The sequence below is a fragment of the Carcharodon carcharias genome, chromosome 18, assembly GCF_017639515.1.
Source record: "Carcharodon carcharias isolate sCarCar2 chromosome 18, sCarCar2.pri, whole genome shotgun sequence".
Lineage (NCBI taxonomy): Eukaryota > Metazoa > Chordata > Chondrichthyes > Lamniformes > Lamnidae > Carcharodon > Carcharodon carcharias.
Genome location: NC_054484.1, coordinates 51,482,726 through 51,626,904, shown reverse-complemented (window position 1 = coordinate 51,626,904; position 144,179 = coordinate 51,482,726). Strand labels below are relative to the sequence as shown.

Below are 144,179 nucleotides of genomic sequence, written 5' to 3'. Positions count from 1 at the left end.
GGAATGGACATCAAATGGAAATGGATGCCAGCTACCATCTGGCCACCTGCAGAGGCAGCCTCGTGATGGAGAGATAGCAGAAGAGCACAGAAGGGAGCAGGTGCAGAGACAAGAGTACCACTGGCCAGGGTATACACACAATGGATGGGCTACCTGGAGGTCACCAAAGATTGTCCCTGTCCCGAGGGGCTGTGGCTGCTGATGGAAGAAGAGATGGGGGTATCTGATGTCAGTGGCTCTCAAGATCACTGTGACCCTGTATTTTAATGCCTCAGACTCATTCTAAGGTTGCATTGGAGATGTGCAGCATCTCCCAATCAGCAGCACATCACTGCATCAAGGTAGTGACAGATGAACGCTTCAGGAGAACCAACCAGTGCACCGAGTTCAGAACTAATGTGGACAGTCAGGCTGAGAGAACCAGAGGATTCAGCATTATGGCCAGAGTCCTCCAGATGCAGGGTCTCATGCACTGCATGCCTCTGGCCATCAAGCTCCCACAGACCAGCCAAGGGCCTTCAGTAACCAAAAGGAATTTTCTTTCCTTCAAGGTCGTAATGCGACTGCTGCTGGTGAATCCTGCAGGTGTGTACTTGTTACCCAGGAGACAATCACGGTGCTTACATTCTCTGGCAGTCCCAGGTGCCACTGCTTTAACCAACCCCATCCCCCCCAATCCTGTGCTTCTCCAAGGATGGATATTTGCTGACAAAGGTTACCCACTAAAGAGATGGCTGCTGACACTTGTACAGAACCATATGTCTGAGGCAAAGGAACATTATAACATGAGCCATACTGTGATTAGAGAGACCATTGAGTGGACCATCGATCTCATCAAAATGAAATTCAGTTGCCTGGATTGATCAGGTAGGACATCTATGACAAAAATTGTTGCACACAGCAGGTAATCATTACTTTTATGAGCCCCAAGTGCATCTAGTGTTTTCGTAAATCACTGACTTGCGCTCCTAAGTGGTGCCCCTTCTTCATGGTAGAAGCAGGCTGGTGACCTTGTTGGCCCATGGCCTGGGGGATCTTGGTGGCTGCCATCTGGCTGCATGAAGCCTGGAAGACCCCAAGTGCAGGAGCCTCCTCTGTGGTCACAGCTACTTGAGGTACTAGTGGCATTGGCAGAAGGGCTGAGTAGCTGTTATCCACAGAAGGAGCTACCTGAGAGGAGCCCTAGATGCGGAAGTCAGCATCTCCTCCTCTTTTGTAAGGCATGCTAACTACTTGCTGACCTGAGAGGGATGAATCGCCAGGTGCCTCATCCCCCTTCGTATGCCTTGGTAATGCTCCCTTGAGCTCAGAGACAAGGTAATAACATGCACCTCATGGCAGGTAATGCCCATATCTAACAAGAGAGAATCAAACCATCACCCCTTGACATTTAATGGCATTACCATCACTGAATCCCCCATTATCAACATCCTAAGGGTTACCATTGTCCAGAAACTGAACTGAACTAGCTATATAAATACTGTGGCTACAAGAGCAGGTCAGAGGCTGGGAATTCTGCGGTGAGTAACTTACCTCCTGACTCCCAAAGCCTGTCCACCATCTACGAGGCACAAGTCAGGAACGTGATGGAATACTCCCCACTTGCCTAGATGAGTGCAGCTCCAACAACACTTAAGAAGCTTGACACCATCTAGGACAAAGCAGCCCGCTTGATTGGCACCACATCCGCCACCTTAACTCCCTCCACCACTGACACCAAGTAGCAGCAGTGTGCATCATTTACAAGACACACTGCAGCAATTCACCAAGGCTCCTACGACATCATCTTCCAACCCATGGCCTCTACCACCTAGAAGGACAAGGATAGCAGATGCCTGGGAACACCACCACCTTCAAGTTCCCTTCCAAGATACACACCATCCTGACTTCGCACTATATTGCCATTCCTCACTGTCGTTGGGTCAAGATCCTGGAACTGCCTTCCTAATACCTACACCACATGGACTACAACAGTTCAAGAAGGCAGCTCACCACCATCTTCTCAAGAGTAACTAGGGATGGGCAATAAATACTGGCCTAACTAGTGATGCCCACATCCTGTAAAAGAATAAAAAAAGGTCAGCTCATCTCTCCAGCAGCCACTAACTGGTCTGCTGGATGTTGTTCTCCACGAGAGTCAATAATTTTTCAATTGAGGGGGTTACAAATACAGATGAGAGGAATATCGCAGCGCTCATAGCCTGGAAGGACTTCTCCACTGTCTGGGCCAGGGCATCGGTACTCTTATGAATCTTCACTAGGTCACCACTCACCTCATGCTGCACTTCTAGCATATTCTGCCTCATGGACAACTCCAGACCCACATCATTAGGACGGGGCTCAGCATGTGCCTGGCCTGCCACACTCTTCCAAGTGTCAGTGCACTCGGACAGCTGGTCAGGCGCATGTGTGTTGCTCAAACCAGCTTCTGACCCTGAATCTACTCCTGAGTCCATACCCACTGAAGTGATAAAATCTGAGCTGGTGGAGGGTGTGGGGGAATGATGTGATGCTGCACCCTCTGAGATCCCGTCCACCTCCTTAGAGGTGAATAAATGTCCCCCGAGAGATGGCAGTTCTCTGGTCCTGTGAGTGACTGCAAAAGAAAATGGAAAAATCAAGCCCACTCCACCCTCTGGACAGGAGACCACAGTGTCAGCTCCAACTCAAACAGATGTCTGTTAATTGGAAGATACAACCATCCCTCATGCTTGCCTGACGTTTCTCCTGTGCTGTTTTTAATGTGACTCATCCCTCCTCTGATTGAATTCTAGCCACACTGCCTGCAATGGATTAGCTGCCCTGGCATCCTGCCAGCTCCAGCACTACCTTCTCCATTGACTTCAGGATTGAGATGAGCTGAACACTGTCACCACTCCGTGTCCTCTCCCTGGTATTCTGGGCCATTTTTTCCCTGTGGAAACACAGGAGAATGATGTCAGTGGCTGCATTAAAGCAAACACAATGTTTAATTACTTTGCATGGTTGCTGCAGCATCAGCGGACAGTGGTCACTCGGACTGCCCTTGCACTGGTCAGCTGTGCTAGGCTAATGTCCATTGCCAGAGCTATGGCCATTCCTGTCCCAGGACATGGTGCAGCCTCCACCAAGGGGCACCGGCATGAAGGGTTTTCACTTGCCTGCACCTGCACCAACACACTGACCCACTTTCTGCCTTTCAAAAAGAGGTTTGTCACTCACCTTGGCAAAGGGGAGAAGGTTGTTGACCCACTTTTGGCATGACAGCCTGGTTCCCTGGGCAACTCTACGACTGTTAGTCTCCACTGCAACCTCCTTCCAGGCTTGGTTGGTTAGGCAGGGAGGTCTCCTTCTTCTGCTCCTAGGGCAGAGGACCTCCTCCCTTGCCCAAGCAGCCTGGATGAGGACATGCAGGGAGTCCTCACTGAACTGTGGAATCGCTCGGACTCTGCTTCTGCTATGCCCACAAGTGGGTTCCAAGTGCACCCTGGTTAGCTGGATTAGTGGCAGATGCTGGTGTGAGGCTGATGGGGATTCCTTGGTATGAGGCAGAAGGAGGTGGTCTCAGACTGAAGGAGGTGGATCTCAGACTGAAGAAGGTGGATCTCAGACTGAAGAAGGTTGATCTCAGACTGAAGAAGGTTGATCTCAGACTGAAGAAGGTTGATCTCAGACTGAAGAAGGTTGATCTCAGACTGAAGAAGACTGGTCTCAGACTGAAGAAGACTGGTCTCAGACTGAAAAAACCTAGTCACAGACTGAAGAATGTTAGTGTCAGGTAGAAGGGGAAATGGTCTCAGAAAGCAGATCATTGGCCTCAGGCAAATTAGGGACAGTCTCAGGCTTCAGGGGGCTCATATCACATTGCAGGCTCCCTGCTCCACAGCTTGCTTCAGGACTGTGGTGCTGGTAGTCCTTTAAGCATGCAGCCAGGACTTCCTTCCATGGCAGGTGACAATGTGGTGGTCTCAAGTCCTGCTTCTGGATGCAAAGTCATCAGCAACCCCACCTGCAGACCATTAACTGACTAGCCAGTGTGAGATCGCTATGTCATTGGAGGTCGAAGTAGGAAGGCTTTCTGCCACCCATTTCAGATTCTGCCTTTGCGACTCCAGTTCAGGTAAAATTGTGGCCCAGGTTTCTGCCTATCTCACAGCACCATAAATGTCCAAAGCAAAGTGCCCATGGGTCATTATCCTCCTCAATCTCTTTGCGGCCTTTGGTATGATTAACCACACCATCCTCCTTTAATATTCCTCCTCTATTGATCAACTCTGTGGAGTGGCCTCACTGGCTCCTCTCCTACCTATCCAATCCTATCCAATAATAGTTCATTTCACAGTCACACCATTGCAATCTAAGTCCCCAAATGATCTATACTTAGCACAACCTCTTTCTTACCTACATGCTGCCCCTCAGTAACTTCAACTATGGACATGGGCTTTCTTTCACAAGCATTCCAACTACCGTCAAGCATTGTTGATGCCTCCACTGTTTGTTCACCATCTAGCCTTGGAAAAGCTGAAATTTCTTCCAGCTAAATGTTGGGAAGACGAAAACCATATATTCTCCTGCCACATATTTTGTACTCTTGCAACCTACTCCTTCCTCCTCCCACCCAATGTTTCACGTTGAACCATATTGTCTGTAAACCTGATGCCATATTTCAGACCAAACTGAGCCTTGATGCCATATCCTTTCCATCACAAAGACCACCCTAAAATCACCTGCACCAGCCCGACGTAAACTCATTTGCAGTTGAAACTCTTTTCCTTTTTTAACCTACTACCTCCACTATTCCAATTTTCTCCTATTTTCCACTCTTCATAAATATCAATGCATTCAAACCTTGTTGCCAATTCTGTCCAATGCCAAGGCCTGTTCATCTATCACCTTTGTCCTCATTGACCTACATCATAGAATCATGGACTGATTACAGCACAGAAGGAGGCTATTTGGCCCATCATGTGTAGACTGCTCTCTACAAGAGCAGCTCACTTAGTCCCACTCCTCAGCTTTCCCCCGAAGCCCTGCAATTTATTTTCTTTGGATAATGATCCAATTCCCTTTTGAAAGCCACAGTTGAATCTGTCTCGGCCACATTCTCAGGCAGTGCATTCCAGAACCTAACTATTCATTGCATAAAAAAATGTTTCTTCATTTCGCTGTTGCTTCTTTTTCCAATCACCTTAAATGAGTGTCCTGTGATTCTCGATCCATCCATCAACGGCAAGTTTCTCCCTATTTATTCTGTCCAGATCCCTCATGATTTTGAATACCTCTATCAAATCTCCTCCTAATTTTCTCTTCCCAAATGAGAACAGCCCCAGCTTCTTCCGTTTATCACATAACTGAAGTTCCTCATTCCTGGAACCATTGTAGTGAATCTTTCTGCACCCCTCTGATACTTATACTTTTCTGCACCCTCTCTAAATAGCTCCTGATCCCACAAAATCTTATATTTACCGTTCTCAACCTTAGACTCATACCCTCCTATCTCTGTTAACTCCTCCAGCCCTGCAACTTACCAAAATTTCTGCCGTCCTCCAAATCTGGCATCTCATTCTTCCCTGATTTACATTGCTCCATCTTTGGCACCCATTCCTTCGGCTGCTTAGGCCCTAAACTCCAAAATTCCCTCCAGAAACTTCTCTGCTCCCTACCTTTTCTCCTTTATTAAGATACTCATTAAAGCCTACTGTAGGGTAATGTAAATAATGTATTTATGGGAGTCAGAATCTTGGAGGGAGATGTAGTATAAAGGGTTAATATTAAGTATGTAAATATATAGTCCATATCAACAGTAATGTACGATCACATGACAATAGAGCATTGAGAGAGGTAGCTCTATGTAGAGCCTTGTGCTAAGTCTGCATTGTACATGGTTAGTATATTGTTCAATAAAAGGTAAATTACCAACAGCCTTGCCTTCAGCAGTGTTTGTAGGTCAAAATCATGAACAATCTCATCTAAGACCCACAACAATGATAAAACGCCTACCACTTTCATCAAGATTTTCATCGTCTGTTTTAAGATCTCATGTTGCTGATTATCAGATTCTGTTTGGTAATGCTGTTGTGAAGCATCTTGGTATATTTTGGGAAGTTGTGTTTAATTCTCTCCACAGTCTTGCCTCTCCCTATCTCTGAAACCACCTCAAGTGCTACAAAGGTTACCTGCCCAACCCCCTGTGCTCACCTAATTGCAGTTTCTGTGCCTCCCGCATCCCTTTACACCACCATTGGTGACCATGCTTTCAGCTACCAAGGGCCTACCTTCTTGAATCCTTCTGCCACTGCATCTCCCTTTCTACTTTTAACAGCCTCCTTAAAACACCCTCTTTAACCAAACTTTTGGCCAACCTTCCTAATATCTCTTTCTTTGACATGCATGCATTTTTTTCCCTTACACCTATGTGAAGGATGTTGGGATGTTTTTCTATGTTAAAGCTGCTATATAAATGCAAATTGTTACTTCACAGTGAGAGACCAGCCATTATCACAGTTGACTGTTCAAGACAGCATTACTGGAATATCTAAAACATGCAACAAGCATGCACTGCCTGAGAATGTGGCTGAGGCAGATTCAATTGTGGCTTTCAAAAGAGAATTGGATCGTTATCTGAAGAAAAAAAATTGCAGGGCTTCAGGGGAAAGGCTGAGGAGTGGACTAAGTGAGCTGCTCTTGCAGAGAGGCAGCATGCACGTGATGGGCCAAATGGCCTCCTCCTGCACTGTAACCATCCCATGATTCTATGATGTAGGTCAGTGGCGACAAAGGTGATAGATGAACAGCATTGGACAGAATTGGCAACAAGGTTTGAATGCGTTGATGTTAATGAAGAGTGGATGATGGGAGAAAATTGGAATAGCGGAGTTAGGAGGTTAAAAAAGGAAGAGTTTCAGCTGCAGATTAATTTATGCAAGGCGCTGGTGCAGGCGATTTTAGGGTGATTGGAAGTAGGTGGTGATGAAATTTCAACTTCAGCTGACAATTGCTTAACATATTCATATGGCATTCCTCTATTCAACGCTAATTAGGCATATGCATGTTAATCACAGATGCCTCCAAGTCGCTATTAAAATACCGGATAAAGAAATGTCACACGAATATACCAAGTGTTCATCTTCTAATATTGGCGACAATGATTTGTAGCCTGAAAGCATCACAGGCTGGGTGCATGTTTATGAGTGCCAGTTATGTTTCTGATGGTCTAAAGATGTCCACAAGCAGCCTTGCTGAGTACAACAAAACAGTTATCCATTGTGGATGGAATTTTCAAATACATAATGTTTGCAAAGCTGTGGGAAAATACCAATTAAGTGTATTAGTTGGTAAGAGGATCCAATTAAATCAAGCCACTTTGCAGTTTTGGATCAATTGAATGAACTGCCCACATATGTTAAGCTCAGAGCTGGCACTAACAGCTGAACACTCAGCCAAACTCAACAAGAGGATGGCAACATGGTGATTGCTTTTATCATCTTTCCTGCGCAAGAGGAATGGCAAGTTTGGCACACAACCAGGATTCTCATGAGATAATTATACTTGAAGGCGAAGTTATACCCGATTATTAACAATTCTACTGTACCATTCTGACTGTTCCAGAGCAGGATTATGATACACTGCTGCAAAGAGAACCTGATTCTGCTAGGCCAGCTTAAATTAATAAATCCACAGGCGGATTAGTTGGGTGAGAGGTGATGAATCAGAAACTAAACTTGAAAAGCAAGTGGCGAAAAATGGGAATAGTGAAACTGGCACTCTTTATCAAGGGGCTAATTAAATTGTATAAACTTAATGCTGATGCAGCCTGGGCAACAACAGAGGCCCACCAGTGAGTCCAGAAGGGACATGGAGTTGAGGTGTGACTGAGCTAGCAGCAGCCACAGTCTTATTGTGGAGGCCAGAGGAGTGGTTCCCTTGCATAGAAGGCTGAGGGGGAGTCGATTGGGATTCAAATGAAGCCTGGTAAATCCCTTCCAGTGACAGCCAGGCTCCAGATATACCAGCTGTTTCGATAAATGAGTGCAGAGGTAGGGTCTCATTCAAATTTGGCACCCTCCTACTGTCCCACAAATTCCCTGGAGGTTACCACTGGTGGGCATCTGCGGGCATGATCCCAACATAACTGCCTAGATTGTGTCCTGAGGATTTTCAGGGCCAGTAATAAAAGGCAATGGCTTTTCCCCTTACAACATATAGATATTAATTTTGCAATTTCATGAAAAAACTTCCATTTTAAGCTTTAAGGTTCTATCAAGAAATGCGATCAATGGGATAATGTATCAAATACCAATGCCATTGAAGACTATTTCCCCAAACAGTTGTGCTAATCATAGAAGATGTATTCGGTCAAAACGCTTTAATTTAACAACGACAATTATAGTCGCAACATTCCACAGCCATCAAGCTTGCCAAAGGGCTCTTGTAACCTACTGTGACCTCGATAGAACTGCTCGCATGGGAATGTTCTAACTAATATAGTTAAATCCCAGTAGAGCCTTGTAGATGGTATTGCTAGGCGGCTTAAAATCAATACTGTGCTTATCAGGGTTTTTTTAATGTAGTTGTAATTTTGCTTTATAAAACTGATTGCTGTTTTAGCAAATACACAGAGCATCATCTACAAAATTATATTGTAAGTTGTACAAACCATAACTGATTAAATTCATCAGTATAATCCTTTTCTTATCTTCTGTTGATTAAAGTTCACGCAAAATAATAAAACAGGCTTCAAAAAAGCTGATTGGAACAGGCAAGTGAATCTATCAGAGCCAATCCAGTTAGTATAACGATATTAGACTTTGCCCCCTGTAAACAGATATTTAAACACAATCCCTCTTTCTTGAGAGTGTCAAGTAAAAAGCAAGTTTAATTTAACAGCTTATGGCAGGTCTTATGTACAAGCACAAATATCTTTTCTACTTCTACTATTCTGTTAATTGGTCCAGTCCTTACTGTCATAGGAAATGCAATAATCTTTGAAAGAGTTTTAACTTCCTACAAACAGTTTATGGAAACTACATAGACTTTGCCAATGACACCAATGTTCCCCCAGTTAGAAAGCTAACATAAGAGATGAGTCCTGTGCTTTGTGATTTATAGCCAAACACACTTGCCTGCAATCTGAACTACCCAAAATATCTTTGTAAGACAGCAGAGTTGCATACAAATCAATGAATGAGTGTCAAAGTCTGAACCCTTGTACAATAACATCTTGCTATATGTTCTCTCACAACGGAAATAACTGCCGCTGAGAAAACACACATTGAAAGCAGCAGTAAGAAATGGATCATGCCAACCCCTGAAACAATTGCTCATGGATGTATTAGTTTAATTAAAATACACTGAATGAAGATCTTGTAAGTCATAAAATAACTAGGTGATAGTCCTTATACATGTTAAAATATTTTAATTCCCTTCTTAATATTTGGTCATTAAGGAAAACATCCAATACTAGTTAACCACATATAACTCACACCAGATACATTGAGAACACTAAAAAATAAGTTTGTATTTCATGAGACATTGGTCCACAGTAAAAGATTATATAAACTTAAGAATAATACATCTTTTGATATTATTCCATGAATTATTTTCATCCATTTCACAGTCCCAGAAGCCCACATGTTGTCATTGTTGTGAGATGGTTTTAACTCCCAGACCACAATTCGACTTGACTGGTGAACTGTCCTCCCATTCACATTGGGAATTAGACAGCTCACCCACCTACCATGTGCATTTTCTGACGTGACTCCCATGGCCTATTTGAAGCAAAGTCAGATGTCTTAAAGCAGGGTTGATTCCCCTGCATTCATTTTTCATTGAAGCTCATTGACTGCTGGGGTGAACAGAATGTTCCTCTATCCCCACCCTGTTGCTCTGATGCCTCCCTGGGGATCCCAATGGTTGACTCAGGGCAAGGAGCGAGAAAGTTTTCCCCCACAGCAGAAACATCCTCTAAGCTACTTACCAAACATGGCTGGAAAGAGATGTCTGATATGGTTAGTGCCACCAGCATCATCTGTGGGACCTGGGGTTCAATGATCTCTCAAGAGCCGAAAGGATAAGTACAACTCCTCACCTCTCCACTTCTCTCAACAATACTGAACAACAAGCCTTTCACCCCTTTCTCCACCACTCTCACCATTTGCCTCCATTTCGCCCTTCATCAAACAATCAAAAGTACAGAATTACCTGGAAAAACTCAGCAGGTCTGGCAGCATCGGCGGAGAAGAAAAGAGTTGACGTTTCGAGTCCTCATGACCCTTTGACAGAACTTGAGTGAGTCCACACTCAAGTTCTGTCGAAGGGTCATGAGGACTCGAAACATCAACTCTTTTCTTCTCCGCCGATGCTGCCAGACCTGCTGAGTTTTTCCAGGTAATTCTGTTTTTGTTTTGGATTTCCAGCATCCACAGTTTTTTTGTTTTTGTTTTAATCATAAAAGTGCACTGCCATACCTCTCTTTCTTATTCCAAAACACTCACCTCTTCCTTTCCTGTCCACATCACATATTAATGCCATCCGCTTCTTACACTACCCCTTGCACAACCACCAAATGCTCCTTCCTCACTTCACATTATACATTCTTGGCTTTACATTCCTCCTCATCCTCATTCCATCTTGCTTCTTTGTTTCTCTCCACATGAACTATATGCATAAACTCTATACACCTTCATTTAATTTTTCCACAGCCACTCACTGTCACCATTTTTCTGCAGGTCAAAACAGCACATAATGGGAGGAAGAGGGCCAAGACAGTGGAGAGGAATCAACAACATTATCACCCTCATCCAAGCAGAGTAAGAAGCCCTGGAGATCCTTGGTCTAGGCAGACTCATAAGTACTGCAGAAAAAGAAGCTAGCCGCTGATTTCAACAGGGTATCTTCTTATTATCTGTAGCCCTTCATTTACCTCAGCAAATATGCAGCATGTTTCACAACCTCAGTTGCATTCTTAAAGCTGTCATCTACTAATATTCAGTTTCTATATTCAATTCTAACTCTTGTCCCATTTGCCTTTCTTCTAGGTCTTTCCTGGCTGAAGGAGGATACTGCAGATAGTACCTCAGATTAGGTCAATCCTGCAGAGGACACCATTGGGTGCTCCATTACCTCCAAGCATCAGTTCACACATTAGTATTTACACTCCACACGGAGTAGTGAACTATAAGGATTGGCACATGGTGGAAAGCTCAGCACCAGTGTACAGCAGCAGGTATGGGTGGCAGGAACAGCTCAGAAGACAGCTCACCAGAAGGCAAGGTCCTGTTCTAGCTTTGATGATTTTATAGCCCAGCCATGAAACTAAAACAGCTGGTCATACACAAAAGGCATTATAAAGCCTGTCAAGGAGAGTCCAACATTGTGGCTAAAAGTTTTGAGGTGTCCACTTTCAGCCTGTGTGGTGCCACCTTGTACAGCATCAGCATGTAGGCCATCATAACAAGAGTCCATGGTCACACACTTGCAGCTTTGGTGAACACTCAAATGGCTACTATTCAAGCTTTTGGCTCCATCTTGGGGCGATAGGTAGGCACCTTAGTCAGGTGGACAGCATGAATTGGGGCTTTAAAGGAGTAATTCATCTTTTGTAATTTGCAGCTCGAGCACTTAGAAATCAGCAGCCACAATCATCAACAAGATCTGAATACAGCAGCCTGAATACTGCAACCAGTGTTGTTGAGGTGCCTATAGGAGCACATGGGAGGCATAGGATGAGTAAACCTTCTTTAAAGAAAAGCTCCGAGCCTTTATCACTTAGGTGAGAAATCATCAAAAAGTAATTATTATGATTGCATTAAATTATTCACCTTCATCACCTTTGGCACTTTGGTCTGCAGTGTAGTTTAATAGCAGCTTGCGAGTCTGCACTGGCATTTTGTAAATTGATACAGAAGTTGGCTGACTGGTTTGACCGTTAATGCAGGATGAGAGGGGTGGTGAAGGATGTAACAAGCTCTGCTAAGCAGCATGCTCATGTGTAAGTTCTTAAGGCAGGGAAATGAGTATGGGATATTGCTGAGTAATTAGCTGGCCCCTCACATTTCTTGCTGGTTTTTGCCTCAAATATGTGTGTAGTGTTTTGTGGCAGCTTGAGGTATTAAGTATTGAAAATCTTATCCAATGCTTTGTTGCTTATATGTAGTGGAACAAAAAAAACACTTACTACAGACTAAAAAGTAGATCTAACCATTATAAATAATCTAGACTAAAACATGGCAGAGCAGTTTGCGATTCCTGACTGCAATATGTGGGAGTTTGTGGGCAATGTGGCTCTAACAAAGCACATCAGTGGTAGATATTTCTACCTTGAATTTCTCTGGTTCAGAGTCATTGAACTGGAGTGCAAATTGGGAACACTCTGATACATAAGGTGGTGGAGTGGGGCAGAGTATTTGAACAGTGTGCTCCAGGCTTCAGCTGCACCTCATTGAGAGGTGCAGCTTCAGAACAGGGTTGCTGAAAATGGGGTACAGAGTAAGGGAAACCCAGATAAGAAAGAGAATGAAAATCCACAGAAACTGATCTTATTCAAAAGGCAAATATACTTGCTATCTGTGAGGGTAACGATAAAGACTTCCAGAAGGACAGCCAGAATGCTGACATGACATCTGGGAGCAGGAAGCTGTCCAAAGTGGGGACGAGGAGGGGAAGTGTAACTGTGTAATGTAGCAGTTATAGGGGATTCAATAATTAGGGAGCTCAATGCATCCTTTGTATGCAGAACTGAGAGTCCCTCATCGGATGTTGCCTAAGTGCTGCCAGAGTGAGGGACATCTCAAGCCGGCTTGAAAGGATATTGAAGTGGGAGGGGGAGGATCCAGTCATTGTGATCCATGTTGAGACCAATAACATTGGGAAGAGTAGACAAGAAATCCTGTTTAGTGAGTACGAAGTACCAAGAGCTAAATTAAAGAATAGGGCCTCAAGGGTTATAATTGCTAGATTATGATCAGAGCAAAATACAAATTGGCATGGGGATAAGCAGATGAAGGAGGTGGACAGTAACTCAATTGGGCCTGGGGGAAGAGTTAAATCATACACACTTGGTAGAACTAAGGAGAAATTAGAAGTATGAGGAATACATGGGCACACTGAAAATTTTGCCAACTGATTTGATGATCATGTTCCTGGAAAAACAAGTAGATGAAGTTCTACATTGGGATTACACAGGAAAAATGGCACAGGAACAGTCCATGTGGCCCCACCCATCCATGCCAGTGTTTATCCCCCACTTGAGTCTCCTCCCATCTTTCCTCAGCTGAATCTACTATTGTAACCATCTATTCTCTTCTATCTCAAGTGCTTGTCCTGTTTCCTCTTAAATGCATCTAAACTATTTACTTCATTCACGAGTCCCACATTCTCACCATTCTTTGGGTAAATAATTGCTTTATGAATTCCCAATTGAATATCTTGGTGAATATCTTATATTAATAACCTCTAGTTATTCTCTTCTTCACGAGTGTGTCAACTCTAACAAAAACTTTTTTTTCAAGGGAAAAGAGACCCAGTCTTTTCATCTTTTTCTGATATGAATACCCTCCCGTTTCTGGTATCATCATTGTAAATCTGCTCTGCACCCTCTCCAGTACCTCTATATCCTTTTTATAAAATGGCAACCAGAACTGCAAGTGTGGTCTAAACCAGGTTTAATACAGGTTTAGCATGATTTCCCTGCTTTTCAATTCTACCCCTCTAGAAATAAAACCTAGTGCTTGGTTTGCTTTTTCTTACTGGCCTTGCTAACCTGTAACACAATTTCTAGTCATTGGTGTTCTTGCAATGATATTCCTTTGTTCTTCTACCCCACCTGGACTTGCACCTTCCAAGTAATAAATGATTTCTCTACTATTCCTACCAAAACGTATTATCTCACATTTATTTGTGTCAAACTTTATTTGCCTATTCTGCAAGCTTATTAAGATCCTCCTGTAATTTATTGCAGTCCTCCTCAGTAATGACTACCCTCCCATTTTGGTGTCATCTGCAAATTTAGAAATTGTTTTTTTGATTCCAAAGTCTAAATTGTTAATATAAATTGTGAACAGCAGTGGTCCCTAAACTGAACATTGTGGAACACCATTTCCCACCTTCTGCCACTCTGAATAACTATCCTTTACTCCCACTCTCTGCTTTCTGTCTTTCTGCTGCAGCTAGCATTCAATTCTGGCATTTGTCCATTGCTTCCACATTGTCTGATCTTATTCATTAGTCAATTATGGGGCACCTGACCTTTGAAAATTCAGACAAACTACATCTACTGCATTACGACCATCTACTCTCAGTTTCCCCAAAAGGTTCAAATGAGGTTGATCAAGCAAAAGTTTTCCTTTCGATATTAGTACTGACTATTCTATTAAGTTTCTGGATGTTCTTCTCAGTCACAGCCTTTCTTTCTGTCTTATCTCTCTTTCCCTTTTTCTTTCTCTCTCTCTTTCTCTCGCTCTTTGGCACTGAATCTTCTTTCCCCTGGAATCTCCCTCAGCTCACTGCATCCAAATACCTTGTACCAGACTAGCTTGCTTTTCTACCTCTCTGTCTCTCTCTCTATATATATATATTATATATATATATATATATATATATATGTTCACACACACTTGAGCCAAAACCTGTGCAAGCACAGAGGGGTCCCGGTTCTGATTCACTCTCATTGACAAGGCACCTTGACCAGTTCTTGCTTCGACTCAGACTCTGAATGGTCTCTTAACATGCCTTTTTTTTCTACAGATTCTCTTGTTATTTTAGACAGATCCCTTGAAACTTTCTCATGGAGCCCTAGGGACACATGTGGCACCCAGTTGAGAACCCCTACTCTAAGATACACACAGTGTTAATATTTGAGCTGGTCACTGCATGTATGAAATCAAGTGGCAGTGCTGTACCTTCATCATCACTCTCTTCTTGGTAATCCTTTGCTATCTGGTCCCATTGCATATCCTGAGTATGTGAAAGGAAATAGACACAAGGGTGAGTTTGTGGTGTGGGGAGCAAGGGAAAGTAAAAGGTGTATATTCTACCATCCATTTTGTGTAAATCAGAAGGGAGTGTGGGATGAGTGGAGAAGTGAGTTGTGAAAATAATGGCTAGGTGTGAGGATACTGTTATCTTTGATGAATTGAGTCTTACCCAACGAAAACAGAAAATGCTGGAAAAACACAGCATCTGTGGAGAGAAAAAGAATTAACATTTTGAGTCCGTATGACTCTTCTTCAGAGCCTGAGCCTTGCCACTGGCCACAGCTTCAGCAATGGCCATCCCAAAAATGGCTAGGAGCATCGCCTCCATGGCATTTAAGACATCCAGATGGACTCGTCCTCTCCTGGTTAGCTCTGCTGTCTTCAGTCATGTGTTGCCTTGTCTGCAAAAGAAAGGAAAGTCTGTCAGTGCCTGTTGTGCAATCTATTTGGCCAATGTAGCTGACAGTGTTGAGTAGCTATCAGTGTGTGTACAAGCTATGCATTGCAAGTATGTAACCGGTAGCAATGCTATGGGTGTGAGCATGGGGTGAAGTATATGAATGTTAGGTATGATGTCTGATTGATTGGAATTGTTGGGAAGTGGCAGTGCTGTGGGGATGAAGGGATGGTGATTTGAGCAGCGGCTGAGGATACTGGTGCATTTGGTCAAAAAATGTTTTGGAAGCTGCATTTACTGACCTTGATCCAAATGATCAACTTTTTGTGTCACTGCATACAGGTCTTGAAGTCCTGAAGGCCTAATGTTTTCCTCCATCTGCTCATACTGGCTTCTGTATAGGGCCTATTCCCCTCCCCATTGAGGCCCCCCCCCGCCCCCCCCCCCCCCCCCCCACCACACCACTGATACAGGAGCACCTAGGACACATCTCGTTTCCAACTCCTCCTCCAAAGCCTTCAGTATTGGAAAACATCGGAGCCTGCTTTCTCCCCTGTTGTGTCAATCTTCACAGTCTTTTCAACATTTCCTCCCAGTACCTGCTCCACCCATAATGCACCTCCCCTTTAAGAAGTGCAGGCTAGCTTTGAGCAGTAGGCTAGCTTTAAGTGGTGCTAGCCACTCACAATATTGGCCTCCCTATTCAGGCATTCAGCCAATGAACAGTGCACTTAGCACTTTCTGGATGCAGAGGTCATTCAAATGAGCAAGCAGCATGAAGTTGGCATGCTTGCTACATTGAAATCAATAGGTGTGGATTAATCGCTCATCACGATTTCTGCACTGGTTTTCAGCGCCCATCCAATTTAGCAACTTTAGTCTATTTTCTGTAAACAGTACAGTATTTAATTTGGTCTCAGAAATACCAAATAAATTCAAATGGGTTCCTCAAATCACTATGGTGTAAAAAATTAACTTCTTGTGATGAAGAGACAATTATTGATTACGCTATTGCAGCATTATATAGCAAATGCCTGGCCACATAATGTACCCTTTCTAGTTAGTACTAGATTGCATTGGCTATAATAATTGCACAATGGAGAAACAAATTAGATTCTACCTGCAATAATCCTGTCAAGAATCTGTTTGAAGCACTAGATAACCAATTATGAGGAGATTACTAAGGTTGTATGTTGTCTCACGAGGAGGTCTAGAGGCTTGTATAGTTCAACAATAACTTAATTTCTAACACATAAAAGGATACAGTCCTAACTAGGTGCTAGCTTCTTGACAACTGCTACCAGACTCACTCCTAACATGCGAATCCCTTCATCATAATGTGGGCGGTACTGTTTCCCCAGTCCCACATTAACCCTTACAGTCTGGAACCCGTAACACTATAATTACAGTTAAGCAACATTATTGCTGGAATTGAGAATAGGGGGCTCTTTTGAAGACTAGATGCTTGAGAGTCTAATCCAGGGATAAAGATTAACAAATAATTTTTCCCTAGTGGGTTGACCAACACTTCCATCAATATCACTAAAAAGAAATTGATTGTCTGGACATTATCTCATTGCTGTATGTGGGATCCTGCTGTGCCAAAAGGGCTGCTGTATTTCCTAAATTACAACAGCAACTGCACTTGAAAGTACTTAATTGGCTGTAAAAGGTTTTGGGATGCTGTAAAAGGCACCATATAAGTGCAAGTTCATTCTTAGCTGGTGCTGCTGCAGAGCCTGGGAATTCAGCCTCTTTCAAGATCTTGGCAAGCTCTCTTTTAAAGATCCCAAATTTTCAGCAGTCTGCACGAGAGACTGACAAGTCTGTGATATAAGACACAATTCCTGGCAGCTAACCAATATGCGTGGCCTCTCGTCCAAATATCTCTTGACATATCAAGTAACCTGTCCTACCAAACTCAATTCAATGCATTCATTGGGATTTTTGCAAAAGTCAGCACCAAGAAGGACAAAAGATAGATGCAACTTTTATAAATGCAATCAGCAAAAAAAAAATCCAATTTTGAAATGCAGCCAAAATGACATCAAATCAGCTTTAAGAAAGCCTTGATTGATAGGAATGGAAAAGCTTTAGTTAAGTACTTAGGAAGCCCACATTGTATGATTTTGCAGTGTCTTTGAACTGTCCCAAATCACACCTCACAATTCAGGCACAGAATAAATCATATAGTTGCACAACTATATGAACTCAAGCGTCTTCCAACAATGCAGGGCCTCGCAGGATTGACTCTGAAGGACAAGGTAGCTGGATTTTGGAATAAAGGGGGGTATATCCAAACTTTCAGATGACACCATGGGGTGATCTGTATTTCTTTTAAGAAGAAAAATTTTGAGGTCTTTGGGAACTGAGTCCATCCCTTTATGGAGACCAGTATGCTTTCTTTCAACTGGGGAAGTGTTGAGGTTGTTTCTTTGAACAAATACTTTCACCATTTGTTATATTATATTTGTTTGTTTACATTATTTGTTTGTTCAAGAATCAACTGTTGACTAGCTGATCTGACAGATATCCCTGCAGTGGCTTGAAAGGTCGCCGCAGCTTGATCTGGTGGCTGCCTTTCAAACATTGTGTCTTGGCCGTGCATTGCGAACAGAATGCTCTATCTTAAGGAATCCCCACCCGCCATTTTACTTATAAAAGGGCGGGTGGAAGCTCTGCCCATTAAATGTCATCAAAGGAACCCTCAGGAATGGTGAAAATTCAACATAAGCTGTTCTCCACTGATTCCCTGGGAGTTCTGCGGTCTGGAATTGTCATGCTGCAGTTACAGTGAGAGACGGGGTGGAATCCACACAGAGCATCAGGGTTAAAACATTCTATTTCCAAATACTGACATGAGCAACAAAATAACAATTTAAAAATGTTTCAAAGATAGATTTTCAAAATACAATGTACAGTACATGGTAAGCAGTAATCAAATTCTCCTGAGCAATCAGATTGATTGATACTAACAAATAGTGCACTAATCCTGGACAGAATACATTATCAAATGCTGAATCATGTGTTTCTGTGGATGTCAAGACCGGATAGGATTGGCTGTGCTGCAATAGCTATGTTCTCTGCCAATATTCACTGTTCAACCTGGGTGAACTGCTAAAAGATTAATATAGTGTGTTTGTTCCCATGACACTAACTCTTTCCTTGGCCATTATGAGGCTGAACCAAATCATTCAAAACCTTGATATCCATTTCAACACTAACCTGAGCATGCAAACCCATTTCCTTTCCATTACCAAGACCACTGACTTCCACCTCCTCTCATCTCAGTTCATCTGCTGCTAAATCCCTCATCTATGCCTTTTTTTAACCTCTGGACTTGACTATTCCCAAGCTCTCCTGGCTGGCCTCCTACCTACACCGACTCCAGGTTCAACAACACCTCGATTTTAAAATTCTCATCCCTATGTTACAATTCCTACTATCTCTGGCATCCCTATTTTAATTGTATCCTTCATCTACCTTGAACCTGAAAGCTGTAAGCTTTTGGTCACCTATCCTATTCGTTCCTTATGTGGCTCATTGCCAAATTGTGTTTGATGCCGCTCTTGTGAAGTGCATTGGGACATTTTACTATGTTGCAAGTGGTTTATAAATGCAAGTTGTTATTGCTGCATTACTGAAGTTACTCCATGAATGGAATGGCTTATTGTTTCTTTACTTGTTTGTGTCATCTGTAGAGTGTCCAAACAACAAAATTCAGAGGCATGCCAATGGAGCTGCTGCTGGAGCAAGTGAGGAAGCAGAGGCAGTTCGTCCTCCCGAGGGATTCCACTGAGACATTTGAAGAGATCCAGTAGCAATGCTGGAAGGAAGCTTTGAAGTGATGAGCACATGGTGTATCTTCCCACAGACCTGTGTTCAGTACAAAGGAGGTTTGTGACTTGGCCAGGACAGCAGGTCCTTGAAACCCCACCCTCACAAACTGCTTCTTTCTCCTCCACGCTCAAGAGGTCAGGGTGGTAGCCCTCCAACTCATAACCAAGAGATATTCACCATTCACGCTCATATCCTCATAACAGTCACAAACAGTAGGCTCGGTTCACCTGCTCATGACTGGGAAAGAACTTCACTTTCTTCTCATTACTTTTCTTTCCCCTGCAACCACTGTCTTGCACAAGAACATCTCTCAATCCATCCAAAGTAAGATATTTCTCCCTCTCATCATGCTTCCTGTATGAAAAAGCCTCACATAGCAAGAATATCAAACAAAGTCAAAAATGCCCTTGCAACTTCATGGGCTTGTTTCTGTTCAGTAATCATTGACAATTCTATAAAATTTTCCTTAGTGCATTATATATGAATATAAAATGAAGACGTGCTAGAACAGAAATTCTCCCTTAGACACTCTGTTCAGTAGAAGTGCAATTCTCACATTCCTCATCATTATCATCAGATTTGTCTTGTATTCATCATCTGTTCCCAGAAAGTGAATAATTAGCACCAGTAGAACAAATTATAATGGTGTCTTGCACTATAAGGGGGATTTAAATTAACTTTTAATTAACTTTATGTTTACTTATGATTTTATATCATAGAATGCATAAATGATTCTAAACTTTCCTCTACAAGGATCAAATGCACTGGCCTTTAGTTTCCCAGCCCAAATCTTGTGCAACAATTGATGAAAATTTGAGTGAAATGGGTCAAAGCAGTGATTTTATATAAAAATCAAAGTTTATCCTTGTGTAAAAGATCCCATAATCAAATACATAGATGGCTTGCTCCTTGAATAAGAATACACTCCTGCACCCTCTGATGAACATGTGAGGCAAGGTTTTACTGGAAACGGTATCCTTCAGCTTGTCTGGTTAGCTTTATTTTTTCTTTGTAAAGTTTTTGCAAGCACGAGTTGATAACAGGCAAGTGCAATAGAACATCTGGGACCTCATTGACAACCACAGTAACTTCTAAAGCTATTTAAGGATTGAGAAATTAAACAGAGAAAGAATAGAGATGGGGTGTGAATACAAGTAGGTGAATTGAATGACAAATCAGATACAGAAGGAGAAAGAAAGAGACAGAAGAAAAGTAACATTAAGAGAGAGGGAAAAGATATGAAAGAAAAATAAGAAATTGTTTTCAATAATTTAAATTTAACAGTTTAAAAATTTCCTAAAACCATTTGCAATCATAAAGAATGAGATTTCACACTTATAATTGTTTACTTCCTGGTCTAAGCAAATGGATTAATAGTCATTAACAATTATCATATCATTAAAAGGGCGCTTATATACTGTAATAATAATATGCAGTTTTTGTCCATTCGCATTTTCTGATTTGGTGGGTCTGGTGCACAAGCCACAGTCATCGGATTCTGGTCTCTCTGCTCCCCAATTTTAATTGTATCCTTCATCTAACCCAAACCTGAAAACGATGTAGATTACCAAGCCCTGGGGATTTATCAGCTTTCAGTCCCATTAATTTCTCCAGTGCTGTTTTTTTAAGTAATACTAATTTCCTTCAATTTATCCTTCTCATTGGACCTTTGGTTCCTTAGTATTGCTGGGAAGTTAATTGTGTCTTCCACTGTGAAGACAGGACTAAAGTAGTTGTTTAATTGCTCTGCCATATCCTTGTTCTCTATTATAAATTTTCCTGTTTCAGACTGTGAGGGGCTATATTTGTCTTCAATTATCTTTTTCTTCTTACATACTTATAGAAGTTTTTACAGTTCTCTTCTATGTTCCTTGCAAGTTTACTCTCAGACTCTATTTTTCCCCTTTTAATCAATCTCTTGGTCTTCCTTTGCTGATTTCTAATCTTCTCCCAATCCTCAGGCTTGCTACTTCTTCTAGTAACTTTATATGACACCTCTTTGGATCTAATACTATCCTTAATTTATTTTCTTAGCCATGGTTGTGCCACTTTTCCTGTTGTGTTTTTGCACCAGAAAGGAATATATAACTGTTGCAATGCATACATTCACTCCTTAATTATTAGTCATTGCCTATCCATGTCTTTTAATGAAGTTCCCCAATCTATCTTAGCCAACTCACGCCTCATAACTTCATAGTTTCCTTTATTTAGATTTAGAACCCTAGTTTCGGATTGGACTACTTCACTTTCCAACCCATGGAAGAATTCTAAGATGTTATGGTCGCTGTTCCCCCCAGGACACCAACACCCCCCCCACCCCCCCCCCCCGCCCCACACCCCCCGCCCCCCCCCCCCCCCCCCCCCCACCCACAACGAGATTATTAATTAACCCCTTTTCATTGCACAAAACCAAATCTAGGGTAGCCTGTTCCCTAGTCGGTTCCCCGACGTATTGGTCTAAAACAAACATCTTGTACACAATCCAGGAATTCATCTACCACAGTATTAATGCTAATTTGGTTTGCCCAGCCTATACGTAGATTAAAGTCACCTATGATTACTGTAGCACCCTTGTTACATGCATCTCCAATTTTCTGTTTAATACTGTCCCCTACCTTACCATTACTGTTTGGGGACCTATGTACAACTCCCACTAATGTTTTCCACCCCTTGTTGCATCTTAGCTCCACCCAGGCTGATTCTACATCTAGATTTTCTCAGCCAATATCCTCTCTCGTTATTGCACTGATTTTGTCCCTAACAATGCCATGCCATCTCCTTTTCCTTTTTGTCTGTCCTTCCTAAATATCAAACACCATTGGTATTCAGTTCCCATTCTTGGTCACCCTGCCATATCTCTGTAATTGCAATCATATTGCACCCGTTTACATATATTTGCACTGTTAATTCATCTACCTCATTGAGAATGCTTTGTGCATTCAGGTACAGTGCCTTTAGACTTGTCTTTTTACACAATTTTTTGTACTATGGACCTATTTGCACATAGCCCCGATTTCCTCTGCCTTCCAATTTTGCTTTTTGCTTTTTTGTCTTTCATTTCTAACTTTGTTGCCTTCTCTTGTTTCCCCCCGCTCAGGTTCCCATCCCCCTGTCACTCTATTTTAAACCCTCACCCACAGTACTAGTGAATACTCCTGCGAGGTTATTGGTCCCGGTCCTGCTGGGGTACAATCTGTCCAGCTTGTCCAGGTCCCATCTTCCCCAGAAGCGGTTCCAATGTCTCAGGAATCTAAATCCCTCTCTCCAGCCACGCATTAATCTGATCTATTCTCCTATTCCCAATCTCACTATCACGTGGCACTGGGAGTAATCATGAGATTATTACCTTTGAGTTCCTGCTTTTTAATTTATTTCCTAGCTCTCTGTATTCTGCTTGCAGAACCTCATCCCTCTTTTTACCCATGTCGATGGTACCGATATGGGCTACAACCTATGGCTGTTCACCCTCCCCCTTCAGAATATTCTGCAGCCGCTCAGTGACATCCTTGACCCTGGCACCAGGAAAGCAACATACCATCCTGGCGTCACATCTACGGCCACGGAAACGTCTATCTGTTCCCCCATGATAGAATCCCCCATCACTATTGCTCTTCCACTCTTCTTTCTCCCCCTGCTCTTCTTTCTGAGGAAAGGTAGAAAATGAAAGGATCATCTCCTTCCCTCTTCAGTGTACTCCCTCACTAACCAAACTCTAACTGAAACATTCAAAATGCAGCCTAAAACAGCACTCCAGTGCAGACAAAAGCAGCACTGTACATGGCTTGTTTGTATGCTGTCTGAATCTAGCTTCTGAAAACCTGTTAAAGCCAGTTAACTAATTAACTAACTGCAAGCAGGGCCTGAATGAGTCCTGTTTTAAAACTGGACTAAAACTCACCTTCTTCTAACCCGAAGAGCAAGTTTTAGTTAATTGCTTAATTAAAGAAAGACTAGGCTGTAGATAGAAATTAACCCTTAAATTGAATTAACCCTTAAAACTTCCTCACTCACCAAACACCAACTGAAGCACTCAAATGCAGCCCAAAGCAGCACTCCAGTGCAGCCCTAGAAAGATGAAAGGAATCAGATAGGGATGACATGAGAGAGATGGCATAGGAAGCATAGAATTATATGAATGGGGATTTAATGAAGTTGTGATGCAATAAAAAAAATAATTTTGCCACAAATGTTTTGCGGATCTGGGCTAGTATTAATTACTAGACCTAACTTTGTGTGGTGAGTTAAAATGTAAGTGCAGCAACTTCATGAAAATAAAGGTGAAGTTAAATGCAAGATGCTATTTTTGTGAAGCTAACAATGGAGGGGTGTGAATTGGTCAACAACTTGTGGCAATTCACAATTTACAGGGAATCTCTTCCTCACTAGAGGTTGCTGGTTGATTTTGCATTAATAACAATATGCGTTATTCACACACATTATATTTTCAGCAAAATTTGGGTTGCTGTCATCTGAACACAGCAGAAACACAGACAGCAGGGAAGCAATGCCATAATTCTCCACTTGTTACATATGTTCCACGTTAAGTGTGGCATACTTGAAGCTTTAATTATTTGTATGTCTGACCCAGCATGAACTCAGCCTATGGCCTAGGTTGTGTTAACTAAGGAAGGGGAAGGAGGAATCTTGCATCCACAAAAGAAAAGCTTCATTGACCCCAGCTGTAGTTTATAGTTTTTGGCACCTTTGTCTTTGAGTGATATTGCAAGACTATATAAAAACTCTGGACAGAACGTGGACAGGGAGCAAACAAATGACAGCTTGTGAAAGACTTGAAAGATAAAAGAAAACAAAAATATCAAATGCTGGTTAATGAAACAACATCCATCAGAATCTCAAAAGAGAAAAGATTAATTCTGGCAAAGTGAAAAAACATTAACATTTCTTTTCAGCTGTTGCCAGTTACATTCTGTATTTCCAGCATTTGGTCTTTTTATTCATATGGAATGCACTGCTTAAAAGGGTGGAAGATGCAGACCCAATAGTAACATTCAAAAGTGAATTGGATAAATACTTATGAACATACGAGCAGATGAACAAGGAGCGGGAGTAGGCCATTCAGCCCCTTGAGCCTGCTCCGCCATTTAATAAGATCATGGTTGATCTGATAGTAACCTGAAATCTGCATCCCACCTACCCCCGATAACCCATCACCCCCTTGCTTACCAAGAATCTATCCGCCCCTTCCTTAAAAAATTTAAAGACTCTGCTTCCACCACCTTTTCAGGAAGAGAGTTCCAAAGACCCACAACCATCTGAGTGAAAAAATTTCACCTCATCTCTGTTTTAAATGGGCGACCCCTTATTTTTAAAAAGTGGCCTCTACTTTTAGATTCTTCCACAATAGGAATCATCCTCTCCACATCCAACCTGTCCATACCCCTCAGGATCTTATATGTTTCAATCAAGTTGCCTCTTACTCTTCTAAACTCCAGCGGATACAAGCCTAGTCTGTCCAATCTTTCCTCATAAGACAACCCATCCATTTACCAGTTATTAGTCTGGTAAACCTTGTAGGGTAAAGATTTATAGAGTAACGCTGAAAGAGCAGGGTAATGTGACTAATTGAATAGCACTACCAAAGGGCCAGCACAGGCATAAAGAAGGTCTCCTTCTGTGCTGCATCATTCTAAAATTCTAGAGTTCTATTTTCAGCATTTGCATTTTCCACCTCTACTTCTATAAAAATTAAAATTAAACCCCAAAATACAAACTAGGGGAGGAAGAGTAAGAGGATAACAATAACTGGAGGGAGATAGACTACATGTCAGCCTGTGATGTTCAGTGCTGTATATGTGCTTTGTTCCAGGAGTTAGGCACTTTGCTGTTGCTGTCTGATTACTTAGCTTCAACTCTCTGTGCTGGCGTGTGAGAATCAGTGAATAGAATTAGGTTTTATCTTCGTTTTATTTCTTATTTTTCGGGGTGTTGCATTGGAGGCCTCTTGTAAAAATTGGGGCTCAAAGCATTGAATTTAAAAATTTCAGAGCCTCCACCTACATCGGTGTTTGTACCAGGTGCCCCATAAGTTGGAAGTTCCAATACCCCATCGTCCTTGAGTGGTTTCTGTTATGTCAGCACAGGTACATTTGTAGACGAGGAATATCTTGTAAAGGGGGCCGTATTTTGAAGATATGGATCCTTACAGTGAGGACCAGAAAGCATAAAACTTAAAAGACTAAATTAACTTAGTTCTTTCTTTCCATTCCAAATGTACCTGCAAAACTATTTAAGGGAACTCATTAGTTCAAAAACCCTCCTTTTCCTCCTGTTGCTTGAGTTTTTCCAAATGCACATAAATAAAAATGTTGGGCAGGATTTCTCGGTACTGACCGCCACAGAAATTGTCATGGGCAGGATGAGAAATTTGACGGACCAGCAAAAGGTCTGTTAACTTGGGGCAGGAATTTCTGGTCTAGCGGCTGGGACTGGAAAAAGCCCACCCCTTATTGCTTTAGGTACTTGTAATGCAATGAGCATCTACTGGAAATATGCAGAACAGACAGGTCATGACGTCAGTTAGTGTGCAAAGCTGACTTGACACCAATGCTGTGATTTTCAATACAAACATGTTCTCTTTGCACAGCTGAACAAGTGTTCAGCAGCAAGAAGAAACTCCAGTCATCCCCTAATGCTATTTAAAGGAATCAACAACTTGCCTTCAGGATAATAACTGGTTAATTTCTTCTGAATGTTGTTACAATTCCTCAAGAATGAACAGAGGCCACAGAGAAAAGGAGAAGCAGCAGATCAGGGGGGAGGAGGAGGGGGAGAAAGGTCTCGAGCAAGCCCAGACTGTTCAGGTAGCAATTCTCCAACATGGACCTCAGCAAGGAACAACGTTTGAGATGTCTACATGCCAGTAAAGAAGACCTCACTGAAATCTGCTACCTGCTGCAGCTACAACTACAAGCTGAGAGCAGGAGAAGGAAGACACTGCCAGTGACTATGAAGGTGGCCATGGCCATGAACTATTATGTGCCTGGCTCCTTCCAGGCTGGAGCTAGAAGTGTTTGCAAAATCTCACAGTCTGCCATTCACTCTTGTGAAATGAAGGTCACTAAGCTTGTTATTCATAGAAAGCTGAATACCTTTCATTCCCTCCTACTAGAGAGAGGCAGATAGAATGTGCATGCTAGAATTGGATGCTTTCCCATGGAGGAGGTTGCCAATAACAGTATGCAAATCAATTTGTTGTTGCCGCTATGTCAGCTATGACCTATAACAGAACCAAAAAGAATTTCACTCCCTCAACATCCAGCTTCTGTGTGATCATAGGTAGTGACTCATACAGATCGATGCACAGTGTCCTTGCAGCAGTCACAATGCCTTCATTTTATGGCTTTCTGCTGTGCCACCTGCATTAGACCTCCACATGGCAAACCAAAAGGTGGCTACTGGGCAACAAGAACTACTCACTGATCACATAGCTGATGACCCTGGTGTGCAACTTATTCATATGTGCACAGCATTCACCTAAAGCAAGCCAAGCAGCTACATGAAATGCGATAGAACAGCCACTGATGTGCTGTTCCAACGCCTCCATTGCCTGGACCACTCTGGAAGAGCCATGCTGTACTCTGCACAATGGTTGCCTAGGTTCATGGCGATCTAATGCATGCTGCACAATGTTGCCATCATTAGGACACAGCCCTTGCCTTACCAGCTATACGGTGATAGACTGAGGAACAGGAGCATGAAGAGGAGGAGAAGAAGTGGAGCACGAAGAAGAAGTGGGGAACAAAGACAGCCCTTCCTTCTCGGGCTGTCTGTGAAGAGCTCATCTGACCACAATACCAGTAACCAAATTCACCTTCACCATTAGCCCCACACCTTACCTTAACTCTGTCACTGAGCCTCACCGTGTTTGCTTGACCAGAATGCAAAAATAAAAGCCACCACAAAATAAAAATTCCAATTCAACTTTATAAATTAAACCATGCCATAGTTATACAAATGTAAATAAGTCACTGTTGTGCCTTCCCTTAAAGCCTGCCTTCTATGGTGTCTTGACCTACCCTTATATCAGTGTTGCTCCAGTATGGCTGGTAGAAAGCTGCTGACTCTCAATGGGGAAGACTGCAGACGGACTTGGAGAATGATCTGCAGCAGCTCTGGACCTTAAAAGCCCAACTGCAGATTGCATTGTCTCAGCCTGGGTGGCAGTATTCTGTGCTGGCTGGTTATTAGGCAGCAGCAAAGGGGTGGATTGACATGGGTGGGAGGATGAATGCTGTCATCCTGAGAGAGGACAATAGGTTGTTGGTGGTCAAGGGAGCTTTTCTATTCCCTGGGGCAGAGCCTTAGCAATCCTAGTAATTGGCGGAGGACAGATTGTTGAACTGCTATTAGGCCCTGCAAAGTGCTTTAGCACACTGTAATTCACAGCCATGATGACAGCACTCTAACTTTACATGACAGTAGTCTGAACTTCAATTGCAGCATTCAGCTTTTAGGTGGCCACTTGTGCTGAAATGGAAAATACAACGTTGGCCGTCAGATGCTGCATTGTTGTTGCATCCACAAGTTTTCACACTGGAAAGGATAGGCTTCAGGCTCTGCACAACACCCTGTGCCAAGATTATTCCGGACTCCTCGTGCTTCTTGATAGTGACAGCAGACTCGGTGACAGAACTGCCAATTCATTAAGCATTTCTATGTATATACCCATCAGCATTTTTATACACCCCTCTCCATCAAAGTCCTCATCTGAGTCCTCTGCAGCAGGACTTGTACACAAGTGCATCCTCTGGCAAGTTGGCACTGTGTGTTACCTTTGCCCCCTGCCCTGGCTTAGGCCACTCATACCCAGTAGCTCATCCTGTGCAGATCCTGCCTCTAATCTAGCCTCTTAGAAATGAGCCGTGTCAGTATGTTGGCTGGTGATTGTGAGTCTGATATCAAGTGGAGGTGCTGTGCCTTCATCATCACTGACTTCTTGGTGTTCCTCCACTGCCTATCTTGGATATCTGAAAGGAAAAAAGGCACATAGATAAGATTGTGGTGTGGAAAGGGGAGAAAGTAAAAGGGTCATGCTTACACCATCCATAGCTTGTAAATCAGAATAGAATTGGATGAGGGAGAAATGGGATGTGAGAAGAAGGAATAGATAAGAGGATAGAGTCATCTTCAAATGTTTCAGTCCTGCTGCTGGTCATGGCCTCAGCAATGGCCATCCTAATAGTGGCCAACACTGTCTCCCCCATAAGGGCTTGAGCATACAGGCGCACACCCCCTTGCCTTTGGTTAGCTCCTGATGTGCGCTACTTTGCCTTCAAGAGAGCAGGGGAAGTATTTCAATGAGTGTTATATGCTGTCTGTTTGGCTGAATTGACAGAATATCTGCCAGTATTTGCAACCTGCAAGATGAGGATGTGAGTTTAGTAGCTAAATATGTGAGGGTGAGGTGAAGCTATGAATGATATTTATGAGGCGTGATTGATAGATATTGTTAGTAGGTGAGTGATGGGTGTCTGGTGCATTGAGCAGTGTGTGAGGCTAGTGATGCAGTTGGTGAGATGTGGTTTTTGAAGATGAATTCACTGACCTTGACTACTCATGTGAAGTGTTCGAACTTCTTGCAGCATTGTATCCAGGCTCTAGATTTCTGGCATTGACCACCATGGCAATTTGCTCCCACTGCCTTCTGAACCTGTGTCTCCTCTCTCCCTGTTTTATGATTCCTCATTCTTTCCCAGGTCAACCATTCCTCTCAGCACCTGCTCCATCCACAATGCATGTCCCATTTAAGAAGTGCAGGCTAGCTTTAAACTATTGCAGACGAGTTTTAAGTCACGTCAGCCACTCATGATATTGACCCCTCCCCCCCAGCTGCTGGGCTCAGCCAATGAACAGCTTGGTCAGTGGTGATTGGATGCAGAAATTATTCTAAACAGCAGACAGCACAAAATTAGCATGCTTCCTGCATAGCAAACATCGATCGACCATGGGTTAATCACAGTGCTCCCTGTGTCTGTTTTTGGGGGGCTAGCCTTTGTAGCCACTAGAACGTTAGACACACATTTCAATGAAAGCTCAGAATTACCTGCATGACCCAGAATTGCTGCAGGTGGTGCTGTGAATGGTAGTTTCAAGTCAAAGTCATCACACTGTGATGCTACTTAATAGTGGGAGTATACCAGTCTGGCTGAATAACCTAGCCACTGGATTCTCACAAATTCTACAAAATGCTTGAAATTGTTTTCAACCAGCAGCATTTTTTTTACACCTTCAACATCACTACATGAATTGGTTTAAAACCTAAATCAACTTTGATCTCTATCAGCATGTCAAATGGCCTGAACTTCCTTTTGCTCCTGGTTCACCGCTGTAACTTTGCTGGAAATTGGTAGGGAAATCACAGGGGTTCCACCACACTTTGAACTAGTTGCAGTGGTGGAGCAAAAGCAGCTCAAAGGGAATCCTGTTGGTCTGTCAGCACTGATCTGAAATGACTAATACAATGCATTGGTGGTGAAGTTGGTCTTGGGGCCAGAGTGTAAAATGGGAGACAGCGAAATCGGCATCCCAGTTCACGGTGGAAAAAGAAATAGGCTGAGTGTAAAACGGATTGCCAATCCACTGATTTGCGTTACAGCCAAACCAATTTCACCCCCACCCCCCCCCACATTGTTTGCCATCATATTATTCAAAAAAGCTCAACAGAATGATAAAAAGTTATATTAACATACATCTTCCAGTGATTAATGTTGTTCATTCACGTGAAGACATTAGGAAATTTTGTTCTCTAAATGAAACCTTACAATGAAAGTGGCATTCACTCTAATTAAACTGTCATTTGCAATCAAACGTTAATCAGTTTGTCTTTAGGCACTGAAGAATCAATTTCCGCAGTCATGTATCTCAGGGAAAGGAAAGGGGTACTCGATATATTTAATGACAAACCTTCCATCAATTAGATAATATTACGTTCCTGGATAATAGTTATTAATGGTGGTACAAAGGCATCATTTATTTAAATAATACAAATTACATATAATTCTACACATTTTATTAATTCTATTTTTAAAAAATCAGCATTGCAAATTTACAGAAAACATATTTGTAATTGTTAGAGAAGCACAGATTTGAAAGCTGCAAGCACTATTTCATGCTCAAAGGGTTATAAGGAGCTAAGTACATCTAAACCTCTTTCTCAAACACAATAGTGTTTTACAGCATAGAATTCACCACAATGTTCATTGCTGCTAATGAGTATTGATTGCAGACACCTCACACATAATGGCTTATAGAGAAACCAATTCAGTCAGATTTTATTTTTGAACTTTAAAGGTGTTATTTTCAGTAAAAGGCAGTTCTGTTCTTCATGTGGCTTTGATATATTTCATTAGAGATGTTTATGGATTCTTCACTGCATGTTTGCAATGGGTGAACCATTAACAGATTCAAAATAAAGGCATTTTGATTCATTTTATGAATTTGCAGTCAACCAAGTGACATTCATTAAGATCAGAAGTGGTTTCATTGGTTAGTATGTGTCTGCACCTCCCATGTGGAAAATAAATCGAATATAGGTTTGTTTAACATACTGGGTCCAGAGTTTGAATCCAGCCTAGGTTAATAAGTCGGAACTGCCAACTGTAAGATTTGCATGTGAAATGATCCTGTGCAGTCTCAGTCAGGTTATTCTGATCATATATAAGGAGTGCACCCAGTTTAGTATTACATTTGTCGACCTGACTCAGAAAAGCAACAAAGTGTGTTGATGTGGGAAATGGAACTATTATTTTGCTGCAGTAGGAACACTCTTCTGAGCCCCAATGTATAAAATTCTGACAGGGATGGACAGACTGGGCACAGGGATGATGTTTCCTCTGGCTGGAGTGTCTAGAACAAGGGGTCACAGTCTCAGGATATGCGGTAAGCCATTGAAGGCTGAGATGAGGAGAAACTTCTTCACTCAGAGGGTGGTGAACCTGTGGAATTCTCTACCACAGAAGTCTATGGAGGCCAAGTCACTGAATATATTTAAGAAGAAAATAGATAGCTTTCTGGACTCTAAAGGCATCAAGGGATATGGGAAGAGAGCAGGAGTATGGCATTGAGAGAGAGGATCAGCCATGATCATATTGAATGGCAGGGGAGGCTTGAAGGGTGGGATGACCTACTCCTGCTCCTATTTTGCTATGTTTTCTTTGTTTTTATACTGAAGCAATAGCAGATGCTGTCACAGTTCCACAGAAGATGAAGGTTGTACACTGGTGACCCTACCCTCAAATGGGTACCATAATCCCAGAATCAATTACCGAGAATTCACCAATGTGAAAGGAAGCTCAGATTCTGCCAGTGGACAGTGGCAGATCTGTGCAGCCTCCTGCAAGAGAAACAGTGGTCCTCAGTGCCACTAGGCTTCCCTCTTCCAGTAGCAGTCAAAATGATGACAGTCTTCAAATATTTTGCATCAGGGCTCTCCCTGGCTACAAGGGGCATGGCACATGTTAGCCATATGTTAGCCAGATGTCCCACTCTCTCGATGTGCAGTTGGCATATGACACAATATGCATGTATGCTAGTTATCTTAGGAGTAACCATTCCATGTTCATTCTATATCACTCCAACATCTCCACAGTTTTTGAGCAAGAGCAGTGGTTACAAGGATGACTAGGGGACAAGTTGTAATGGTCCTATCTGGCATCCACAAAAACCCAGTGGAAAAATGACTTGGAACTGGATGACTTGGGACAGTAATCAAGCAAACCTTGATGTGCTAAAGCAGTGATTCAGATATCTGGGTAAATCAGGGGGTTCTCCTTCAATACTGACCCCATTGCCCTTCCTGTGTCATTGTGTTCCACTGCATCCTGTATACTTTCACTTGAAATAGGGTCTGAATATTGATATCAACATCCTGGGGGTTACCATTCACCAGAAACTAAACTGGATCAGCCATATAAACACTGTGGTGCCAAGAGCAGGTCAGAAGCTGGGATGCTGTGAGGAGTATCTCACCTCCTGAATCTCCAAAGCCTGTCCACCATCTACAAGGCATAATTCAGGAGTGTGATGGAATACTCTCCACTTGCCTGGATGAGTGCAGCTCCCAAAACACTCAAGAAGCTTGACATCATCCAGGACAAAGCAGCTGCTTGATTGGCACCCCCTCCACCACCTTCAACATTCACTTCCACCACCACCAGTGCAAGTTGGAAGCAGTGTGTCAAAATCCTGGAACTCCCTCCCCAACAGCACTGTGGATGTACCTACACCACATGGACTGCAGTGGTTCAAGTAGGTGGTTCACCACCACCTTCTCAAGGGCAATTAGCGATGGGCAGTAAATGCTGGCCCAGCCAGCGACACCCACATCCCATGAAAAAAAATTTAAATACCAGCAGCTGCTGAAGAGGAATCCTCACCTAAGAAATAAGAGTTCCAGGAATGAGAAAACGTAGGAAAAGCTGCTGCATGGAAGGCAGCAGATCCCAGGCTAGCGTTTCCAATAGCGGGAAAAGAACCCCTGCATTAGTAGTCCTTCGAAACCATCCCATTTGTGCCTTTCACATTATGAGAAAAAAAATCTGATTACCATTTGCAAGGATGCCATTTGCCATTGAAGGCTGGTTAAATCAGCCTAACCCAATGAACAAAAGAACTTGCATTAGCTATGATAATTTTTAACACTTTGACAGAGTGGCATAACAAAAGCATTTCGGCCTATTGTTACCCCATCAAACTCATCTTCACTGTTCCATTATCTATTTTAGTGCTACTATAAGGAGATCCCTTCAGTAAGGGTGATGGAAGTCGTGTTTAAATGAGGGTTGTTGAGATGGCCGTGGGAAGCTACCTCCAGCAGCACCTGCCCTCAAGATCAAAAGATGACCATCTCTTCATGTCAGCTTAATAAGCTTCAGAACTGGTTGTCAGTATGAGACTCTTTACATGCACGGCTGATATTCCTGAAAAGCTGTGTGTTTTGTAGTTATATTCCCAATAATGATATTCAAAAGAAATGTATATTTATAATAGTTTCTAAACTTTACCCTGATATCTCCATACTTTTGTATTCAGCTTTTCAGGGAAGAAAATGAGCCTGGACTCTACTCACTGACATTGCTTTGCAATCTTTATTTTTTTGGTTTGTTAAAAATGTATAGCACCCCACAGGTTAAATGCAAATTAACAGTCAAGTAATTCAGACGCAGCATTGCAACAACTGGAATATCACACTAAGAAAGTCTACATTTTTTCTGCTGGATGATGAAAGGGCTAATTTGTTCACAAAATGGAACAAATTAATCTTGCAATTTAGACTGTTGTGTAGTCATATCATAGTTAGTTATCATGGTTTCACTCTGTGATTTTACTGACTGCCCAAAGAGTCTCTTCACCTTGTGTTTGAAAATGATTTCTGTCCTCTCCTTTATATATACTGCACTAAATAATCATTTAATCTAATCATTTTAAAATGCAACATGTCAAGTAACTGTTGGCTTAGTATAATCATAATAGAATAGTAAATATATTTTTGTGCATTGATAGAGCTAATATTGCTGCTGGTTCACACCTGGATCTATGTATTTCATTGCAAAAAAATTAAAATATTAGTCATTTTGTGAGATTAAAAGGCACATTTGTTATAAATTACATTAATAAGTTAACTGGTTAAGTTCACTGCCGAGTCAATGAAACCACTTCATCTTTGTTAATAAATTCCACGTATTGTGGTTAAACAGATACATTTGAGATCTTAAAGGCTTGATCTTTTTCTTTTGAATTACATAATTTAATACAGCAGTTAAACCACAAATCCCACTCAACTGATCTGTAATGGTTTTCTCCTCCCACTTCCACACTGTTATCTCTGGTGTCCCCCAACGAAAGGGTCCTCTCCTATTTCCACACACTACCCCTGGGCAACATCATGCAAAAACACAGCATGAAATTCCACTTGTATGTTGACAACATCAGTTCTACCTCACCACCATTGTTCGTGGCACTTCAACAATCCCTAAATTATCAGACTGCTTATCCAGCATCCAGTTTTTGATAAGCAGAAATTTCCTTCAACTAAGTATTGGGAAAAACAGAACTATCGGGCTGGATTTTGTTCCAGTGAAGCAGGTCCCCCCCGCCCACCAACCAGTTAGAGCAACTCTGTGTTGCTTCTAAAGGGGAGGCCTGATGCAATTACATGTCCATCAGGCACTTAACTGGCTAGCATCAGGCCTCACATGGGATTAAGGCCCTTGGAGGGCAGAAATCCAGGCCCAAGAGCTGCTGGCCAATCAGAGGCTGGCAGCTCTCCATTGCAGACATGCCACCAGGGGTGGTAGCTGCTACTGGTAATGCACTGAGGCCCGCCCTAGAATAAACACTGGATCCCAGGGCACAGGTGAGTGATAGTGGGCTAGAGATCAAAACAGGGGTTTGTCAGCAAGGGGTATGTCAGAGGAAAGGTCAGGGACTGGCTTTCAGCAGTTTCTCTCCCTTCCCGATGCAGAGTGCCTATCAACAAGGAAGCCCCTTACCACACCCACACTCCCCCACCCCACATGGCTGCAGGCAAACTTGACAGGGTTTGTTGGGCAGCCTTCAGGAGGCACGGGTAATCCATTCAAGTTCAGAGGTACCCCAAACCACCATTAAATTCCAGTGGGCTCAGGGATAATTGGCTTTAAGTGGCTCTTTAATGAACCTAATTGCCTTCCCGCCAATGGCGAGCAGGATTCCCGCATCGGACCCTTCACACCCCTAATTTAATTGGGGACAGTTTTCCTGATGTCATAATCTGAGGTGGCTACTCAAGCCCTATTCTCCCAGCCCTCCGCCACCATGACCTCTCCAGCGGGCTCCAATAAATCCAGCCCATTGTCATGGCTCCCTGACAAAAAGTATGTTCACTCACTGCTGACTCCATCCCTCCCCTAGCAACTGTCTGAGACTAAATCAGATTGTTTCCAACCTTGGTATTGTACTTGACCCCAAGATGAGCTTCCTCACCACACTGACCCCAAGATGAGCTTCCTCACCACATGTATGCGACATCACTAAGGCCATCCATTTCCAACTCTGTAACATTGCCTGGCTCTGTCCCTACCTCAGTGATGAAACCCTCATCCATGCTTTGGTTACCTTTAAATTTGACTTTAACAATGAATTCCTGCTCAGCTTCCCACATTCTACCCTCTTGAGACCATCCAAAACTTGGCTCACCATGTCCTAACTCACACCAAGTCCCATTCAGCCATCACACCTGTGCTTGCTGGCTGACATTAAGCAAAATTTTAATTTCAAAATTCTCATATTTGTTTTCAAACTCCTCCAAGGTCTCAGTCCTCCCTATCTCTGCAACCCTCTATGGCATCTGTAGTCCTCCAATTCTGGCCTCTTGAGCATCCCCGATTTTAATCGCTCCATCAATCAACTTCATTTGTCATGGCCCAAGGTTCTGGAATTCCTTCCTTAAGCCTCTCCACCCCTCTTCTTCTCTTTCCTTGTTTAAGACATACCTTAAAACCTACCTTTTTGCATTGGCTTTTGGTCATCTGTCTAATATTGCCATATGTGGGTCGGTGTCAAATTCTGCTCCTGTGAAGTTTTAGTATGTTAAAAATGTTATATACAAACAAGTTGTTGTTGTAAGCTATGGATCATGACTGAGATCTGGTGGGGGGGCATGCAGGGCGGTTGGCATCTGATTAAAAGTGCACAAGCCATGTAAAACATTTATGGGGAAGGCAGATATTGTCTAAGGGTGTTGCAAGGTCTACTGTGTAGAAAGATGATCAATATTATGCTCAGGTCATGCAAGGCATTGATCTATTTCTACATAGCAAAGATATTAACGTTTAGGAGAAGGTGCAGAGGATACTGAACCAATGCTTAGCATTAGAGTTCTTAGTTACAAAGAGACACTCCAAGATGTAGGGCAAATTACTGTAGAAAAATGCATGCTCGGAGGGGGGGAATGATTGAAATTTTTGAAAAGATGAAACAATTAGATTCAGTCCAGCTGGATAGGTTATTTGTGATTGATAGGGATTGGAGGACTAATGAACGTGCATATAAAATCTTTAGTCAGAGTTAGAGTAGATGCCAGAAAGTATTTCTTTTCAGATAGGAATATCTCTCTGAAACAGGTTACAGAAACATGCAGCTGGAATATGTATTCCTTTATTAGGGAACTTGATAAGTTCCAGAGTGCTTCCAATTAAAGAAGGTAAGTTGTTAGTTGGGATGTCCTCAGAAAACGCCCCTGCACGAGTAAAATCTAAACGACATATGACAGGCAGGAAAAAATGGTGAATGGTTTCTATCTTCACTGTCTCAGATGTGTCCTCAGCATCTCTGGGGTGGGCAAAGTTGCTGTAATATGCCTTTAAGGGATAGCAGCATGCCAACACTAGGGAGGGGGAAGTGTGTCATGTGATTCAATCTCAGTTTCACTTTGGCCTGTGAGCAGGAAATAGCACACACAGCTCTGCTGCTGGTGTCTTCAAGCATTCTATTCATGCACATATGTTCTTACTTGCCTAGTTTAAATAAATGAACACAGAATGTGTTTACCCAATCTATTATGCGTGATCGGTACTTTTATAAAATTATAAACACTCGACAAAGGTCACCAACTCAGAGCATGCTAATTCTGACAGCACACACTCATTACTAAGTCAATGACATCTGCGATGACTTGCCCACATTCATCAAATAAATGACAGCCATATACCCAAAGACCTTTTGTACAATGAACTGGCCACTGGGTCATGAGCTGCTGGCATCCATACTTCTGTTACAAGGACACCTGGAATAGAGATATGAAAATGATGGACATTGGCACAAGCTATTGAAACACAATTGCTGATGGCTGGGACCTCTAGAGGCTGACAGTTCAGAGGGGCATTGGAAGAGGTGAGGAGATTCGGAAAACTCAGCTGGCTAAGAGGTCCCAAAAAAAAGAGATCAATGAATCCTGCACTTTCTCAGCCCACTGCCTTCATTTGCAGCCAGTGCAGCAGAGACTGCCAGAGTGGGACTTGTGAGCTACACTAGGCAATATTTAACATAGACTGACCACCAAGTTGCAAACTATTATGTCTCAAGACAGAAGGTTGCTAGTGCAGTAATAAGTAAACGCCAGCAGAGTTTTCTGGAGCTATAGAGGGCTGGAGAAGAATATGACAACAATTTAAGCTGGAATCAGATTTTTTTTTCTCTCACTTAGGAGGCTGTGTGATTAAGTGGTTGGTAGATGGTGTAAATGTATCTGGATGAGACAGGCCTAATGGGCCTGGTGGTCTTTTCTCATCCTTCTTTTCAAAGGTCCATAGGTAATTTATATCTTACTTTGAAAATATTACTCAGATGATGGAATATGAAGCCACATATCCAAATTTGCCAATCGTGCAAAGATGGGCTGTATTGTAAGCAATGTAAATGGAAGCATAAAATTACAAAGAAATATTAATAGATTAAGTAAGTGGACAAAACTGCAGCAAATGGATTTTAATGTAGGCAAATGTGAGTTCATCCACTTTGGACCTAAAAACTACAGGATACTTACTAAATGATGAAAAGGTAGTAATAGCAGAGATCCAAAGAAATGTGAAGGTCCATGTATATAGATGATTAAAGTACCATAAGCAGGTACAGAAAATGATCAGAAAGGCTCATAGAATGCTGGCATTTATATCTAGATGACTAGAATACAAGCGGGTAGAAGACATGTTTCAACTATTCAAAGTCCTGATTAGACCATACCTGGAGTACTGTGAACAGTACTGTGCACCACACCTGAGTAAGGATGGATATATTGGCCTTGGAGGGAGGGCAGTGTAAATCTACTGGAATTAATTATACCTAGGGCTGCATATTACAGAGGTGCGAAGGGTGGAGGGGGGCCCCACCCCCAGAAGCAAAGTTGGCTGGAAGCCGACTTGGCCCACGTCAATGCACCCCACAGCCATAACATGCTACGGGCGGGCTAAGTTACCTGACAGGGGGACTTCCACCCCAGCAGTCTTGACAGCACCAAGATCTCATTAGTGGATGCAGCCTGTACTGCAACCAGTCCCAAGCAGACGGCCCTGGAGTAAGGCAATTCTGGGGTATTGGGTGGGGAGAGTTTGGCCAGCTTAGGGAGGGTGATGGGGGGGTGGGGGTGGTGGGTTTTGGAGAGTAGGCAGGTAGGAAGAAAGGGCAGGTACTATTTAAGGGGGGCTGACACTGATGTGCAAAGGGCATTTTTAACCAAAACGGCCTGCCCACTCCTGCCTGACTGCCCACACCAACAATATTATGGTTTGGGCAGCATATTACCATTATTTTATCATTATGTATTTACGTATGGCAGGTGGGCTGCCAATTTTGGCACCCGCCCACCTATCATGTAGGATTGAGCTTGGGGAAAGATGAGAAGGTAGTGGGGTAGGCACCTGCCCTGTTTTATATGCTTCTTCTGCCGAAAACACACCCAGCACATAAAATCCAGCCGCTCGTTTCCAAGGGTTAAGTTAGAAGGAGAAATTACACAAACTTGGATTGTATTCCATGAAAATTATAAGATTAGGGGGAGAATTTTCTCCCTGTTGGGGGGGGTTGGGCAGGAGCAGGCGCGGGTGTGTGCGCAGCTGATAGCTGCGTGCGATTGGCTGGGCGCCACCATTTTACGTGGGCAGGCCAATTAAGGCCTGTCCAGCGTGACGCGCACCCAGAAGTGCTGAGTGCTCCCTGTGCAGGCGGTGGGAGGGGGGAGAGTTGGGCCCTGTGCTGTTTCGTGCTTGTGCGCAGAGACACAGAGCTGCCTCAGGGAGATTAGTTTTAAGTCCAAAAAAATTTAATAAAGGGAAAAAAAAAATTTAAGATATGTTCCCACATGTGAAACTGTCACATGAGCTGGGACATGTAAAAATGTTTAATAAAATTAATAGACAAGACTTTAAAAACCTTCGTGAAACCTAATCCAGCCTGTGGATGAGGTTTCATGATAAATGCGAAGGCCGCCTGGGCTCTTCGCCTGCTCACCAACCTTAAGCGCAGTTAATTGTTTCAATTGATAGTTAACTGGCCTTAATAGGCCTTTGACAGTTCGGCAGGCACGCAGCCAACTCGGATGCTGAACTGAAAATCTGAATAATGCGCGGTGACGTTGGGACGCACGCGCGATGTCACCGTGCATCATTTTACACCTTGGCGAGCGGGCCCTGTCCCCGCTCGCTGAGCCGAAAATTCTGCTCTAAGAGTTGATTTTTAATTGAAGTTTTAAAAATATTGAGGAAAACAGACAGGCCGGCCAGAGGGAAACTATTTTTGCTAGTTGGAGAATCTAGAACTGGGGACACAGTCTAAAAACCTGACTTAGACATGATATACAATTGTTGTAGAAGTTTGGAGCTCCCTTATGCAAAGTGCAATTGATGTTGGATCAATTGTTAATTTTAGATCTGAAGTTAACAGATTTTTTTGACCAAAGGTATTAATATATATGAGACAAAGGCAGGCATGTGGAATCAGAGCACAGTTGAGCCATGATCTCATTGAATGGCAAAACAGCCTTGAAGGGCTTAATGTCCCATTCCTAATCCTATAAAAATAAATTGGTGAAATGGCTATGCATTGGCTAAGGCTGTGTCATAAATATCAGCAACAAATATCAGTCCTAATATTTTACCAATTGCTGAATGCAATAAAAAGTGAGTTAGGCTTGTTGCCAGTTATATGAAGCATAATTATTTTATATTATAGAAGGCATAATAGCATCCACAGTTGTTAAAGCTTGGAGCACATTTATTGGTTAATTCATGTGTTCTATTTGTTGGCGTTAGTGTACTTGCCAAGGGAATGTTTGTTGCTGAGAACATCAATTTTGTAACATGCGGTTGAAGGAAATAATTGATGGAGTTTAAACATTCAGCATATTCTGTTAATATCCATATAAGAGCAAGAATAGTCCCTGGCAAATATTTTTTAGATAAATCATACAACCCAATCCATAAAAATTGGGAATTATTTAGAAAATAAAAATAAAATGAAAAAATAAGTTATACAGGCCATTTATTCTGCACAGTTCTACTGATTCATAGCGCTGATGCCGTGTTTTATAGTTGAAACAAAACCCCATTTCCTTCCCAAAATATTGCATTTTATAATAACTAAACATAATTTTGAGCTATTATTCTGAGAAGGAAAGATACAGAGAAAGAAAGAGGTAACAAATTACTGGAAATATGGTATTTATCTTAAAAATAAGTCAAAATATGTTTTTTTAGGCACAGTTTAAGGAATAGTATACAATATTCAGGAAGTTGTGTGTAGAGGTCTATATAAAAATACAGTAGTTGCTCAAATAAATTAGAGTGCTTACCATAGTATATAAGGTCCTTTCTGGCTTTTCAACTCTTCAAAATGTTCATCTTTGACTTTATAACAAGCGGCTTCTGAGTACATGTACATTTGTTGTGTTTTTTATCTTTAAAGATACTTCATAAAATTCATTTGTAGGCGTAAAAAAATGATAAAGAAAATGCTGCAGTTTTAATTTGACAATACAAATGGAACTTCAGCACAGCACTAGAACTGCTTTGTGTTCCAAACGCATTGTAATAATTATAAACAGGAGTAATATAATTCTACTGTGCATTAGGATACGAAGTTTACAGAAGATGTTGCTGAATATTAGTAAATGGATACAAGCATGCAGTTTTACTTAGGTTACCACAGAACAATCAGCAGTTGACATACTTTATCTGAACCAAATCCAAAGATGAGGCATAAGTTCCCAGCATCAATACAGGAAACACAAAACTATCAGAGTCAGGGTAAGTTCTTTCGAGCAGACAGATAGAAGTGAACATCTTGCAGTTGTGGTTTTTGTTTAATATTCTTCGCTGTAAACCAACCTCTTCTGTGATTCTTCTTAGATGATGTGACACTATCAGAAGTCTGCATTCTAGCCATCCATATGTAAAACTGCCAATGTACAAAAAATTCAGCCATAACTTTTTCTAGAGTTTCTTCAGTGTGGTGCAGGATTTAAAACAATTATCTTCATTATAGCCAAAGTGGATAGTGCATTGATAGGACAGGTTAAATACCACACTTCAACTGAGAGAACAGCAAGTAAGCATAGGTGGTGAGCTCTACTTTAAATTTGTCAGTGGAATCAGTTCTGGTCTAGTAGTAGTCATCATAGTTCTTCGGGTTTAAGCAGTAAAGAACGGCTCCCCCAAATGAGAAGATGGTAGCTCCCCAGGCAATGCCATAACCCCAGTTGAACTCATGATATGTTCGCATGGTGGCTGTTTCCACAAATTTGATTGGATACAAAATGAGTCCACATACTTGGAGAACAACTGCAAAGAAATACATGTGGTTAAAACAATAGCCATATGTTTTTTTGGCCACAAACATGAAGAGTGGAACTTTTAATATTGTAGGCTCGCTTGTCTCCAGCTGTGTTCAACCTACATAACACCTTTTATTTGTAACATTCATTAACAAAGTGGAGAAATATTTCAGTATTGTTGTCACTGAAAATCATGAAAGGTTAAAATTTAAGTAGGTACTTCACACTAAAGCTAAAAATTAATGTTAGAGTTTGTAATATGATTATAATTATAGCAATTTGTCAAAAAAAATCATTTAAGGCATTACTTCAAGTGCCACCTGCTCTTCGTCCCACTTGTATATATTCCATTAAATAGAGCAGTTGGGTTGGGATCACTAAGTATATTAAATACACATCAATTTCCATAGCTATTATTTCATTTTGCCCTCATCTTTCTAGCAAGCTGATAAACTTAATATTAGCCCATGGTACAGGTCCAATTTCTCAAACCTCCCCCATTCATCCAAAGGTAGATACACATCTTAAGTTAGAAATTTACACATAGAACCCAAACTCAGCTCTTATGCAGGTCAAGTTTTGAACTTATGCACATTATTAAGATGATTTTCCATCTTCCAGTTTATTCTATAAATCATATGACCAGAGTCTCAGTCCTTCTTAACAGCTGTGCACAAGATGGAGGATGTCACCAAATCATATAGAACTTTTATTTTGGTAACAATCTTCACCAGGGTCCATGAGGTTTTTCATGCATTAATGTTGATGGGAGCTCCCATATTCCTGTTATAAATCTACCTCTAATTTTCTCCTTGAAATCCTTAATCTTGTTTTCAAATCCCTCAATATTCTTACCCTTTCCCATCTTTATAATAACCTCCAGCCCTAAAACTCTCTCGGACATCTGCATTCCTCTCACTCTAGCTTTTTGAACATTCCTGATTTTGATCACTCCACCAAAGGTGTCTTCAGCTGCTAAGGCCCTAAGCTCTGGAATTCCCTCCCTAACCCTCTACACCTCTCTACCTCACTTTCTTCCTTAAGACACTCCTTAAGACCGTCTTCTCATCTGTCCTATTTCTCCTTCTATGGCTTGGTGTCAAACTTTACTTAATAACACGCCTGAGAAATGCTTTGGAAAGTTTTACTGTTTTAAAGGTGCTTTATGAAACATGCTGGTTTGAAAGTACTTAGTCAAGCTGAGATATGGTAATAAGGCCCTTTAGTACATAACCATTTGTCAACCTGGATGGTGAACCTAAAATAAAAATGGAAAGCACTAGAAAAACTCAGCAGGACTGGCAGAATCTGTAGAGGGAGAAATGGAATTAACATTTCAAGTCCTATGTGATTCTTCTTCAGAACTCTCTTCTGACTGTTCTTTCAAAGAAGAGTCGTATTGGACTCGAAACATTAACTCTGTTTCTCTCTCCTCAGAGGCTGCCAGACCGGCTGAGTTTTTATGACATTTTCTGGTCTCTATTTCAAATTTGCAGCATTTACAATATTTTGCTTTTATGATATGGATGGTGGACCAGGTGGGCTACAAGCAAAATGCTGAACCCAGTCTAGTTGTCAACCAGCAATCAAATTTGTAGCAAGTTCCGAGATGCCAAACATGAATGGAAACCCACATGCAATTGTACTCTGCCTTAAATCATAATCAGTTTTGAGGGCCATTGCTGCCCTAGCTGAGATTGGTTAAATCACACAGAACAAGTGGGTTGTACAGAACTTGAGTACTGCTGAAAAAAGAGACATGTTGAAGCTGTTCATCATGCACTCATCAGGGCACTTTGCAAGAATACCAATATAGGGGGAAAACAACAATTTATACTGAATGTGAAGAGAGTGCTGATAGGTTGGCAAGTGATTGGTAGAGGAGTTGCCATGGAGAATGCATCAGTGATGGTGGCTGACAGTTAACTGCCAGGCATTGTTTGAAATTTAAACACGGCAGCTTGACCCTGATTGGTCAAGGCATTGCCCTGAGGAATGAGTCAGCGAATGGCTCTCACTTATTTTGTGTACTGGCCTTATTTTCACTGGTGAGTTTTATGAAGTCTCGGGTACCGGTGGACTCCTGTTAAAGTCAAAGTGTTGAAACATCACTTTAATTGAGTGATTAACAAATGGTAATTGCCAATCCTCCTCTAATAAGGCGCTTGTGCACACACTGTATGCACAAATAGGCACAATGGGCAGAATTTTATGGCCCCGTTTCAGCGGGGATGGGGCTGTACAATGCGGTGAGACATTCTAACCTTCATTGGCTTCGGTGGGAATGTAACATTCTGCTGCCGTAAAACTTTCCCCTATGTGTGTATATGCTCTATCTGTCTGCAAAGAACAGGGACCTGTGTATTAATATATGTAACTTTCAATACATGAAAATGCCCCACATTGTGAGCCTGACTGACAATTTTAAATTGGTTGTCAGCGTAATTCTTAGCACACTAAGGGTCATTTAGCAAATGATGTCCAATCAAGGAATCACATCTAATGTTGGGCACTGTGTTTTGAGTTTTGGGGAAGCTGTCTTAGGAGGGTTATCCTAGATGCGCAAAGGGCACCCTCCAACCCCGCTGAAGACAGTACACCTTTTCCTTCCCATCCTTTTAAAAACCTTTTTAAAAACATGGGTTGCCCATTCCTGCCCACCTGCCTACGCCAACCATATTATGACGTGGGCAACGTATTATTGGGAACCATTGACTTGCTAACAAGCTCAATTGACCCATAATTATTTATTTACATCTGGTGTGCGGGCTGCCGATTTCAGTGCCCTCTATTGTGTCATCTATTGTGTCATGTGGGTGAGCTCAGGGGTGGGTAGGAAGGTTGTGGCTGGGTACCTATGTTATTTTACATGGCCCCCTGCCAAAAACACACCCGGCGGGGGCATGTAAAAGCCATTGTTTCGATAAGATTTTGTTCTTTATTTAGCTCACAAAAATATTATTCTTCTTCACCACTTTCCCATCTTGTCAATTCTTGGGTGTTGAGTGGTAATTTTTTTGATAGAGGAATGTTGAAGCGGGTGGTTAATTGGTTGCAGGACTACTTTGTGTCAGTGGCATTGGGGATAGCCGGGGTGGGGGGGAAGAGTGGCTCATGCATGAGCTTGTGACTGTTGCCAGCTATGTGAACCTTGCATTCTTAAGGGCAAGCCAGGCAACAATGTGAGCCACTAGGGGTCCATTGCCCTTATTACCTTCTCCTTCTCCTTCGAATCACCCAAGGAATATCTGAGCTCTTTGCCTTGTTTCTCTGGCAGCTTCAAACTTCACTGTTGCACAATGTCGTGCAACTTGGGCTACCATAAGACGAAAGCATCAAGAATCTTGCACACCCCAGTATTAACACCAGCCACACATAGATGGATTGGAAACCTTTGCAGTTGACAGTACTCCTGGTTGTTCTGGGAGTGCCCGGATTGTCATGTGTGCGCTGTCGATGGCACGCTGCACCTTGGAAAGCCAGCAAGAGCTGCAAAGCAGAATCCCCCCTCATTCAAACTGGTTTCCTCACAGGTTAACATAGATGCCATCCTGCCAACAAGCCATCAGCGACCTGTCTAATGTATTTGTGGTGGCCGACTGGGAGGTCCTGGAAACATCTCTGGCAAAGCTCTGGAAACATCAGGAGGCAAAGAGGTTTAAGGGGTGGTGATGACTTTGACTGCCACTGGTAATACATGGAGACCAGGTCCAGCATGGAGTAGGCCTTCTTCTAGGAGGCTGCAGATATCTGCCACTACCTGACATGACGTTCTATGCCTCCTGAGGCACCAGCATTCAGACATATTAAGGAAAATGATCCTCTGTCAGTAGACCCTATTTTGTGGGTAGTAGCTCCTATGAGTTGCACCTCTCTGCTAAACCCCTCTTTCCTGTTCAGCTACAGGTCTGTGAGCAGCAGGCCAATGTGGGTGCTTTTACTGCTGCTGTTGTTGATCACCTTGGCCTTCATCTGAAGTCCAGTCTAAGATAGCATAAGCAGCACCTATCTTGATGTGATGGAGCAAACCACCAAAGTTTTGAAAGTAACTTCCAAAGTCCAGGCAGTAACTGTCAGCTAACATAATGTGAACAACTTCCTTCCCACTAGTTGGTAAGCAGTTGTAAGTACTGAGCATTTATTGGCATATTTTCCTGAAATTGCTTCACCCCCACCACCCCCAATTGCCCCTGTGTACTGGCCTTATTTTCACTGGTGAGTTTTATGAAGTCTTGGGTACTCCTGTTAAAGTCAAAGTGTTGAAACATCACTTTAATTGAGTGATTAACAAATGGTAATTGCCAATCCTCTAATAAGGCGCTTGTGCTCACACTGTCAATTTCATTAGTTTTAATCCCCCCATTTGCACCCAAACCCATGCACCCTTAAAGGTTAAAATTTAGCCCTATCTCTCTTAGGTCCACTTGTTTCACCACTGAATTGACTTGCTCCCAAGTTTGCACCAATTCTATATGGAATGGTTGTGGCATGAGTTAACTAATGCAGCTAAGGAGACAGCATACCTTCATCTGGCTCCTCTCATAATGTGCTGGAGCTACACTGTGAAATTTTTGTGTGTGGAGTCACAGGCATGAACATTCTTCCAATTACTCAAGAGTGTAGCATATTTGTAATCTGATGTATTACCTCATCCATCATTATAACTCAATAATTTGCCATTTTTTTCTGGAAACATCTCAACCATGTATTTTTGAAAGAATGTTTCCAATAAGCAATTTAAAAAAAACATTAACCCCGGTATTACCAATATTAGAAATCTGAACAAAAATCCAGATACTCCAGGATAGGGAGCACAGTTGTAATGTATGTTCCTGGACTAGTAATCCAGAGAACTCCTGGTCTAATGGGCTGGAGTCATGAGTACAAATCCCACCATGACAGCTGGGGAACTTTAAATTGAATTAAATAAAAGTGGAATAAAAAGCTAATCTTGATAAGGGTAACAAAAGAACTACTGGATTGTAGTAAAAACCCATCTCTTCACTAATGCCCTTTTGAGAAGGAAATCTGTCAACCTTACCTGGTCTGGTTTACATGTGACTCTAGACCCACAGAAATGTGGCTGATTTTTAACTGCCCTCTGAAATGGCCTAGCAAGCCATTCAGTTGTAGCAAACTAGTAGAGGAAAGTCAAATAAGAATAAAACAGGGTGAACTGCCCAAAAGCAACCAAAACATCACATATGATAAAGGCACAACTGCCCCAGTCGATATTGCAAAGCCCTCCTCACTAGCAACTGGGGACCTCTGCCAAAATTAGAACAGCTATCCCACAGATTAGTCAATGATATAATGATACTTATTGAATCATATCTCATAGCCACTGGCCCAGATGTCTCCATGAATATCCCCATCCTGAAATATGGCAGAGTCTAGCACACTAGTACAAAAGACAAGGCCGAAGCATTTGCAATCCTCTTCAGCCAAGCTGTTCCAATACAGTTAGGACACTGACATCTACCTGACAGTGTGGTAAATTGCCCAGGTATATCCTGTCAACAAAGAGCAGGGCAAATCCAATCTGGCCAATTACCACCCTTTCGTTTACTGTCAATCATCAGCAAAGTGTTGGAAGATGTTGTCAACGGTGCTATCAAGCAGCAATTATTCAGCAATAACTTGATCACCGATGCTCCAGATCTTATTACAGCAGAGTGCCAAAGCAAGAATAATTGTCCTCAGCATCAAGGCAGCATTTGACCGAATGTGGCATCAAGGGATTCCATTAAAATTGAAATAAATGGGAATAGGGGGAAAACTTTCCACTGGTACTTATCACAAAGGAGCGTGGTTGTGGTTGTTGGAGTCCAATCATCTCAGTCCCAGGAGATCACCTCAGGAGTTCCTCAGGTTAGTGTCCTAGGCCCAACCATCTTCAGCTGTTTCATCAATGATCTTTCTTCCATCATAAGGTCAAAAGTGGGGGTGTTTTCTGGTGATTGCATAGTGTTAAGTGCCATTTGTAAGTCCTCAGATACTAAGCATCCCTTGCCCATATGCAGCAAGACCTGGACAATATCCAGGTTTGGGCTGATAAGTAGCAAGTAACATTTACACCACACAAGTGCCAGGCAAAGACCATCTCCAGCAAGAGAGAATCCAACCATTTACTCTCATTGACTTCCCCACCATCAATATCCTGCGGCTAACCCATTGACCAGAAACATAACTCAGCTGGCCATATAAATACAGTGACTACACAAGCAGGCCAGAGACTGGAGATTAGGTAATGAATAACTGCTCTGCTGCCTCCCCACAGCCTGTCCACCATTTCCAAGGCATAAGTCAGGAATATGATGAAATACTCTCCACTTGGCTTGATGAGTGCAGCTCCAAACACACTCAAGAAGCCTGACACCATCCAGGACAAAGCAACCTGCTTGATTGGCACCCTATCAGCCACTTTAAAGGTTCACTACCTTATCTAATGACACTGATGCACAGTGGCAGCAGTGTGTGCCATCTGCAAGATGTACTACAGAAGCTTACCGAGGTTCCTTTGACAGCACTTTATAAACATGTAACCTTTACCACCTACAAGAACAAGGGTTGCACATGGGAACACCACCACAAAAAAAACCTCCCCTCCAAGTCACATGCCAACCTTGGAAATATATCACTGATCCTTCACTAGTGTTGCGTTAAAATCATGCAACTCCCTCCTTAAACTGCTCTGAGTTTGTACTTATACCATATGGACCACAGTAGTTCAAGAGATTGGCTGTTCACCACCTTCTCAACAACAATTAAGAATAGACAATAAATGCTGATGTTGTCAGTGATGCCCATTGCCAATGGACGAATCAAAAAAAATTCCTAAAGTATACATCAAAATATTGACTTATTCTATACATTTAAATTTTTAGAGATGATCTTATTATAATCCCAAACTTTATTGATCATGGGGCTCCTATAAAACAATCTACTGATTGAAAACGTAACATTGAACTCAGACACACAGGCTTGCAGCCTCTGCTCTATCTGAAACTACATTTTAAGGTAATTTAAGTAAAATCTGTACACAATTTTGCCCAAATATAACATATCTGCATTTTGGCACCAACTTGCCTTTTTTCTTCAAATGTAAGTTAGCATTTTAAATGATGTAAATAAAACCCCGTGAAAAAGCAGAAGCTTTAGTATTGAATTCAGGGTCAGTAAATGCTTTTTGAATGAATAGAAGAACAAGTTCTTCATCCATGGGCGGAATGACATTTCCAATGGTTACTAAAAAACTAAAGAATACAATAAAAAATTTTCAACATTGGTTTTTACATGACCCTCTTCATGTGACTAAGTTTACATAATTTGTAACATTTTTCTTTTTGTACTTAAAATTCTTTGGCTCCCCGAGGTAGCTCTGTGCCTTCAGGGAGCTTTCAGTGCGCAGACTTCAATGCTTGTGCTCCTCCCGCCTCCACCCCGGCAGCGTCTTTCATGCTGGCTGACTGTTAATTGGCCAGCCAATGTTAAATCGTGCTCAGGGTCCGATCGCGGATGGCAGTTTGTTTTGTGGCCGCTCCTGGGGGCCTGTCCACCTGACGAGGGGAAAATCCTGCCCATGATTTTCTAATGTCTTTATGATTTTCCCTTAGGTTGTTCACATGAGTGTGATTAATCTTCAATTTCTGGAGACTCTAGGGCAATCAAGAAGAATGTCAATCTTAGAAGCAGCCAGTAGTTTGAGATTTACATCGGATATAATGCTACAGGCTACAGTAATGTGGAGAATTTCAATCAGCATTTTAGGATCCATGTGCTAGATTAAATAAAGAATCTTTCAGATCATAACCTCCGGATTATTACAGGGAAAATGCATTAAATGTATGGCGAGAGACGTGGAGGCATCAATTAACCCATCTAACAACCATAAACTTGCTTGTGATTAAAGGCCAGAGCTGGCACAATTTTTAGAGCAAGGCAATTCACAAATACTTACAAAGCAGAGAAAGAAATTGAAGAGTGGAAGGAAGGAAGGAAAGCAAAACACATTTCAAAAGCAAGGTTGAATCTTTAAATGGATTCAGGCCTCTGCCTTATTGAAACATTAGGAACAGAATTCAGCACCATAAATCTGCTTGATCATTTAATAATTTCATACATGGTCTGTGCCTTAACAACATTTATTTGCCGTTGTTCCATATCACTTGATACACTCACCTATCAAAATGTACAGAATTGTATGAATGTAAATCAGATTTCGTTTATAAATATCCATGGTTGGTTTTATAAATGTAAGGTGTAATATGTTTCTTGTTGTTTTGGAATAGTGAGTAAAATTTTCCTAATCCTTCTGGATGTTACAGAATATTGAAAGTTGGTCCTCAAACTCAGCAATCTAGAACTAAAATCTGTAATAAGTTATTTTGCTCATGCCAAAGCCATCTTTCCCATGAGTAAGGGGTGCACGGTCAGGAGACTACACCTGAGTGAGACAGAGACCAAGTAAGTAGCAAATTAGGTTCACGTGGTAAGCTTTGGTAAGTCATTTTCAGATTTAAATATAGATTAAGAGTCAAGCTCTGACATAGAACTAACACCCTTCAAGTAAGTTAGAGTACCTTGCAGTTGGTTCAATTGGTATTAATTAGATGGGAATTCAGTTCACAGGGAATGCGTTAAGTAAGGTTTGTTGCAACTCATAAAGTGTGTTAAGTATTAGTCAGATTTATCACTACCAGTAAGGTTTATCAATAGTTATAAGGTCTATTAAGTTCATGCCAAGTTAAATTAATATAAGTAAACCAAAGTAAAATAAAGTTAATGTAAGTGAAGTAAAGATAAGACATGGCAGGGCAGATCTGTTACATGGAATGCATGTCCTGTAATACGTGGGAAGTCATGGATGCTACCAGTGACCTAGATGATCACATGTGCAGGAAATGTCACCAGCTGCAGAAACTTGAGCTCTGGGCTTTGGAGCTCGAGCGGTGGCTGGAGTCACTGTGGCATATCTGCAAGGGTAAGAGCTACATGGATAGCACACTCAGAGAGGTGATCTTACCACAGATTAGGAGCATGGAGATAGAAAGGGAATGAGTGACTGCCAGGCACTCCAAGAGAACCAGGCAGGAGTACCCTGAGATCCCGCTCTAAAATCAGTTTTCTATTTCAGATACTGGTGGATACTCCTCAGAGGAGTCCAGTCGGAGCCAAGTTTGTAGCACCACAGGTGGCTCAGCTGTACAGAGGGGGAGTAAGAAGAGGGGAAGAGGAGTGATAAAAAGTCATGGTATGGGGGCAACATATTGGCACAGATAGAAGATTGGCTGGCTAATAGGAAGTTGAGAGTAGGCATAAGTGCGTCTTTTTCAGGTTGGCAAGATATAACGAGTGTTGTGCCACATGGATCAGTGCTGGGACCTCAACCTTTTACCATTTATATAAATGACTTGGATTAAGGGATGGATGGGATGGTTGCCAAATTCACTGATGTCAAGATGGGAAGAAAAATAAGTTGTGAAGACGACCTAAGGAAACTACAAAATGATATAGAGCAGAATTTTGCCCTTGGCGCGCAGGCTTGGTGGGGGGGGGGGGGGGGGCAGGGAGGTCGAGAAGCTGACTACCGCCCACGATCGGGCCCAGAAGGCAATTACATGTTGGTGGGCAATTAAGATGAGTGGCAGCACTCAGCACCCACCTATCAAGCTAAAAAACTTACCCATAGATAGGTTAAGTGAGTGGGCAAAGACCTGGCAAATGGAGTATAATGTGGGAAAATGTGAAATTGTCCATTTTGGCAGGAAGAATAAAAGAGAAGCATTATATCCAAATGGTGAGAGATTGCAGAGCTCTGAGATACAGAGGGTCCGGATGTCTTAGTGCATGAATCACAAAAAGCTAGTATGCAAGTATAGCAAGTAATTAGGAAAGCTAACAGAATGTTATCATTTATTGCAAATGGAATTGAATACAAAAGTAGGGAGTTTATGCTTCAGTTATACAAAGCACCAGTGAAACCACATCTGGAGTACTGTGCACAGTACTGATTACCTTATTTAACGAAGGATGTAAATGCATTGGAAGCAGTTCAGAGAAGGTTTACCTGACTAATACCTAGAATGGGGCAGGTTGTCTTATGTGGAAAGGTTGGACAGGCTAGGCTTGTATTTGCTAGAGTTTAGAAGAGTCAGAGGCGATTTGACTGAATCATATAAGATCCTCAGGGGTCTTGACAGGTGGAGCTGGAGAGAATGTTTCCTCTTGTGGGAGAATCGAGAACTAGGGGTTACTGTTTAAAAATAAGGGATTGCCCATTTAAAATGGAGATGAGGTGAAATCTTTTCTCTCAGAGGGTCATCAGTGTTTGGAACTCTTCCTGAATCGGAATTGGAAGCCAAGTCTTTGAATATTTTTAAGGCAGAGGTGGATAGATTCTTGGCAAGCAAGGAGGTGATAGGCTAATGGGGGTAGGCGGGATGCAGATTTGAGGTTACTATCAGATCAGCCATGATCTTATTAAGTGGCGGAGCAGGCTCAAGGAGCCAAATGGCCTACTCCTGCTCCCTCTTTGTATGGTAGGGGATTTGTTAGTTAAAGGAACAGACAGGCATTTCTGTGGACATAGGCATGACTCCAGGATAGTATGTTACCTCCCTGGTGCCAGGATCAAGGAGTGGCTGCAGGACATTGCTCTGGGGAAGGTGAACTGCCAGAGGTCGTGGTCCATGTCGGTACCAGTGATTGAAGTAGAATGGGGGAATGAGGTCTTGAAAGCAGGTTTTAGGGAGCTAGGAAGGAGATTGAAAAGCAGGACATCCAAAGCAGTAATATCGGGATTACTTCCAGTCCCATGTGCTCGTGAGCACAGAAATAGGAGAATTGAGCAATTGAACATGGCTGGAGAACTGGTGCAGGAGGGAAGGCGTCAGATTTCTGAGGCACTGGGACTGGTTCTGGAGTAGGTGGGACCTGGACAAGATGGACAGGCTGCACCTTCGCAGGGCTGGGACTAACATCCTCATGTGGAGATTCGCTAGTGTTGTTGGGGATGGTTTAAACTAGATTGACAGGGGGATGGGAACTTAAGAAAGAGCTCGGATTTGAGAGAAGCAAAACTGGTAAATAGAAGTAGAAAAGTAGAAAGCAAAAATAGAAGACAGATGAAGTATAGATGAGCATCAAATAGGATCAGAATAAAGAATAATGTTCAAAAAGCAGGATTAAAGGCACTCTGAATGCATGTAGTGTTTGCAAAAAGGTTGATGATTTGAATACACAAATTGAGGTAAATGGGTATGATTTAATTGCCACTTTGGAGGGTGACCAAGATTGGGAATTGAATATCCAAGATATTCAGTATTTAGGAGGGATAGGCAAAATCGAAAAGGAGCCGGGGTAGCAATCTCAATAAGGGATGAGATCAGTACATTCGTACAAGATGATCTTGAATCAAAGAATCAAGATGTAGAATCAGTTTGGGTGAAGTTAAGAAATAGCAAGGGGCAGCAAACATTGATGGGGAGTTGAGTACAGGCCATTAAAATGTGGTGCTAATGTCGGGTATGGTATAAATCAGGAAATCAGAGATGCAAGCAACGTAGATAATACAATATTAATGGGCGACTTCAATTTACACATGGACCAGAATCCTTCCCTCATTGGGTGGGCTCCGGAAGCCTCCTGCCACCCGCGATCAGCTCTGCTCCGTGATTTCACGCAGGTGGGCCAATTAAGGCCCGCCCTGTGTGGATCACGAGCGGCAGCACTCAGCACTGCCTGTGCGGGCGTGGGGAGGGGGAGGGAGAGCAGGCCTGGAGCACAATCTGCGCATTTGTACAAAAGAGTGCTTCAATCTCCCTGAGACATGGAGCTGCCTCAGGGACTTTGAAGCACTTTTTAAAAAAATTAATAAAGACAGTAAAAATTTTTTAAAACATGCCCCCTGATGTGACTCTGTCACGAGCTGGGACATGTTTTAATCCAAAAATAAAGCTTTTAGTTAATGTTTATTTGCTTTAGGAAACCTCATCCCGTTCTTGGATGAGGTTTCCTAAAAAATGTAAGGCCGCTTGGCCTTTTTGCCTGCCCGCCAACCATAAGGTTGGACGGGCAGAGTAAATTTAATTTTAATTAGCTTGTTAATGGCCTTGATAGGCCTTTCAATTATCAGTGGGTGTGCAGCCGACTCCAACGCACACCCGCCGAATGAAATATTGTGCGAGTGCACGATGATGTTGGGATGCACGCCCGACGTCATCACGTGTCATTTTGCGCCTACAAGCCAAGCGTAAAATTCTGTCCATGAACTAGGTTAAGCAAATCATCACTAATGCTCTGGAGGAGGAATTCCTGGAGTTTGTACGAGATGGATTTCTAGAGCCGCACGTTGAGGAGCCAACTAGGGATCGGGCTACTTTGGATTTATTGTTGTGTAATGGGAAAGGGCTAACAACCTTGCTCTAAAGGAGCCTTTGGGAAATAGTGACCATAATATGATAGAATTTTGCAATAAGTTTGAATGCAATGTTGTTAATTCTGAAGTTGGAGTCCTAAATCTGAAGAAAGGATATTATAAAGGTGTGGGGGCATGTTGGCTATGGTGGATTGGGAAAAAAATGCTAAAGAATTTGATGGTAGACAGGCAATGACTAGTATTTAAAGGGATTATACATGGTCGACAACAGATAGACATCCTCTAAGGCATAAACACCGAAAAGGAAAGGTAAATCAACCGTGGTTAAAGTGAAAGACTTTTTAAAGTTCATTCATGGAATGTTAGCATCACTGGCTAGGCCAGCATTTAGTGCCCATTCCTAATTGCCCTTAAGAAGGTGATGTTGAGCTGCCTTCTTGAACAACTGCAGTCCATGTAGTGTAGGTACAACCACACCACTGTTAGGGAAGGAGTTCGAGGATTTTGACCAAGCGACAGGGAAGGAACGGTGATATATTTCCAAGTCAGAATGGTGAGTAGCTTGGAGGGGAATTTCCAGGTAGTGGTGTTCCCATGTGTCTGCTGCCCTTTTCCTTCTAGATGGTAGTGGCCATATGTTTGGAAGGTGCAGTTGAAGGACACTTGTTGAGCTCCTGCAGTACACCTTATAGATGGTACACACTGCTGCTACTGTGTATCGATGATGGAGAGAGTGAATGTTTGTGGATGGGGTGCCATTCAAGTGGACTGCTTTGTTCTGGGTGGTGTTGAGCTTCTTGAGTGTTGTGGGAGCTGTACTCATCCGGGTAAGTGGAGAGTATTCCAACACACTGCTGACTTGTGCCTTGTTGATAGCGGGGCCTTGGGGAGTCAGGAGGTGAGTTAATCATTGCACGATTCCTAGCCTCTGACCTGCTCTTACAGCCACGGTATTTATATGGCTAATCCAATTCAGTTTCTGATCAACGCTAACACCCAGGATGTTGATAGTGGGGGATTCAGCGATAGTAATGCCATTGAGTGGCAAGGGGTGATGGTTAAGTTCTCTCTTGTTAGAGATGCTCATTGCCTGGCACTTGTGTGGCATAAATGTTACTTGCTACTTGTCAATCCAAGCTTGGATATCATCCAGGTCTTGCTGCATTTGGACATGGACTGCTTCAGTATCTGAGGAGTCGTGAATGGTGCTGAACTTTGTGCAATCATCAGCGAACTTCCTCACTTCTGACTTTATGATGGGAGGAAGATCATTGATGAAGCAATGGAAAATAGTTGGGCCTAGGATACTACCCCAAGGAACTCCTGCAGTGATGTTCTGGTACTGAGATAATTGACCTCCAACCATAACCATCTTCCTTTGTGCTAGGTATGACTCCAGCCAGCAAAGTTTTCCCCCTGTTTCTCATTGACTCCAGTTTTGCTCGGGTCACACTTGGTCAAATGCTGCCTTGATGTCAAGGGCAGTCACTCTCACCTCATCTCTCAGATTGCATTAGATCAAAGGGAGTGGCTTTAGAAAAGTGTCAAGCCTGAGGACTGGGAGCAACTTAGAACCCAGCAAAGGAGGACCAAGAAACTGATTAAGAAAGGGAAACGAGAACATGAATGCAAACTAGCATAAAGGTGAACAGTATAAACTTCTTGAGGTATATGAAAGCAAAAGATTAGCTGGGACAAATGTTTGCCCATTACAGGTGGGAACAGGGGAATTTATAGTGGCGTATAATGAAATGGTGGAGAAACTAAACTGTTACTTTGCATCTGTCTCACGGAAGAAGATACAGAAAATCTCCCAGAAATACCAGGTACCTGTGAAACTGAGGAACTAAAATAAATCAGTATCAGTCAAGAGGTAGTACTTGAAAAGTTAATTGGATTGAAGTTGATAAATCCCCTAGACCAGATGAGCTTCATCTCAGAGTGTCGAAGGAGGCGGCTAGAGAAGTAATGGATGCATTGGTGATTATCTTTCAAAATTCTATAGATTCTGGAAAAGTTCCTGTGGACTGGCAGGTAACACATCTAACCCCAGTATTTAAGAAGAGGAAGAGGGAGAATGAAGAACTACAGGCCTGTTAGTTAGACGTCAATAGTAGAGAAAATGTTCCAATCTATTACAAAGGAAGTGATAACTGGACATTTAGAAAAGAATGGTAAAATTGGGCAGAGTCAACATGGATTTATGAAAGGGAACTCATGTTTGACAAACTTGTTGGAGTTTTTTGATGATATTACTTGTAGCATTAATGAAAGAGAACCAGTGGATATGAAGTATTTGGATTTTCAGAAGGCTTTTGATAAGGTGCCACACAGGAGCTTAGTAAATAAAATTAGAGCACATGGGATTGGTGGAAATATACTGCAATGGATTGAGAATTGGTTAACAGATAGAAAGCAGAGAGTAGGAATAAATGGATCATTCTCAGGCTGGCAGGCTGTTACTAGTGGGGTGCTGGAAGGATCAGTCCTAGGTCCAAGCTGTTCACAATCTATATAAATGATATGGATGTAGGGACCAAGCGTAATATTTCTAAATTTGCTAATGACTCCATACTGGGTGGGAACGTAAGTTGTAGGAGGATGCAGGGAGGTTTCAAGAGGACCTGGGCAGGCTAAGTAAATGGGCTAGAACATGGCAGATGGAGTATAATATGAATAAGTGTGAAGTTATTCACTTTGGTAGAAAAAACAGAAAGGCAGACTATTTCTTAAATGGTGTGAGGTTGACAAGTGCAAGTGTCCAAAGTGTATCCTAGTTTATGAGTCACTAAAAGTTAACACACAGGTACAGCAAGCAATTAGGAAGGTGAATGGTATGTTAACCTTCATTGTAAGGGGATTTGAATACAGTTGTAAAGATGTCTTGCAGCAGTTGTATAGCGCTTTGGTGAGACCGCACCCGGAGTATTATGTACAGCTTTGGTATCCTTATCTAAGGAGGGATATAGTTGCCATAGAGGGAGTGCAATGAAGGTTCACTAGATTAATCCCTGGGATGGCGGAATTATCTCATAAGGCTGGGGAGACTGGGTCTGTATTCCCTAGAGTTTCAAAGAATGAGGGGTGACCTCATTGAAACTTACAAAATTCTTACAGTGCATGACAGGGTGGATGTAGATGTTTCCACAGGCTGGTGAGTCTAAAACCAGGGTACACAATCTCAGGTTAAGGGGTAGGCCATTTAAGGCTGAGATGAGGAGGAATTTCTTCATTCAGAAGATGGTGAACCTTTGGAATTCTCTACCCTAGAGGGCTGCGGAAGCTCAATCATTGAGCATGTTCAAAACAGAAATTGATAGATTGCTAGAGACTAATGACATCAAGGGATATAGAGACAGTGCGGGAAAGTGGTGTTGGGGTACATGATCAGCCATGGTCTACTTGAATGACGATGCAGGCTCGATGGGTTGAATGGCCTACTCCTGTTCCCATGCTCCTGAGTGCAATATTAAAAATAATGCCAAAAGCAGAAACAAACTTTTGCTGTTTCCTCAGGCTGCTATCTTATATCAGAAACACTAGGAAGGAAGGAACGCTTTTGGTTTTTAGGGCACTGGTGGGAGTCCTGGGATGGAAGTGGCTGTACAAAACAGATGATCTTCATCATACCAGTTTAAAGCAAAGTAACATCCAGAATTCAGCTGACAATTGGCAGGTGGACCAAGATTGACTTTTCTGATCCAGTACACACCTAAATTCATAGTTAGTTGAGAGAGAGAGCAATGGAAAAGTTAGGATAACTATTGCCCAAAATGGCAACTCATCTATTACCGCAATGTTGGTTAGCATAGTCTTCACTGCTACTCAATTTGACTTCAGTCATTTTTACTGTAACATAGAAGAATGTCTTAGGATTGGTGCGTGAAAGAGGAAAATCAGAATCACAAAATCAATATATTAAATCCAACTGAATGTACATTCAACAAGAACAATCAGGTTCCTGTACCCTTATTCATTGCACCCTTATTCAAAATACAGTTTCCACAAAGCTATATTATTTAGACTGGGATATTACTGAGACAGCAGACATCCCGCCACTGGGGCTAAAAGCAGGCCAAGCACTGCCAATCAAAGGCCTGGCAGCTCAGCAGCCTCAGCAGTGTCACTGCAAGCTGTGGCCATTGTTGGGGCTGCAGCTGCAGGTTGAGACCTTGCGCCCTCGAAGACAGGTACGTGCGGCATGGGGACACCAGGTCCATGTAGACAGGGCCCAGCAAGTGAGGGGTTGGGGTTGATGGTTGTTGGTGGACAGGTGACACTGTTGTCACAGGGACAGCCACTGCCACTGGGGAAACCTTCATGAGCCAAAGTGAGCCCAAAAAGGGGACCAGGGTTTAGCTGGCAGTTTCTCCACATGAAGACAGACCCTCTCAACATGAACAAAATGCCTGCAGAGGCAGGAAGAGGCCCTTAATTGGTTACATAAGTGGCTTGGTTGGGCACCCAGCGAGCAGCTAATCTGCCATTTTCCTGCAGCTGGCAAAATGGCACAGTGGGCAGAGGATGTTGTGCATGACACCTGACACCTTTCCACCCATTTTGCCAGCCTTCCTGCCTCCCAGCCTGCCCCCGAAGAACTGATAAAATTTAGCCCTTACTTCTGAAAATATTGTGAACCATGCTTCAACTAAGTTCTTTTAACTTTGGCCTGAATTTTATGCTCCCCGCCAGCAGGTTTGGAAGCGGGAGTTGAGTGTGAAATAGCATGGATTGGCTTCCTGCTGCGCTCCCGCCTGCCTCCACCTCTTTGCAATTTTACGCTGGGCAGAGTGAGGCCTCAGACGGGCCACCTCGCCCTTGCCCCAATTGAGGCCCTTAAGTGGCCAATTACTGGTCGTTTCCTTCCCAGCTTCAATTTTTAGGCTGGTGGGAGGAGTTCCTAGGCATGGGGGAAGCCCGAAATTAATTGGGTTTAGGCCTCGGGTGGGAAGGGGGCACCTCCAACAGAAGCCCCCTTTTAACTTCAGGTCCCCCTCTTAAGGTCCAGTAATTGCTGGACCTCCCTCCGCCAACCCCCTCTGCCCCCAGCCTCTTCCTTGACAACCAAATACTGCATTGTCCAAACCCCCAGGCCTTCCGTCCGCTCCCAGCCCTGAGACCCCCAAAACTTACCTGTTTTGGAATCCCGGGACCTCGGCTCTGGGGACTGCTTGCGTTCCCAGTCCTGTTCACTGCAGCTTCTGACGCTGCAAGGACTAGAGAGCTGCCGGGCAATCAGATAGGCCATCAGCTCTCTAAAGCGGGACTTCCTCCTGAGTGAGGCAGAAGTCCCACCTGCAGCCAATTAACACTCATTATAGCGTGAAATGGCTGTGGGGCAGGCGTTGTCAGCAGGGATGACCCACCAGGAAACCCCACCATCCTAAAATTCTTGGCCTTTAAGATATCTGCCGTAGGAACTTTCAGAGAAATCACCTGATAATACAGCCAAAAATATTTGTTCAAGGTCCAATTTAAGGCACATTGGCTCAAAAATCACAAAGCATTGGTGATCTGATGAAACTTATTTTCTTCAGTATTGACCAATGATTGACTTTTCCTGCAATCTTTAGATAACTACTGCTGAAAAATGACAAAGCAAATGCTTCTAAGCGATCAGCACAATTTGATGCTGCTGTGTCACACTGATAGGGTCATGTGCGAACTCTAAACTACTATAGATATTGATGACATCTAACTTGCCACTGCTTTGTGCTAGGTACAAAAATGTAGCTTCTGTTCCCTTCTTCAGCAATGTCATTTTATCATTAGTAAATATAAAGGACTTTACATCTAAAAAGGAATAAACAACATCAATAACAACAACTTGTATTTGTATAGCCGCTTTAATGTAAAATGTTCCAAGATGTTATCAATAAAAAATACTGACATCAAGCCACATAAAGAGACATTAGGACAGATGACCAAAAGTCTGGTCAAAGAGGTATATTTTAAGGAACATCTTAAAGGAGGAAAGATGGGAAATAGAGGCAACAAGGTTTAGGGAGAACATTCTAACGTTTAGATCCATGATAGCAATGGCGGAGTGACTAAAATTGGGGATGCTCAAAAGGCCACAATTGAAGGGACACAGATTATCTTGGAGGGTTGTAGGAGATTAAAGAGATAGTGAGGGGCAAGGTCATGGAGGATTTCAAAACAAAGATGAGAATTTTTAAATTGAGGCATTACTTAACTGGCAGCCAAGGTAATGCAGTGAATACAGGGGTGATGGGTGAATGGGACTTCATCCAAGTTAGGAAACTGGCAGCGCCATTTTGGATAACCTCAAATTTACCTCAGATAGAGAATAGGAAAGCAGCCAGGAGTATATTGGAATAGTTAAGTCTAGAGGTAATAATAGCATGGATGAGGGTTTCAGCAGCAGAAAGGCTGAGGCACCGTTAAAGTTGAGCAATGTTACAGAGGTGGAAATAAACGCTGTTAGTGATGGAGTGAATGTGTTCTCAGAGGCTCATCTCATCATGGCTTTCAATAGAGCCACAGTTGACAGTATGGCCTCAAAGGCAAAAGAGTGTCACATTTCCAAGGTGTCACCATCATCAGGATAAAAAAAATGATTGGATGAAACAGCCATTTATCTGTTAACTTACCAACGACATATCAAATTGACTAAATGCAAATGAATCAAAACTAGCCAAAAAGAGGGAGGAATGAGCATCTAGCAGAAAAACAAACCAATCAGCAGCCTCAAATATTTTTCAAAGCTACTAATCAGAAAGAAATGAGTAACACAAAAGTAACTAATCAAATCTCTCAATTTTTTTATATTTCACTTTTTGGTTCTGTTATTTTTCTTAATGCAGATCAATGTGTTAATGTATGCAGCCATAATTCACTAATCTCCCCAATGATAATCCCTATGGAAATTCGAGGTAATCATTTATAACAAAATAAACATATGAAAACTACAAAATTTTGGAAAAACAATCATTATCTTACCCATTCAATTGGTTATTTAATGTTAGAAATGCCTGTAAAAAGAAATTCCACAGAAAGGCTGCTCTTCAGTCTGGATCCTGAGATGGAAATTTCACTTGGGCCATACTTTTGGCTGATTTCCAGGCACTGTGGACAAATTGTGTATATGTGTGTGTGTGTATGTGTGAGCGAATGATGTGTGTGTGTGTGTGTGAGACTGATGTATAATGGGACTTGTAGTTGTTAAAGGTATGAACATGTTCTTCGCACAGCTGTGAGAGTGCACATTAATCAACTCAGTAGATAATGCAAAGCAAGCCATCTACATATTTTGTGATGCGCTGGGTATCTCTCTCATGAAATACCAGAATCAACAGGATTACAATATCAATGGAAGGGCATTTGGCTGCCCATTGTGTGGGGAGAAAATTGTTCAGCATGGGAGAGGAAGCACGGGGTAAGAGGGCTAGAATAACAGCAGACGAGGGTGCCCAAACTTTCTTCTTGGTACGTAAATGGCAGCCTGTCCTTTCCCGGTTCTAAATAAGTACTGTTTCCTCATTTAAACTAAAGATGGGGCCAAATGAAACTAACTTGTGTGCAGGCTCCCAGCTTCCTTTGTGCTTGTCACCTGCATTGGTGCGTATGAAGTGCCTCAGGTGCGTTATGGTCTCAGGCCTCTGTGTCCAATCATCTGGGATGCAGGTACCCAATGTTAAGTACATATGAGGTTTCATCAACCTATTAACCACCCCAGGGAGCATCATGACAACCAATGCTGCATAATAGGCTGAAAAGGATAAGGGCTAGGATTTTAGAAACTCGCTGCAGTGTGTCCTGCAACCCCCACCTCCGGCAGATGCGGCAAGATATTTAAATCTCCATTCGCTTCAGTGGGACCATGATATCCTATCGGGCAGGAGGAGCTGTAAAGTCACCAGGAAATTCTACTTTCTGTGGAGAAATTCATGGGAGAAGAAGCAGCAGCAGCATGGCAGCTGTAATTTTCTCCTCAGTGTAAGGATTAAATAAATATTTTAAGCCAACAGTGTAGTTTGGTAGAGGCCTTCTCTACTGCTCAAGGGCCTGGTTGTAGAGATTTTTTATACCACTCAGAGCTGGTGTTTGCACCAGGGGAACATTTGGGAATGCTTCAATGTTATGGCCAGTGTTTATCGATCGTCTAGACCCGGACTGTACTGAATGTTTAGCTGATCAGGTGTTGGGCAATGGAGTTGTAGTACAGGGAAAAATACCCTTCATTGACCTTCAAAGGAAAGGGTGAGAAAACAACACTTAAGGAAGGAGGAATGGCAAAGGAGTAAAGGAATAATTAAAGTATTTACATTTTAAGTTCCATATGATCACTGTAAAGGTTGTTTCTTTTAGCATTAATGAAATACGCACATTTTTAACATCAAGTCAAATCATTTTACTTCAGTAAATTTGTCATACTATAGCAATGGTGGAACCACTGCCATGTGTAGGCAGTAGTGAACCTGTGCTAACCATCAACAACTGTATTCCAGGCATCAGGCTTGAGGAATGCGACAAGAGATTAATTTTAAATAGAGAGATATAAAATGGGCTGCTGAAATGTTATCATCATTTTAGGTAAGCACCCAAAGTCAAATGACCCTTTATTGGTGCTAATAAAAATACTTTTCCCAATGATATTACTATATTCTTTTGGATGGTTCACATCCTATTCTGAGGTTAAGGCAGAATGCCTCCAGCAGCTTGTCAGTACTTTCAAGAATTTCCCCTCTGCACAAAAATAATTTGAAAATTACTTCACTTGAAAATATGAGTTCCTAAAATGTGAAATTTGCAAAATAAATTGGTGCTTTACTCAAAATAAGCTACAGAAAGCCTTAGCTTGCAGGAATAAAAGACAATATTTTTCACTGACAGGAAATATTGTCCACTGCTAGATTTTATACCATATCTATATTTTTCCATACTAATATATCATTATCTTGAAAGATTAAGAAAACATTTTTAAAAAATCAGATGTATATATTTCAAATGTAATGAACACCAGCACTTAAACAAAGCAGATTAAATTATTCTGGAAGACATTAAATGAAAAGTAGGCCTAAACTAATAAAACATTAAACATATAATTATCTGCTAGTGTATCTATTCAAACAGAGGCAATTTATATTACTAATACATAGAAAGAGAAGTAGCAAGTTGAAAGGATCAAGTTACAGGACGTTTTACTTTTGTACCCTTTCTTCTATCCCGCTATTATTAATCTTATAGATGCCTGAGGAAAATGTGTGAAAGTATCTTCCAGAAGTGGTCACATAAATTTTCAGTCATTATTTTCAGCTTGTCACTTTTTCCAGAATAGCTTTGAATATCCTATATTTAAAGGTTTGTACTGTAAATGATAAGGGTAACTGGGAAATCATTATTATTCACTGAGATGGAAGTGTAGAAGCAAATTATCTATTTTTTGGATGATTAAAAAAATGATTGAAGTTTTCAGATCAAGATCATGGCCTGTGTGATAACTGATAATGACTACAATCATAATTTGATCATGATACTTTCCAGAATTGTCCAATTGTTTTCAACCTATCTATTTTGAAATGTAAATGGCATCACAATTCAAAATATGCATACCTTCCTACTCTAGGAACAGTAGTTTTAACACAAGAAACTCAGGTCTATTTCTGTTACCTGTAAATTGTGACATCGCTGATAGCTAATTTGAATACTGCACTGGCAGCAGGAGATGATCTCTAATCCCAGAAATGAAACTGGTCATTAAACAGCTGAGTAATGAGTTTTCACCTCCCAGCACATTTTGCCCACTGAATCAAAGCTGGTCACTTAAAACAGCTGCTTGCTCAGGTGTTCCTGCAAAAGAGCTGAATCCTCACTAACAGTGCATAGCACAACACAGTGTGAGACAGGGACAACCTTTTTAGAGTTTTCAGTTAGGAATGTAGTAGCAATATGACTGTGAAAAGAAAAATGGTGGCTAATTCAAGACAGAAGAAAACAGAAGTGGGCATATTGTAGAATTAAAGGAATTGCAAAGAAGCCATATAACATTTCTTATGTTATTTCATTTCTTATTTCTTAATAATAAATAATAAATAATAATGCTGATGGTTAAACAAATTAAAATAATAGAAACAAGATAATTGGAATTAAAATGAACAGGTACAAGGTCACAATATAAATAGAAGAATTAAAGTGCAAACAGCCATATTTTCTGCAGGACCTATTTCGTGCATTATTAAATACTGTAATAAAAAAATGGATTAAATAAAATATAAAAGGAAATAAACAATTAAAAGTACAAATGGAAACATGATAGTAAAGGCTAATAAATAATGCAAAGCTGGTATTGAATAGGAGGCCAGACACTATAGAAGTAGGATGAAGAAGCCAGAAATAAAAACGTGTTTCCAACATAGGTTTAGAAAATATATTTTATAAAAAAGAAAATACACAAACAAAAAAGCATAGGATAAAATGAAAAAGGAACCATGGCAGGGGAAGGTTAAAGTAAAAAGAATTGGGAAACCCAGCTCCAGCTTTCCCACATCTGGCTTTAACTGATGTGGGTTGGGGGAGGGGTAAGGCAAACCAATCCACTTACTGAAGGTGGGTTGTACATATTTTAAGGAGGCTGTGTGCTTCCATTTTTACTTCACTTTTATATTCAACACCTGCTAGCCAGATTCCCCAGGCCTCAGATGCCCTGGAAGATGAAAGGAAGGTGAGATGTGTTAGGTCTATCTGGTAAGTGTATTTATTGCACTCCCTGTGGGCCAGGAGAAACAAGAGTTCTTCAGAAGCAAATGTGTTTACCCCACCTCCATGGGATGAACCACACTGCATCCAGGTTCTCGGGGCTATACTGCTGGCAAGTTTGATCGCAAGGTTTCTGCTTTCCTATGTCTGATTGGAGGGTCTCCTGATCTCCTGTAGATAGATAACCTCTCTCCTTCTGTTCACCTGCTGCACCCATGTGTCCATTGCTGCATCAGATAAATTATGAGGATGCTCTGTACTTTGTTGTGGCATTATCCTTCCTACTCAGGTACTCTTCCCCGAGCACTTAAAGCACCTGCTGCAGCCAGAATGCTCCTCCCCTTTAAGAGATACAGGCTGGCTTTAAGTAGTGCAGGCTAGCTAAAGATTTCCAGCATTTGCAGTACTTTGCTTTCATCTAAAGTGGTGCTAGGCTGTCACGAACTTGGGGCCCCTGCTCATGGGCACAGCCACCCAGCACATTGCAATCATGGGAATGAGCAGGGAGCATGAAGTTTGCGTGTTGTCTGCATTGGAAGGAATGGGCACAGATCAACTGAAGGTTATAATCCCACTGCCCATTTTTGGGTGCTATCCAATTTAGTCCCTCTAATATGGGAAATGGAAAAGTTCATCCTGGTGTCATTGGAGGGTATGTTTCTGAGGGTAAATCTAAAGACAGGTCACTGAAGTGAAAGGGCCTCAACTTATCCAGTTTCTTGCTCCACTGATATATTTGGCACATTTTAGGTTCTTAGAACACTTGATGCAAGGGAAGGCTGTTTGTGCAGCCAATGAGTGTTCCCATGACAGCGGTGACAGTCCAGAAAGATTCACAGAGCATGGCCCTGTGCAAACTGAAGAGGAATCCCTACCAAATTTTCCAGAATGAATTTTAGTTTTTTTGTCCATGGGCAGAACAGTTTAATACTCTAATTCTCAGCCTTGAAAGAAGCACGGGCAGCATAACAGGCTTTAGCTCTGAAAGTTGACAAAGTCCAGTGACCCCTGTTGCATATTGTGTGAGAACAGGACTGGGGTCAGCTGTGATTCCTCTGCAGCTAAATAGCCCTCTGACGCTCACTGTCATACCTTATGAATAGCTCCTTGGCCATGGTAGCAAGATATTATCAGTGCCCGTGGACCCATGCTCCGTGAAGAAAATTGGAAAACAAACTAACATTCATGGAGATCCCATTTTTCCTCATATTTTTCATTTCACATTCCTGAAAATCAATCAAACCCGTTTAAAAAAAATATACCACTGTAGCTGTTAGTTGATTGTGCAAGAAAAACTGTGAAAGACTATATACAGCTGATAATCATTTCCACACTGGTAAAGTCCTCTCTTTATATCTAATATGAATATAAAATTTGTATACCATTCAGATTTATTAATGAGTTACCTGCAGCAAACAACAGGACAGCCACAGGTCTGTAGAATCTCCGACGGGTTCCTTGGCAGATTGAGATCAAGGCCACCAGAAAGGCAATGAAAATAATGGCTGCTCCAGCCAGAAGCAAAGCAACTGTGGCAATCTCCCAATCTATAACATAGAAGGCAAAAGAGGAACAATCTGATAATCCTTAATATACATAAAAGCACATCATATAAAACTGGCAACCTGTAATATTCACAAAGTCACAATGACGTGTGGAAAAAAAGTAATACATCTGCTAATCTGTAACATCTGAACAGCAGGTTCAAATCTGCCATGTGCAAAAAATAGTACAGCAGTGGTTTGCCAATACACTACATGCAAAAATAGCAAACAGCCGATCTACCAAGCATCATTGCGTGCATTTCTCAGGGGCTTACGTTTCTCCCTGGAGTAACACCAGAGGCCATCTGAGCCAGAGAGAGGGAAAGTTTAAAAATGCACACATGCATTGCCCAATTTCAAATCTAACTTTTGGGATATAGTCCAACATGTACCCTGCATTCACCAGACAGGACTTTCCATGGGATGCAAGCTATCAAAAATGGGTCTAGTTTTATTCCAGGCCAGGTAGTATGCGACAGGACATGAGTAGTTAGATGATAGGCTGTAGTTTAGCCTTTGATTAAAAAAAAACCCACAATCCATTGTTGTAATAAGCCTTTAAGGGATAGCAGCATGCCATCATTAGAAGGGAAGTGTGTCATGCAGTCTCAGTTGCTGAACAATAACTTGAATAAAACAAGGAGGAAGGTCGAAGGGATACTGTCAAAATGTCCACAAAATTCCCCAGTTTGAATTGGCATGCAACTGACCCTATTATCCAAATTCAAAATTTAAAAATAGCGTACAGAGTTATGGTTTCTTGATTCAGATGTGTCTAAACCAAACAAGCAAGCCATAGAAATTTGCCTAGCAATTAGGAATGATGGTCTACACAGGCTGAGTATGACAGGATTAGCAGAAGAAGAGCTAAAGGATCTCCAAAAGATATGGACTACACTGGAAGACCGCTTCAGAATCAATTTAAACTCCTGTACTCATCGACCAGAATTCAGGTCATTTTGACAACAACTTACAGAATCCATAGACCAATTCATCAGCAGATGCAGAGAAAAGGGTGCAGAGCTAGCAGACAAGAATTGTTGAGCTGGTGATTACACCCACACCCATGGAAGCATTCCAGAAAGATTTGCTAGACAAGCCCAAAACATGCAGCATCAAAGAGCTACTCACGGATGGATAAGTATGAAGCAATCTTCACACGTCGACAAATCTTACAGGTCCTAAGTACAGCCCAAATTGCTGATACATTCACTAGAATGCCCAAACCCAGCAAGGCATGTGAAAGGTGTGGCCTTCTGCATGCACTAAGGAAATGCCCAGTTTTCCATCAACTCTGCAAGGCATTGACAGCGGCAGTGCACTAGAGCAAAGATTGATGCAGCTACAAAGAGACATGTACTGATCCAAGCAGACTGTACACAGCAGGCACCTTCAAGCAATAGATTGACAGTATGGTATCGCTTAAGAAAAATGTACTTGAAGTGACCGAAAAACCAGAAAACGATAATAATGTGTACGACAAGACAAAGAGTGGTGAACACATGTTTCACATCATTAATCTTGTGGAAAACATAAATGCCCGTCACACAACCCAAAGTGTTTGCCAAGCTTCAAATTATCTGCTTTAAGTTGGCAACTACACCCTTTTGGCCAAGATTGACACACGGGAAAGTGCCAACATACTACCTCTGCGGGTTCTAAAAAAAATTGTATCCACAGACGTGGAAGGCCATGGCAAAAACTATTATGGTTACAACTTTCAGTATACAACAGTTCACTAACTCCAAGTGCAGGATCCATGGTAGTGGAGTGCAAGTACAATCAATCCTCCTGGATGCCACAGATGTCCTATATCCTGGAGACTAAAGGCCCAGCAATTGTCGGGATGCCGTGACCTTGCATGAGTGACAACCCATGGAATCGGTCAGGCTTCATATGGCAGATCAATCTCAGAAACTACTCCTACCACCTCAGTTCATGACTTAACATTGAAATATCCAAAGTATTTTGAAATAATTGGCAGTTCCAAGGGAACTGGGAACTGCAGGAGAATGCAAGACTATCAATTGATCTGGTACATTTTGCATAACATAAATGCCAGCAACAAGAAGAAATGACAAAAGATTCCACACTAGAGAAACTATGGAAAACCAAAAATGGATGGATGGCCTGATTCAATTCAGCATGTCCACAAACATGTGAGACCATTTTGGCCTCATCAAGATAAGTTAGGCATTTCTCGATGAATCATTTTTAAAGGCAGGCAGGTCATCATATTGGAATCTTTGCATCCTGATTTTCTTCAACAACTTCATCACTCACACATCAACATAAATCAGATGAGAAGACTTGCAAGTGAAGACAGTCTATTGGCTGGGTATGAACAATGACATTGAAATCGTCATCAAGGAGTGTGAGGCATGTCAAGAACATATGCCAAGTCAGTACAAAGCACCTGTGATCCCACACAAAGTTTCTATCTATCCTTAGTCCAAAATCGCATCTGACCTCTTTCATGTCCATGGCACTGACCTCATCGTGTTTGTCGACTACCTTACCAAGTACCTCACTATTCCACAATTGCACAATACGCCAAGCACAGCTGTCACTCACACTCTAAGTGCTGCTTTCAGTTTATTTGGAGAGCCGAAAGAGATCATTACAGATAACAGTCCAAAATTTATTGGTAAGCCATTTCAGGATATATGTTAGAAGTGGAATATCGTTCACATTACACCTTCTCCTCATTACCCTAGATCTAATGGTGTAGCTGGATGATTGATTCACACAGTAAAATCCCTAATTCTCAAATCTAGACAGACCAAGCAGGATCTACAAATTTCAATGTTACATCTGAGGGCAACACCTTTAAGTGCAACTATTCCATCACTGGCAGAGCTCATTTTTGGCACACCAGTACATACCAATTCACTACTCTTACCCATTCTACTTTCACAAAAACTAGAGAGAAATTTGTAAAACTACAAGAGAAGATGACCAATGTGCATGATAAAAATGTGGGTAGAGAATTGCCAAGGCAGTGTTGGGACAATAAGTTTGCATCAAGGATCCCACAGAAGATACGTGGCAACCAGCCAAGATGACCAGGATTTGTTCAGAACCAAGGTCCTATGAAGTCATTACACACAAAAGTGCCATGGTGAGAGGTAACTGAGGACAAATCAGGTCCATACCATCTCCTCAATCATCGTATAGTCTTTTTGCATGGAGGATAAGATCCCAAATGCACCTGCAACAACATGCAAGAATGACAATCCCACAAATCACTGTGAGGAATTAAAGAAATCTCCAGACAAGATTAACATTACAGGATATGGGCATACTAAGAGATTAATTTTATGCTTTAGAGCATCAAAGATTAATCAGTTGTTTCCATTCATGTAATGGTAACTAAACATGAACATATATTGTAAATATTTATACTTCTTTGGAAGCAAGGAGAAGTATATTTAAAAAGAAAGGGGATGTTGCAATGTGCCTTTGAGAGATAGCAGCACTACCATCACTAGAGGGGAAGTGTGTCATGTGATCCAGTCCCTGTTTCACTTTGGCCTGTAAGCAGAGCACACATCACACAGTTCTCTTGATGATGTCATCAAGCTTTCTATGTTTGTATGTATGTTCTTGTGTGCTTAGTTTAAATAAGTGAACCCACAATGTGTTTACATAATCCCTTATGAGTGATTGGTGCTTTTGTATCATTATAAAAACATACATCCACAAGTGACAAAATCATAAATTAGTTGAAAAGTGGTTTTCAATGAGTAGACAGAATGTGTTATTAATTATTTATCCACTGTGTATTCAATTTATACTAACTTTTGAAAATGTATTTTTTTTTTAAACTATTTTTGTTATCTGTTTGATACATGGGAATGCTTTGAAGCTCTCCACTTAAAGATGACTTTCATCTCTTCTCAGAGGTGCTTGTTAATCTGGGCCAGAAATTCCTCTTTTATTGAAAACTTAGAAAATATCTGTTTCAATTCAATAATTAACAACTCACATAGGAGATCACAAGAACAGGCAGCTCCGACATGTCCCATTTCTAAGAATATAACTTTTAATAACTTAGTAATTAAAAAGAAAGTAGGTATTCTCTCATTTTTATGAAAATAATTTTCCCACTACTGTATAAAAATACACTAATTAGCAAGTGAAATACAAAAATGTGAACAATAGATGTTAAAACAATAGGAATTTTGCCACAATTAGTTAAAAACAAAAATAAAATGAGGTTCAATGGTGTCCAAAATCATTGTAAATTGATCTATGCTGCCTGGGTTAGGAACCTCACAGCAAAAGCAATAGATGAAAAATCAGAGTGACCACCAAGCTAATCTCTTACATTAACAAGCATTATATCAAATGTCCTCCACCAGTCCTCCACCTCAGTGAGTGAATGTTAAATGGCCCACAGGAGGATTTAAAGAGAGCAGAAAATTTCATAAAATGAATGAACTAAAACAGGCTTATCCAACCTGAAGGCAGGGAGCAGCCTCAGGGAGCTGAAGAGTTTAAAACCAAGAAATACGGAATTAAAAATGCAGAAAAAAATGTCCACACATCAAACTCACTCATTTAAACATATGGAAAATAAAAATTACGCCCAAACGTTTTTTTTTAATTGATATCGGAAACCTCATCCCGCCCTTGGATGAGGTTTCCTCAACAATCTGAAGGCTACCTGGCCGATTCGCCTGTCCCCAACCATAACGTTTGACGGGCAGCGAAAAATCACTGCTAATTGAAACTTTAATGGTCCTAATAGGCCTCTTAATTGTCGGCGGGTACATGGCCGATTCTTGCATGCGCCCAGCGACCAAAATATTGCGTGAGTGCACGATGACATTGGGACGCTCACCTGACATCATCGCGCGCTGTTTTATGCCCAATTGGGTTAGGCGTGTGCCTGCCTGTGGGATGTAAAATTCTGCCCTGTGTGCGTGATGTGATAGAGTGTGTGCATGAGTATGTGTCTGGCTCACTCCCAGTCTCAGGATTTTCACACACCCTCAGCCACCACACACCACTCACATCCACTCATACAGTGGCTGAGGGTGAGTGAGTGGCCACCCTGAATCTGGAAGTGAGCCGGATTCATACACTCTGACCCTCTCACACTCTAATGGCTGTTTTTATTAATTACATTTTTAAAATTATCAATTTATTGCTTTGGCATTGCTTTATTCTTGCTCAGAAAATTGTTTCTTTTCCTAACACCTCAACGCTTTTTTTGAAATTCATGTTTAACGTTGAGCCAAACTTTATCTTTCCAAAATTCACTTATTGGCCCCTTGAGTGAGAAATAAGGGGAAATGTGCCTCCCATCTGCCACCCACCACCACCCCCCCACCCCCCCTCCCCCTTCACATGAAAAGACTGGACAAGCTTGAACTAAAAGATATCTCAGGTGGTTTTATAATATAAATGTCAGTGTATCGGTTTGCTGCAGCAGAGAATTATAATATTCAGGTTCACACCAATTATTTTAAACATCTGGTACATACTCTGAACCCTGAATAGAGGTGAAACAAGGAGAGAGAGAGAATTTTTTCTTTAAAAAGACTTGCATTTATATGGATTCTTTCATGACCCAGAGCACTCTACAGCTAAATAAATAATTTTGAAGTATAGTTACTGTTGCAAAATAAGAAATATGGCAACTAAAATACACATAGCAAGGTTTCCTCAAAAAGCAAGACATAATGACCAGGTAATCTGTTTTTTGTGGTGCTACCTAATGGATAAATACTGGGCAGGACAATGGGAAGAACTCACCTTATCTTCTTCACAAGTGCCACGTGACATTTTGCATTCATCTGAGAGGGCAGATGACGTCTTGGTCTAACATCCCATCCAAAAGACAACCTCAGAACTGCACCAAAGAATTAACCTGAATGAAATTCTCAAATATCTCTACTGGGGTTTGAATCTACAACTTTCTGACTCAGCGACAAGAAGTGCTGCCAACTTAGCGCTACCAACACAGTGTTAAAGGCTAAATCACCCAGACTGTTCTTATCTGTTCCCTAGTGGCTCCTTAAAGAGTAGCTCTGGCACATCCTTGGGAGCTGACTGTTTACCCTCTGAATCTGAGAATAGTGCATCAATTGACCGGGAAGTTAAATGCTGGGCAAATGTTAAAATGGAGGAACAAAAAATTTATCAAATAGCAAGAAATAAAAGTTCAATATGGTGGTGTAACCAGCTATTACAATAACTATACATCCTAAATTACAGATTAGATATCTAATAAGAACATAAGAAATATGAGCAGGAGTTGCCTGCTTCACCATTCAATATGATTACGGCTAATCTTTGGCTTCAACTTTACTTTCCCACCCACCCTCCATATCCCTTCATTCCCTGAGAGACCAAAGATCTGTCCATCTCAGCCTTAAGTATATTCAGTGATGGAGCATCCACAACGTTCTGGTGTAGAGAGTTCCAAAGATTTACAACTCTCTGAATGAAGAAATTTCTCCTCATCTCAGCCATACTACATACTAGTTGTATCAAAAAAACTCTAATAATTGTGTGAAACATGATGGAGACACAATAGCTAATATAGTATAAAACAGCTTAGGCAGGGAGCCAAATATACACCAGGGAGGTAATTCTAAGATCGTAAAAGAACTTTTCTTCTTCCAAATTGGCCATTTTTTTCCAATTGTAATAGTGCATTGACTACATCACATTGACATTTATACTGCATACAAAGGGCTAGATTTTGTCACTCGGTGGTGGCCCTGATGATGTGCCAGAAAGCCAGGGAAATCTGCCTTGGCTGTTTGGAGGTGCTCTAACTGGATTTTATGTCAATCTAGCAGCTAATGAGTTGCCACCAAGCTTTGCGACCCTTTAAGGAATGAAAGGCCATCTCCAAGAGCTTCCAACCAATCGGATGGTGAGGAGCGATGGTCACTGCTGGGACTGCACCCAGCTGAGAGACTCATTGATAGATGCTGGCCTCAAAGCAAGTTTAGTGGTTGGGGGATTGCCAGGATCAGTCAGCCAGGCCCCGGCAGGGCTAGGGGTAGGTGGTTGTTGAGAGCAAGGGGGTGTTGCTGCATGGCGGCTGCTATTGCGACCAGTAGGGGCCTCCTTTGGCCCTGGAGTGCCCGATCAGGCGGTTCCCCCTCCCCAAACTTGCAGGGAGTCTGTTAGGTTCACCAGGTTGTGTCTCCACATGGCAGCAGACATACCTGCCACTTGTAAAATGCCAGTTATGGCAGGAAGAGACCCTGAACTGACCACTTCAGAAGCACAACTAGCCTCTGGGCAGAAACGCTGTCTTCCCCCTTTGCTGCTGGCAGAAAGGCAGCAGGCAATTCACTGCCAATGTTGCCTCCCGATTTTTCATCCCTTCCCTCCTAGGTCTCTGTAGGCCCCATAAAATTCAGCCCATAATGTGTAATTTTATTGTAACACTTGCGAAGAAACTTTTAAAAAATTTTTCTTGGGCTACAGCTTTAAAATTGGACCATGGCCTTAAAAACTAACATAGTTGCAGTCGCTGGTACAAGATGAGGAATATCTACAATGTTCCTATCCTGGAACATAGAGTGCCATAAGAGAACAGGATGGTGCTGAAAAGGTGTTCTAAACTAAGGGGAACTGCTTAGCAACAACATTTTAATTGGCTCCTGATCAAGTGACCAAGGTTTTGTTTGATAGCTGTAAGAGAGAGATCACACCTAAAGTCTCTCTCTCCTGTGTGTGTACAATTGCAGTAAATCTATAAGGCTAGCTAGCTGACTTTTCTTCCTATCTCTGTAACCTGCTCTCTCTGAAAAAACCCCTGTCAAGAAGAAAAGGGGAAAATCACCAGTAGATATACTGAAAGACAAGTTCTAAACTAGTGAACTACAGACTGAAAGTGCTGGAAGACCAGCTCATGTCATTAACAACAAACTGCAAGGGATTTGGGAAGGCATCAATCAAAATCAACCCATCTAATCCCCTACTCCGGATTGGTGCTATTGAACTGTTTTATCGCACCCTTAAAATCCATGTTTTGTATGTCTTACGTGTGTGTGTGTGTACGGTGTTAAGAAGGGGTAGAGTTTAACTTACAGAGTTAATAGTTAGCAGTCCATATTTCTTTCTTTTGCCATTTGTTAAAGTCAATTTGTTCATAAATAAATAGTTATTTAATTGTTAAGTTTACAAGCCTGGTGCTCATATTCTGTTAACCAGTTAGGTAGAATTGGGTAATTTAGTGGTCTAATCAAACTTTTCACATTTGTCTCGGCTTGGGGAGCAGTGGGACTTGATATTATAGCTCACTATCCCCAGTGAGTCATGACAAAGTTTGGGGGCTGGGGTCCAGGATATTTTGGAACAAAAGACAACAATGATTTGGCTGTAGATTTAGTAAGTAATAAAAGCAAAAAGGGAAACACCAGGTTTGTACTATCAAAAATAAGATGGCACTGGAAACAGCTAAAACTTTCAGGTAAGTGGAAGAGATGTCCCTGATGATTTTACAAGGGATACCAAAACCATGTTAATCGAATTGGCAAATAAATTAAGAGTAGGATTGCCTGCCAAATCTAGGAAGGCAAGGATAATCAAAGGTATAGCACGGCATTTCAAGTTGGAAGTGATACTTGACACTAGTGAGTCACAGTTGGAGACAGTGAGACTTCAGTTAGAAATGAAGAAGCTTGAACTTGAACAAGCAAAGGAAATGAAAAAAAAAAAACTTGAGTTAGAGGCAGCAGAAAATGAAAGAAAAAGGCAGGAGAGAGAGAGAAAACAAGAAAGGGAATTAGAAATGGTGAGGTTAGAAAAGGAAGAAAGAGAAAAAGAGAGAGACAGAGAATTCCAGCTTAGAATGCTGGCAGTTAAAAAAGAGACACCTGGAGGTGAGGCAAGACTTATGTCCAGATCAGAATCCAGTGGGGAGATGTTTAAATTTGTACAAGCTTTTCAAAAATTTGAAGAAAGAGATGTTGAAGCATTCTTTATTTCATTTGAGAAGGTAGCAAAACAGATGAACTGGCCGAAGGAAAACTGGACATTGTCTATGCAGAGCAAATTGACAGCTAGAGCACAGGAAATTTATGCTTCACTGTCAGAGGAGGCTTCTAGGGATTATGATGTAGTGAAAAAAAGCCATTTTAGTTGCATATGAATTGGTCCCTGAAGCATATAGACAACATTTTGAAATTTAAGAAAACAGCCTGGGCAAACTTACATTGAACTTGAAAAGCTTAAGCAAAATAGTTTTTACAGGTGGATATGAGCATTAGGAATTGAAACAACCAATGACGCCCTCAGAGAGAGCATTCCCCTGGAAGAATTTAAAAACTCCTAACCTTCTGCAATAAAAACTCATGTGGAAGACCAAAGAGTTGAAACTGCTAGACAGGCAGCAGTAACAGCTGATGATTATGAGCCGATTCATAAAACTAAATCTTTTTTCCATCACCCCCATAAATTTCTAAAGGATAGAAAGTAGGAGAGTGAAAGGAAGGCAAGTAGCCAGGATAAAGAATAGATAGCTGAGAATACCTTGAGATCTCCTCCCCAGATCAGGAAGGAAGGTACTGAGGGTGGAGGTGAAACTCGAAGGCCTTAGTGTTTCCATTATAATAAAGTGGAATGCATTCATTCAGAATGCTGGAAGTTGCGAGGAAAGCCAATGGGACTTGAAAAGGGAACTCAAAAAGAAAATGCCACAAATCAAATTGTAGCTTTAACTACAAGTAAGTGTCTGGAGGTAAACACTGCTGTGAATGTAGGTGAAGTGAATAAGGTAGATAAGAGATATAAAGGGTTTTTGTTTAAAGGGAAGATAACCCCTTTTTCATCAAATGATACAGATACACCCATAACTATATTAAGGGACACAGGAGCTACTCAAATTCTTTTGCTGGAGAAGGACCTAGTTTCCCCCCCAGAGAGCTCAATGAAACTAAAGTATTGGTAAATGGGATATGTGGAGAGTAGTTCCTGGTTCCATTGTACAAAGTGCAATTGGAGTGTGATTTGTTGCTTAGATCGGTGGTTGTGGGAGTGGTTAAGAAATTACCCGTGGATGGAGTTGATTTACTCCTGGGGAATGATTTGGCAAGCATGAAGGTTATAGCTTTGCCCATAATTATGGAAAGTCTGAGAGAGGCTAAAGAGATGGAGCAGTTACAAGAACAAGTCCCTGGTATTTTCCCATTGTGTGTGACGACCAGAGCAATGGCTGAACAAAGTCCATTACCAGAGGTCAAAGTCATAACATGAGCAGATTTTGGAGTAGCCAAAACTTTCTTTAAGGGTGAGGATAAATAAAAGGAAATGTTTGGCATGTCTTCATTAATCGAGGCTCAGAAAGCAGATCCAGAGTTAAACAAGTTAGCACAGTCAGCTCACACTGAAGCTGAGGTGAATGAGTTCTGGAGTGCTATTACCTTAAAAAGAGTTCTGATGAGGAAGTGAAGACACCCACACAGACCTGCAGATGAGGAATGGGTGGTTGTTCATCAGATTGTGGTACAGCCCAAATATTGTAAGGAGATATTGCAAGTAGCACATGAAAAAGGGGTTATCTTCCATTTAGACAAAAACCGTTTATATCTCTCATCTACCTTATTCACTTCACCTACATTCACAGCAGTGTTTACCTCCAGACCTTTATTTGTAGTTAAAGCTACAATTTGATTTGTATAATAACTCCAATAAGTCCCGATGGCAGGACATGTAGGAATATGGAAAACTCAAGCATTGATAAACAAGACATTTTACCTGGCCAAGACTTTATAAGGACGTAGTGCAAAATTGTAAGACATGTCATACATGCTTGGTAGTAGGTAAACCTCAACATGTATTCAAACCAGTATCTTGAATACCCATAGCAGTTTTTGAAGAACCATTCAGAGGGGTATTAGTAGATTGTGTAGAGCCATTACCCAAAATGAAAACAGGAGTATGTAAAGTAGTATGAGTAGCATTTAATCCCGAAAAGTGTGAGGTGATACACTTTGGAAGAAGTAATTTGACAAGGAAGTATTCAATGAATGGCATGGCACTAAGAAGTTCTGAGGAACAAAGGGACCTTGGTGCATGTGTCCATAGATCTCTGAAGATGGAGGGGCATGTTAGCGGGGTGGTGAAAAAGGCATATGGGACAGTTGCCTTTCTCAATCGAGGCACAGATTACAAAAGTAGGAAGGTCATGTTGGAGTTGTATAGAACCTTGATGAGGCCACAGCTGGAGTACTGTGTGCAGTTCTGGTCGCTACATTATAAGAAGGATGTGATTGCACTGGAGGGGGTGCAGAGGAGATTCATCAGGATGTTTCCTGGGATGAAACACTTAAGTCATGAAGAGAGGTTGGGTTGTTTTCGCTGGAGCAGAGAAGACTGAGGGGTGACCTGATCAAGGTGTACAAAATTATGAGGGGCATGGACAGGGTAGATAGGGAGCAGCTGTTGCCCTTAGTTGAAGGGTCAGTCACAAGGGAACATAAGTTCAAGATGAGGGGCAGGAGGATTAGGGGGGATGTGAGGAAAAAAATTTTTACCCAGAGGGTGGTGACGGTTTGGAATGAACTGCCTGGGAGGGTGGTGGAGGCAGGTTGCCTCACATCCTTTAAAAAGTACCTGGATGAGCACTTGGCACATCATAACACTCAAGGCTATGGGCCAAGTGCTGGCAAATGGGGTTAGGTAGGTAGGCCAGGTGTTTCTCACGTGTCGGTGCAGACTCGATGGGCCAAAGGACCTCTTCTGTGCTGTGTGATTTTATGATTCTGTGATTCTGTGAGAGAAGACTAATGGAAAAGAGTTGAAGAAACAAATCAAGTCAAAACTCAGCACACTTGATCCAGAGCAAAGTAATGGTAAAGAGGAGGAATCCAGAAGTAGAGATCATAAAGAGAGTAAAACTAAATAGAGAGCAAAGCAGGCCAAGTTGAAATCTAAAAGTCAAGAATGAAGTAAAAGCAGAGAGCGAGAAAAAAGCGTCAAATCAAAACCCCCTAGAAGTCAAGATAGCGAACAGAGTAAAGACAAAGACGAAGGGAAAAAGGACAAACCGATAAGTAAAGGTAGGGTAAAAGAAAATGTGAAGAAAAAAACATGTGAACTCAAGAAGCAGAGGCAGGGAACAAAAACAAAGAAAACTGGGTTAAATCCAGTAGTAATGATGCAGAAGAGGGCAAGAGTAAAGGTCAAGAAGATAGAGCAAAATCCAAAAGCAATGAAAGGGATAGAGAAGCTGGTGGGGTACTTTTCCAAGACACTAAATCTGATAGAATAAGAAACTCTAGCATCGTTGTTGGCTCTTCAACACTTTGAATTTTATATCTTACACGATAACAAAGAAACACTAATCTACACTGACCATAATCTACTGGCAGAGAAATGGAAAGCAATGAAGGTGAAGAAGGCAAAAGAGAGATACGGAAATCTTGTCGCAGAGAGGAGCAAAACTTCTTCAAGGTAGGCATTTCTTGAAGAGGAGTGGCAGTCAATTAAACACAGAGATAAAAACAAAAAACTGTGGATGCTGGAAATCCAAAACAAAAACAGAATTACCTGGAAAAACTCAGCATGTCTGGCAAACTGTGGAAGGGTCATGAGGTCGAAATGTCAACTCTTTTCTTCTCCGCCGATGCTGCCAGAACTGCTGAGTTTTTCCAGGTAATTCTGGTTTTGTTTTGGATTTCCAGCATCTGCAGTTTTTTGTTTTTATAATTTGTTGACGTTCATTGAGAAGTTTAAAACGCGAAATGCGAGACTGTTCAGATGGAGTCTATTGTTTCAGCCATTCAATGTAAAGATTGTTCATATTGCCAGTAAAGATAATGTGATCCCCGTTGTATCTTCCCGGGTGTAAATTACTGAAATAAATATCAGGGAAAGGATGGATGAATGAATGTAAGTCTTGTGTTTTATTGTCCATGTGTCACTTGTGATGAAACACATTTTTTAAACAGTGTTTCATCTATTTTAAGGGTGGGGACATATAAAGAACCTATTTCTTTATTTTAATTTATGGATTGTGGCTTTAAAATTGGACTGTGGCTTTGTAAACTACCATGGCTGCAGTTGAAAGACATGTTTGTTGGAACAGGATGAGGAATACCTACAATGTTGCTATCCTGAAACACAGGGAGCTATAAGTGAACCGGCTGGTGCCGGAGAGGTGTTCTAGATGAACTAAGGGGAACTGCCTAGCAACAACATTTGAATTGACTGCTGATCAGGTGACCAGGGTTTTGAGTGATAGCAGCGAGCAGAGAGATCCTAGCCTGCAGAGAAAACACACCTAAAACATCTCTCTCATGTGTGTGTATGATTGCAGTAAATCTACAAGGCTAGCTAGCTGACTTTTTCTTCATATCTCTGTAACCTGCTCTCTCTGGAAAAAACCCCTGTCAAGTGGAAAAGGCAAAAATCTCCGGTAGAGACATCGAAAAGCAAGTTTTCATCCACTGAGCTATTGACTGGAAGTGCCAGAAGACCATCTCGTGTCATTAACAATGAGCTGCAAGGGATTTGGGAAGACACCAATCAAAATCAACCCATCGATTCCTTCACTCCGGATCGGTGCTATTAAACTGTTTTATCTCACACTTAAAATCCATGTTTTGTATGTCTTATGTGTGTGTGTGTGTATGAGGTTAAGAAGGGGTAGAATTTAAGTTATGGAGCTAAAAGTTAGCAGTTCATATTTCTTTCTTTTGCCACTGATTAAAGTCAATTTGTTTAATAAACAGTTATTTAATTATTAAGTTTACAAGCCTGGTGCTCGTATTCTGTTAACCTAAATTAAACAGTTAGGTAGAATTGGCAATTTAGTGACCTAATCAAACTTCTCACATTTGTCTCGGCTCGGGGAGCAGTGGGACTTGATATTACAGTGCACTATCCCCAGTGAGTCATGACACACTGCATTGTGTATGCACCATATGCTGGCCACAGGGAGAGTGGGTTTTACTGAAAATTGTGAGGCAAGTCCTACTCATTAACTGCAGCTGTCTGTCACTGCCTGGACTTCATGCATTGTGAACTGGGCAATTAGCCATGGGTGGCATAAGGCAGGGGTTGAAATCACTGCCTCTTAACGGAATACTGCTGGCTCTTAAAGGGGAGAGTTTCTTCATATATTTTCAGAAATGTTTTGGTGGAAACTGCAATGGAACCCAAGAGAAACATGGGGAGAATTTTCCCCATGTTGGGCGGGCTGGTTGGGAGCAGGCGCAGGTGGGTGTGGAGCCAATCGCCACCTGCAACTGGCTCCACCTGCCTCTTTACGTGGTCAGGCCTTACATGATACATGGCTAGTGGCGTTCAGCGCTACCTGTGTGGGCGGGGGGAAGAGGGTGAGTTGGAGCCTGTACTCTTTCGCACATGCGCGGGAAAGAATGTGGAAATCTCCCTGAGGCAGCTCCATGCCTCAGGGAGATTAAGTACATATTGAAGAGTTTTAATAAAGAAAGATTACAATTATTTACACATGTCCCCTCATGTGTCAGTGTCACATGATCTATGACATGTTTATGAATTGTGCAAAAATTATTTATTTATTTAATAAAACCTTCAGGAAACCTCATCCCACTAGTGGATGAGGTTTCCTGAAAAACGCTAAGGCCACTTGGGCTCTTCGGCTGCCCGCCAACCTTAAGGTGGATGGACAGCATTGATAATTACTTTAATTGGTTTTTTAAAGGACTTAACAGGGCTTTCACAGTACGGCGGGTGCAAAAGATCTGAATGACGCGCGTTGATGTCGGGACGCATGCTAGACGTCACCGCGCCTCATTTTACCCGTCAGCGTGCCAGGCCCACCCCCGCAAGCTGGTGTGAAAATTATGGCCATGAGTTTCATTTCAACAGAAGGCACAGGTGTTAGTCATGCAATAGATGCAGCAAAGGCTGCTGACACTTTGGAGCAGATCAACCCTTTAGCGAAAGCAGAAGTGCACATTGCATGGTTTTAGGTAGAAGGGCCAATGAAGTGACCCATGTAAGAGTAGCCTGAACACTAAAAAAGAAAATGTTTATTGGGAGAATACTAAAAATACTGCATATACCTTTGTACACTTTATTAGCATGGCGTATTATGTGCATTACATGAACCAAAAATATAAGTTACAACACCTACAGGGAACGGATCATGCATTAGCATTCTACTTTTCATATAATTTGCAGAAAAGCTGTTCAATGCAATTTTTGATTGGTATGCATTATCCTGCAGTGAGACAAATAAGCTTTGGAGGGGGTGTTCTGAACCTGCACTCCAGAATCTACATGTATAGTTTTGGATTACATTCCAAATGAAGGGATGTGCACTGGGCACAACAGCTGGTAGTCTGGGTGTTCTGCCAACTTAGATCATCTGAATGTTGTACGTTTTTCTAGAAAAGGCTACCCACAACCAATGAAAACAACACACATAATCCCTAAAGCGCCACATGCAGAGTTGCTGACACAATCTGAAAAAGTGTCTCAAGCTATATTTTGGCCTGAATCTATCAAAGGACAAAGTAGAAACAACTTTGGTGGCAGCCAAGGACAGGGCACCTCAGAGCAGCACAGGTCCAATTTTTTTGGAGCCTTCAGGACATGGACATGTGGAAGGAGAATCATGGGTAGCTCAGATTACAAATGGGAGAGTAAAATGAAATGGCAGAAAAAGTATCTGCCTAGGATTTCAGTCTGACACCTTTCTCAAATGCATGGACAATTGATCAATACCCTAGTTGGCCTAGCTTCAGGGGACACTTGATGGATAGCCAAAAGGTCCTCATGGGTATTCTTAGGCCAGCATAAAGATGCTGCAGCTGTTGTCAATGAATGTATAGCGTACATATTCATCATCGCTGCGCTGTTGTGTGAACGGCTGCACCACAGAGAAAGTGGAAGCTTCCGGGGAGCCACTGAGAATAGAAGAACTAAATCCTGATGTGGGTTCTCCCAAGAACATCATGACTGAGGCAACTGACACAGTGGGCTCCATACAAACATACGAAATAGGAGCAGAAGTAGGCCATTTGGCCCCTCAAGTCTGCTCCACCATTCATTAAGGTCATGGCAGATCTGTTTGTGTTTCGGATTCCACATTCACATCTACCCACGATAATCTTTGTTTCCCTTGCCTAACAAGAATTTATCTACCTCCACCTTAAAAATATAGTGACCCCATTTCCACCATCTTCTGAGCCAGTGTGTTCCAAAGTCACACAACCCTTTGAGAGAAAAAAATTCTCCTCATCTCTGTCCTAAAAGGGCGACATCTAATTTTAAAACAGTGCCCGCTAGTTCTTCACTCACCCAAAAGCGGAAACATCCTTTCTACGTCCACCTTGTCAATACCATTCAGGATCTTTTATACTTCACTCAAGTTACCCCACACTCTTCTAAACTCCAGTGGAAACAAGTCCAGCCTATCTAACCTTTCCTCATAAGGCAACCAGCTCGTTCCAAGTATCAATCGAGTAAACCTCCTCTGAACAGCCTCCAACGCATTTACATCCTTCCTTAAAAATGCCCTGTATAACTGAAGCATAACGTCCTTACTTTTATGCTCAATTTGTCTCTTAATAAAGAATAGCGTTCCATTGGCCTTCTTAATTACATGCTGTACCTGCATATTAACTTTTTGTGATTCATGCAGTAAAACATCTAGATCCCTCTGCACCTCAGAATTCTGCAGCAGTTCTCTGTTTAATTAATACTTAGCTTTTTTATTCTTCCTGCCAAAGTGAACAACTTCACATTTTCCCACATTATACTCCATCTGTCATATTTTTTGCCCACTCATTCAACCTATTTATATCCATCTGCAACCTTCTCATGTCTTCACAACATACTTTACTACCTATTTTTTGTCATCTGCAAATTTAGCTATTATACCTTCACTTCCCTCATCTAAGTCATTGATATAAATTGTAAAAAGTTGAGGCCCTAGCACAGACCCCCATGGGACTCCACTCATCCTGCCAATCAAAAAAGACCCATTTATGCATAGTCTCTGTTTTCTGCCAGCCAACCAATCTTCTACCTATGCTAATGCATTAGCCCCAACACCATGAGCTTTTATTTTCCACAATAACCTTTAATGTGGCACTTTATAAAATGCCTTTCAGAAATCCAAGTACAGCACATCTGCAGGCTCCCTTTTATCCACAGCGAATATTACTCCTTCAAAGAACTCAATAAATTGGTTAAACATGATTTCCCTTTCACCAAACCATGCTGACTCATCCCGATTACCTTGAGTTTCTCTAGGTGCCCGGCTATTACACCCTTAATGATCAATTCTAATACCTTCCCCATGACAGACATCAAACTAACTGGCCTATAGTTTCCTTTTTTCTGCCTCGCTCCCTTCTTGAATGGAGGAGTTATATTTGCTACCTTCCAGTTGGATGGAACCTTTCCAGAATCTAGCGAATTTTGAAAAATTAATGTCAACGTATCTACTACCTCATTAGCCACTTCTTTTAAGACCCTAGGATGAAGTTCATCAGGACCTGGAGACTTGTCTGCCCGCAGGTCCATCAGTTTACTCAGTACCACTTCCCTAGTGATTATAATTTCACCAAGTTCCCCTCTCCCTTCCACCTCCTGATTTACAGCTATTGCTGGAATGTTTCTTGTATCTTCTGTAGTGGAAACAGAAGCAAAGTTTTTGTTCATTTCATCCACCATTTCCTTATAATCTACTGTTAACTCCCCACTGTCACTGTCTAGAGGACCAACACTTACTTTACTTACCCTTTTCCTTTTTAAATATAAACTCTTCTTATTTATTTATACATTTCTAGCTAACTTCCTCTCATACTCTAATTTCTTATTCCTGATTAACCTTCTAGTCATTATCTGCTGTTCTTTATATTCCGACCAATCATCTGACCTGCCACTCACCTTTGCACAGTTATATGCTTTATCTTTAAGTTTAATGTTTTCCTTAACTTCTTTAGTTAACCACGGGTGGGTCCTCCCTTTAGAATTTTTCTTTATTGTGGGAATATACTTATTCTGAGTATTCTGAAATATTCTCTTAAATATCTGCCGCTGCTTCTCTATTGATCTCTCCTCTAACCTAGTATCCCAGTTCATTTCAGCTAGCTCAGCTCTCATGCCCACATGCTTGCCCTTATTTAAGTTAAAATACTGGTCTTAAACCCACTCTTCTCCCATTCAAACTGGATGTAAAGCTCAATCATATTGTGGTTGCTGCTACCTTGGGGTGCCTTCACACTGAGGTCATTAATTGATCCTGTAACATTACACAATACCAAGTTTAATACAACCTGCCCTCTGGCAGATTCCAGAACATGCTCAAAGAAACTATCTCATCCAGGCTACTACCGCCAGTATGATTTTTCCGGTTTGTAGATGAAAATCACTCATGATTATTGCCATCCCTTAATTATAAGCACACAATAATTCTTCTTGTATACTTTGTCTTAAATTGTGGTTACTATTAGGTGGCTGTAGACCACTCCCACTAGTGACTATTTTCCCCTACTATTCCTCATCTCCACCCAAACCAATTCTACATCCTGATCTCCTGAAGCAAGGTCATGTCGAACTATTGCACCAATGCCACCCTTGATTAACAGTGCTACCCCCTCCACCTTTACCTAGCTTACTATTCTTCTTGAATGTCATGTACCTGTCAATATTCAGGATCCAATCCTTGTCATCCTGCAGTAATGCCTCCGTGATAGCTATTAGATCATATTTATTTATTTCAATGTGCACTATCAATTAATTTACTTTGTTATGAATGCTACACGAATTCAGATGTAGAGCCTTCGGTTTTATCTTTGTCATATTTGTAACATCTAGGATGGAATTTTCCGTGCCAGCTGGTGGTGGGTGTGATAGGTGGCAATATGGCGCGACCTGTTTCACGACGGTGGGAAGGCAGGTCGCGATCTTCCACTCAGCTGGCCAACGGTGGGCCGCATTTCCCACCAATGGTCGTTGGGGAGCTCATTGTAATACATCAGTGTATCATTAAAAGGCCATCCCACCAGGCTGTTGGACCCCCGCTTGATCGTCCGTCCACGTCAGCGAGAAAGCATGTCGATGTGTTTCACAGCGGGCACGCAGGCATCATACACTTAGTGGCCTTCACTTCGGGGGAACTGGAGGTGAGTGAACTGGTGAGTGAACAGCGTTCTCCACTGGTCACCAGAGTTGCCTGTTACTTTGCAGGCATCAGGGGCGCAGGTGGGCCAGGGTGAAGTGCTGCCCTGTCATGGAGGTGACTGTTGTCGGTGGAGAAACTGCTGCACAGCCTCAAAGCCAACTATTGTTGGGGGTTGTCCAGGGGCAACTGCTGCCCAGCATTGGAGGTGACTGTTGCCCTGATGTTGGATCACACGCACAAGGAATCAAGGTGGGGGCCAGGGTAGGTGAGGGAAGTGGCCACGCATTAGGGACACCTGTATAAACTGACCATTCCTCTGCAACTGAGACAGTTCAGGCGCAGCCACAGTGATATGATTGGGGTTGGGCTCCTACACTGCACACCCATGCAAGCAACATGGAAGCACCAAAGTGCCAGATCTTACCCCCACCTCCGCACCCCCACCTGCACCGGCACAGACTGCGAGCCCACGACCACTTTACTGGACCGCGGAGCAGTTGAACTGCACATGTTGTACAATTTCCGCACTAATGCTGGCCATGTAGCAGTCACTGCTGTAGGTGCTCACAGCCCCTTGCAATCTCGGCGTCCCAGATAGGTACAGTCTCCGGGGAGCATTAAGGGACGGTCACACATGGCCAGGAAAGGTGCTAAGTACAGCCATGGTAACCATGTCTCTCTCTTTCATGCCGCAGGTGAATCACCTCAGGACCATGGCTCCTAGTGACCTAGCTGTATGCCTGATGGCCTACAGAGAGCAAAGAAGACGGAGGAGAGAGCAACTGAGGCTCCTGGCCGTGCAAAAGTAGGAGCAGCAACCTCATGAAGTGGGGGCTGCTGAGGCTCCTGCACAAGCTGCCCAGGGGCGACAGCAAGCCGTGGCTGGTCGGCACCCAGCAACACCCAGGATCTATAGATGTCCTGCAGATGACTGAGAACCAGCGTCACTGACGACTCCGCATGTCGAGATGGAGAATGTATAAGCAGGATGCCTGCCAGGACAGATGATAAATGTGCCTGGTCTGTGCAGGTGGTGAGTGGTCTCATGGCTGGGATGAGGACATTGACGGTGTGTGTGAGAGATTGAATGTTGATGTCCCTTGAACTGGCAGTGGGTGAGACCCTGTGGATGTGTGATGGGTTTCTAAAACTCTCAGTGTGAGAGTTGGGAGTGATGAAAAGAGTGACTTACCCTGGTGGAAGGGAGGAGATCATTCACCATCTCGCGACAACAGATGGCTGTCCTCTTCTGAAGAGCATTGGCACTGACCACCGCTGCCACCGCCTCTCAACCTGGACTGGTCACATTACTGCCCATCCTGCGGCCAGAGCAGGGATGCATGACATCCCGGTGGGCCTCCATGGCATCCAGCAGTCGCTCGAGGGACCAGTCATTGAAGTGTCGGTTGCTGCCTTTTTTCCTTAGCTGGCCATGTGTCCCGGACAGCGGTGGAAGGCTGGTGGCGATGAGCACAATGCTAGCGGCTTCCTTTTAAACATGGCGGCCAGCATGATGCAACACCAGGGGTGTTGGCGGGCGGGCAAATGAGAGCCCACCTGCTATGGAAATGGCATATTTCCCAGGAATGCATAAGTAACGTGGCGGGCATGGGACGATACGGCATGAAAATGAACCATCGCCATCGGCAGATGGAATGCCATTTTGCCATCCTGCTACCACACAGTGTAAATCTGAGAAAATTCCACCCCTAATCTTGACTATTGGTGCATTCTTAGGTTTTATCTCTCTGCCCCTTCCTGCTAATCTATGACCCTCATTTCCCATTTTACTGTTATGGTCTCCTGCCTTGAATCTTCCCTTGTTTTGCCACATCTATCCAAGCTTGTTCCCTCAGCAACACCCCCCCCAACATTATTTAGGTTACAGCCCTCTCTACTTGCTTAGTTATGTGATTCGCAAGAGCACTTGTCCCAGCATAGTACAAGTATAGTCCGTCCCAAGGGTACAGACCCCACTTTCCCCCAATACCAGTATTTCCCCAGTGCCAGTGCCTCACAAACTGGAACCCCCTTCTCCCACACCAGTCTTTGAGCCACACATTCATCTCTCTAATGTTATTTGCCCTATGCTAATTTGCACGTGGCTCAGGTAAAGATCCAGAGATTATTACTTTTGAGACTCTGCTTCTTAATTTGGTACCTAGGTTCTCATACTGACTATGCAAAACCTCCTTCCTTGTCCTGCCCATGCTGTTGGCACCCACCTGGACCACAGCAACTGGATCCTCCCCCTCCCAATGTAAGTTCCTTTCCAGCCCTGAGCAGGCGCCTATACCCTAGTACTGGACTCTCAGTCTTTGCTGCAGAGAACAGTGTCAATCCCCGCCCCCCCCGCAACTATACTGTTCCCTACTACCACTTTGTCCCTGTTTGCTTCCCCTGCTTGAACAGCTTCCTATATCATGGTGCCATGGCCAACCTGCTCATCCATCTTGTAGACCTCGCTTTCATCCACACAGGCTATGAACACCTCAAATCTGCTTGACAATTGCAAAATCTGAGGCTCCTCCACTACTGTCTGCTTGGCCCCATTACCTGCCTCACTCATGGTCATATCCCCCTGTCCCTCACTGCTGGCCAAAACATAGGACCTTATTCTAAGAGGCATGACTGTCTTCTGGAACAAAGTATCCAGGTATTTCTCCCCCTCCCTTATGTTGTGCAATGTCTGCAGTTTGGCTTCCAGATCAGTAATCCTAATCCAGAATTCCTCTAACTGCTCACGCTTTCTGTAGACGTATTTGTCTTAGATCACCTTGCCGTCCAAAAGATCCCACATTCCACAGCTGCAACATAACACTTGTCCTGCCATTGTTACTTATATTATTTAGTTAACTTAATTGAATTACTTTCTTAATTAACTTTGAATAATTCCGACGTTTACCACACCTCTTTCCCCCGTGCACCAAATTTCTACGTGAACCTAATTTGCTGCTCACTCAGTCCCCATTTCACTATGGCATTGTTGCCTGTCTCCTCACACTCTCCTTACCAGAGTCTGTTGAACTTGATAGGGTCAGAGATTTAGTACTAATATTTATGGTGGGATTATCACACATCAGTGATATATAATTATGCAAATGGTAAACCATCCTGCAGGGGTGCCCAGCATCAGAAATCCGATAAGAGAAAAGGAAAGATCAAACTGGTTCTTCCTGATTCTTCTTAAGAATCCCATCCATCCAGTTCAGCCTGTTTAAGGATTGAAATGCCAGTTAGCATGCACATGCTGATAGTCACTGCCTTTCCAGGTATAGCTCTAACTACAGCACCCTGCACCCAGAACTGTCCATTAAGACATGAGCTACAGAGTAGCAGCCTTCCAAAACATTTGCTCCTCCCACTCATTATGTACTTAGTTTATTCTTAACATATGAACATATGAGTTAGTAACTTAAGTAAGCTACTCTACCCCTTTGAGTCTGCTCCACCATTCAATAGAATCTTGGCCGATTTGATTGTAACCTCAACTCCACATTCTTGCTTATCCCTGATAATCTTTTACCCCCTTGCTTATCAAGAATCTATCTAGCTCTGCCTTAAAAATATTCAAAGATCTGTTTCTACCACTTTTGAGGAAGACTGATCCAAAGACTCACGACCCCCTAAGAGAAAAAAATTTCTCCTCACCTCTTTCTTAAATGGGCAACCCCTTATTTTTAAACTGTGACCTCTAATTCTAGATTCTTCTGCAAGAGGAAATACCCTTTCCACATCCATGCTGTCAAGGCCCCTCAGGATCTGATACGTTTCAATCAAGTCACTTCTTCCTCTTCTAAAGTCCAGCAGATACAAGCCTAGTCTGTCCACCTTTTCCTCATAAGACAATCTGCCCATTCCATTTGTTAGTTTAGTAAACCTCTGAATTGCTTCCAACGAATTTACATCCTTCCTTAAATAAGGAGACCAGTACTGTATACAACACTCCAATACCCTGTACAACTGAAGCATAATCTCCGTACTTTGGTATTGAATTCCCCTCACAATAAATGATAACATTCTATTGGCTTTCCTAATTACTTGCTGCACTTGCATACTAACCTTTTATGATCCCCGCACTAAAACACCCAGATCCCTCTACTAATTAGATCTCTGTAATCTCTCACCATTTAGATAATATGCTGCTTTTTTGTTCTTCCTGCCAAAATGGACAATTTCACATTTCCCCACATTATCCATTTGCCAGATCCTTGTCCATCCATTTAACCTACGTCCAATTATATTCTCCTCATGTCAAACATTGCAAAGCAATCTGCTGCCAATTATCATCTACTGCCCTCCCTCAGCTGATGATTCAATAGTCCTTCATGTTGGAAGAAGCACTGAAAGTAGCAAGGATACAAAATGCACTCTGGATGGGTGATTTCAATGTCTATCTTCAAGAGGCTCAGTAGCACCACAACCGATTAACTTGGTTGAGATCTAAAGGAGATAGCTGCCAGACTGGGACGGCAGCAGGTAGTGATAGACCCAACATGAGGGTACAAACTACTTGACCTTGTCCTCACCAATCTACCTGCAGATGCATCTATCCACGGTATTGGTAATAGTGGCCACCACACAGTCCTTGTGGAGACCAAGTCCTGTCTTCATCCTAAGGACACCCTCCATTGTGTTGTATGGCACTATCACCATACTAAATGGGATAGATTCAGAACAGATCTAGCAGTTCAAAACTGAGCATCCATGAGATGCTGTGGGCCATCAGAAGCAGCAGAATAGCAGTCCATCATAATCTGTAATCTTATGGCCTGATATATCCATTCCTGTACAATAACCATCAAGCCAGGGAATCAATCCTGGTTCAATGAGGAGTGTAAGAGAACATTCCAGGAGCAGCGCCAGTCATACCTAGAAATGAGGTGCCAACTTTGTGAAGCTACAATACAGGAGTACAAACGTGCTAAACAGCAGAAGCAGCATTGCATAGACAGAGCTCTGCAATCCCACAACCAATAGATCAAATCAAAATTCTGTAGCCCTACCTTGTAGCCTGTAGGACTCCATGAACATCCCTATCCTCAAAGAGGCAATGCCCAGCACCTAAGTGCAAAACTCAAGGTTGAACTGCTTGTAACCATCTACAGCCCAAAGCGTAATACCTCCCTTGATCAGCCCAGAATTGCAGATGCCAGTTTTCAGATAACTCGATTCACTCCATGTGATGTCAAAGAATGACTGAGCGCACTAGAACACAAAGTCTATGGGCTCTGACAGCATCCCAGCAGTAGTGTTGAAGACATATAATCCAGAACAAGCTGTACCTCTGGCACAGCTATAGACATATTTTTGAACTATAGGGGAGTCAAGGATTATGGGTAACAGGCAGGGGGCTCTCGGGCAAGATCAGGTCAACCATGATTCTACTGAATGGCGGAGCAGGCTTGAAGAGCTGTATGGCATAGTCCTGCTCCTTTTTCTTATAGCTGTAACACTGGCATCTACCTGACAAAGTGAAAAATTGCCCAATTGTCTTCTGTTCATGAAAAGTGGGATGTATCAAATCCAGCCAATTAACGCCCTCTCAGTCTCCTTCAATCATCGACAGTGCTACCAAGAGGCACCTACACAGCAATAACCTGTTCATCATTGCTCAGTGTGGGTTCCCCCAGGGCCATTCAATTCTTGACCTTCCTTTAGCCTTAGTCCAAACATAGACTAAAAAGTTGAATGAATTTCAGAGGCGAGATGGGAGTGATTGCCTTGGACATCAAGGCAGCATTTAGCGAAGTGTGGCACCAAGAAGCCCTAGTGAAATTGAAGTCAATGAGAATCGGGGGCAAACTCTTCACTGTTTGGTGTCATACCAAGCACAAAAGAAGATGGTTGTGGTTCTTGGAAGAAAATCATCTGAGCTGTTGCTGCAGAAATTCCTCAGGGCAGCAACCTAGGCCCAACCAACTTCAGCTGCTTCATCAGTTATTTTTATCTTACGGTCAGAAGTAGGAATACTTGCTGATAATTGCACAGTATTCAGTTTTTTTCACAACTCCTCAGATAATGAAGCAGTCTGTGCATACATGCATCTAGACAAACATACGAACCTACACAAGACACTTGAATTAGGAGCAGGAGGAGGCCACTTGGCCCCTTGAATCTACTGTGCCATTCAATAAGTTCATGGCTGATGTGATTGTGGCCTCAACTCCACTTTCTCACCTACCCCCAATAACCTTTGACTGCCTTCTTGGTCAAGAATCTATCTACCTCTGGCTTAAAAATATTTAATGACCCTGTCTCCACTGTTCTCTGGGGAAGAAAGTTCCAAAAACTCATGCTCCTTTAAGAGAAAAAAATTATCCGCAACTCTATTTTAAAGGGGAGACCCCTTATTTTTTAAACTGACCCCCCCCCCCCAAGTTCTAGTCTGTTCCACAAGGGGAAACATCCTTTCAGTATTCACTTGTCTAGTCCCCTCGGGATCTTATATGTTTCAATAAGGTCACCTCTCATTCTTCTAAACTCCAACAGATACAGGCCCAACCTGTCCAACCTTTCCTCATAAGATAGCCCCTTCATCCCAGGTATCAGTCGAGTGAACCTTCTTTGAACTGCTTCTAATACGTGTATATCTTTTCTTAAATATGGTGACCAAAACTGTACACAGTACTCCAGATGTGGTCTCACCAACATCCTGTACATCTATAGCAAAAATATCCCTACTTTTATATTATATTCCCCTTGAAATAAATGACAACATTCCATTTGCCTTCCTAATCACTTGCAGTACCTGCATACTAACTATTCGTGATTCATTTGGACTTGGGCAACATTCAAACTTGGGTTGGCAAGTAACATTCTTGCTGTACAAGTGTCAGGCAGTGACCATCTCCAACAAAATAGAATCTGACAATGTCCCCTTGGCATTCAGTGGCATTACTATCACTGAAACCCCCACTATCAACATTCTTGGGGTTTCTATTAACCAGAAACTTAACTGAACCAGCTACATAAATACAGCAGTACAAGGTCAAAGGCTGGGAATTCTATGGTGAGTAGTCTACTTCCTGATTCTTCAAAACTGTTCCATGAATTATAAGACACAAGTTAGGAGTGTGAAGGAATGCTCCCCACCTGCCCGGATGAATGCAGTGTCAACAACATTCAAAAAGCTCAATACCATTCAGAACAAAGCATCCTGCTTGATCGGCAGCCCTTCGACCACATTAAACATTCACTCCCTACACCAGGAGTGTACAGTGTCTGCAGTGTGTACAATCCATATGATGTGCTGCAGAAACTCGCTAAGGCTTCTTCGAAAGCATTTTCCAAATCTCTGACCTCTACGTCCTATAAGAACAAGGACAGTAGGCACTTGGGAACACCACCACCTGCAAGTTCTCTTCAAGTCACATATCATCCTAGCTTGGAAATATATCACTGTTCTTTTATTATCACTGCGTCAAAATTCTAGAACTCCCTACCCAACAATACTGTGGCTATATCTCCAGCACAAGGACAGCAAAGGTTTAAGAAGACAGCTCACCCCCCATCTTCTCAAGGGCAATTAGGGGTGGGCAAAAAATGCTGGCCTAGCCACATTCAGTTAGTAAGTAAAAATGAACCCTTATCAGGATTTGGTGAAGCATCAGCTACAGCTATTAAGCATACTCCTGGTTTTCTGGTAACTATCCACCCAATCTATTTGAACTTTTAAATAGTGCAGGCATCTTTGACTACTGCATAATGAAGGCATCTTGAATAACAGATACTGACTTGCGTTAAGACATATTAAGTGAGTGGAAGCAATTACCACTCAGGTAGGTCACAAGGTTGATGTGAGGAGCCCTGATGCCCATATGGGTGCCATCTACCACACACTGCAGTCTTGTAAAGCCTGTCATTATTCCCCTTTAGCTTATGCCACCTTTCCACAGGAAAACTGATGAGTGTGTTACCCATTGCATACACAGCATCTATCATCTGTTTGACACATCTGTGGATGGCTTGCTGCATTGCATAGTCACATACCCCTGCTATGCCTTGGAATAATCCAAAGGCATAACATCTTACTATGATAACCTTTGTATTTATGGAAAGAGTCCTCTTTGTTCTAGTATTTGTCTGATGGTCATTCTGGAGCATATGGCACAGCTCAGTGATAGCTTCCCTTGTGAAGTGAAGGTGGCAAAGACAGCTCTCCTCTGACATGCCTATTTAAAATTACCAGCATATGTAAGTGCAGGTCCCATGGTGGTGATTGCTGCTGGCATAATTCCTCACATTGCATTCTACTTGCATTTATCATCCCCTTGTGAACTTGTCTTCCTCATTTAGATCATGAGTACAAGAACCCTCAAAGGAATTCCTATCCTCAGCACTTTGTTTCCTGAAAAATGTTTGCAGCAATAACTGGCTGTTTGAAAATATAGTAAAGAAAGTTAAAATCATAAAATGGCACCATGTACAACAAAAGTACAAGTTATGATTAAACTTTGTTAACAGTAACATTTTAGTTTTAAGGGCTGAATCGGCCATACCCGTGGATTAGTCATGCGCCCTTTTTACTTAGTACAGGTGAACACGAGATAAGAGTTCACCAGACAATGCGAATTTCAGCAAGACGCCTCATTAACATTATTCCTTCTTCACAAGGAGGCTGATGCCAACAGCACAACCTCCTTGTCCTTTTTAATCCTGTCTCAAACTAAGATACCTCAAATCGTGATTCATGTTCACTCACAGCGAGGTTTGATGCTGTTAACAGATTCTCAGTTTCAGAGCCCACATCTCCTTGAAGTTATTTTTGCCGTGTCTCTGTTAACCACGAAATATCACCCACTGAAAACTGTGGCACAGCTGCCCCAAACAATGTTCTGTTTAATGCTATCACATCGAGCTGTCACGTGCTTCTCCGTCTTTGCAGATATGTGTACCTGCCGGCAAGGGTTTAAAGATTCAAATGTTTCACAACGCTAACAAAATAGGTTAAGGTGAAAAACCTTGCATGTGTAAAATATTCCCTGCTAAAACAGCCTTGAAATAACCAACTCATGATTTTATTACTTATGTTTTGATGATTGAGCTGTGGAATATATCATTTTCGGAAACCTACATGGATTTCGCAATAAATCAATCTGTAATATTTCTTATTTCAGAAGTACAATCTTAATAATGTGCACTAATCTAATATTAAACATATAAAAATGTTATTTCTGGACATTCTGAAGAGCATCAGTATATACCATATAAAATGTTTGAGCACTGCAGCAATCCCCAGTCAAATGCAAAGTAAAACTATTACAACTGAACAATAGTCCTGAAATTATGCCTTGGAATTCTAACATAAAACTTGTTTGTCCAGACTGCCACTTTCTATTTTAGCTTCAGATCGGCATTGCAATTTCAGGGCCAATGTCTCTAAATGGCTGAACGCAAAAGAAGACTTTCTCCTGCACAGTTATTGTTTTACTGTGATCCCTTGAGAGACCTCCGCGACTGCTAATGTGTGAAAATATTGCAATGATTTGAGTGGCGTGACAACCCTCACTGGAAATTGGGCTAAACGTGCTGAATGATGAGAGAGTGGAAACATCTCTAAATTGTGGAGTAGATTCAAAAACGCATTCCATAGACGAGAGTGTTTAAACCCGGTATACCCGGACTCTTTGTCCACCTTCAATCTCTAAGTGTCATCGTAATACAGATATAGGCAGAAGCGTCAGAATGGACTCTTCATCAATTCTTCTTAAAGTTTCTGGATCCTCTTTGGCGAATTTGCTCCGAATTAAACCAAATACTACAATAGGAAGCGTCGAGATTGTTTCCCAAGACATCATGTGAGAAATGATAGGAAACTGGCGCCTGTTCCTCCACTCAGCTCGGTTCGCTTTAGTTCAGAGACTCCTGGCCCTCCCTTCGCCACTGCAATTTTTTATTCATTTAATAAAAATGCCTGTGCGAGAAGCACCAAGTGGCCAGTGCTAATGCACAATACGAATTAAAAAGGAGTTTCTGAGGAACTTGCCAGTAGGGAGGGAGGAATGGTTAACTGTTTTCCTCTCTGCTGCAGTTTGTCAGTAATTGCTGCTATACACAACCCCGCCAACTGCTTTCCTTTCAATTCCCCGCCCCCCAACACACACACACACCCCATAATTAACTGTTTTAATCTAGGAAGAGTGTATTATCCATTTCTTTATAAATAGGACCCAGGAGCTTGCTAACCGAGCTTTGTGGGACTTTATTATCAGACACAAGGCTTTTTTTCTAAAGCAACAAAGCTATTAAATGGCAAGTATAGCGGGAGCGGCACGCTGCACTGTCAAAACTAAAGCCCACATTGTCTGATGTTTTTAACCCACAGGCAGCCCGGGAAAAGAGCCAAAGAAATCGACATTTGTTTTCCTCAGCAAACCCGGGGGAAGGAAAATCGCAGCTGATAGGATCCTGGGCGACCCTCCATTGTTCACCTGTGACCTCAGGTGAATGGATAGAGGCAAATAATTGTTGATAAAGGCATTTTTAAGCGTCCGTGCAAAGGCGAAATGAAAGCAAGGAAGATAGAGCGGAGCTATATAAGTTGAGACCCATGAATGGGTCCCTGAGAAGGCGATGTGTTTTATAAAGACTTGTTGACAATTCACTATAATGAAGATAAACATGCAGAAACAAACTGTAAACGCATAACTAAATAGAAGCTGCAGTGATGAGTATGGTATCACCCATTATCAATACTCTATACAATTGCTTCTGGCAATCTCGGTCTCACTCTTAGCTTGGATGTCTGTCATCAGTCACTATATTTTCCTTAAACTGCTTTTACCTAGTCGCCCATAAATCCAATTGTCAGAAAGATCCTTTAAGCTGCAGTTATATTTTCACTTCTGTGTTGATAGTTTTCACAGTAAATCCACAAAAGTGACAGAAAAACTTAGAAAAATATCAAGCAGACTGAAGTCTTACAGTGCCAGGCCTCTTTTAGCAGGCCGGCTGACACCAGTTTGAGTTCCTAAAGCAGCATAAATTTGCCCTTGCGTCTTGTTTCTTCCGCTTCTTTTAAATTTATCCATTTCTTCTCAGTATTTCTTTTATCACTTTTCCGCATTTTTCTGTCTCTATTTTTGCTTTTCTTTATTTATATCACCTTCTCCATTTCTATGTTTTTTTTTTCATTTTGTTTTACTCGCTATTTTTTCAGTCCCGGTTACTCACATATTTCTCTCAAGCTGTTTTGAATTTATCTTGCATTTTTCATGCGTTTTGTGTCCTTTATGATTCTGCATTTTTCACAAGTTTTAAATTTCTCCTTCATTTATGTTGTTCTCACATTCTGTATTTTTTCACATTCTGTATTTCCCTCATATTGTGTCTCTTTCAATCTCTATGGTTTTTTTTCCTCAGTCTCTACATCATATGTTATTCACAATCTCAATTTCCTTTCTGCCTTCTTTATTATTTCTGTCAATGTCTCCTCTGTCAGGCTGTATCTAAGGTCAATATTAGTGTTCACTATAAGTGCAGGTGTATAGTTCATAGAGCATTTATGTCAGTGCGATTATCAATCTTTGTCTATGTGTTTGATTTCTGTAGGTCTGTTGTTTTGTTAGACATTTTGTCACACTGGTTGGTATCTTCATTTTCATCTTCATTTCTGTTAATATTTAATATTGCCTACTGTATCCATCCATCACTTTGTTAGCATAGCCCTTTCCAGTTCGCCTGTATTTTTGTTAGTCTAATTTCACAATATCTGAACATCTGTCAGTATATATCACCCTATACGTATTTATTTATCATTATCAGTATATAACACATTCCGACATCTGATTTCTGTCAGGATTTAATATGTGTGCTTCAGCTCATATGTTTCCTCGTGGTTGCATTTTTGTCTGTACACATCATGTTTTAATGCATGTCTGTTCCTATAACAAATCTCTGAATCGTTTTGTCAGAATAAAACATGCTCCAATCTATACGTTAACTTTTCAGTGAAGAACATCTCTGTCAATGTTTTTGCTAGTAAAAAAGTATGTCCCGGTGTATATGACTATGCTTCTGTCAGTGTAGGGTATGTCTTACTGCGTTTGTGTTTGTCAGTATATAACATGTCCCAATGCATATCTGTTTCTGCTTGAATGTATTTGTGTTTCTGTAATGTAAGATGGCTGTATTTCCGCAAAACAAAACCTTTATATTTTCCTCCCTATATGATAATTTCCATTGTAAGTGTTCTTATTGTTGCTGATTCCAAATGTTAATGTTTCTATCTAGTAGTTCTCCCCAGTTGTCTTTCAGTGCTTGGGCACAATTTCTTCCTCGTTGTATAGTTCCCATTCAGTTTAATACTTTATCTGTTGAACACTTTTTAAGTGTCCCTACAAAGCTCTATTTCTTCGTCTTATGTCTGTCTAGCATTCTGCCATTTAACCCCTCACAACACTCAGTTAATCTCTCAAATATCCAAAAATTGTCTGCCTCAGGGCTCTTGTCAAGTTGTTGGTTACCCTGGTCTGTCCGTATGACATTTCCCTATTAACCTATCTGTCCCTACAACATTGTTCCTCCCGGCGCCCTGTCCCGGATACCAGGCACGACCCGTGGGAGGGTTGAGTCTCCCCTTCTTACCGCTGCCCAGAGCCCAGTTGCAGCTCCACTCGCTGTCGGGAACCGAGCCCGGTCGGAAACACCTCTGCCAGAGGGAGAGTGAGAAGTGACTATCGGCAGTGACCCAGGCTGGACTCAGCAAGGCCACCACGTCCAAACAGAGCGAGAGGACCACACACACCAGCCCGGTCAGTTTCAGTGGAGTCACCGCTGCCACTCGGCTCTCCTCCGCTGTAGACATCATCCACTCGAGCGATGGGGCAACACTCGGCAAACTCGCAGCTGACACTGTCCTCTCTGCAGCTGCCAGAGTCTGCACTCACAAACAGCCTTTCGCTATCGCCTCTCCTAATCTCCTTTGCTGTCTATCTCTCTCGCTCTCTCTGCTTCTTTCTCTCAAGATCTCTCTTTCTGCCGTCACCGTGTGAGTCAGCTCCTTAATGGGAAAGCGCAGAACGTCAGCGCCTGTTCCCAGCGATCACCCTCTGGTCCTAACGCCTCCATCCAACAGTAAAACCACAACAACAGAAAAAAAAACTTTTGAACTTTTGTTTTCTGATGCTGCAAAATGATATGCGATCATCTTAAGGAGCTCCGAATGTGCGAATGCAGCAATCGGTCCTTGGGATGTGCACTTTAGAAGCCGTCAGAGTGCAAAACCTGGGTGGGGGGAATTGAGAAAAAAAGTGAAATTGAGCAAATTAACTTCAATCTAGTTTTAAAATATGAGCCTCGAGTAAATTGGCAACAAGGTCGGTTTCTAGTTGGCTAAAAGCCAATGATTGCAATCCTGTACGATGCAATAAATTCACTTTTTTGCATTAATGCCTGAGCGGGTATTTTTTAAGAAGAATGATTTTGGCCAAGATCTACTTTCCTGAAATGTTTATCGTTTTGCAGCAAGCTATCCTGGTTCGCTGTAGCCATTTTTTGTGTGAATCTGAAATTTCATTAAAATGAATGCAGTTTCCAATAAACAAGATTAGTAATTTAATGGGAGGCGTGGTGGAGCGGATAAATGTTACGTTAATTCATTGATGCGCAACTATACTTACAATTATAAACGAAAGAGTTTCCGCTTTCTTTTAGTAATGAGATGTTGCGCGTCCTACTGATGTGCACATGAAAGGCCAATAGTAAAACACCAAGATCATGAGGTAGGTGGGAATGAGAAAGGTCCTGGAGTGCATCTTAATTCATTCATCTAGAATATAGCTACACCTCCACATTCATGTGCAATCATCCCCAAATATGTTCGTGTTTACAAGGAGAGGATAAAATGTTTCTATGAATTAATTCAATTGGGCTGGATTTTGCTGTGCAAATAGCAATGCAGCTAACAGCATTCCCTGCTGTTTATGAGTAAATCGAGCAGTAACTCCCAACAGGCCTACAGGCTGTACTAAACGCAAAAAATCCCTAAGTTGTTGCCCGAGTTGTCCCCACATCTATAAGCTGCACGAGGGTGACATCTTAACTTCAACTCCCACCTCCCTGAAGTCCCTGCACAGATGCATACGAATTAGAAGGCCATTCGGCCCCTCGAGCATGCTCCACCATTTGATAAAACCATGGCTGGTCTGATTGTGGTCTCAACAATACTTTCCTGCCTGCCACGCCCCCTCTCCATATACTTTGATTTCCTTGTAGTATAAGGGTGTTCAGCACAGCAAGGGTTAATGTGCCACTGGAGAACAGTACCACCCACAGAATGATGCAGAGAATCACATAACAGTAGACAGGTGACAGAGTTGTATGGTATGCAGAGACTCCAGTACCAGTTAGCTCCTAGTTTGCGCTGTGCTGTGTATTGTAAGGGGTTGGGCATTGTTTGGTAAAATAGTAAAATATTCATTGTGTTAAGTAGTTCAACAGTAAATATTTATTAACTGTTAGAAGCTAATACATAGATATAATAAAGGTCCAAGCTAGGATCTGTCTCCATGCTTGCTTCTACACACAGCTCTGTCTAACACTTTATTGACTGCTAGGTGCAAGTCATATGTTCTCTTAAATCACTGTGTGGGGGTACTGTACTCAGCCCCACATTAACCATTTATTTGCCAGACCCTTATACTACACTTTGTACATATGCAAATAGTTATGGTTACCAATACACACTTCTGTTCAACTTTACAAGCCTTTCAACCTATTAGTGAAATCTACTGAACAAATCCTTACAGCATGGTGGCAGCTCATGAATGAACCCAGAACTGAAGAAGCTGGTGAAGGACACAGAATCTGAAAAACTAAAGGAGCAGCATCCAGACCTGACTGAAGTGCCGAACTGAAGACGCAGCTGAAGATCGACTGTAAATATGTTGGGTAAAGACTTGGGTGGAGGTTAGTATAAGGGTGTTTGGCAGAGCAAGGGCTAATGTGGAACTGGAAAACAGTACCACCCATAGTATGATGTAGAGTCACATGACAGTAGACAGGAGGCAGAGTTGTTTGGAAAGACTCATGTAGGTGTCAACATGGAGTTAGCTTCTAGTTTGGGCTATACTTTGTATGTATGTAAATAGTTATTTGTTACCAATAAATATTACTGTTCAACCTCACAAGACTCTGAAACTCTAGTGAGACCTACTGAACAAACCCTTAAACACTTTTGACTCCTTTATTCATCAAGAATCTATCTTCCTCTGGCTCAAAAATATTCAATGACCCTGCCTCCACCTTCTGGGGAAGATGGTTCACTGGCTCACAAGCCTCTGAGAGAAAACATTTCTCCTCAGCTCCATCTTAAATGGGAGACTCCTTATTTTTAACCTGTGTCCCTTAGTCCTAGTCACTCCCACAAGAAGAAACATCATTTCTACAACCACCTTGTCATATCCCCTCAGGATCTTATATGTTTCAGTAACATCACCTCTCTTTCTACAAATGCCAATGGATACAGGCTCAACCTGTTCAACCTTTCCTCATAAGATAACCCCCTCATCCATGAAATCAGTCAAGTGCTGGAAATGCTTGATCTTGCCACAGAAAGGTGCCATTCCATTCTAAATAACCTAAGGTCTGTAAATCTTCCACCAAAGACACCTGAGGTCCACCATGAAAGTTGGATGACAGGACAAAATCACAAACAATAAGGTCCTTCATCATGCTGGGCACACCAGCATGGAGACCACCCTTCAAAAATTCAACTTAGTTGGGCAGGTCATGTCATCCTGCATGAATGATTGCAAAATCCCCAAGCAGATGTACTGTGGAGGACTGTCTCAGGGCAAACAACATCAAGATGGTCAGTACAAATGATATAACTACACCCTAAAAAAGAGTCTTACAAATCTTTGCATTCTAGAACACCTGTCTTGCAAAAGCCCTGCAGCCTAAAAGTCCATGTGGAGGCAGACACTGAAATTTGCTTCTAGGACCATTTACACCAAACACGCAACATCCGGCCCACCCAGGGTAAGGTCAGAGGTGGCCCGACTGCAGAAATTCCCTTAGGCATCAACAATGACTATGAACTGTCAGTTCTGTGAAAGTTCATGCCTATTCTCTGTTGGACTCTTGGGTCATGAAACAGCCCACAGAGGATGATGAAATACTCGATCAACAAGAAATCTTATTTTTAAAAATTTATTCATGGAATGGGGGAATCACCCTCAAGGCCAACATTTATACCCCATCCTGCATTGCCCTTTAGAAGGTGGTGGTGAGCTGCCTTCTTGAACTGCTGCTGTTAAGTACGGAGTTCCAGGATTTTGACCCAGAAATGAAGGAATGGTAACATATTTCCAAGTCATGATGGTGTGTGGCTTGGATGGGAACTGGGTGATGTCCCCATGCATCTACTGCCCTTTATCTTCTAGGTGGTGTAGGTCATGGGTTGGGAGAGGAAACATAGAAACTAGGAGTAGGCCATTCGGCCCTTTGAGCCTGCTCCAGCATTCAATGTGATCATGGCTGATCCTCTATCTCAACGCCATATTCCCTCTTTCCCTCTTGATTCCCCTAATATCCCAAAAAATATCAATTTCTTCCTTGAATATATTCAGTGACTTGGCTTCCACAGCCTTCTGTGGTAGAGAATTCCACAGGTTGACAATCTAATGAGTGAAGAAATTTTTCCTCATCTCAGTCCAAAATGGCCTGTATCCTGAGACAGTGGCCCCTGGTTGTAGACTCCAACCAAGGGAAACATCCTCCCTGCATCCAGTCTGCCTAGCCATGTTAGAATTTTGTACGTTTCAATCAGATTCCCCCTCATCCTTCTAAACTCTAGTGAATACAGGCCCAGTCGAACCAATCTCTTCACATACGACAGTCCTGCCATCCCCAGTATCAGCCTTCTGAATCTTCACTGCACTCCCTCTATGGCTAATAGAATGTGATAATTTATTGTGAGGGTAATTGATTACAAAAGTAGGGAGGTTATGCTTCAGTAGTACGGAGCATTGGTGAGATCACATCTGGAGTATTATGTAAATACTGATCTCTTTATTTAAATAAAGATGTAAATGTGTTAGAAGCAGTTCAGAGAAGGTTTACTAAACTAATACCAGGAATGGGTGGATTGTCTTATGAGGAAAGGCTGGGCAGGTTAGGCTGGTATCCACTGGAATTTAGAAGAGTTAGAAGCGACTTGATTGAAACCTTTTAGATACTGAGGGGTCTTGACAGAGTGGATGTGGAGAGGATGTTTCCTCTTGTGGGAGAATCTAGAATATTTAAAAACTCACTATTTAAAAATAAGGGGTCAGTCATTTAAGACAGAGATGAGGAGAATTTTTTTCTCTCAGAGGGTTGTGAGCCTTTGGAACCTTTTTCCTCGAAAGGCAGTGGAAGCAGAATCTTTGCATATTTTTAAGGCAGAGCTGGATAGGTTCTTGATTAACAAGGGGGTGAAAGGTTATCGGGGGTAGGCAAGAATGGGGGTTGAGGTTACATTCTGATCAGCCATGATCTTATTGAATGATGGAGCAGGCTCGAGGGGATGATTAGCCTACTCCTGCTCCTAATTTGTATGTTCGTATGTAAGTTCATATGTAGGCAGAGGTGAGATTGCAGTAAGGCTTTGGCCTGGTGAGATGACAAAAGGCTCAATCAGATAGAAAAGGTAACAGGACTAGTGGAAGTTTAATAGAGGGTAGGCATTAAACAATTTGGCTGGTGAATACATTTCATACATTGGAATCCTGACAAGTTTCATCATACGAAGCTTCAGATGATCATTCAAGTGTACATTGTGTCTGGATAGTATCATCAGTCATGTTACACAGCAGAACAGCTGATGAGAGTCATGTAATAGCGCTGATCTGACAAGGTCTTGGATGCCTACTAACCCCCTGACTTCTGTCTCTTTGTCACAGGGGAAACTTCTTCCACCAGAAACCATGCTGGCATTCTGAGGGGGAGGAAGAAACCACAACCAATGCAACGTCATATCATCCCTCAGCACCAAGCACCATCACAGGTACTGGCATCTTGACAGGGATTAGTACATCGCTCAGGGGTCATGGACACACTGGTGAGGACACTTCACATTTGCATGTGCAGCAGCCAGGGAGTGTCGTGGAGCAGCCTCGGGCAGTTGGAGGGGTGTCTGGAGTGATCAAGAGACTGCTTCCATGTTGGATGATGTGCCTCTGGAGTTGTCCGTAAGGTGGCAAATGCTGGATGTCCAGCAAGAGGCTCTTGAAGATTTGACTGGTATACCAAGAGGGGTTGCATGCTCTTGCCCAGACTGTGGTGCTGTCCATCACCCAGTCTTCAGAGTGCCAAGCTTCCTCCATGGACAGACTGGGACTGTCCTGGAAGGGCAAACTAAGCACATTGCAGATACCCTCCGACTTCCACACCATTGCCCTGGCACTGAACTCAGGGCACAGAGCCAAGGCAACAGGGGAACTGGTAGCTTGGTACCCATCCAGCTGCTGGAACCTCACTCGTTGGCAGGGAGGACCAGGCAGTCCTTGTGGTGGAGGATGAGCAGCAACTGTGACCATCTGGAAGTTCTTCTCCGGGCACTTCTGATAGGTACAGCATCTCCTCCATCCACTCGCCATTGACACAGTCCTCGACCATTGCTGTGGCAACTGAAGAACCTCATGCATCTCAGCAGGAGTCTTCCAAAGTGGTGGGCCATTCAAGGCCGCAGCTGCACAGAGGACGCCTGCCGAGGTCATCCAGGGCAAGGGGGATGGCAGATCAGCTGCTTCTCTCCAGTGCAGTTACAAGCGATGGGGGAGCACTGCATTGGAATACCTATAAATATGTAACTAAATATCCACATAAGTCACAACAAGGGGCAGATGGATGAGTTACTGATTTCTTGCTGTGAGTAATCCTTTAAAGTCTGTAGATAAATGGACATCTCATGCACCCGCATGCTGAAGTTTTAGTTATGTGCTGTGGCTGTGTCAATAGTATCTGGAGGTTGAGGGAAGATTGAAAATTTTGAGGATGGGCAGGAGGAATTGTGTGTCCATGCAACGAAGTGGATTGAGTGTGGAGGTGACAATGACAGGACACACTCATTACACATGGGCAAAGGATCGTCCAGATGGCCCCCAAGCATTTCTGATCCAGTGGTATCACAGACTATAGAAACCTCTAGCGTATTAAGCCATCCCTGGTGTTACGGCCTTCCAGGAAATCATGGCCAGGGCCTTCACATATGAGCGTCTCCATGTTTCCTGGCCTTATCATCGCCCTCATCCAGTAAGGATTGGCCCCTATCTGGCATGGCCTCATCCTCCAGGGAGTCTCCTCTTTGGACTGTGAGGTTATGAAGTACACTGCAAACCACAACCATCAGGGACACACGAGGGGGAGTACTCCAGATCTGCCCAGACATCTGAATCGCATCTTCAGGAGACCGAAGGTCTGTTCCACTATGTCTCTGGTGCTTGCATGGTTCTCATTGTACCTCCTTTCCACCTTAGTTCTGGGCTCCATCACAGGTGTCAATGGCTATCTCTTTAATGAATGCCCCTTGTCACTGATGAGCCGTCAATCCAGGGAATCAGGACCACTGAACAGGTCTGGTATCTCTGAGTTCTGAAGGATGTAGGAGTCGTAACTGCTGCCCAGGTACCTTGTACATACCTGCATGGTCTGCCAATGATGATCACAGACCACTTGGACATTCAGTGAGTGGTAGCCCTTCCTATTAATGAAGGTGCAGGGCTGACCAGACAGATCTTTTGTGGCGACATGATTACAGTCAATGGCTCCCTGCAATTTGCTGCGAGGTTGAGGGAAGATTGAAAATTTTGAGGGTGGGCTCTATCGATTTGACTCTGGACATCCTGTGTGAAGGAGATGTAACTCCCAGCCCCTTGGAACATTGCATCTGTGAAGACCTTTATGCAGTGGTGTGCAGCAGGCTGTGTGGAAGGAGCCTGTTGCAAAGACGTTGAGAGCGATAATCACTTTCAAAGCGACAGGCATCGGGTGCCCCCTAGGCAGTTGGATAAGATCTCCCCTGCGAGCATGTCACAGAGTGATGTTACTGTGACTCTTGAAAGCCTGACTCTGCTCCTGCATTGAGTCTTGGTCAATTGCAGGTAGCTCTATCTCTACCTGTAGACTCTAGGGGCTGCATAAGACTTTCTGTGCCTCCACTGAGGGTCTCTGAGTACCCCTTGACCCTTGGGGTCTGCTGCTCTGTCCCCTTCATGCAGTGCATCCTGGAGCTCCTGTTCTGCCCTTCTCCCTTTCACTCTCCCCCTCCTTCTTCTCCTCCTCCTGCTCCTGCTCCACACTTGAGGCTGTGTCTCCCACAGAGACCACAATGTCCATCTGTCTTAGTGACTTTATAGCCCTGGGAGGTGGGCAGGAGCAAAATCCAGCACTCATCAGAGCACTCCGCAGCAGGGAAAAGGCCTCTACCTTAAATGATATCAGAATACATAGTTTGCTCATTCAAATGTGCACTCCCTGCAGTCACTGATGGACTAACTGCATGGCTGAGACTCTGGTTGAAGCTGCAGTTTTTAAACCTGTCCTAACAAGCTGATCCATGAAAAAATGGATTCCCCATATGGCATGATTCTGACTCTAAAGTTGTTTAATTGCCTTCAGAGCATCTAATAGCACTCAATTGAGAGGTTAATGACCTTAATTACTACTTTAATTAACATTTACCTAATATGGCCCGGTTTCCGACCTTTGACCCCACCCACATAGTATCTTATTCGAATCCAGTGTGATGATGTTGGAAACACCACCCCATGGCATCACACTCGATATTACATTCCCCTATGTGGAAGTCGCTCCTGTTTATGGGGCGTATTACTCAGCCCAAAGAATGGGAAAGAAAGATTAGATTAAGTGAGGAAATAAAGAGCAAGAATGGAAAAGTGAAGAAACAATGAATACTTCAATTTTAAAAATCTCTAACAACAATTTACTATGAGCTAAAATTGTTCCTTTTCTGGGCTGAAGAGATTAATTAACATTGCAGGAACATAGATCTCACCATGAAAACAACCCTTATGCCTTTATATATTAGCTGAGTACAATTCTGGTTACCATATTATAAAAAGATATAGAAGCACTGAAGAGGGTGCAAAAAGATTTTAGAAGGGTGATACCAGAATTGTGAGCATATACATATTAGGAAAGGATGAACACACTGGGGTCACTTTTCTCTTGAAAAGGAAAGGCTGAGAGTGACCGAATAGAGGTACTTAAAATTATGAAGAGTTTTGATAGAGTAGACAGAACAAATGTTTCAACTTGTGAGAGAGAGCAAAACAAGAGGCCACCAATATAAGAAATCAAATAATACTATGTCAGAAGAAAATTCTTGAACCAGAGAGAGGTGAGATTGTTAGACATGCTTCCAGAGGGAATGGTTGAAGTTAATAGTATAGAAACGTTTAAGGGGGGGCTAGGTAAGAATATGAGGAAGAAGGGAATAGGGGGTTATACTGATGGTGTTAGATGAGGAAGGAGACTTTAGTGGAGTATAAACGCAGGGACGGACTGATTGGTCTGAATGGTCTGTTTCTGTGCTGTGTATCCAATGTAGTTCTAACTTTCTACAATGATTGTAATTGAGAATTAATGCACAAATGCAAGAACTTCATGAAACTCACTCTGTTTTTTCTCCTTTAATGTTGTTTACACAGCCATGTCCTTCACCTAATCCCATGTTCTTCAATTCTGCTAAAATGTCACACAGCTCTGTGTTTTGGAACTTCAAAAAAATTTCTTTTGAGATTATGGTCTCTAAACGTTTCCCCACCACAGATATTAGGTTATCTGGCCTGTGGTTGCCATGTTTATCCTTTGTTGCTTTTTTGAACAGGATATGAATAGTTACAATGCTCTGCTCCGCTAGCACCACTCACACATCTGAAGAGCGTTGCGAGATTGTGGCCAGAGCCTCTACAATTTCCACCCTTTCTTTCCTCAGTAACCTAGGATGCATCCCATCTAGACCAAGTGACTTTTCTGCATATTAATTAGTATGTCAAGACACGAACTGACTCCAAAGCAAAGCAAAGTGAGACTTTTTCTTCCAAAGAATCTCACTAATCTTTGCTTGTCTTCAGATTCCAGCTGCATTTACCCTTCCATACCCTTACCATTCCAACTGCAGTGTTGGAATGGAGCCAAACTCCTTTGCAGCAATACTGTGGGGAGAATTTTCCCCATGTCAGCTGGGCCGGTTGGGAAAGGGCATAGGCGGGCGCGGACCTGATTGCTGGCTGCGATCGGGTCTGTGCCGCCATTTTAAGTGGGAGGGCCAATTGCGGCCTGCCCAAAGTACTTCATAACTCCTGTGCATAGGGAGGGGCGGGAGGTGGCGGGTGCGCTCAGCCCACTGGGTACAATGGCGACCCGGCGACCTGTATAATAGAAGGCCTGGCAGGTCCGGAGGGTAGGCTATCTGGGGTGGGCCAGGCCGGAGGGTAGGCCAGCAAGGCAGCATGCCTCTCATTTTTCAGACGAGTGCCTAGCTGCCCTCCTGGAGGAGGTGGCAGCGCGGCGGGAGGTCCATTTCAGAGGCACGGGAGGCAGAGGCCCCCCTACCTGACCAAATGTACGTGAGAGGAGGTGCTGAGAGCATTAGCTCTCATGATGTGGTGCAGTACACATGGCTCCAGTGCTGCAAAAGGTTCAATGATCTCCTGAGCTCAGGAAGGGTGAGTACCATGTTGCCTCAAGTCAGTCAATGCAGCTGTCACTCTTTCCCCCAAACCCCACCCCTCCCCCGCCAACTCTGAGTACAGTAATGTCATTGAATCTCTCACTGCATGGATTCCTCACTGGGTGTGACAGCAGAGATTGCCCATGTCCAGTTCACCCTGACAGGGTTGAGCTAGGATGTGTTCTGCATCCGCAGCATGTGTGACATTGAAACCCAGAGTATAGAGTGGGGGTGAAAGTCAAGGGCCTGCAACTAGGCAGAGTGCTGGAACTGCGAAGTATGTTGAAGTCAGGGTGCTAAAACGCTGGGAGGGGAGCTTCCAGTTGGTGGGGCATCAATCCATCTTTTGGTGTTTGCGTTACACGCACTTGTGCCTCCTTGCTTAGCAAAGTGATACCTTGTGGTGCCACATGTGAAGGAGGCAGCATTTGGGTAATTGGGGAGGGGGGGGGTGAGGTTAGTCAGCCCTGGCTTGTTTGGGTGAGTGTGCAGTAGCTGTGGGGTGCTGAGGAACTGGAGTCCTGCAATGCCCCAGTTTGGCTGGGTTGGCAGGGATGTTATGGGAATTCAGGTGCAGGCTGGACAAATCAATGCTCCTCCCTCCTTTTCAGGAAGAGACTGCGCACAATGCGTCAGAATGAATGTGGAGGCCAGGCCCAGTTGGCCGTTCTTACAGCTTTTGAGCAGCAGACCATGGTCCTTGAGAGGCGCCATGTCCCCAGGTTCACCGGTGGCGGTGAGGCTGGGGTGCCATGGGGAGGTATGTTTGGCAAGCAGTCAGGTGACCGTGTGTGTCACAGAATCCATGGCATTGCTGAATGTTCCGTGATTGAAGTTAGCAACATGGGTTAACCATTGATTATGGAAGGATGAGCGCATACTGATCTGGGGAAGTGACACGCAAGTTGTCATTGCCTGCACTGTAACTAATCAAATGTCCTTTTTCTTCCTTTCAGCATCACCGGAGCAGGGCCGGGAGAAGGAGACAGAGGGCCCCCTCTCACACCTGAAGCCCCTGAGCAAATGCACTCTCCAGCATCACACCATCTCAGCCAGGCCGGCACCAGAACAGATACTAGTACCTTGGTGGAGATTAGATCTTCGGCTAGTGTCCTGGGATACGGTGCTGAGGGCACTTCACATTCACTTGAGGTGTGGGCAGAGACAGAGAGTGCCCAGGGCGCCGGCAGTCGGAGGACTGCTGGGGACCAGGTGCTTAGTTGGTCAGTGGCTGATGATGTGCCTCTGGAGTCGTCTGTGAGGCAGTGAGCGCTGGAAGTGCAGCAGGGCATGTGGGACGATCTGGCAGAGATACATGAGACTATGCATGGAATGGTGCCCAAGCTGGAGGAGTCCATGCGGAGCATTACCAATGCGATGAGCCTCATGGCTGAGGGCCAGGCTTCCTCCATGGAGAGTGGCGACTGTCGTGGAGAGGCACCTCCAGGAGAACAATCTGGTCCTCCTGGGGTTGTGCTCAGACCAGCAAGCCCTCACAGCAGCATTGGCCATAGCTGGCCAGTGCCAGTGTGGGAGATGGTCTGGGCACCAAGTATCCCAGCTTGGTGCCCATCCATCTGCAGTGAGCAGGGAGGTCCGAAGTTACTTCACGTCAGTGCAGCAGCTGCCTGTTGTGTCTCTGGGCTCCTCTCAGGGCACCCTGGATGAGGGCAGCAGCTCCTCTAACCCTCTGCCAGTGACCGTGGCATCCGATGAGGCTGTAGCTACTGGGGAGAATCTCCCTCCCAGGCAGGGCCATCAACTACTCCGTGGGCCAGAGGACGTCCACCAAGGTCATCAAGGCCAATAGGACAGCACAGTGAGCAGGCTGTCTCAGATGCCAGTGCCAGTGAGGGGAAAGCACCTAGACGTAGCACCCATAAATGTAAATTTAAGGCAGCTTAGGCACACCATGGGTTTCTCACTGGTGCTTTTATGTTGGCCCGTAGTACTTAGTGGAAGATTTGGTGTGATGTCCAACACCTTTTTTGTTTTGCTTTATGAATTTACTTTTGTTTGCTCAATAAATTTTGACATGTTGCCATGCCTCAGGGTGATTTCTTACTTCTGCATGTGTATGGGAAGCCATGATATTATGAGTGAGTTGTTGACATTGAGCTTTATTGACAAGGGTCTTAGTTAATGTTATTATCCAGGCTGATTTTGCACTCAGGCATCGAGTGTGGAGCCTGCAGCCCTGGTGTGTGTCATAGGTCCAACAGTGGCTAGCTGACGGTTCTTTAGGTTAATGCCTCCTGGGTCCCTGCCTACCTGGAGTATGCCCGGGTCAGTGTCTACCCCCTCAGCATTTCCCTGTGCATGCTCAACCTCGGACTCACTGCTGGACTCATCGTGTGCATCTGGAGCAACTGCGTCTATATCTTCCTCATCCACTGCATCACCCCTTTCCAGCACCAGATTGTGGAGAGCGCAGCATGCAACCACTATCAGCGACAAACAATCTGGGGGTACTGGAGTGCACCCCCTGAGCGGTCCAGGCATTGGAAGCGCATCTCGAGAAGACCGATGGTTTTCACCACAGCCCTTGTGGTGCCATGGCTCCTATTGTACCGCTGCTCAGCTTCTGTTCTTGGATGGTGGAGAGGCATCATGAGCCACTTTCTGAGGGGATAGCCCTTGTCACCCAGCAGCCACCCATCCAGCTGGGCTGGAGCACTGAAGACCCTCAGCACCTGGGAGTGCCTGAGGATGTAGGCATCGTAGGAGCTGCCTGGGTACCTTGCGCAAACTTGAAGAATCTGCATCCTGTGATCACACACTATCTGCATGTTCATGGAGTGGAATCCCTTCCTGTTGATGAAGGCACTGGGCTCACCTGCTGGCACCACAATGGCCACATGTGTGCAGTCTATTGCACCTTGGATGCGGGGGAAGCCAGCAGTGGCTGCAAAGCCTCTGGCTCGCTCTGCCTGACTGACATCATCCCAGCGGAAGTGGATGAAAGTCAATGCACGCCTGAGTGGAGCATCTGTCACCTGCTTGACACAAGTGTGGACAGCTGATTGGGAGACTCTGCAGAGATTGCCCACCGAGCACTGGAAAGAGCTGGAGGCATAGAAGTTGAGGGCAGCTGTGACCTTTAGAGCCACTGGCATGGGGTGCCCACTCATAGAGTTTGTGGAGATCCCAGGGCCTATCATCTGACAGATGGTGGCAACTGTCTCCCTTGAGAAATGGAGCTTCCTTCGGCACTGGACCTCAGACATATTGAGGTAGCTGCTTCACGTTGTGAAAACCCTGGCAGGAGGATATTCGCCTCTTCTGCAGCCCCTTCCACCTTGCACTTCCTGTTGGCCCTGCATCCCTTGTGCCTGCACATCTCCTCCCGAAGGTGGCTCCCCTGGAGGCTGAATGTGGTCTCCTGGACTCCTCCCCCTTCTGGTCCCCCCTTCCTCCTCAGAGGAGGTGCCCCCAGTGGAAAGCCAGCTCCCATTCCCAGGCTAAGGGAAGGCCCCAGAAATGATTTCTACTGTAGAGTCCTGACCAAGGCTTTTACTCCTATCCGAGCAGCTGGTATGAGTTTTGAAGTCTTCCTGCTCACTCAGGCAAGTAAAAGTTACTTTCATAGTTAAATCCCTCAAACATCACATTCACAACCCCACTCACCCTTCTTATCCTGCCCATGGATGAGGTTTATACAAATGTGTCCTACCCGCCTGCCAGTTGCACCATGCGACATCCTGAAGATTGCAAGGGCTGTAAAAAATCAAGATCAATTGCTGCCTCAAGGACCTTAACTGGTCGGTTAACTGATGGCGGGCGCGCATCCGAACATATAGCGCGCCCGCCTTCCCAATATCACGATGGCAAGCGGTGACGTCAGGACACTCACCCGACGTCACCATGTGTCAATTTACATTTGGGCAGACGGGGCCTGTCCCCAAATGCCAACAGGAAAATTCTGGCCCATGGCTATTGTGAATACACCCTTAATTCCTCACTCTCTTCAGGTACCATGCCCTAAGATGGCATTGGCGACCATGGACTTCCATATGTTGGTCCATAGTTATGCTTAGCAAGGCATTGTAACGGTTTGCCGTTGCCTTCTGCAGGTTCTGGCTGAGCAGGAAACACCCATTCTTACCTACTGCTATAGATGTATCAGAAGGATTTACAGGTTGACAGTCAACCTGCTTGGTCACACCATGAACGTACCTTCTGTGGGCATCAAGTACCGGCTGGGATGCAAACACAGGACTTCTGACTCAGAGGTAGGGACACTACCCACTGCATCACAAGATCTCCCACATTTTCAATTTGCACATGTCAAACCAATGCTGTATTGCAAAGTTAGCCCCTTGAAAACTATATTTCAGCATTCTTAACATAAATACATTAAGATCCTTCCATGGTGACATAGTTATTTAAATCAAGGACAGACTACAATCCAGAAAACAGCTATGATGCCACTATAATGTGGAAGTTCATGATAATGGCATTGTTTGCAAGAGACCAAACTCTGAGTGAAAACATTGTGGAGGCCAGAACTTTCCACTGCAGCATGGCTACTAATCTCACTGAGAAATCCATTACAAGCAGAGAGCTTCATGTTGGAACCTTGGTAGCTGCTAACCCATTCCTCAGTAGCCACGTATCTCCAAATGTAAGAAATCTGTGCTATGTGACTTTTGAAAAAATGTGCAAGATGGTAATGGTTGTAAGAAATGCTTAAAAGGGTATTCCCAGAAAGTGTAAGGTTCCTTGATTAGTTTTGTGTCATGCTTGATGGGCTCTGTAGGTAATAAGTCCTGGACTTTCTCTTCTCCTGAAACAGCAAACTAACTGCTTGGCTGGAATTTTACCAGCCCCTTGATGACAGGCTGGGAGTTGGGAAGGCTGGCAAAATGGCATGGGGCACACTCAACATCTTCCTGCTGCCATGCCATTTTGCCAGGGGTGGGAAAGCTAACAGAGTTGCTACCTGTAGGACCCCAGTTAAGCTACTTTAGTGGCCATTAAGGGTCTCTTCTCGCATCCATGGAAATTGTATGAGCAGTAGAGGGGTGCCTGCTGCCACATTGGGAACCATCCAGAGAAACCTAACAGTTGCCCAGCGGGCACCCGGGGGGTGGGGGGGTGGGGAGGGGTGGTGGGGGGAGGTGGTGGTGGTGGAGGTGTCTCCTTTATCGGCACTCCATGCCCCACAGAGCAGTCCCCCAGTGATAAAGGGCACCGCCACAGCAATGGCGCTGCCAGGCCTCAGCAACGCAACCCCCCTGACCCCCCTGACCCAACCCCACAATGGTTGGGAACTGCCTGCCAGGCCCTGTGTCACCAGACCTTACTTCCCTGCCTTTGATGGTACATGGCCACCAATGAGCTCTTACCTTGCCGATGCAGCCCCAGAAATGACCACCGTTAGTGAGGCTGCTGGCCCTCTGGTTGGGCTGGAAGTTCTTGGGGACTGGCCTTTATCCTTGGTAGGGATGGCAGCCCCAACTGTGGTCACTTCATTGGCTCTCTGACTCTCTGGATCCAACCACGGAACTAAGTGGGGTCGCCTCCTGCATTCAGCCTGGCAGCAGCGAGACCTCAATCATCCCAGTAAAATTCAGTCCAAACTTATTTGTACAAGGAATCTGACTGACTGCATTGATCTGGTTGGCAAGATCTCTCTAAACAGCTTGCAGCTGAGTTATACTGGCGAGTGGCCTTCAATCTCAAATAAGACCAACTCATTTGTTGCTCTCCTACAACATGACCTCCAACTCATTAACATCAAAATTGTGCCCATACTTCTCCTGTATAGAATATCACTTAGCTTTCTGACCACCACAAGCTCTGAATTAATGTGAACACCTGCGCTTTAAGACTTAACATATCCCCACTCAGCTCAGGCAACCTTTATAGGCCAAGCTCCCCAAATATGGTTCTCTTGTAGAAGCATATTCAAATTAAAGCAAAGGGCCCATCATCACAAAATTCAGCCAGATCAGCTCTCTGATTTGCCAACACCAGTGCACCATTTCATCATCCAACTCACCTCTGATTTTGCTTTTGTCTCAATTCAGGTCTCCGATAATTTCAATTTGTTGCTTTTAGTTTTTTTGTTATATTATCTCACTGCCTTTCGAATCATTAATTTTATTGATTACTTTTATTTTCTACTCTTTTTTTTTTCCATTTTTTCATTGTTCCCTCTGTTTACATTTTATTCTTTCTCTGCCTGAGTTACCTTCATAATATAATTAGTTCCATTTCTGAATCAGAGCAATATGCTGCAGATAATCCTTTCCTTAAGTAGCTTCCAGTTGCATTCATTAAATGGCATAATTTCTGTAAGTGAAAATTCCTGTAACTGTGCCAGGTTATATGCCACACTGTGGCTGGAACTTTCCAGCCCCATTGGCACTGGGCAACATGGCAGGTGGTGGAAGAAAATATGGCGAAAAGGCCAAAAATCGGTTTCACGCCATTGTGAAATCAGTTTGTGATCATCCGCTCCACCTGTCAATGGCGGGACACATTTCCTGCCGCCGATCGACAGGAACCTAATTTCAATACTTTAGGATCTCATTATAAGCCCTGTTCACCGGAATCGTCCCCCCAAATTAGATCATCCAGTCATGTTGGAGGGCTGCACTTCGCTTGGGACTTCGAGGTCTGTTTGCCTACCTTGCTTCAGGCAGCACTCGTGGTCATCAGCACCAGGCTTCGCAGGCAGCACCACATCACTTTTATGGGGGCCTCACAGGCAGGTCTCTACCTACCAGACCAGCTGTAAGGCAGGTGGCTTTTCAATGGCTGCAGGACCAGGGCCTGCTTGGAGAAGGGGCAGAAGGCAAGGAAAGAAGCTGCAGGTTGAGGGCTGTACTGGGGAAGGCAGGGTATCCCATGGTATGAATGGGTGCACATGTTGATCTGTGCAAGTGGCTTCAAGATGTTGAGGGTTGAGGGGGCAGCCTCCAGCGGAGATGAGGCCAGATGGAGATGTGAGGGTGTGTGTGAGAGAGAATGAGTGGTGATGTCCCTTGAGCTGGCAGTGAGTGAGAGACCAGTGAATGCGTGAGTCTTGTGAGTGTGAGAGTTTAGAGTGATAAGATGGTTACCTTACTCTGGCAGCACAGATGAGATCATTCAAATGTTTTCGGCACTGGATGGTCAACCTCTTGTGTGCAGCATTGGCATTGACCACCTCTGCCACCAGCTCCCAAGCCAGAGTGGTGAGACTGATGGGCCTCCTATGGCTAGACCTGGGGTAGAAGACATCGCGCCGGGCCTCCACAGTGTCCAGAAGGCATCCCAGAGATGTGTTGCTGAATTGAGGGGCTGCACACTCCTTGGCTTTTGGAGCTATGTCTTCACTGGAGCAGTCCTGGGAAGCAAGCATTGAGAAGTGTGCGCGTGACTGTAGTAAAATATAGCGCCCTGTGTGAGGAAGCAGTGAGGTAACTGCATGGCAGGAATAGCCCACAAGTGAGATGGCATGTTTCCTGTGACTACACAATTAATGTGATGGGAATGGGACGATATGGAGCAAAAACCCACCATTGCAGCCAATGGGTAAAACTACTTCTTTCTCACCCGCTTCGTGTAAATCTGGAGCGATTCCACCCTGGTTTTTCTATGTTAGTACATTTCATTTGGCATGATGCATTTCCTTTGTCCTGTTGTACACCCATGTTATCTTTGCATACTGTTAAGAACAATGTAAAGCTTTAATTTTAATTTATATTTTGTATTTGTTTGTTAAGAAAGGTGAAACCTGATTCTAGTTTCATTTAGAAGTTTTTGTGAGCTGAGTGACAGGAAGCCTGGGGCTTTGTCTGCCTTCATGCCTTAATAATGAGGTTTTAAAACTCTTTGAAGTGAAGAGATGGGTTACCACGGCATTAGTAGTTTAGTGAAGTTAAAAAAAACACAGGCCAGAATTTTACCTCGTCGGGCGGGCATGTGCCCAACCTGATCGAGCATAAAATGACATGCGACGACGCCGGGCAAGTGTCCCAATGTCATTGCGTACTCGCACGATATTTCAGTTGGCAGACGTGCACGAGACTTGGCAGCATGCCTGCCGACAATTAACAGGCCTATTAAGGCCATTAAAGTACCAATTAAATGTAATTTTTCACCTTACGGTTGGCAGGCAGGCGAAAAGGCCGAGTGGCCTTTGCACTTTTTAGGAAACCTCATCCACAGGCGGGATGTGGTTTCCAACAGCAATTAAGAATAAAATAAAAATTTAAACTTTTCATTAATAACATGTCCCTGCCCACATGACAGAGTCATATGAGGGGACATGTTTTATAACATTTTTATATTCTTTATTTTTGATTTTTTATGCCTTCAGCTCCCTGAGGCATCTTTGTGCCTCAGTTATCTTTTCCTGTGCCCACCTGCACGCATGCCCTCCCCCACTCCCTTCCTCCTGCCCTCCCCATACCCCCACACAGGCAGCACTGAGTGCTGCAGCATGCGGTTCAAGCTGGGTGCACCTTAATTGGCCCACCAGCATGAAATTGCGGTCACGGCCCAATCGCCACCAGCTTCCCAACCGCTCCCACTCGCCCCCACCAAGCCCGCCCGACGAGGGCAAAACTCTACCTATAAAATAGAAAAAACTGTGCTGTTGCCTAGCAACAGGGGTCCAAGGAGACAGGGAAACACAGAAAGGCAATCGGTGTATGTATACCAGAGAGTGCAGGCAGAGGTCTAATCTCTCCAATAAGATATCCTGCAAGCTCGCTGGGAAATTAAGTTTCGGAAACTCATGTTTGCTCTGAAGTTGAAGCAATAGTGCGTTTAGATTATGCTTTTGGGTGTTTCAGTGGGAGACACCAGCTGAAGAAAAGCATCTAGTGAATGCTCAGCAGTCCGCTGGAAGAAAACTGTTTAAAACTGAGCTAACCCAAGCAAGAAACCTTAGTGTTGAGACAGTGGTAAATCTGCACTGGGGCTTTGTGTCTGTAAGGATTGCTGGGATAAAAGGAATAGTTTGAATTTGAATCATTTTCTGGTATCAGTATTGAAATCTTTCCAACCTTTTTGTCTATTGTAATATAGTTCATTTTTTTCTTGTTTAATAAACATTTTCTTCTTTGTTTTGTGAATGTGTTCAGTAACTGTCCTCCACAGTTTCTTAAAAAAACAAGACGGGGATCTACCAAGCCAGGTTTCACTCTGGGTTCTGAGTTAACCAGAGATAAAAACAAAAAAGTGCAGATGCTGGAAATCCAAAGCAAGAACAGAAACAGAAGTACCTGCAACAACTCAGCTGGTCCAGCTGCATCGGCGGAGAAGAGCACAGTTGACGTTTCGAGCCAACTGTGCTCTTCTCCGCCGATGCTGCTGGACCTGCTGAGTTTTTTACAGGTATTTCTGTTTCTGTTTTTGTTCTGAGTTAACCAGCTCTGACATCAGCTGGGATCATAAAAATACCCATAGAATTTCCATAGCGATTCCTTGATCTGCTTTAACTTTGGTGAACCCTGTAGAAATCACCATTTGTATCATTTCTTCAGGTTTCTGGCAAAGTTATATTGGGAGATCAAAAGATCCTCCATGGAAATTCCAGACTCATAAGTGACATCAGTAAACTTGCGTAGTAAAATGTTTCATACGAATGCACCCACCTTGATGCAGATCTTCCATTGAACTTGAAGTGGACAATCAGGAGACCCCTGGGGAACTTCAACCATAAATGTAGAATTATGGCACCAATAATAGAACAATTCCATTTGTTCCTTCGTCAGAAAGAGCTCAAGCATGCTGCAGGTGCAAATGATTTGTAAAGGTCTTTCTTGCAAGTGAAAGAATAATTGCACATAACAATAGTATTTTGTTATTCCATCTTATTATTCTCTCCTCAATGGCTATTGTTAGATTTGGTGCAAATCAGTGAGTAATAGAAGTACCTTCAATTATACAAAGGGGTATAATTTGTTACATGTTCAAAAGAATACCTTTCATGTTGCAATCTGCTCCAAAACATACACTTAAATTTCACTCTTTCTCCGTTTCCCTCTTTAGCTAATCTCACCTACTTATGTCTGCTATTATTTTTCAGGCAGGATAACTCCTGCTCTCATCTTGATGTTTCCCACCAATCCCTTCAAAATCTTCAAAACTTTATCTTGTATTTTGTCTCACCTCAGTTAGCACCAGATTCTTCAGCTGCATTTAACTCATTTGGACAAGGAGAATAGCACATCAAATTACTGTGCCAGAAATCCCAGTCTTGTTAAACATGGTGAAATATTGAAAGCAAATTTGCTGTCTAATCATCACTTTCGGGAAAAGAAGATAAGTTTTGCTGTTGTTTTCATATCTTGACACTCTTTCCATGGAGAACGTTGTGAAACAGTGAATAACGTGACAGGCCACAATATGATTGCTCATTCCTTACAAGTATTCATGTTCATACCAGACCATAAGTTTCTTAGTCCTACATGGCAGGTGGTTGTACTAGGCTCCACACCTAATGGTCAAATGTACCCCACTGGATTCCAACTTCAAACTCCAAACCAGAATTTGCTGGGATTGTCTGGAGTGGAGTTTGAATCTTACATGCTCTGACTTGGAGGAGGGAATGTTACTACTAGGATAATCTAAGTTAATGGTGTTGTTTGAGAAATTAATATCGACCAGGACACTGGATAGCTGACGTTTCTTTTAGAATAGAGTCACCTGATAGTTTACACCCCTCTCAAAGGGCAGACAACACCTCAGTTTAATGTAAAATATAAAAAGAAAATTCTGCAAATATTCAGCAGGTCTGGCATCATCTGTGGGGTAAGAAACAAGTTAACACTCCATGTCCATGACCTTTGAAATGCTGCCAAAGCTGATGTGTAATTCCAGCATTTTTGGTTTTTATTTCAGATTTCCAGCCTCCACAGTATTTGATTTTATACCTTGGTTTAATGTCTCATCTGAAAGACAATCCCTCTGACATTGTAACAATTCTTCAATGCTGCATTGTAGTGTCAGCCTAGATTACAAGCTTAAGTTTCTGGACTGGGACGTGAGCCCATGATCTCTGACCCAGAGGCAATTCTACTACCACCGGGCCAAGGCTGACACCTCATTGAATTCTTGGTACTTGAGCTGGCTTCTCCAGCTTCGAATCCTGATGTTAAGTGAAACCTGGATTACCCCACAAGCACTGGCAAACACCAATCATTGCTTAGGGACATTGTGCCAAAAACAAACAGACCATGTAACCTGTAGCTGTAAGTCAGGTATAAAACTGATTGTCTGTGTATCACTAGAATGTGTTATTGCTTGTGTGCAGTGTTACCACACTTTATAAAGAAGTTTCAAAGCAAATATAGTTGATTTTTTTTGTGCGCTTGCCAATATTCCAGTCGTGCAACTGGAAGTTTTCAAAATGCTTATTACAATCTGATGATTGCGAATGTAACTTAAATCTCCTGAAATGACAGATATTAACATCTTGCTGCCAACATCAAAGTACGGCAGGCTTGATGTGTTCGAAGCGGGAAATCAAAAATGCAGTCATACAGGATATCAAGGGGCGGAATCATCCCAGATTTGCACTAAGTGCGGTAGCGGGTGCATAAAATGATGTTTTATCTGTCAGCTGCAATGGTGGGTTTTCATGCAGTATCGCCCCAAACCCGCCACATTATTTATGCATTCCTGGGAAACACACTGGTGGGTGGGCATGCATTCACCCACTTGCCATCACCTCACCACTTAATCACGCCAGATACCATATTTAAAGTGCAGCCAAAAGCGCATTTCTCAGTGCTTCCCGACCACAACTACTGCGGGGAAGATGTCCATGAAAGGCAAGAAGACTGCAGCCTCCAGGTTTTGCGACGTGTCACTGGAATGCCTTTTGGATGCTGTGGAGACCCGCCATGATAACTTCTAACCCCACTCTGGCCACAGGGTGAGCAGCGGTATGGCCAATCAGGCTTGGGAAGCAGTGGCAGCTGTGATCAGCGCCAACTCTCTTCAAAAGAGGACAACCACCCAGTGCCGCAAAACGGCGAATGATCTCCTCCGTTCCACCAAGGTAAGTCACTCTCCTCATCACTCTCAACTCACACACTCACAATCCATCACACATTCACAGGGATCTCAGTCACTGCCAGTTCAAAGGACATCACCATTCACTCTCTCATACGCATTGTCATTGTCCTCATCCCATCCATGGGACCCACTCACCAGCCACACATGCCAGGCATACTTATCATCTGGCCTGGCAGGCATCCTCCTTACACACTTTTCATCTCTATTCATGCAGGACAAGCTGGTACACAACAACAGGGAGGGGTCAGAGACTGGTGGAGGAATGCCTGAAATAAAGGTCCTCACGGACTTTGAAAACAGACCCATCCAGCTGGCCGGTGATGACCAGGACCGGTCCTGTGCTGACGGTGAGGTTGGCGGTGCTCTACCAAATGAGGGCAGTGCAACATCCATCAGGCAACCATGCTGTGACTGATGTGTCCTGTTTCACAGGTCACTGCCATGCACTAATTATCTCCCCTTGCTTCCACAGGCACATCTGGAAAACAGCCGATGGAGTCCAGAGCCTCCAATCAATCATCAAAGAAACCTCTGTAGAGGAATCTAAAGGCACCATCGTTGAAGTCCCAGCACAGCGCTCACCCACACCTTCCACCAATACAGAGACGCGGACTTCAGTGGGACCTAGCTTTAGAATAGCCTTAGGATCGCAATCTGGTGAGCACATCGCACTTTATGATCCACAGCAGACAGCGGCAGGGACTTCCCAGGTCTCCGATACTCAGAGGATTGCTGGAGGCCAGAAACTTGCTGAGTCTGAGTCAGATGTCGAGTCTCTGGACTCAGTCATGTCACAGTTGCTGGAGCGGCAAAGGCAAGCTCAGGAACTTCAGGAAGGGATGTCTGCTGCATTCCTCAAATCGCAAGGCACGAGTCCGTCCACCTTCAGGCTGAGTTGATAACGCCGGCATGCCAATGCACTGAGGTTAACACCGGTAGGGTGGTGGCTGCCATGGAAAACTTGGTCTAGGACTTCGGTCCTGCATTGCTGCATGGGCTGAACTCCATCGCTGATGCCATAGTTGGCCTCCAACAGTGTGGATGCGATAGGGGTGCCAGGCAGCTCGATCTCACTCCAGTTACCCCTTCTCCTCAGGGCATCAGCCTGGGGCCCTTGGGCACCTATAGAGAGGAGGATCAGCAGGTGCACACTCAGGGCCCATCCATCCAGGTGATTCCGGTCCATCCAAATCCTATCTTCCTGTGACCTCAGCAGCCCCAGCTCCACAGGCTGGGGAGGATGCAACTGCCACAACGCAGGACCCCGAAAGTAGTCCGGGACACTGCAAATCTCAGCCCTCCAGAGGATGATCATTAAGGTCATCACAAACAGGACAAAGCAGTCAGCAGGCTGCCTCCACCTCCGCCGTGGATGTCCAGGGAGCACCAAGATGCAACAGCAGGGTTAGGAACATTAAGGAGAATTAGTTGCACAGCCTGGGTACCTGTGTTAATCACTTGTACATATTGTTCACTATTGTCAATAGACTCCCAAGAGCAGCAGTGCAGGAGCAAAGTCCTGGACCAAGGTTTCCATGGCAGTCACCACCCTACTGGTGTTGACCTCAGTGCATTGGCATGCTGGTGTTATCAACTCAGCCTGAAGGTGAATGGACTCATGCCTTGCGATTTGAGGAGTGCAGCAGACATCCCTTCCTGATGTTCCTGTTTGTGTCTCCCTGCCTGTGGCTCCTTGTTCTGATGTGTAATGTTCGTGTCACTCAGACGTGAAACCTTTCTGCACAAGATCAAGGCAGGTGTTCAGCTCAGGACTTCTTCTCTGTGCTCTGTGCAGCCTTCAGACCAAAGTGATGGTCCGGCCTCTCACTCTCTGGAAACATAATTGATGCCTGAATCTCGGTGGTGCTTGTCATTGTTGCCAGAATGTCATGGGCAGGTGTCACAGAGTTCCATCATTCTCCCTGTGTGCTCTCAGCGCCCTTAAGGTGGGACTGGCCCCCATCTCTTCAGAATCTGTGACCACTGATGCTGTGCTGCTGAAGACAGACAAAAGATCAGATGCTTCTAAAGTTTCATGGCTACGTCTCTATGATATGACCCTGAACACAGTGCACAAGTGAACTGCCCTCAGCCAGACAGGAGTCAGACATTCTCAGAGGTTATGTGAAGACCTATGGAATGTCCTCACTGCATGTCATCATCATCCACCTGCAATCAAGCAACTATTAGGGTCTCCACTACATCTCCATGACAGGGGCATTATCACAGAGGGTATGTGTGCTGCCATAAGCCGGACTGGAGTCAAACATTCACAGAAGGAATGTGAAGAGCTATGGGGTCTCCTCACTGCATGTCGTCATCATCCTCCACAAATCTAGCAGCTATGAGGGCCTCCAAAGTGTGCCTGTCTCATCTGTCCAGTGCAGGGGCCTCATCCCCATCATCGCTGTCTTCAAGGAGCTCCTCATCCTCCTCCTCATCAGTGTCCTCCTCATCGGAGGAGACCTCCAGCTTCTTCTCAGTCAGTTCTTCTCCACGTTGGACCGCCGAGTTGTAAAGGGCTCAGCAGACAACAATGATGCATGACACCCTCTGTGGACTGTATTTCAGGACTCCACCCGACTGATCCAGGGACCAGAACTTCATTTTCAGTATTCCTGATGGTCTGCTCCACCAAGTTGCAAGTTATAGCATGAGCCTCATTATCCCATTGCTCTGCTGAAGTCTGAGGCCACCATACAGGTATCATCAGCCATGTCCTCTGCAGGTAGCCCTTGTCCCTGAGGAGCCAACCCTGCAGCTTCCGTGGACCCTGGAATACGTCAGAGACCTGTGACCGACTGAGAATGTAGGAGTCGAGCACACTCCCTGGAAACCGTGCGCACATCTACAGGGTGCGTTTGTAGTGGTTGCATACCAGCTGCATATTCAGCGAATGGAAGCCCTTGCAGTTGATGTAGTCCCCTGTGTGTTGCAACAGAGATCTAAGTGCCACATGAGTACAGTTGATTGCACCTGCACCTGTGGGAAACCTGAGATCTGGGCGAATCCAATTGTTCTTGCATTCTGGTTATCCTAGTCTCAGGCGAAATGCACAAAGTTGTGTGGTCTTGTGAAGATGGCATCCATGACCTCGTGGATGCATTGGTGGATTGTGATATCCTACAGAGGTCACCTGTGGAGCTCTGAAAGGAGCCACTGGTGTAGAAATTGAGTGCCGTGGTCACTTTCACAGCCTCTGGCAGTGGATGCCTTCCATGTCCCCTTGGTGCCAAATCCTGCAGCAGGTGGCAGGTGTGGCTGACCAGTTCCCTAGACATAAGCAGTTTTCAGCGACACTGGTTCTCCGTCATCTGCAGGAGTGAAAGGCAGCACCTATAGACCCTGGGTGTAGCTAGGTGCTGACCAGCCATGGCTCACTGTGGCTCTTTGGCAACGTGTGCTGGAGCCCCAGCCATCTCTTCTTCCTGAGGTTGCTGCTCCTTCCTCTGCACAGCCAGGCACCTCTGTCACTCTCTCCTCCGTTGTCTGCACTGTCAGTTAGCTAAAAGGCATACAGCTAGGTCACCAATCTCCATGATCCTCATGCAGGATGAAAGAGAGAGGCATGTGGGTTAGCATGGGTGCATTAAGAACCTGTCCTGGTTAAGTGTGAAGGCCCCATAATGCTTCCTGGAGAGTGCTGGCCACCACTTGGATGGCCAGAGATTAATGTGCTGTATGGCTGCCTGAAACCGTATCCACCACTGCCCCACCCCACCTGACCAATTGGCAGCAGCTTTGCCCACTGGACTGCATGCTGTGCTCTCAGCTCAGACGCAGGTATTCTCCTAAACCGCACTGGAAATCTGCACTGTTGGCTTGTACCATGGGGGAGACTGGTCTAAACCTGAATGATTCCATTGCAATGGTCTGTGAGTGCCTCCACCAGTGACTGCTCCATGGCCAGCTTTAGCGACATGCACACATGTGTGGTCATCCAATTGTTCTGCAGTTCACTAAGATGCACATTGCTTTGCAGTCTGTGCTCGAGGGGTCAAAAGCTCTGGGGCACTTGGTGGTGCTTTGATGCCTCTGTGTCACTTAAACGGGCAGATAAGCTAGAAGCTCGACTCTAATCATATCAATATGGCTGCACCTGAGCTGTTTTAGTTGCAGAGGAATGGTCACTTTATATAAGGTGTCCCTAATCCATGGCCACTTCCCTCACCCACCTTATCCCTCACCCCGAATGCTTGCGCGCTACATTCAACCACAAGCCTGGCCTTGCACCACCCCCCACCGAGTCACCTCAACCACAAGGCAGTCCTTGCCCACCCTGCAGTCACCTCAACCACAAGGCAGACCTTGCCCCCCACCAAGTCACCTCAACCACAAGACAGACCTTGCCCCCTCCGCAAGTCACCTCAACTGCAAGGCAGACATTGACCTCCCCCCCCCCCGCCTCAAATGCTCCTCAAGCTTGAATTCCAACAGGCAACCCCAGGGAGTGGTGCACAACATTACTGTGCACTCACCTCCGAGTTCCCCTCAAAGTGCAGCCCACCAAGAGCACACCTTTTACATGCTGTCGTGAAACACGTTGACGTGCATTCCTGCTGACATGACGGCAACCCAGTGGCAGGGTGGGGATGATTCCAGCGGGCTGGCCTAATAATAATATGCAGGTGTATTACAATGATGTCTGATGGCAGGAAACACGGCCCACTGTCGGCAGGCTGAACGGACAATCTCAAACTGCTTTCACGCCGTTGTGAAATTGATCACGCCCTATTGTCCGCTCACGCCACCAAACACGCCTGATGCCGGCGGGCACAGAAAATCCCAGCCAAGAATAGAGTAAAATTGCCTAGTGGATGCAAGGAGGAATTAACCAGGGAGTTGTGCATCGCATTGCAGGAATCAAAATGTTAAAAAGAATTACAAAGTACTTCACAATTGCTTTTCTAGCACACAGTTTGAAACTACAGAAGTCAATCCGTAAAACAACTTTTTCATTGTGAGGATGTTTAAACTTAATAGTGATACAAAAGTGACAGTGCAATTTGTAAGTCAGGTACCATTCAGACTCCCAAGCACATTGGAGGGAGTCTGGTCAGTTTAATAGGCAGTTTGGGCATATGGCAACTTGAAGCACTAAGTCCCTGCTGCACAAAGCCACTGTTATCCATACAGGTCAGGAAGGAATTTGGTATGGGATCTTGTTCACTTTCTAATGCCTACTTCCGTAAAGAAATCAATCAGAGAACAGTTGATTGCTTTTGGGAAAGCAGCAACTTTGAATTTGTAGGCTTTAAACATTTGTGTAAGAACTGCTTTCAGCACAATCAGCCTAATAATGCTGTGGCAAATAACCACTTTGGCCAAATTTTGAGGGGAAACCTGAGGTTTGGCAGAAGCAAGAAGTGGCAGATGGCATTTGACACATTGATGGATCCTTTATACATTTCAGCAATGAGGGGAGGGGGAGAGCTTGGGCCTGACAGCACTGGATGGTGAGGGTAGGAGAAGGAGTGGGAGGCATACCAAGTCGATCAGCAATGATTTGTAATCTCCTAAAATATCACCACTCCTACTAATTTAGTGTTTTTGATGGATTCTTGAAACATAAGAACATTAGAAAATGGAGCAGGAGTACGCCATTTGGGTCTTCGAGTCCGCTTCACCATTCAAGGAGATCATGGCTGACCTTCCATTTCAACATATTTTCCTGTGCTATCCCCCTATCCCTTTATGTTTTTAATATGCAGCAATCTATCAATCTCAGACTTGAATATGCTGAATGATTGAGCCTCCACAGCTCTCCGGGGCAGAGAATTCCAAAGATTCACCACCCGCTAAGTGAAGAAATTTCTCCTAATTTTAGTTCTAAAAGGTCTGCCCCTTATTCTGAGACTGTGTGCCCTGGTTCTAGACCACCCCCCAGCCAGGGGAAACAACCTTCTTGCATCTACCCTGTTGAGCCCTGTAGCATTTTATATGTTCAAATGAGATCACCTCTCATTCTAATGAACTCCAGAGAATAAAGGACCAGTCCACTTAATCTCTCCTCATAGAACAATCTGTCCATCCCAGGGATTAGTTTGGTGAGCCTTTGTTGCACTCCCTCTATGACATCTATCTCTTTCCTTAGGTAAGGAGATCAAAACAGCACACAATACTCAAAGAAGGTCTCAACAAGGCTCTATATAATTGCAGTAAGACATCTTTACGCCAATATTCAAATCCTCTTGTAATTAAGGCCAACATATCATGTGCTTTTAATTGCTTGCTATGCCTGCATGTTAGCTTTCATGACTCACCCAAGTTTCTTTGAAGTTCAACACTTCCCAGCCTCTCACCATTTAAGAAATACTCATAATTCTGTTTTCCGTACCGAAGTGGATAACCTCACATTTCTCCACCTTGTATTCCATCCACCAAATTTTTGCCCACTCACTTAGCCTCTCCAAATCTCCTTGAAGCAGCTTTGCATCCTCCTCACAACTCACACTTCCATTTAGTTTTATGTCATCTGCAAACTTGGAAATATTACATTTAATTCCCACATCCAAATCATTGATATAGATTGTGAAAGCTGTGGCCCAAGCACTGATCCTTGCGATACCATACTAGTCACAGGCTGCCAACCTGAAAAGGACCCATTTATTCTTACTCTCTATTTTCTCTCCATTAACTAGTTCTCAGTTGATGCCAGTGCATTCTCCCGATCCCATGTGCTCTAATTTTGCTTACTAACTCCTTGCACGGGACCTTATCAAAAGCTTCTTAAAATCTAAATATACTACAACCACCAGTTCCCCTTTATCTATTCTGCTAGTTACATCCTCAAAAAAAAACTCCAACAGGTTTGTTTAACAAGATTTCCCTTTCATAAATCCATATGGGCTCTGCCCAATCTTACCACTATTTTCTAAATGATCCATTATTGTAGATTCTAGTATTTTCCCTATGACTGATGTTAGGCTAACGGGTCTGTAGTTCCCCATTTTCTCTGCCTCTTTGTCTTTCTCCTGCTCTTTCTCTCTATACCTGATTGATTTGACCTTTTACATTTTATAACAATCAACAAACAAACAGGTGATAAGTTACTTTCAAAAATCAATTCTTAATTTATTTTTTTAAATATTAAATTAGGATGAGAAACCTCTCTTTGTGTGCATCTCTCTGGCCTTAACATGTGTTCTGAAATTTATAGAGTGTTTATAATTCTGAACCAACAAATGTTGAACAGATGTGAAATTAATAGTGTTACATGTATTTTCTCCCTCACTCGTTCATGCAGTTTTGCTTTGCAAAATAATCAATGTAAATTTTACTGGAATAACTTTTTAAATATTTGATTTCAAACTTGACTCTAAATAATTCTAAAAAGCAAAAAACAGATTTTGGTTGTAGACTAAAAGAGAATTTCATATTTGGTTGGTTACATGCTACTGATTAATCCTGATAATTTATGCCTACTGCACCTATGCAGTCTGCAGGATCTGCCTCTAGTTAACTAATCTGGGCAAAAATACAAGGGATTAAATTTGTTATAGAGTTATAGAGTCATTTACGGCACAGGAGAGTGTGCAGGAATCATAATGCATGTTTAACCTGTGTCTGTTCAGTGTAATGCAGGCAGCATACCAACTGTATGCTGGCTATTCATTCTGATAACTGCTGAGAGCAGCCAGCACTCCCCAGGCCATTCATTGGCTGCACACATCAGCAAGCGGCCCAATATCATTACTGCCTCTCAGTGCTTAAAACTAGTCTGCACTACTAACAACTAACCTGCACCTCTTAAAGATATTAGGTGACATTCTAAAGTGAACCTTAGGAAAGAGTGAAGAATGGCTGCACATTGGAGAGAATGGACACCAAAGTTTTGGACACTGCATTGGATGCCTTGGTTGGAAAGGTGGAAAGATTTGCCATTAACAATAAACATTGACTACTGAAGTAGAGTTTTGCCATTTTGAAATGGTCACAAACTGGTTCCGAATATAACTATTGACCTATTCAAGTAAGGTTCTACCATTATACCATTGGGAACACTTACATATTGTCATCATGTTTAGCTGTTGTGAAATACTGTTTTGCATTAAAAATATTGCCGTATTGAAAGGATTTCATCATTATGAAACATTCACGTAGTTCCATTATAAATGGTGAAACATTGAAATAGGACTTTGCAATTATGAAATTGACAACACATTTTTGCTAATATAAAATTGACCCATTGAATTTGAGTTTTGTAATTATCACAACTAGAATGTTGTTTCCTTTTATCAATTTTGGCTTGTTGATACAGATGGGATAAAATTCAACCTCAGTGGGGGACAAAAACAGGCAGTTGGAGATGGGTCACCTGCTATACACTCCAGCTGAAAGACAAAATGGCTGGGATTTGTAACAGGCAGTCTATCTTCTATTGCCTGTTTCCTGTGTTGATGAAGTTAAATTTTACTGTCAGAGTTTAGTTATTATGGGACAGTGGCATCTTTTACATTACAAATACTGACTTGTTGAAATGTGTTTTTACCATTATAAAATGTTAGCATGCCGTGAGGAGTTTTAACCCTCAAAAGACAAGTGGATTTAGGTTGTTGGGAGGCAAAAACTTTTAAAATATCAAACTCAGTGCACCTCTCACTTGCCCATTTCTGGTTTTAATGGAGGCAGATTTTGGGAGTGGGGAGGGGATAGGAAGGGGAAGGGTTGACCACACCGCTCCCAGGAGGCGAGTTCCTCAGTTAAATAATTTAATTAATCAGAAATGGCAGTATAGTGGTAATGTTACCGGACAAGTAATCTAGAAGCTTGAACAATTGCTCCTAAAACATGACTTCAAAAGCCTTCATGGCAGTAGGAGGAGTTTAAATTCAATTAATTAAAGAAATCTGCAATTAGGAGTGAATTTGTGCATGGATTCCCTCTTTCCCAGCACGCAAGGGTTCCACACTGCAATTCAGCGGGTTGGAGAAGGTGAGAGCCCACCAGCAAGATCTTCCTCAGTGAAACTGAGGCTCAGTTAGACTGAAGAACTCCAGCCATGGCCAGCATTCTAAGCATTTCTGTTTCAGTGAGTGGTGTTGCTACTTGACAGGTGACTGCCAAATGCTTGGATGGCACTTCACCTGTCCAGCACTTCACTCACTTTCAGCTGCACTTCCCTGCTGCCAGGTTTCAGAGTGGTATGGGAGCAGTTTCTGCAACTCCACTGTCCACCCTTGCTAAGGGCCAAGGGCAGAGGGCTCAACCCTACCAACTGCATCAGAAGAGGCAGGAGTAACAGCAGCAGTTGTACCTGTTAGCTTCTGCTCAGCCACATGCCTTTCCACAGAGCAGAGGGAATGGACACTGAGGTCCGCCTGGATGGAGTCGAGATCCCCAACAGGGTCCACAGGCAGAGAGGATCAACTGTCTGGATATGTCTGAGCACCACTGCTTCAGGAGGCTCATGCTTTCAAAGCATGTCACTGATAACAATTGCAGCCTCTTAGAACAAGACCTCCTTCCCAGTGGAGCATGTGGGCATGCATTTCAGTGGCCAATAAGGTGTCTGTCACTGGAGGCCCATCTCTTCCGCCTCACCCAATCTGAGCTCTCTGCCTCTCATCAATGTGTGTTCTCTTCTCCTGCAAGGAGAGCAAGCAGGGAGCTGTGAATATTCATAATGACTTGAGTGCAGAGAAGGCAAGGACAACACTTGGAGAGAATGACTATGAGGCATAGGTGCAATAAGGCAACAGGCTGGAAGTGAGTGGGAATGTTGACTTCTCAGAAAGGGATGTGAAATACCTGCTGAGACAGGAATGAGGGGGGCTGCAAAGTGTGTAGGCTGGAGTAGTGCTGTGCAGGAGAATGCTGTGAAAGTCACAGTGTAGGGATTGGCACCTAAAAGTGCTTTGCCACTCACATGTCATGCCCTGTTGAGACCCTGGATCCTTTTGGCAAACTGTCTCCAGTTTGTAGGGAGCATACTCTGTCTGCTAACTTCCTCAGCCATTTCCATCCACACCTGCTCAGATGGAGAGCTTGTCCTCTTTCCCCATGTCCTTGGGAGGGATCACCTCTCTACAGTCCCTCAGCTCGACCTCCAGGTAAGAGTGAGAGACCTTGGTGGGGTGGGGAACGAGGGTTGGGGGGGTGGAGGTGGGGGGGGCAGCCTTTACACAAGGGAGGTGCTGAAGCCTCAAAAATCCAAGTGCTGCTGAGATTTTCGGAAACATCTTGTGGTACCATTAAACAGAAACACTTCCTCTGATAAAATGGCCATGCCATCCTGCCTGCCCTCCCTAACTGATTGGGGAGCCCAAAGGCTGGCTCTTAATTGGCTCACTCTGGTAAAGAGCAACAAGAAGGACTACTAATCAGGAGGTTGGGTTTGGAACCCAAAAATGTTCCTGCAGTTGCACCAGTGACTAAAGTGGTAAGATTCCACCCATGAGCTCTTTGCAGTGAAAGGCAACAGCACCACGATTGGTTGGAGAATGCAATTGCAGCATATGCAGTTTATGCAGACAGTTCCCATTATAAATGTGGACATAGGGATATATAATGGAAAGTTGATGTAAAAATTTGACAAAAATGTGATAACAGGAAATAATATTTTATGGACAAAAGGCGTTCTCAAGAAGTAAAATTCTGAATACAATTGCAGATTTAGATATTCATCCTAGATTTATTATCCTCCATGTAAATTTTAATAAATTTAATTCACTGTTCACAATATAGTCTAAGTTATTTGTATTGAGCTTCATATCTAAGGAAAAAGCATACAAGACATCAGCATTTAAATTCATGTCTTATGGAACTAAATTAAGAATAATTCTGATATATAAATATTCTATGTTGACAGTGAAATATCTGTTTTTTCACTTTTAGTCCACATGAAGCAATGGCATTTGCCTTATATTGCTGTTAACTGGTGCTTCTGATTTTAGTACATTTCAAGCCTAGCTGTACATTAATAATCTCTTAATCATTTAATTGAAAAGTGTTTATGCCTTTCAATTAAACAGAAGTATTTAAATTGCTTGATTTTTTTTTTCTATGATGTATGATTCAATCTGCTGCAGCAATGCTATTAATATCTAGTTTCAAAACTGGATTGAGGCATGAGAGGGGAATTTGAGGATCAGATCTTCACAGCCACCTTTTCCTCATGGTCTGGAATCTGATCAGTTCTTTGTAATCATGAACATATAATAAAAAATGGCGCAGACCAATTAGAAAACTAGGTTGAAGAATGAAAGCTAGGCTAAAGGCACTAGAAAAGGTGCAAAAAGTGATTGACTAGATTATATCAGAGCTGAGAAGTTACGCCTATCAGGAAAGTTTGAACAGGCTGGGTTTCTTTTCTCTAGAGGATTGAACTGATACGAGTCTTTATATTTATGAAAGGGTTTGATAGGGTAAATGTAGAAAAGATGTTTTTACCTGCAGTGGAGAACAGAACAAGGGGCCAAGCATATAAAATGGTCACTAATAAATCCAATAAGGAATTTAGGAGGAACTTGTTTGCCCAGGCAGTGGTTAGAATGTGGAGCTCACTACCATAAGGAGTAGTTGAGGATAATTGGAATGGATTCATTTATGCGGAATCAATATAAGCACATGAGGGAGAAAGGAACAGAAGAATATGTTGATAGGGTAGATAAAGTAGGGTAGATTGAGGTTCATGTAAAGCATAATCACCAGCATAGGTCTGTTGGACCAAATGATTATGCTGTATTGTAATACTTTGCAATACAAACAGAAATCTTTTATCAATAGGGTGTATAAGTATTCAGACTAGTTACACAGGCAGAAGAAACAGAGAATGCAGTCAGATTAAGTTCAGCTACAGTTCAGGAAAACAGCCCAGGGTTTGAACATTCTTGTGAATGTGCATGCCACCAGTGTGCAGCCTATTTCATGAACACAATTTCCTGCTTTTCTCAATTTGCCCAACTGTTAGTAATGTTCAATTAGCGGACTCATGATGTAGTGAAGCTCCTAATAATGGTGTTTTTGGAAGCAAACAGGTTTTAATTATAAAATTGTTTCACTACGTTGCCCTTTTAATGACTATTATTTCTCAGAGAAGCAGATAGCTATGAAGTAAGCTCTATCATGGTTAGTGCTTATCAGAGGGCACCTCCATACCTTTTGCTTTTTTCGTTAAATCCCTGGCTGTTTTAGAATAAAAGCCCTATTTAGAGAACGCCATTTTCTGGATCAAAGCATTTTTTTATTCATTCATGGGATGTGGGTGTCACTGGCTAGACCAGCATTTATTGCCCATCTCTAATTGCCCTTGAGATGGTGGTGGTGAGCTGCATTCTTGAATTGCAGCAGTCTATGTGGTGTAGGTACATCCACAATGCTATTAGGGAGGGCGTTCCAGGATTTTGACCCAGCGGCAGTGATGGAACGGTGATGTATTTCCAAGTCAGGATGGCAAGCGGCTCGGAGGGGAACTTCCAGGTGGTGGTGTTCCCATGTGTCTGCTGCCTTTGTCATTTAGATGTCAGTGGTCGTGGGTTTGGAAGGTGCTGTCTAAGGAGGATTCTTGAGATTCTGCATTGCATCGTGTAGATGGTAAACATTGCTGCCACTGTGCGTCAGTGGTGGAGGGAGTGAATGTAGATGGGGTATCAATCAAGCAGGCTACTTTGTCCTGCTTGGTGTCAAACTTCCAAACTTTTTGAGTGTTGTTGCAGCTTCACTCATCCAGGCAAGTGGAGAGTATTCCATCACATGCCTGACTTGTGCCTTGTAGATGGTGGACAGACTTTGGGGAGTCAGGAGATGAGTTACTCGCCACAGGATTCCTAGCCTCTGACCTGCCCTTGTAGCCACAGCATTCGTATGGCTAGTACAGTTCAGTTTCTACTCAATGGTAACCCCCAGGATGTTGATAGTGAGGGATTCAGCGATGGCAATGCCATTGGATGTCAAGGGGCGATGTTTAGATTCTCTCTTGTTGGAGATGGTCATTGCCTGGCACTTGTGTGGTGTGAATGTTATTTGCCATTTGTCAGCGCAAGCCTGGATATTGACCAGGTCTTACTGCATTTGGACATGGACTGCTTCAGTATCTGAGGAGTTGCAAATGGTGTTGAAAATTGTGTAATCATCAGCGATCATCCCCACTTCTGACCTTATGATGGAAGAAAGGTCATTGATGATGCAGCTGAAGATGGTTGGGCCGAGCACACCACCCTGAGGAACTTCTGCAGTGATGTCCTGGAACTGAGATGATTGACCTCCAACAACCACAACTATCTTCCTTTGTACCAGCTATGGTTCCAACCAGCGGAGAATTTTCCCCCTGATCCCCATTGACTCCGGTTTTGCTAGCGCTCCTTGATGCCACACTCAGTCAAGTGCAACCTTGATGTCAAGCACAGTCACTCTCACATCACCTCTGGAGTTCAGCTCTTTTGTCCATGTTTGAATCAAGTCTGTAATGAGGTCAGGAGCTGAGTGGCCCTGTAGACCCCAAACTGAGTGTCAATGAGCAGGTTATTGCTGAGCAGTTGCCACTGAATACATTTTTGTTGACCCCTTCCATCACTTTACTGATAATCGAGAGTAGACCGATTGGGCAGTAATTGGCTGGGTTGAATTTGCCCTATTCTGTGTGTACAGGACATACCTGGGCAATTTTCCACATAGCCAGGTAGATGCCAGTGTTATAGCTGTACTGGAGCAGCTTGGCTAGGGGCATGGCAAGTTCTGCAGCTCAAGTCTTCAGTACTATTTCTGGAATATTGTCAGGGCCCATAGCCTTTGCAGTATCTGGTGTCTTCAGCTGTTTTTTGATATCACGTGGAGTTAATCAAATTGGCTGAAGACTGGCATCTGTGGTGCTGGGGACCTCGTGAGGAGGTCGAGATGAATCATCCACCCAGCTTTTCTGGCTGAAGATTGTAGCAAATGCTTCAGTCTTATCTTTTGCACTGATGTGCTGGGCCTCCCCATTATTGAGGATAGGGATACTTGAGGCATGTACATATCAGGATAATAAGAAACAAAGTAATTGCAACACTTCTTGATTGATGGATATTGATGGATATATTTATGATCTTTACAAGCCCATCATAGGCTTTTTTTAAAAAATGATTTTCTGCTCTCCCATTAAATCTCTTGGTTGTGATTCTTACCTTGCATCACTACCAGGGATTCATTCGTCATTACATCATTTAACACATTTTTTAACCTTATTTTTAAGTTGAGCTGTACACCTGTGGCGTACTATTTGTATTAACATAGGTAATGCCTTGGAAATCCACAGCTAAGATAATCATCAACAGCATGATGCATAGCTGTGAAATGTATCAATATGCATAAGTGCCAGCAAAATATCTTCTTCGAACCTCAACCTTTTACACTAACAATATTTATGCCAGGTAAGAACATAAGAACATAAGAAATAGGAGCCATTCAGCCCCTCAAGCCTGCCCCACCATTCAATAAGACATGGTATGAGACTGAAACTCTCTTAGTATAGAAAAGCTCTGTGTCTTGGATTCTACTGACACTCTGCACTCATTACCCCTGAGCTCACTGACCTCATTGGAGCATTGGCTCCAATGGGTGCAACCTCTCTAAGTGAATAGCTTTAATTTTAAAGGAATGCTGCACTCCAGGATATGGCCTTGTTAATATTTTTACCTTAGTCCTTTTTTGGCGCAGACCTCAGCTCCTCTTTCTGCCAGCTCCCCATTGCCCTCAACTCCTCGGTATTTCAACAATCTACTATCTCCTCTTTAAATACTTTCAGTGACCTAGCCTCCACAACTCCATTGAGTAGAGAATTCAGACATCCACTACCCTCTAAGAGAAGAAATTCCTTTGCATCTCGGTTTTAAATGAGTGTCCCCTTATTTTGTAACAATGTCCCCTAGTTTGAGATTCCCCCACTAGGGGAAACATCTTCTCAACATCTATCCTGTCAAGTCCCCTTGTTCGTTTTAATAAAATCACATCTCATTCTTCTAAACTCTAATGAATAAAGGCCTAACATGTTTAGCCGTTCTTGATAAGTCAACCCCTTCATCCCAGGAATCAGCCTAGTGAATCTCTTTTGAACTGTCTCCAATGCCAGCATATCCTTTCTTAAACACAGTGACCAAAACTGTACACAGCACTCCAGGTGCGGTCTCACCAACATCCTATACAGTTGTAAAAAGATTACCCTATTGTTAAATTTCAACTCCCTAGCAATACAGGCCAAAACTCAATTTGCCTTCTTAATTACTTGCTGCACCTGCATGCTAACTTTTTGTGTTTCATGCACAAGAACATCCAGATCCCTCTGTGCTGCACTTTTTTGGAGTCTCTCTCCATCTAAATAATAGTTTGCCTTTTGATTTTTCCTACCAAAGTGCATGATCTCATAATTTCCAATATTAAACGCCATCTGCCAAGTTTTTGCTCACCCACTCAAGCTGCCTATACTTCTTCATCACAACATGCCTCCACACCTATTTTTGTATCGGCAGCAAATGTGGATACCATACATTCTGCCTCCTCCTCCAAGTCATTAATATAGATACTAAATAATTGCGGCCCAATGACTGATCCTTGTGACACTCCACTAGTTAGGTCTTTCCAACCTGAAAAAGACCCATTAATCCCGACCCTCTGTCTTTTGTGTATTAATCAATCCTCAATCCATGCTAATACATTGCCTGCAATACTGTGAGCTTCCATCTTGTGCAATAACCTTTTATATGGCACCTTAATGAATGCTTCTGGAAATCCAAATACACTACATCTACCGGTTCCCCTTTATCAACTCTGCTTGGTATATGTTAGATGGATTCTTGCTTGACCTAAAACTCATGCTGAAAGCAAGTATAAGCTAAAGAGGCTGTGGACTGCAGTGGTTCAAGGAGGCAGCTCACCCCCACCTTCTCAAGGGTATTTAGCAATGGGCAATGAATGCTGGCTTAGCCAGCAACACCCACATCAGTTTAACAGGTAAGGCTCTGTTTTATCATTCCACAATTCCATATTCCCAGTCTGAAGTTGCAGTCTGCAGAAAGTGTGAATCAGAGAATTTGGGCTACATTGCTGTCTACCTATCTACAGACTATTCTCCCTGTAAGCGCAGCCTTTCGTCTGCAAACACAGTTTAGTAGAATCAATCTGACTTGACTCATCTACACATCACCAGGAACTGGGTGGTACCTCTGTGGTTTCCGTGCTTAAGGTAATTTCTACTCTGAATGGAAGGCAAGTGCCACCAAGGAAGGCATTGAGAATGGCAATTTTACCCTGCAGGAACATTATTATGATTTACCATAAGAGGGCACAAAGATTTGAGTTGACCACCACATCCCACACACTGGTAAAATAGAAATTATTCTGTGGCAAGTGCATTTAAAAAGGCATGGATCCAAAGTGGAAAGCATATCTGTGTATCATCAATTGGCCAGCCTGCTGTAATTGTCCACCCCTCCACTGGATTGTCCATCCACGTTGGCTGGAAAGCACGCCAACATTTTTTACAACACCATGTAAAAGGCACGCACTTGGTGGCCTGTACTTTGAGGTGAACTCAGACGTGAGTACACAGCAATGATGTGCAGTGCTCACCAGGGTCACCTTTTGGACTTGAGGAGCATTAGGGGCAGACAGGGGTGCTCAAGGGCAGCCCTGCCATGAATATATTGCACAAGCATTTGGGGTTGGGGGGGGGGAGGGTGGCCAAGGGAAGCTGCCATGCATTAGGGAAACCTGTATAGAGTGACCATTCCTCTGCAGCTGAGACAGTTCAGGCACAGCCACATTGATATGATTGGAGTCGGGTTCCTAGCTTATCTGCCCACTCAAGCAATGCAGAGGCATCAATATGCCACCAAGTGCTCCAAAGCTTTTCACCCCTGCCCCGGCACAGACTGCAAAGTCATGAGCATTTTAGTGGACTGCAGAACAGTTGGACGACTGCGCATGCTGTACAATCTCCTTACTAAAGCTGGTCATGGAGCAGACACTGCTGGAGGCACTCACAGCCCCTTGCAATGTCATCATCCCAGTTTGGACCAGTCTCCCCCATAGTTCAAGCTAACAGTCCAGCTTTGCAGTGCAAGTTAGGAGAATGCCTGTGCCTGAGCTGAGAGCACAGTATGCAATCCAATGGGCAAAGCTGTTGCCAATTGGTCAGGTGGACTGGAGCGGATATGGGTGGGGTTTTGGGCAGCCATGCAGCGCACTAATCTCTGGCCATCCAAGTTGTGGCCAGCACTCTCTGTGAAGCATTAAGGGGCCTTGACTAGGACAGGTTCTTAGTATACCCATGCTAACCACGTGTCTCTCTCTTTCAACCTGCAGGAGGAACACATCTGGATCATGGAACCTGGTGAACTAGCTGCATGCCTGATGGTCTATAGAGAGCAAAGGTAATGGAGGAGAGAGCAACTGAGGCTCCTGGCTGTGCAGAGGGAGGAGCAACAACTTTTGGAAGAAGTACTGGTTGAGGCTCCAGCATACACCATTGAAGAGCTGCAGTGAGCCATCACTGGTCAGCACCCAGCTAGACCCAGGATCTATAGATGCCACCTTTCATTTCTGCAGATGACTGAGAACCAGTGTCGCCAAATATTGCGCTTATCGAGGAAACTGGTCGGTCACATCTGCCAGCTACTGCAGGATTTGGCACCATGGGGACATGGAGGCCATCCATTGTTAGTGGCTGTGAAAGTGACCATGGCGCTCAATACCTATGCCAGTGGCTCCTTTCAGGGTTCTGCAGGTGACCTCTGTGGGATTTCACAAGCCTCCACTCATAAACGCATCCATGAGGTCATGGATACCATCTTTGCGACTTTGCGCATTTTGCCGAAGACCAGGACAGCCAGGATGCAAGAGCGACTGGATTTGCCCAGATCTCAGGTTTCCCCCAGGTGCAGGATGTGACCGACTGCACTCACATGGCGCTTAGATCCCCATTGCAACATACGGTGAACAACATCAACTGCAAAATGTGCAGGTGGTGTGCAACTACCATTAAAACATCCTGCAGGCGTGTGCATAGGGTTTCCATGGAGTGTGCATGGCTCCTACATCCTAAGTCAGTCACAGATCCCTGAAGTCTTCCAGGGTCCACAGAAGCTGCAGAGATGCGTCCTCGGTGACAAGGACTATCTGCAGAGGCCGTGGCTGATGATACCCGAGTGGCGGCCTCAGACTGCAGCACAGGGAAGGCATAATGAGGCTCTTTGTGCAGTTTGCAACTTGGTGGAGCAAACCATCAGGGTGCTGAAGATAAGGTTCCGGTGCCTGTATCACTCTGGTGGGGCCCTGCAGTACAGTCCAAAGAGGGTGTCACACATCGTTGTCATCTGCTGCGCCCTTTACAACCTGGTGCTGCAATGCGGAAACGAGCTGGCTGAGGAGGAGATGGAGGAGCTGGAGGTCTCCTCCAATGAGGAGGACACAGATGGGGATAAGGATGAGGAAGTCATTGAAGGTGACGATGATGGAGATTAGGCCCTCACACTGGTTAGACCAGGCAGGCATGCTCGGGAGGCCCTCTTAGCTGCTAGATTTGTGGAGGATGATGACAACATGCAGTGAGGTGACTCCATAGATCCTCACATTCCATCTGTGAATGTTTGACTCCAGTCTGGCTTATGGCAGCGTGAATACCCTCTGTGATAATGCTTCTGTCATGGAGACACAGTGGATGTCCTAATAGTTGCTTGATTGCAAGAGAATGATGACAGTATGTAGTGAGGACATTCTATAGATCTTAACATAGCCTCTGAGAATGTCAGACTCCTGTCTGGCTGAGGGCAGCTCACTTGCGCTCTGTGATCAGGATCATATCATAGAGACATTGCCACGAAACTTTAGAAGCATCTGATCCTTTGTCTGCCTTCAGCACCTGAGCCCTTCAGGTGCACAGTATCACTTGTCACAGATGCTGGAGATGGACGCTGTTGAGGTGCAGGCATCAGCAATGTTTCCAGGGAGTGTGAGGCTGGACCATCACTTTGATGGCACTGAAGGCTGCACAGAGCACAGGGAAGAGGCCCTGGACTCAGACACCTGCATTTTACCTTGTGCAGAAAGGTTTCACATTTGAGTGACAAGAACACTGCTCATCAGAACAAGTAGCCATAGGCAGGGAGACACTCTTCAGAGTTTATTGACACTAGTGAATTGTATATACACTTGATCAACACCCGTGCCCAGGCTGTGCAACCACATCTTCTTAACTTTCCTAGCCCTGTTGCTACATCTTGGTGCACCCGGGGCAACAACTGCAGTGGTGGAGGCAGCCTGCTGATTGCTACACCCTCTCTGTGATTACTTTGGCAGGCATCCTCTGGAGGGCCAAGACTTGGAGGGCCCCAGCCCTGTCATGTGGCAGTGGCGCTATCTTTGGCCTGTGGAGCTGGAACTGTTGAGATCGCAGGAAGTGGGGATTCGGATGGGTCGGGTACTCCTGGAATCACCTGGATGGATGGCCCCGAGTTTTGCACTTGCCGAATCTCCTCTCTATGGGTGTTTGAGGGCCTCTGGCTGACTCCCTGAGGAGATGGGGTAGCTGGAGTGAGATCGAGCTGCCCAGCACCCCTCTCACATACACACTGTTGGAGGCCAAATATGACATTAGTGTCCTGGTTGAGCCCGGGCAGCAGTGCAGCACCAATGTCCTGGACCAAGGTCTCCATGACGGCCACTTTCCTACCAGTGTTGAACTCATTGCATTGGCATGCTTGCGCTATCACCTCAGAGTGAAGGTGGTTGGAATCCTACATCGTGCCTTCCAATCTGATGAGTGCAGAGGACATCCTTCCCTGATGTTCCTGAACTTGCCTTTGCAGCTGCAGCAACTGTGACATGACTGAGTCCAGAGGGTCATAATCTGACTCAGACTCAGCAAATATCTGGCCTCCAGCAGTCCTCCGAGTGCCGAGCACCAGGGAGGTCCCTGCCGCCGCCTGCTCTGGATCAGACAGTGCGATGTGCTCATCAGATTGTGATCCCAAGGCTACTCTAAATCTAGGTCCCATCGGGGTGTGTGTCTCTGCGCTGGTGGAGGTTGTGGGTGAGCGCTGTGACGGGTCTTCAGGGAGGATGCCTCCAGATTCCTCTTCAGAGGTTTCCTTGGGGCTTGATTGGAGGCCCTGGGTCATGGACTCCATCGGCTGTTTTCCAGATGTACCTGCAAAAGCAAGGCAAGATAATTAGTGCATAGCAGTGGCCTGTGAAACAGGACACATCACTCACAGCATGGTTGTCTGATGGATGTTGCACTGCTGGATCCTCACTTGGTAGAGCAGCACCCACCTCACTGTCAGCACAGGTACGGTCCAGATTGTTGCCAGCCAGCTAGATGGCTCTGTTTTCAATGTCCGTGAGGATCTTGATTTCAGGCATTCCTCTGCCGGTCTGCAACCTCATCCTGTTGTTGTGTTCCAGCTTGTCCTGCATGAATAGAGATGGAGAGAGGGTAAGCAGGATGCCTGCCAGTCTACATGCTAAGTATGCCTGGCATGTGTGGGTGATGAGGGGTCCCATGGATGGGTTGAGGACAATGACGAGGATTGTGAGAGAGTGAATGGTGATGTCCCTTGAACTGGCAGTGAGTGAAAGCCCTGTGGATGTGTGATGGGTTTGTGAGCTGAGAGTGATAAGAAGAGTGACTTACCCTGGTAGAACGGAAGAGATCATTCACCCTCTTGCGGCACTGGGTGGCTGTCCTCTTTTGAAGGGCGTTGGCGCTGTCCACTGCTGCCACTGCCTCCCAAGCCTGTTTGGTCATGCTACTTCCCATCCTGCGGCCAGAGCGAGGGTAGAGGACATCCCGGAGGGCCTCCATGATATCCAAAAGGCATTCCAGTAATGTTGCTGAACCTGTTTTTTTTGCCTTTCGTAGACATCTTCCCTGGGCTGGAAGCACTGAGATGTGCACTTGCAGCTGGACTTTGGATATGGCACCGGGCGTAATGAAGCAGGGAGGTGATGGCAGGCTGGCGGATGAATGAGAGCCTGCTCGCCAACATAATGGCATGTTTCCCAGGAATGCCTAAATAATATGGCGGGATTTGGACGATAAGGCATGAAAACTCATCATCACGGCCAGCTGGTTAAGCGGTGTTTTACCAGCCTGCTGCATTCAGTGCAAATCTGGGACGATTCCGCCCACTGTCTTTGGTCAGTCAAAAGGTGAAAGAAAGGGGAGCCATCCCTATCATTTCTCCCTGTCCGTAACAATCTGCTGCTTCTTAAAGATTGGAAATAAGCTCACCTAGCAAAATTTGGCAGGGTTATGCTGCTACATGCAAGCACAATCCAATTGTTTTGTTCCGACTGTCAAATCAACCCTAATGAATCAATATTGATAGGTCTTATGTCTCTCCTTTATTGTGTCTGTAAAAATGGAAATAAATTAGGCCTTTATACACATACACATGGGCTGTGCACATAAAACAAGGGCCACATCTTCCAATGGCAGTTGCACAGGAATGTAGCAATTATTTGAATACAAGTTGCTGCTTAAAGCAGGCAGATAAGAAAAAAAATGATGATAAAGTCTGCAGTGATTACAGGTTTGAAAATTACAGTGAAGTCAAATAAAATTTCAGGTTGTCACTTCTCAGGCTAATAACATCATTAAACAATTTGTTGACAATTAATTAGATGCATAAATAAAGCAATGGTAGCCAGCTCTCTTTGTATTTAATTGGGTCAAAACAGTAACTTAAGTGTTGAAAAAGATGTCTAGCAGAACATAAAGATATCTCCTGCTAGCAATGTTAGTGTTCCGAGTCAATTGTTCTTTCAGGAAAAATGGTAGTTTTCATGTTATTAGGGTTATTTTTTCATTTTTTTCAACAATTGTTCCCCCCTAATTTTACCATCCTCTCCTGAAGGCACTAACTCTTGCTTGGAAATACTGCACAGAAGTGAGCAGCCATCCAGTAACTCACCTTTGCGAGCATGCTTAATGTTTAGACAGTAAGGGCCAAAGTTTAAATCTGTATGGATAGGTCAGAAGTTGAGTTGGAAATCAGACTTATGGAACTTTAACTGGCAGGTCTTGTTAGCATACAGCCAGTTTCAATTCCTGCCTACAACAGGTTGGAAGTCAGCAAGAATCGGCAGAAACTCATCTGATCCACAGGGTCCTGCTCTGTCTGACACCACAAAGAAAAGAAAAACACACCTTTATTGGCCGCTTCTGGACCTTATTCTCCCCTGTCCCAAACATGCCATCAGGAAAGCAGAAGTGGTATGATGTCATTGGATTCCAACATGCATATCTGTGAAGAAGGACCCAGTGGTTTTGGGTGTGTGTCCTTGTCTATTGTGGGTTAAAAGTCATGGACTGTGAGATCCTGGCAAAAGATTTCAATATCGGTAAGCAACTCAGGCAATTTAACTGCCTCCCACCAGGCAAGTAGGGGTAATACTGGCTCTAGCATGTTGGAAGATTATTTGACCATGGACTCAATTCTGTTCTCACCCAACACCGGTATACATTTGCTATTTTCCCATCTGAAGTCTTCATTCAACCTTATAGCTCTTTCATTGAACATCAAGCATACCTATTCCTCAGCTGGAATCAAGATGCAATATTCCCATCTTCCAAGAACTTCAGGCAGAATCGTCCAATCCCACTGATGACAGGCATCACGGCAAGTGTGAGCAAACAATATGGCGAGAAGGCCAAAAAGTGGTCTCACACCATCGTGAAACCAGTTTGCAATCATCCGCTTCACCTGTCAATGGTGCTTCCTGCCACCACATGTCAGTTACCTAATTTCAATAATTTAGCATCTCATTTTAAGCCCCACTCATTGGAATCATCCCCCCGACACTGGATCATGCGGGTGTACGCCAATGTGTTGCAAAACTACATAAGCGTCGCGCACCTGGTGAGCTGGACTGCACTTGGGACTTTGAGGTTTGTTTGCCTGCCTTCCTCAGCAGCACTTGCAGTCATTGGTGCCAGGCTTCGCAACTGGAGCTCGTGGGCAGGTCTCTACTTACCAGGACAGCTGTAAGGCCTGGGTGGCTTTTCAATGATTGCTTGGGGAAGGGGGAGAAGTGGCCTCAGGCAAGGGATCAGGCTGTAAGGCTAGGGCTGTACTGGGGAAGGGGGTATCCCAGGGTGTATGTGAAGGGGGAGGCACATGTTCATCTGTGCAAGTGACCTCAATATGGTGAGGGCTGAGGAGACAGCCTCCAGAGGAGATGAGGCCAGATGGAGATGTGAGGGTGTGTGAGAGAGAGTGAGTGGTGATGTCCCTTGAGCTGGCAGTGAGTGAGATGCCAGTAAATGTGTGATGGCCTTGTGAGCATGTAAGTTTAGAGTGATGAGATTGTTGCCTTACCCTAGCAGCACAGATGAGATCATTCATCCTCTTTCTGCACTGGATGGCCAACCTCTTCTGTGTGGCATTGGCACAGACCACCACTGTCACTGATTCCCAAGCCAAGATTGCTGGTTCTCCTGCAGCCAGAGTGGGGTTGGAGGACATCAATGCAGGCCTCCAAAGGGCATTCCAGTGACAGGCCACTAAACTCTTCCTGGCTTTCAAAGCTATGTCTTCACTGGAGCAGATATAAAAACAAAAACTGCGGATGCTGGAAATCCAAAACAAAAACAGAATTACCTGGAAAAACTCAGCAGGTCTGGCAGCATCGGTGGAGAAGAAAAGAGTTGACGTTTCGAGTCCTCATGACCCTTCAACAGAACTGAGTGAATATTAGGAGAGGGGTGAAATATAAGCTGGTTTAAGGTGGGGGGATGAAGGGAAGATGTGTTTGGTGGTGGCATCATGCTGCAGTTGGTGGAAATAGTGGAGGATGATCCTTTGAATGCAGAGGGTTGGAGATTGGAAGCAAAATTAATAAATTTTTCCAAGTCCCGACGAGAGCATGAAGCAGCATCATTTTCACATGGTCCGTCTCTGACACTACCCTTCCCTTCCGTGACCTCTCTGTCTCAATTTCTGGTGATAGACTGTCCACCAATATCCATTACAAGCCTACCAACTACCACAGCTACCTCAACTATAGCTCCTCACACCCCACTTCCTGTAAGGACTCCATCCCATTCTCTCAGTTCCTTCACCTCCGTCACATCTGTTCTGATGATGCTACTTTCAAAAACAGTTCCTCGGACATGTCCTCCTTCTTCCTGAACCGAGGTTTTCCACCCACGGTCGTTGACAGAGCGCTCAACCGTGTCCGGCCCATCTCCCGCTCATCCGCCCTCATGCCTTCTCCTCCCTCCCAGAAACATGATAGGGTCCCCCTTGTCCTCA

The 144,179-nt window shown here is 43.5% G+C and overlaps 1 protein-coding gene across 1 annotated transcript; it reads right to left on the bottom strand.

Moving 5' to 3' along the window:
• Positions 1 to 40,201: 40,201 nt before the first annotated feature.
• Positions 40,202 to 98,275, bottom strand: tmem47 (transmembrane protein 47). Its single transcript, XM_041211727.1, has 3 exons — positions 97,836 to 98,275; positions 66,014 to 66,154; positions 40,202 to 41,516 (listed from the first exon to the last, which is right to left on the bottom strand). The coding sequence occupies exons 1-3, from the start codon at positions 98,056 to 98,058 to the stop codon at positions 41,338 to 41,340; spliced, it is 543 nt and encodes a 180-aa protein (XP_041067661.1). The 5' UTR covers positions 98,059 to 98,275; the 3' UTR covers positions 40,202 to 41,337.
• Between the last annotated feature and the right edge of the window lie 45,904 nt (positions 98,276 to 144,179).

Coding starts and splice junctions, on each gene's coding strand:
- tmem47 (XM_041211727.1), bottom strand. CDS start 98,058: ATGATGTCTACAGCGGAGGAGAGCCGAGTGGCAGCGGTGACTCCACTG. Junction 66,155..97,835: donor CAACTGGGCTCTGGGCAGCG/GTAAGAAGGGGA, acceptor TCTATGTTATAG/ATTGGGAGATTGCCACAGTT. Junction 41,517..66,013: donor TGTCCTGTTGTTTGCTGCAG/GTAACTCATTAA, acceptor ATTTCTTTGCAG/TTGTTCTCCAAGTATGTGGA.